Genomic DNA, 113,696 nt, shown 5'->3' with positions numbered 1-113,696 from the left:
CAACTTTCAAGTGTGTATATATATATATATAAATAGTTTACGTCAGTCTCAAAACAAATAACAATAACTTCAGAACTTCTTTATCTAGACATGAAAAATTTATCTCACCATTGACGTGACGAAATTCCAAACACACATCCTAAGACGGAATTACGTTATAAGGTTTGCTTCCTTTTAAAACTGAACCTCTATTTTGATAGATATTTTGTTGTGTTAAAGAAAAAGTCTTGATAATTTTGCAGAAAGTAACAGAATTGGTTGATATTGGCTGTGTCCATAAAAGGACAACCGAGTCGAAGGAAAAAACGAAGCAGCGATGACAGCAGTTAAGCGCAAAGTCGAAATCAGAAACAGCCGTTTCTTCTTGGATAAGGTTGTTGAAGTTGAAACCAAAGTAACGTTGCAGAGAATATGTTAGTGTTCACATTGGAGCATGAGTTTGAAAAACATAGGAAGGCAGAATCTCAGCCAAATTTGACCATGTTAAAGGATGGTAGACTCTGGCGTTGCCATCTTGAGCTGGTATGATGGCTACATTTGTTCACGGGGCAAGACTGAACGCACTGCCACAGTGTGAACAACTCTAACACGAAGAAAAGAATCATGTGATGATTTTGGAAAATAAAAAAGACTTGTTGTTAGAATGCTGCTGCTACGCTCTCAACAATCTCTCTCCAACCATTTATTTTTCCATACCAACCAACCATAAATTCAATTATTGGACCAGACATTTCCATAGTTTTATCAGTTTAAGATTCAGATTTGTCACGTTTCATTGTTTAATAATGTCTTCATCTCCAACACATATATCAGACTGCATAACTCAAGAGATGTTCTTCCATTCCAAGATCAGCATATATATGTATATGTATTTGAAATTTACCTATTAATTAGTTATTAATTATGATTAATAAATAGTGGCGAATGAATAAATTATACTATCTGTAGGTTAAAACACTGGTTGACTGTGATTAATTTATATCTTAAATGATGAAAAGAGAAGGTATAAAGGACAAAAAATGAGGACCCTGGGGTCTTGTATTGACTAGAGAGATAAAAGAACTGAATGTGAATTGAATCACGTTTTTTCTTCTAAAACTTTCCATGCAAAAATCATGTTCACATGGAACATCATTCATCACCTACTCTTCCTTTTTCTTTGCAAAATATATTGTTATCCAATTTGAAGACGCAACTTAATTCATTTTTAAATCATCATTTCTTATTACGTCGTTAATATAAAATAACTCTTGCATGGTTTTTTCACCTTCCAAAATCATAAAATTCTTTGCTATATTTTCCTGAAGAGTTTTAAGAGTTGATTTTGCAATATACAGACGAATCACTTACTTTACTTAATTTAATTTTTTTTAAAGGAACGTAACCAGGGCCCAAACAAAAAAGTTATTTCTTTTTATTATTTTATAGTCTTTTTAAATAGACGAACGATTAGTGCGTGTTTAAATCAGTTTATCGTAAAAACAATCATTTCTTTTTGAAAATCGTTTATTTCTTAAAATAACTATAAATACGTTGAAATGCTGAGAGTATTAATCTTGCATATAATTTTTATCATACTTAACTTAATAATTTTACTTTAACAAGAGCACTAACTATGTAGATTTATTAAGTATTTAATACAACTTCTTTCGAGAAATTGGGAATTTAATTACTTAAATAATTTGAAAATTTTAACACTTACTCAAATATTACCATATTGCATATATGTATTATTTTATATATGATTTTAAAATACATTATAAAAATTATAATATCTCTAGTATAAAACTATTAAAATAAAATATTACATATATGATGATAATAAAAATTAACCTACAAAAGAAACTATCTATCCTTGTAGAACCACACTAGTGCAGAAAGGACTTTAGACGTATGTTCTTTTGACATTTTGACATCCGACCTCTACCCGACGTCTTTGTGGGTGATGTTAGTCAGACGTCCGTTGTGTCAGGCCGGACGTCTATATAGACGTCCGTTGTGTCAGGCCATCTGACACTACATCTGTTTCACCCTCATTTCTCACAGAAATAATTGAAAAGAAATGTCTTCCCTCATTTCTCACAGAAATAATTGAAAAAAAATGTCTCCCTAAGCTTACACCATTTAGGTGATTATTGCAAAAGAGAAAATAACACATAAACAAACAACACACAAGTAAGGGTAAGCTAGAATACAAACAATTAAATGATATATATATATATAATATATACATATATATATATATATATATATATATATATTATACATGTGATACACATATCACACCAACCAACTAAATACTTTATACATGATCATACTTTGACTAGACTGTCTGGACTTAGAATGAATGCCGAACTATGGCGGATTATGTACTTATGGTGGCCACTATAGCTTTGCAAAACCCTTATCAATTGGGTTTCATACCACACATCACAAGGTTAGTCTGTACTATGTCATAGCCATACTAAAAGCACTTAGATTAAGACCTCCGGCTACTTTCACCACATGCGTCAAACCTATCTATATGAAAATGTATGACCATTAGAGCATCAAGAAAACCTCTAAGACTGAGCTACCTGCGTTTATTCTAACATACTCGAACCACACCAAAAAGTTTTTCCTTGTAACCAACTTTTCAAACCTTGAAACCATAACCATGTCACACACTTTCACATTTGAATACCAATATACATAATCACTAATCATGCATTAAAGTACCATAAACCACCAAAGAAGTCATCACAAAGTTGGTACTACCATTAATGGGGTGTGAAATCCTAAAATTGTTTGAAAAAAAATATTGTTTTTCAGTTTAGTTTTAACTAAAATGATCATTTCTTAAATTTTAGCTAAACAGTAACACATGATATTAAAAAGTATAAAATATTTTTTTTTAAATTATTTTGAGTAAGTTGGATAACTCAAGTAATTGAAATAGCTCACAACAAAAGTCATTTAAAATTTATTCAGTTGACTCAATTTGTTATACAATTGAATGTAGTTTGTCTAGTTCAGTTCCAACACATAACAATTCAGTTCTAAAAATTAGTACTTAAAACATTTTGTTCATATCTATCTTTAACATATGAAAATCAAGAAAGCTCTATGTTATGATTAAGTTTTATATTTTTTATCACTCAATTCTTTTTATCTAAACAACCATCATCTTATTTTTCTTCTTCTTTTCTTTTCTTAAAGGAGTAATGAAAATACTTTTGTAAGGCTTAATAGTTAAAATTTATTATAATAATTAAATCATATATAAATTAAAATTAAAAAATGATATTATAATCATATTTTTTAAGTATGTTTTGCAGTCTTACGTTTGGAAGTTGATATTAATATTTTTTTTTATTCAGGCATTTTTTAAAAGAAAAGCAAAAGTAAAAATGTGATGAAATTATTAAACTTTGATAGAGATAATATTTGAAATGTAATGATTAACTTCAATACCGGCAATTAAGGTCCAAATTGAAAAAACATATCACTTCTTTCTCTTCAATAACTTTTTCATATATTCAAACTTGTTTCAAAACATTCTACAACGTTAAAACTATATATAAAAAAGGTATATATAGCTATAACTTCTTATTTGTAATAATATAAAAATTAAAATAAAAAATATTATCATACTTGAAATTTCAACGACATCTATTAATAATACAATAACTTTACATGTAAATAAAAAATAACAATATTAACTAAGAAAAAAAGTCTACGGTTAAATAACACAAATTCCAAGTGATAGTCTGGGGCAACAGCTTGACCAAGTAATCAGTACTTTTCAAATAAAAATCTAATAACTTTTATTTTTTAAAATATCGTTTTTTTTAATAACGTCAAAGTTTTCATATTATTAGCGAATAAATTTTAAACCAAACAATCACAAAGACTTACTTTTTAATTTTAATTTGGTAACATTTTCTTAAAAATAAAATATAAAAATATTTTCATGTCATTATTTATTTAATAACTCAATAATAAAATAAAAATAATTATCAGTTATACTCTCTGTTTATACACCCTATCTCTCTATAACAAAAATACATAAAATATAAATATAAATAACATTGACCATTTATTCTATAAAATAACTGCATATGTTTCGTGGTTCAAAATTTGTTCGGTTTGTTGGAAAATTAAAAGAAAAAAGAAAATGGAAACAAAAAAAAGAAAGAGATCCACTTGAGCAGGGTCGACTGGGTCAACCCGTTCCTCTCGATCCGATTTTAACTCGGTACGTGTTCAAAAGATCCCACCAATTAGTTCCAACAACTCAGTCAAATGCGTTGACTCATATACACTTTTTCACCACCTCAACTCACTCCCCAATTATAACATATTTTTGGGATCATAATATATTTTATGTATTCCCATAAAAAAAATTCTTAATCATCAGACATTAAATTTAGGTTCCAGACTATTGCTATATTTTTTTTTAACGAAGAGCTGTATATATTACTAATATGTAATTATATATTACTAACTAAATTCATAAATTGTTTCGTCTGATAAGTTCCATAAAAAAATAACTTTTGAGTGACGCTGTACGCGCTTTCTGAGCGGCGCACGAAAGACTTTGCCCGTTTGACATGTTAAACAAAACATAGAATTTACCTTAAACATGTCTACAGATCTAAGTTTATGAAGTAACGTGAATAACGTAAATAGTAAACCATGAATGGATTCTGCAAAAAGCACTTTCCAAAAGCTTCTTAAATGACAAAAGAAAACAAAAATAAAATAAAATTGTGAATTTATAAAAATTGTGGGTCGTGTGGTAGAGTTTTTGGAATGTTTTCCACGAAATAACAGCTTCATTCTCATGTTTGGTATATAACACAGAAAAAAAGCATTTGACAAACACGAAGGACTTATTCATTCCTAGTCAGTATATGAGAAAGTGTTGGTATTTATTTTTTCTTTTTAGAGTCCTATTCTTGTATTTTCAGCATTTTAGTAAAAAAAAATGAAATAATTAAGAACGTGCATAGTGCAACCCCGGCACGAGTCAGAAGCCAACGAAGACGAAACTTAGTCTGTCATTAATAATAGCATAGCATCCTGATTNAGCAAAAGAAGGAGGAGTAAAATGAAGGTGTCCATAACTCTTTGGTATGTTCGTTTGAACCAAACTTTTTCATAGAGAGGCCGATCATCTTCTTGCTTGGCCATTGAGCAAATCGCAAGAAACTAGACCAACCTCTGCACTTCCTATAATTTTCTGCTAATAACAGATAAGGCTACTCTTAAAGACGCTGCTATTCATGGAACTCGCCTATGTTATACTTGTCAACCTTCGGAATTCTAAAATGCAATTCACTCCCTTGTATGATCTTTTATGCTTGGATAGGAATCTTTTAATTGAACTTCTAAGAATTTATACAAGTTTTAAACGTTCAAATTTCTATATTAAATTTATACTTTTTAATATTATTTTTTTACTTGGTTTAAACAATACAAACATAATGGAGTGAGTAGGATTCAATATTGTTTTTGACGTGGGATTAAGATCAATTATTTGGTCTTTGATGTATTGCTTATTTTCGATATTAGATCAGATCAATTTAGACAAATAACAATGAATATTGTAATTAATGAGTAACCTACTCTTTTACCTTAAATCTTTATTTATAAATTTTATGGTAGACTTGTGATTTAAGATTGACTTAATTACGTCCTAAAGGTAAATAATGGTACTTTAATATTAAATTAATCGATTTTATGATTAGTTAACTTTGGTATAGTTTACACAATTCGGTTTGTGAATGGTACAAAGTTTCTTATCATTTGGTCTATCAAGTAACTCTCCTAACTTAAGTTTCTTATCATTTAGTTGATCATCTAAACTCGTAATTTATTACGGACTTAATAATTACTATAATTGATCGAACCATAACGTCCAAATTGTAGTTGATCTGACTACTATAATACAAATATCATATTATTCTAATAATTGTAGAGTACTTTCATTAAGTTTAAACTAATCATAATTATTGTTTTTGGGTGTTGCTCCCTCCACTACCCCAAGTGTTTTTGCATCTCTCCACTATTTTCTTTTATTCCAAAAATACTCTATACCTCCCCTCTATTTTCTTTTATTCCAAAAATACCTTACATCTCCCCACTATTCTCAACAATCTTTCTCTTCCTCTCTCTCTGCATTAATGGAGCATTCATATGACTTAGATTTAAACTTGTGATATATTGCAAAATATAAAATCCAGATGAAACTTCAATATTAGTGCTTCTACCACTTCCATTTTATAAACTTAAAAGTTAGATGCAAATACAAAATAATAAACATAATAATATTAATAATAAATAATATATTATTATTATTATTATTATTATATAATAACTTTATAATGACGAAAGAACTAAATAAATTTCAAATCTTTAACAAATAACTTTTCTTTTATATTTTAAGTATTTAATAATATTTTTATATTATTTATCTAATAAATTAAATACTTTATTCAAGTTATTTGAGTCAAACATGTCGGTAAGTTAAAACATAATATAATGTTAAAAATTATAGATATTAAGTGTAAAAAAACACATATATATAAACATTTTTCTAGAAATTTAGAACAAAATTTTATCATTTATTGAGTAATTTGAAGAAAAAAAAATATATTGAACAGTGAAAATAAGATTGAATCAAACTTATTTAAGGGAAAGTGTAAATAAAATTTTGCAATATATCATAAGTTTAAATCTTAGCCATGTGAAGTATTTTTGGAATAAAAAAAATAGTAGAGAGATATAGAATATTTTTGAAATAAAAGAAAATAGGGAGAAGGTGCAGGAGCACTTAGAATGATGAAGGGAGGAACACGCATTGTTTTTTTATAATGATATTAGTATAGCCCATTTAAATTAAAGTCAATGATAGTTATGTTTTGGACACTATCAAAAGTTAATGTTTCGTCTTATTTTCATGCTGACATTAATACAACAAAACTGTAAACATCAATAATACTTTTTTTCTATTGATTTTTTCTATTAATATTATTATTTTTATTAGATGTCATTTAAGATTATTTTTCTACTAAATTGGTCAAAAGGTACTTTTTATGTTAACTTTCTGTGTATGTTGCTTAGAATTTTTACGACCACAAAGTTAGCATTATTTTTCTACCAATGTTAACCAGAATATTTTTATCAAAAGTATTCTTATTGATATTATGGATAAAATTTTGTAATCGTAATTTTTTTTATATGATATATTACATTTTTTTTACTGAACATTATTTGGTGGTAGTTTTGATATTTGGTTGTAATTAAAATATTTTATTTAAAAAATTAAAAGTTAATGCATTTAAATTATCTTATGAAAAGATACTTGAAAAATAAGACCATTTAAATTAAAATACTTTAAATTCAGTTTATGAACTATTCTTTATTATTTTATATTTTAAATTCTAACTTTAATTTTAAAATAAATAAGTAAGTGACCCTTTATAAAAAATAATACAAAACATACTAATAGTATATTTATTAAAATATAATAGAGGTGGGCGCTTATCTTAAATTATTAAAGTTAGGAGTGTGATAAAAGTATATAAGAGAAAAATAATTATAAATCTTTATATTGTAAAGAAGATTAGTGTTGCTTAACAATGTTTTATAGGATTAATATTCATTGATGTCACTTACACTGAAGTATTAACTATAATACGTACTCTTTTATTAAAATGTTCTTTCTAAATTATCTCTTTAATTTATTTTTACATTATTTTCACCACTTCATCAGTATTTTTTGTTTACAGCTATAATATTCAATATAAAATACCCTAGTAAATTTACCAACGTTAATTGGCACAAAATTATGTTCAGGGTTAAAAACCTTACGAGACATAAAAAAAGGAAAACACTTAATTACTAAAGTAATTTCTATATTTAAATTTTTAATTTGTTTGATTCTTATTTTTGTTTTTTATTTTTTATATTTTTTTATTTAATTAAGTTTTACTTTAAGACTGAATTCGGTCCATTATATTAAATTATCATTAATGAAATGTCACATGTGAAAATTTAATAATCTCTTCCTTTGAAACTCTTTTGGTTTTTTTATTTCTTTTCGGTTTTTTTCTTTCCTTTATTTTCCTTTACTTTCTATTTCTCATCACCTTTCTTTCTTTACCTTCCTCCATCTCTCAACATCTTTTAAATGGAAAGTTAGTCATTGTACATATTAAACTAAAAAAAAAACTCAAATAGCTTGAATTTAACAAAAAAAAAGAGTAATGGAAGGTGAAGAAAGATGGAGAGATAATAAAAAAAAAGTAAGAAAATAAAAGAAGTTTTAAACTAAAAGATTATTTAATTTTTTTATATGACGGAAGAAAATAGATTAAATCTTTTAAGAAAAAATTAAGACTCAAGTAAAATAAAATAAAAATATAAAAAATCAATTAAATAAAAGAAAAAAATAAGGATAAAATTAAGCCGAATTAGTAAGTCAATCAAAGGAAAACGACTCAAAAGCCAAATTAATAATTGGACCAAAAGAAAAAACAACAGCTGAAAGAGAAATGGGGGTAACAATTCCAATCACGATAGCAACTTTCACCAATCGAAAGCGAACTTTCATGTTCCACATACTGTTTTGTTGTGTTTTGAAGATTTCGAAGAATGGGAAATATCCGATAACATCACCTTTTCTGCCTACATTGTTTGTATGTGTTTGTCGTAATTAAATATCATATTAAAATAATAATAACAATAAAATAACACTTATTATTTTCTATAAATTTGAAATTTTTTACTTGTTACCATTTTTTAATAGGAGTTTTTTTAATATGATCTCTTTTATTAAATTAATATTGATGTTATTTAAAAAAACTAACACATATCTTTAATTGAGTTTCGTCCTAAATAAAAATAAAAAGTAGTTTTAAAAAATCTTGAATTATGACACGTGTTTAATTTTTAAACCATGTCAACATTAATTTAAAAAAAAATATCAACTCTTTTTAAATAAAATAAAACAAAAAAATAAAAAAAAAGTTATATAAATTCTTTTTAAATAAAATAAGAACTGAATTATTAAGAACAAAATCAATTAAAAAATGATATTGAATATACATCCAAAGTATATATTTAGTTTAATAATAAATATAAAATAATAATTTAGAGGTGTAAAAAACATCATGACCCTTCGGCAATTGTAGGAATGACATTTGTAGGTTGATGTATTTGTGAGTTCGTTATTTATTGTTGTACTCTGATAAAATATTCTGAAAAACTTTCCACCCGTTCAATAAAAATCCTCAAAGCCAATTACAAATATTTATTATTTTTTGGAAAAATGTTGCATTTTGTTTGATAAACAATTGTTTCTACTAGTTAACTTTTTAACTTAGTGTCCACCTAAATTTTGATGTATGTTTTGCATAGTAATAACTGATTATGGTCGTTTTTTTATCATTTTTTCTACTGCAAAAATAAACAATTAAAAAATAATTTTAAAAATATAATGAAGTTATTAATAGTAAAAAATTAGTTAACTTTAAACTTTGCAAAAAAGAGAACTTTGGTTTGATATAAAAGATTTGGACAGGAAGTACATGTTGCTAAATTGTGAAAAAAAAAAGATGAAAAGGCAGAATAATCATTGAGTACATGTAAAATAATATCTTAAAATGACTTTTAACATAGTTGAAAACATGTTCCTAATTGAATGTGGACCCTTTTTTACCTAAATATTAATTTTTTAGGATGACTTTTTAACTTAGTTTCATAATTGATTATGGACCTGTTTTTTATTTAAATAAATTATTATGATGACTTTTTAACGTAACTGTAGGTGATTGTGTTGTAAATATGTTTAGAATAATAATAGGGAAAAAATACTCACAGATATTTTTCGAGACGTATAGATTTATTATTTTTTAAAATTTATGCTCGGTATGTTGTATAAATCCCTTCAGAATAATAAGAATTTTTTGAAATTTTTTAAAAATATTAAAATTAGCAAAAAAACTAACAGAGTATAAAAATAAATCCAACATATTATAAGAGAGAGAAAAGAAAAAATGAGAGGAAAAAGAAAATGAGAGAAAAATATATTTTTTGTAGGTGAATACAAACATCTGTTTATAAAGCTGGAAAAAGATCAAAATCACAGTCCACCACAAATAAATTTCCTAACTTCCAGAACTTTGTGGATTTGATGAAACTGTTCACCTACTGAGTCTTGCAATTTTGATTTGACCATATAAGAGAAAAAACCTTTTAAAAGTTAAAATTCATCCATTACTTTTTTTCTATAACTAACTTTCTCACCTATGTAGTCTTGCGGTTTTGATTTGAACACGTAAAAGAAGCAATATTTTAAAAAATAAAGTTTATCTATTATTTTCTCTTTTTTGTTTACTTGGATAAGATTGAAAGAGATGATTTAGAGAGACTAAACGAATGAATTTGAGAATAAATTTTTTGTTATTTATTTAAATAATTTGAAGGTAAGTGAGAATGAATTTTGGAATTAAACTTTGTAAGAATTAATTTAGGATTTGATTCATGTGACAGATAAAAAATTGTTTAATTGGTAGAAATTAAATATTACCAAAATGTTCTTAATTATTAAGTAATACAAAATGATAAAAAATTAATAAATAATTAATATATATATTTTAAAAAATATATAAATTTAATACAAAATATTTAATAAATAATTAATACAATATATTTAAATAAAAATTTCAATTTTTTTTGTAATTTTAATTTCAATTTCAAATTTTTATAAAAAGGTAATAAATCTTTTGATAAAATTAAGTTTAATATTTTTATTATTATTATTATTTATATTATTATTATAATTATTATTATTATAAAAATATGAAAATTATCTATCAAAGACTAAAAATGAGATTCACTTACCATTCCTTTCAAATCTTCGCACTGCCGTGGTGATTGAGTAAAAGCATAATCTCACAAATCCTTCTATTTCTTCCATCGCTTATTTCTGAAAGTAAACACAAATTTTTTTCTAATTCATCCTCGTCATTCTGTGTGAACAGGACAATTCCTTCAAACGAACATACCGTAAATGACTTTTACAATATTAGGTTTTACAACCTCATATAAACCGGGTTTTTATTTAAATATAAAACTAAAAGTTTATCCATTATTTTTTCTTTCTCATATAATATTGTTTGTTATAATGGTTTAACTAGTGTATGGACAAACACATCTAATGTTTATTTTGATAGGAAAACTTGGATTGAGATTTTGTATCCATAGGGCTTGAGCCAAAAATCCCCAACATCACACAAAATCAAGTTTTAAAAGAGAAAGTATTCAGTTGTGTAACCTATTGACAAGTGTGTCAAGTTATTTGTAATATAGTTGAGTAAGGGTTTCGAGTCCATAAAAATGTAGAAAGTACAATAGTTTGTTTTTAGGTTTGTGGATTTGGAAAATATTGATAATAATATATATTATATAGATTGGGTGGAGTAGAGGCTGAATAAATATCATCTTGTCCTCTTCCATATGATGACATCACGACTGATCTTGTCTATGTACTGCAAATCATTAATTGTCGTGGGAGTGCAATTTAAATGCAACTTGTAACACCCGAATATTTTAAAGGGTATTACTGATAGTAGAGACTAAATTAATTTGATATCTCATATAAACAATCAAACTTTATTTCAATTACTCCAAAGTACAATACCAAACTTACAAACTTTAAACAATATAGTCTTCACCATTGAAATTTCAACTTATAAATTTTACACAACATAATCTTCCCAATACAAATTTATTCTTTTTACAAAAATCCCTGAAAGTTTTTCCCCGCATCTCTCTCATCTCTAAGCTTTTTCAACCGCATCTGCAACATTATCTAATCACGTATAACATGAGTTATATGATCATAGTACAAACAAATAAGGGTAAGCCAACCATATCATAAAATCATTAAACTTGTAACAAAAATATTAAAATCATGTATTTCTGCAATTGATAAAATATCATTATTCCGATGTCATTAATTCATCATTATCAAAATCATCTTTCTCATTTCCATAAATCTTACAAGTGTACCATGCTTACTCATGAAGCCTTATGATCAGACTGCTCTCTGCCTGCTTCCTTAAGCCTCACTTACATACTATGTCTTACTTTGTGAAGCCTTATGGTCAGACCCCTCTCTGCCTGCTTCCATAAACCTCAGGTGTTACTTTTCTCATGGTATAACTCGAACATACTACTCCCGGTAGTAAACATCATTTCATAAGTAATGATTTCTCATATCCACTCCAACATTTCATAAAAACCAACAATTCATACCCTCTTATCCACCTAACTCAATCATGTTCATTCTTTAATCATGAATTCATAATAACCCGTTTTGGTATCGATAAATTAAACATATTGCCAGATATCATGCTTCATATTATAAACTCATTTTGCCCATAACGAGTATAACTCAACATATTTTCACCAAACAAAGATCATGGATCAACCAAAATACATCAACATATCTTAGGAACTACATATTAAAGTCTGGGCTCAATGTAATGATAAATAAAATATATATGAAATTTTTACCATGATAATATTACGCATCTACAATCAACTTGTTTTATTTTATTTTCATCCTAATAGAGATTTTTCTTTACCCCAATTGGTCACCGGAGAGGACCCAGATGTCTGAACGCATCAAACTCACCTTCGACGCTAGCACATATGACTAGTCACAACTGACTGGACCAGGCCAGGGCTGCTCTATGATCAGGGATGTGCCAACTCAGGTTTTTAAGGTTCCTCTATCTTACCAACAAAGGGAGGCCTTCAATAATTAACAATTTGTTTATTTAATTTATCTACCTTGTTTTCTTATGCTCTAAATCTTAAAATGCCTAATTTTACTTCCTCTCACAACAACCTCAAACACTGTATATATATTTAATACCCATATACAAGCTATTACAGAACCCTTATTCCAAACCTTCCAACAAGATTAATTTCAGCCAACAAACTCATTCAATAAAATCATCACAATAAACATCCATAATAGAATTCATACAAGATAATTATAAACAATTAACAATAATAAAACATTACTATAAATGGTCATAGAAGAATACAATATTTGACAATCATAAAAATAATCTTAATATAAAAATTCATGGGGAAACAAGAAGTTGAATCTGGCAGAGCCGGTTAGACAACTTATAATCCATCCATCAATACATTATAATTAAATAACAAGAACAATACATGTCTGGGGAAATAAGAAGTTGAATCTGGCAAAGCCGGTTAGACAACTTCTAATCCTTCCAAAAATGCAATAAAATAAATAAGTAAAGAAATAAATAGTTTGGGGAAACAAGAAGTTGAATCTGGCAGAGCCGGTTAGACAACTTCTAATCCTTCCAAAAATGTAATAAAATAAATACGGAAGGAAATAAAAAGTTTGGGGAATCAAGAAATTGAATCTGGCAGAGCCGGTTAGACAATTTCTAATCCTTCCAAAATACAATAAAAAAAAATAAGGAAAACAATAAAATGTTTGGGGAAACAAGAAATTGAATCTGGCAGAGCCGGTTAGACAATTTCTAATCCTTCCAAAATACAAAAATAAACCACTAATAACATACAATTGACATAACATAATCAATATCACATTTTACAACTATCACACTTGGATATTAACACACAAAAAAAACATATTCTCATTTAAAATTCAAAATCATACAGAAACAAAATACTCCATATTTAAGATTTAAAATCAGACAAAAGAAAAATATAGCATATTCAAGACTCAAGATAATACAAAAGAGAAATACTCAAAGTTAGCTTCCCTTACCTCTATTCCAGACTTAGTTTCCTCTTCTCAAACCGTTCTCCGGAAACTTCCAGAATTTCCTCTCTTTAACTAGAATTTCCTCTAACTCTCTTCTCTCACAATTTCTCTAGAATTTTGGTGTAAATCTTCAGCCTCCCCCCCTTGGCTATTTATAGCCAAAAATTTTACTATTCATTTTTACTATTCATTTTTACTATTCACTTTTACTATTCATTTTTACTATTCAAAAATTATTTTTTATTCACCATTCTTATCTCTGAATGATTAATTCTACGTGGAGTGTTCTCTTCCATAATTTATTTTAATATTTTTTTTTAACTATTCACTATTCACTATTCACTATTTACTATTTACTATTTACTATTCACATTTCTAAAAAAATCCTAAATAAGTTATCAAAAATTTGAAGCTCTCCCTCTAAAATTACTATAACTTTATATCCAAAAATTTACATTTTTCTATCCATTAAAATTATTATTACTAATAAAATGTTAAAATTTACTATTATAAATATTTTTTTTTCATGGATCTTACATTTTAACTTACAAATATTTTCAAGGATCTTACACAACTCTATATCTATTCTTGACAGCTAGAATCTAAGATCATCAAAGTTTATTATGATAGTGACTACTTGAATTAATCACTTGCATTAAGATCATGATTCTATAGTCAACTAGAGTCTTAAATTTATTCCTAACATCTAAAAGCAGGAGGAAAATTAGTTAACCATAACTTGAAACTAGTTCTCACTTAGGTCCAAACTGTAACATCCCAATTATAGGAGTGACACTGTTTTATTTTTCCATAACATACATGTGGATAAAACTTTAGCCTCTATGGAAAATATTACATAATTCATTACAAACTAATTATTTTTCGAAAATAAAATATTAACATTACATGTCCCAATTTTATATCACATATCTCTCATCCTTTATGCATGATCAGAAGCAGCGACCAAATCATCTGTAATAAAACATGCTCCCGTATAACATCACACATTATACGATCATCGCATTCACATGCACAAACAAGCAAGGGTGAGCTAACAAAAACAAACAACATACATATCACAAACATTTATATATATATATAATATATATATATATATATATATATATATCACACCATGCTGCATACACCACTATACAACATATACATCGCACTATGTTGCATACACAATTATACAACATATAAAACATATTCATGCTGCATACACCGCCATAAAACATATAAATCATGTCATGCTACATACACCGCTATACAAGATATAAAACAGATCCATGCTGCATACACCGCTATACAACATATAATACATATCCAAGCTACATACATCGCTATACAACATACAAAACATATCCATGTTGCATACACTGCTATACAATAAAACACATTCAGACCAATGCTCAACATCACTCCTATAACTCTATATAAGAGCTTATCAGGTATGTTACACATCTCACCAATGTGTAGTGATTGCTTCTCACCACTCGTCTAGTGAGCTTATCAGTGTAATTACCCACCATTCAAAGAGCTTATCAGGGCAACTCCCATCGCTCATCTAGGGAGCTTATCAGAACCGACAACCACAACGCTACTGTCCACCACTCATACAACGAGACCATTCCAAGCCAACATGCATATCACATTTTCTATACCAAAATCATATTATATTCACGGTGCACTCACATAGCACAATTCAACCATGTTCAAGATGCATATAACAACATCACAACACCAAAACATACATATCATAGTTCCTCATATCTCATAACAGTTTCAGACTATACATCAAAACAACATATCCATACACCGTAGTCTCAGAATATACACCATATTCACCTATATCAAATGCATCAACAACAAGAACCATGCCTCACAGAAAACATTCTGGACTTTCCAAAACATCTAAATTTATCAATCATCATCACATATACCATAATTCATCACATACATCAAGGATTTATGTCCCAACTCCACAAATTATCATTTCTAGAGTCCAAATCACAAACGACTATCATTTTCATCAGATTCATCTTCAGATTTACTCCTAACATCATACACAGATTCTATCCATGGCATACCAACAGTCTAGGCTTATCTAAATCCTAAAACATAAAAAATCAGAGTCACTAACCTCATACATCTGAAATCCTCCGGTTAAATAGTACATACATACTCAATTTAACATATTCACCGAACATCCATTCAATATTCTCGTTCATAATCACAGAATCAACAATACCATAATCATAACATACTCACAATATCATCAAACATGAATTATACTGAAACCAATACGTAACAGAATCAAAATCACATTTTAAAACCGTCAATAAACTTGCATATTTCATCACAGGACCATATTCATAAAAACCAACGTTTTCAAGGATCAAAAACACGTAGAAACGAAAAGACTCAAGGTTAGCTCCCTTACAATTTTATCCTTAGCTTGTTTGCCAACAGTCGTTCCACGGACCCAAACTCTTCCTTCGCACAAAGCTCAGCTCAACCCCTCTCCTCCAAGTGTTTTGGGTTTTCTAACCCTTCTTAGGACCTGAGGGGCGCCTTATATAGGCTCAGGCTCACCAAAAACGTATTCAGAACTTGAGTCACTCGCCCAACCAACAATAAAATTCGCCCAGCGAGCTCTTTCACTCGCCCAGCGAGTTGTTTTACTCGCCCAGCGAGCCAAACAGTGTCCCAACATCATCCGAGGACATTCTAGAAGGAATCTTGACTTTTCGGAAAAAAAAATTCACTCGCCCAACGAGCGCCACTCGCCCAGCGAGTGGTTCTGTTCGCCAAGCGAGTAGAGAATTCTGACACAACTTTGACAGCTCGGTTGAACCCTTTCCCGAAGTCCAAAATATGCGTATGAGTACTCGAATCGAAGCTCTTCGAGTCTACTTTTCATTGTAACAAGAATCAACTCAATATATTAACTGTACAAAAAGTTATAATTAAAATAGTGAACCATGTCAACATTTGACAACATTTTATTTTATTTATAACTTGAACTTTTGTACCACTTGCTAAATTTTGAGTTTCTTAGTCTTATTATGATCCAATACTTACTCTTACCCTTGAATTTCAAGGGTCTTACACAAACCAGTGAAATAAGACAAGTGATTAATTCGTCAAACAACAAGCACAAATTAAATCATAAACCGATTGAATGAAAAGATAGATGAATATCCAAGAAGAAAAAATATAGAGAATTAGAATTGATTACATTCAACCTTAACACAAGAAAGTTCAACTACTCATAGAATATTGTAATGCAAATGCAACAACATATAGTCATAAGATTTAGAGTGAAAGCAACTTTTGAGCCTCTAATATTGTATTCCTACTCCACTACTATATATTTAATCCTCCACTTAATGCCTAAAATGAGGATATAAGGTATGTATTTATAAATTGTTCAAGGAAATGCCCTACTCTAGCTTTGGTGTTTCAACCGTAGACATTTGATTCAAGATCTTTCTAAACCGCCTTTCTTAGGACTTAAGTCACACATTTTAGGCTTGAGTTATAAAAGTTACATTTCAAATCTTTCCCAATACGAGTACTTGAGGTTTCCTCTTCACGAGGGTTTCCTTAAAATCCTATTCAAAGTTTTATATACATATAATTAATGTCTTTTTTATTAAATAGTATCAGTTTAATTTTTACATGCTAAAAATACAAAGAATATTCAATAATAAGAATAATAATATTATAATGTAATATAAAAATGATAATGTAATTTTTATAGATAATTTTTTGTAAGAGAAAAAACATTACATATAGACTTATTTATTTAATGTATGGAATGACTCGTATTTTTTTGTTTGTTATACTCGTCTAATTACTATATAACAGACTCGTTTAATATGTATTTTTAGATTAGTCTAATATTTTTTGTTGTAGTCATCTAATTTATGTATGAAGAACTTGTCTAATGTATAATAATATATTCGTTTAATTTATTTCCTATAGTGTGTATAACTAAATTCGTCTAATCAATGTATGTCTAATGTATATTTCAATACTCATTTAATGAAAATATTTATACATTAGAGATATGTTTGAAGACAATTAATTTGTTAGTTTTTATCTTTTATTTTGATTTTAATAAAGTTATAAATTGTTACATTTTGAAATTGAAAATAATAAAAATTAAATTAAAAGAATATAAAACAAAAATTATAATATTAAAAGTTATGATTTTTTTTATCTCAAATATATATTTTAAACATTTGAAATAAATTATTAGACACAGTATTTCAATTTATTCTATTAAAAATATAATTACCTAAAACCTTATAGAGAGTTATCTGTACATAGGATTAATACTAAATTTTTATTAAATAATATCAATAAAATAAATATGACTAAAAAAAGATAAATTAATAATGTCAAATAAATAAAAAACCAAAATATTTATCAACAAATTAAATATAGATATTAATATAATTTTTCTAATATATTTTATAATATATCTTTCTTTTTTATATTATAATAGATTCATGTTGAAGAACCAAGTGATTAACAATTATTTTAACTTCAAATAATTTTATGCATATGTATTATTCAAAAAATTATATACAGACTGTAAAAAATGAACTACAAAGAATTGTATTGCTAACTATTATTTAAAAAGCCAAAAATATATTACTTCATTATGTTTAACGAAATCAATGACATATTCTATTTTGGGAAAGACAAACATAACTTATTAGATTTGATAGAAAGGTGGTTCAATTTTTTTTAGAATAGATAATGATATTTTGACAACATTTTAACATCATTTACGTGTCATTATGTGATTTGTCCAAAATTACTCTACAATCAATAACAATAATCATAAAAATCAACATGGACCAATCATAAAATGACATGTAAATAATGTTAAGATGTTATAAAAAAATGTTGTCAAAGTATCATTATCCATGTAAAATAAACAACTTTGAACTTTGATTCTTGCCTTAAGTTTGAAACCATTCTTAACTTTAGAAGAAATAGATTTTGATACGTGGTAACCCATTTTATTTACTTTCCTCTCTATTTTTACAATTTTCATAAAAAAAAATCCTTTTTAAGGTCTTTCATTTTAACTCAGTCTTCTTTCACTGTTTGGTAAGTTGATCCTTTTAGTTGTTGTTTTTTTTATCTATTTAAATAAAATTAGGTACTTTTTTTATAAAAAAAAGTTTTAATCCTCATTTTTTAACAAATGTTTAAGCTTAGTTAGTTAGGAAAATTTATTTTTTCCATTAGTTTAAGTATTGAATGAAGTTTGGTTATTTTTTGTTATATTATTTTTAGAAGTTGGTTATTCAAATATTCTCAAGTTGTTCTTTAGAATTCAAGTATATTTTTAGTTTAGAAAAGTTATTTTTAATGATTTTTTTAAATTATATTAAATATTTTTATTTGAAAGGATAGTTGCATGGTTTCATATATATATATATATATATATATATATATATATATATATATATATATATATATATATATATATATATATATGATTGGAGAGGATTGTGAGGGTACCAAGAGAAAATGTAAGGAGTGGCGATATGAAAACTGGCCTTATAGCGAATAGCCTAAAATAGAAAAGGTTGAAAATAAAAACAGCGTGTAACTATTAAACCAATCGGATTGGGTCTATAGCCCATTAGAAAAAGTGGTTTAAAAATAAAATGGGTAGTGTAGGTGGAAAAAACATGTTGGGCTACTCGACCCATAAAATAGAGAAGCTATAAGTAAAAAGAAATGAAATAACCACTCCCTGCACCTCTCCATACCTAATTTGCCCTTCTATAAAACGGATGTCAACATCCGTTTCACCTTCAACGGATGTTGACATCCGTTAACGGATGTGCCACGTCCGTTTAATAAATTTTTAAAAAGTATTTTATTTATTATTTAAATAATAATATATACATTAAATTAATAATAATTATTTTATTAAATAAAATAAAATTAATTTATAAATAATTAAATAATAATTTCTAAAAAATTAAATAACATTTATATATTAATTTAAAATATAAAAATTAAAAAAAAAAAAAAGACAACGGATGTTGCCACATCCGTTAACGGATGTGGCACATCCGTTTTAATATATTTATAACAAATTTTTTAATTATTATTTAAATAATAATACATAAATTAAATTTAATAATTATTATTTTATTAAATAAAATAAAATTAATTTATAAATAATTAAGTAATAATTTTAAAATAATTAAATAATATTTATACATTAATTTAAAATAAAAAAATTAAAAAAAAAACTAAAAACCAAAAAAAAATGCAACGGATGTGGCACATCCGTTTTAATATATTTATAACAAATTTTTTAATTATTATTTAAATAATAATGCATAAATTAAAATTAATAATAATTATTTTATTAAATAAAATAAAATTAATTTATAAATAATTAAGTAATAATTTAAAAAAAATTAAATAATATTTATATATTAATTTAAAATACAATAAATTAAAAAAAAAAATTAAAAAAAAAAAACTTAACGGATGTGGCACATCCGTTGAAGAATTTTTTCTTCAACGGATGTTGACATCCGTTGAAGAAAAGAGGTGGAGGTGTAGGATATTTTAAAATATAAAGGATAGTTTTGGAATTTTAGAAAAATATGATGGTACAGGGAGCAAAGTGGGGTGGTGTAGGGAGCAACACCCAAATGAAATAGCCTTGAAGCAAGGTGTAAAAAGAAAATATGAATAGTGTAGATATAAAAAACAAATTGAATTGGACTGCTCACAAGGTGTAAAAACTTCACAAGGATTTGGTTCTTTTTCTTTTGTTCTCTAATTTGTTTTTTTCTAGTTTCATTTTATTTTTCATCACTCATTCTTCATTCATATTTTTAAAATAGAATTTTCTAATTGTCCAATTTTTCGTTTTTTCTAATTTTTAATCTAAAATTAATTATATTTTTTTATAAAAAATATTTTGTTATATCTTGAAAATCTTTTATTCACTTATTTTTATTTACTATTTTTTTTAAAAAAAAGTAAAATAAATTTTATTCACTTAAACGAAATTAGGTGTTGTTAATCGTGTTTGTGAATTTGAGTAGATTAATATATTTGCATAAATTGTGATATATTTAATATATATTCTTTTTATATAACATGGATTTTGATTTGAGTTAACTAAATTTGAACACGAATTTTAACTATAAATGAATTTGTTTAAGTATTTTGAATTTGTTGGATTTATTAAAAATGTTGGAATAGAATTTTGGTAAGTTTTTCTTGTTAGGATTGAAAATTTACTTCACAATTATTTTTTGTTTATTGATATTTTCACTAAATCGAAATCTTTTAAGCGAAGACATTAATAAACCAAATATCTCATTTTTAGAAGATTTTCACTCACACAGTAGTATCTTTTTTTATAGATTATATGTATGAATCAATTATAATATGCTAACTTGTTTATAATAAGATTAGCAACAAAGATAAACATAGACTAACTAAAAATAAGGCTAGCTAATTTATAATAATATTTATGTTAACTAACAATAAAAATAAGATTGATACTTATTAAAAATAAGATTAATAATATCTCATTTATAATAAGATTTATTTTAACTGAAAATAAAGATAAGGTTATTATCACCCTTAAAGACAGGGAATGAATATCATTCATGTCCACTTGAGGACAAGAAAAATAAAAAACATTAAGGCTTTTATTAAGAAGTTGTTGTGTTGAATTAATGTTTAGAAACTTAATTGAGTTAAGAAGCAACTTGTCACAGATCAAGTGATAATAAATTTCAATATTTTTTGTTCTCTCACAAAAGACACGACTTGCAATAATATAAATAACATATTTAATCTAAGGTGAGCTTAGGAGAACACAAAAGTCGTGAAGCAAATATGTGAGCTAATGAATCTAATAAGTGACATTAGCAAGAGCACAATACCAACGAATTTCGCAATAGTGTGACTTGTTTCTTAAATTTGAAAATAACTAAGTTAACCTTCTTGTGAGACTTGAACCGTAAAAAGAGCACAAGATAAAACTTTAGGATCCATCTACTTCTTGCTAGTACTAAGAGTACTAGTGTAACAAAGACATCCAAAGAAGAATAACATCATATAATTTAGAATATAATTCTTGACATAAGGACATATTTTGAGAAAATGTGTAAGAACAAGGTTTATTAAGTTAACAACATAATGTAAAATATAAAACAAAAAATAAGAAAGTTTGAGTCACAATTAATAAATGTCAATTTTTTTCTTTTAACAATGTCATTATGTTAAGGATTTCAATATATGTGGTTTGATGTATAATATTAATAGATTGAAAGAAATGATCCATGATAAATTAATGTCATTATATGATTGAATAATTTTTTCTTTTTAATTTTGTATCAAATTTTCTTTCAATAAAATTAACAAATCCTTGTAAAATATATTATGTTTTAGATTTAAAAGACATTGGAAAAATCCAAACAAATCTATTATGATTATCAATAACAGTAAGAAAATATTTATGTTCATGAATAGATATATTCAAGCAAAGACCCTAAATATTAACATATATTAAGATAAGAGGAGAAAGAGATTAAGAAGGAGAAAATCGATTTCTTTTGTTTAACCTTGTGACAAACATTATAAACAATATCTCTGACAAAATTTAAAATGGGATAATTTTATTTCATGACAAACATTCTTTCAATATATTAATGTCAAATATTTAGTGTCATATATAAATGACAACTTTATTACAATAATTGACATAATGGGAGAGATTCATGACAAGATAGTCATTATTGGGAATGCTAGAGATTGACTTGAATTTGTACATATCAACTTCAACACTAACGGTAACAAATATTCTTTTGGGGTGTTGCTCCCTCCACCACCACCTTATACTTCCTCCACCTCCCCACATTATTTTAAATACAATTATATCCTTTAGTTAAAAAGATTTTTACTTTTACCCTATTTTAAATTATTTGAAACCATAATTTTACTTTCCTAGCACTCATCCACGGAACTCTCTTCCCCTTTCCCCATTTTCGTTTCACCTCCCCACCTCCCGCACTTCCATTCCTTTTTCTTCCCAGTTTTTTTTTTTGGTTTGAAAGCTTCCATTGCCGCCGTGGTGTGAAGGAGCGTTGCCGCCATGGTGTGGAGGAACATCGAGGAGCGTCTAGAGCATCAACCAGCGTGAGGAAGTATACATCAACCCTAATAAAACAAACTCTAAAATAAAAAAAGTAACCTTTAAACGGAGGTGACATCTTCAACGGATGTCAACATTCATTTAAGGTAAAACGGATGTCGACATCCGTTTTTCCTTAAACGAATGTTGACATCCGTTGAAGGATGTCACCTCCGTTTAAAGGATGTCACCTCCGTTTATTCGAGTACGAGGAAGCACGACATGCACTACACCACTCCACACACTACACCACGAGAGCGATACTGCACCAAGAGATGGACGAGAGCGATACTGCACCACGAGAGGGAGACTGCTTGATAATTCTTTCCACCACCACTAACCTTTGCAACTTGTAGTATCTCACAACGAAAGAAAGAGAGGAAGAAATATAATGTTAAAATGAAAGAAAAGTATTTTACTCATGTACAGGACTAGAATAAGTTATTAGTGAAATAGGTTCTGAATAGATAAAATTAAAAAAATAATAACCCTAAAAATAAAATTTTATTGAAGGACAAAATAGTAAAGGAGAGGTAGAGGAAGAAAGATGTGGTGGTGAAGGGAGCAACACCCGTTCTTTTGGCGGAGATGTCCAACATCAAACACTTCTTAGTCATTACCAACAATTGATAATGTATGAAAGTAGTTAATTTAGAAATATATATCAAATTGAATTTAAATTTAGTTAAATATAACATATAGATCAAAACAACAAACTTTGAAATGTTAATAGTACTAGAATATTTAGCAATCAATTGTTCTCTTTTAGGTAAGTTAATAATGATAGCTAAAATTTGTCTATATTCACTACCTAAGTTAAGAGAATATGCTATATGGTCAATAGTCCCAAGTGAAGAAGTTTAGTGTTGTAATTAACATCATTGTTTAAGAACAAAGAACGTGTAAAGTACTTCTTAAAATAGAATCAATACCAAGTTGATTAATATGAACATTTGTGCAGAGGAAGAAAATTGTGTAGTTAAGAAGATAAACAAAAGATATTAGTGGATTCTCATGTTGATGTACATATAATATGGACTCTAGGGATTGAGTGATTTATCTAGGATCGAAGAATTAATGATAAGTATCCAATTTACTTGATTTAATGTATTTTTTCACAATTAAAATACATGAATTCAGGGTACTATTGAATAAATCAGATCTTTTAGGTTAGAAATACAAAATGTATATAGAATTAGGAAAGTATATATACAATTCTTCTTAAATATTTCTTTTTGTTAAATAAATTTATGTATTTATTTATGCTTAATAAATGTTTGAGATTAATAGATTTTACACGATTAAATTTGAAAATATATATAAATATATAAGTATCATTATTTTATTTTTATTGTTTACTGGTGTTTGTTATGTAAATGTAGTAAGATTGGACTCACTTTATGAATATATAATATATGTTTACATAAATTTAGTTAAGGAGTTGATGATAAAAGAATATAACTTTATATACAAATTTAAGATTATATTTTGGGATGAATATGAATATTTTTGCATGGTAAGTTTATATATTTTATTTTGAAAAATTTTAAGGATGGTAAATGTTTTATCGAATAAACACCAGTTTATACATGTAGCTGATAATAAGAATGTTTCATTAATCCTTATAAAATAGTTTTCAATTTGCATCTTTTCAAAACTTGAAATACCTAATTTTGCTTCTTAATATTATTTTAACTTTAAATACCACTTATGATAGAATTTTGAAAGGTTATAAAGGTCTTAATTACCGATACATATATTATATACATAAGAAAGTCTCATCACAAGTTTTGTTACAATGTCAAATCATGTTAAAAAGTCAACACTAATCTTTCAAATATTAAAGTTGCAACTTTCAAAATACAATGTTCTGGATTCGATGCTTAATCAGTTATTATTAAATAAATTGATTTTTCAAATAATTCTCTGTCCAAACATGAAGAAAATATTTTTCCCTTCAATTATGGCCGCTATCTTCGGAAGAGCATGGCCTGCTTCCGGCACGTTAACCTTTAATACAGATTAATTTTGATGAGTTAAGCTTAAAAAATAAATTTCATTGATATTACACAATAATTAATTTCTTAATTTCTTTAAAATATCTTCCTCCTAAAATAAAAGGCATATTGTAATTATAATGATATAACATACATTAACTGCAGTTACAATTTTCTTTTAATATCATTCAACCTAATTAAAAGTAACTGCAATCTATTTACATTTAAGAAGAAAAAAAGACATCCCTTTATAAATAAAAGAGAAATAGTAGATTATTGTCAGTTGAGATTTTTTAGGGTATTCAATATGGTATAGTGTTCTGTAGAATTTTATAAAAGCTATAATTTTGATAAACAATTAAAAATAAAAAATAATTTAATGATAACATTTGGTTTAATATGATTTTATATTTATGAAAGTTATGCTATTTTTATATTGGACAGTTCTTTTATACTCAGATGTGAAATGTATATTAAAAATTATTAGATGTCAAAATATCATAATTTCTATTTACAATAATTTACTTACTTTCAAAAACATATAAAAAAATATATCTTAAATTTATATTTATTTTACACTTTAATTATATTTATATCTATATATAAAAGTAAATTTTTTTTCCACATTTATTTTTAATTTTATTTTCTTAATAATTTTTTAAGTTAAAAAATATTTTATCAATTTTAGTTGTGATTTTTTGAATTTATTTAATTTTGACAATTTTTTTAAATTTATCCATTTTCTAAATATAAAACTACTTACAAAAATAAATAAAAAGTATTTATGATAAAATTATAAAAATATTTATATTTAATTTTATAATAACAATAATAGTAATTTTATTATTTTTAGTTATCATTAAACAATAAACTCACGTACATATTTTCACTATTATAATATTAATATTAATATATTATTTTGAATTTTTATTGAAATGGAATTGATTAAAATAAATGACTAAATTAAATTTTTAGATACAGTAGAAATAAATTGTATATTCAGGAAGTTATCCCTTCTTCATCCCTGTTGAAATCATTATTATGTTTGTGACACTGTTAGATATTGAATATAGAAACTTCTATAAGGATACAAAATTTGGTTAATCCTATTATTAATCAAATTTTAATTTAATTTAACTTAGAACATTAAATCAAAAGAAACGACATCGTTTGTAGGTCGTTGGGTACTCTCAGTTATAAGGCCACTTTGATCAGTGATGCTGCAAAATTCTCCGATCTGCTTTTCATTGAGCTCCATTTCTGTTCCATCATTCCATGGCTACCACTGCTTCATCCCCTTTCAAGAAAATTCAGATTCAAAGAGATGACACTGTGAGTCTAATCTCTTTCATTCCCATTACATTTGTTTTTCTTTCTTTATGAACTACATGCACTGCTAAATTCACTCATTTTATGGTTTCCATTCGTTTATGAAACATAATCTTCCTTTTGTTTGGAATTTCTAAAGCTAAATTCATCGTTAACTTGTTTATTTCCCTGTTGATTGGATTCCATGAACATCTTTAGTGAATATTTTTTGTTTACTGCATACCCAAAAATAAAAGTGACAAGCTTTTCTTATCCATGTGTTGTGATGATAAATTTACATCATAGATATTATCTTGGGTCTTCTTCAATATCATCTTTTGTAACGAAATGCTACCTTCACTGCACTTAACCTAGTGGACAATGCTATACATGCCCAATAATCTGCGCTTGACAAGTAAATTGTAGTTAGATCTGATTATTTCATGCTATGCTAGTAGTGACCTACCATGCCCAAAAAGTTTGATGTAGCATGAAGTTGAGTTTTAAATTTTAGATTCGAATTGTTTAAACAAGATACTGTTCCCAGTCATGGTGTTGGACCTAATTTTTTTCTATTCCCTTTACCTTTTCTCCGACATACTATAACTATTCCGTGTTAGCTGTCTAAGCTGGAACTCACAGTTTTTATTTGTTATGCAAATTTTGTTTCCAATGTTCAGACATTTGACGCATATGTGGTTGGAAGAGAAGATGCTCCTGGAATTGTTGTGATTCAGGAGTGGTGGGGTGTGGATTACGAAATTAAGAACCATGCTGTGAAGATTTCTCAGCTTGGTACTGGGTTTAAAGCTCTTATCCCAGAGTAAGATAAGATAATGGACTTATAAGGCTTGTTTGATTTGAGAGATCTTTTGTTTTCACTTTTAATTAAAAAAAATGTCACCTTGCTTTCAAGTTCGTATAGAACACAATGAAAACAACTTTTTTTTTTTCTTTTTTTCCCTATTTCCTATACAGGCTTAAAATAGAAATTAAAACAGAGCATTTTCTCAAAACAAACGGCCCCTAGTTTTTTCTAACTCCTTTTATAGGCGGCACTGTTTCCCATGGTATATACATTTGGATGACCAATGAGTTTTACTTTCTTTTAACCAGTCTGTACAGAGGAAAGGTTGGTCTGGATGTAGCTGAGGCTCAACATTTGATGGATGGTCTTGATTGGCAAGCTGCTGTCAAGGATATTGCTGCTTCTGTTAACTGGCTTAAAGCGAATGGTTCGAAGAAGGTTTGATATTGTTTGTATTTAGAGTACTTTGTTAAGATAAATATTTTATTTTTTAACCTGTGTTTTTAGAGTTCATTGTGCTTTCATCACAAGGTTCTTCTACTTTTTATCTACTCATAATAACCTCAGTGTGAGGTTTGAAATGGGATACTTTAAGTCTTATATGTAAACAGGTTCAATGAATGAAAAGGAAGTTGCTTTGGTCGCAGCTTGTAATTTACTTATGATATCTCCAAGTTTTCTGGTTTTGAGTTTTAGTTTGGAGTTCTATTGTAAAACTAGATTTATACTTTTGAGTTTTGATCCAGTGACTGGTGAAAATAGTGAATGTGAAATTCTTAATCCAGAAGCAGCAATGCATAATCCCCATTGGATCCCTTTTTCTTTCATTTGCGATTTAGAGGAATATTTTGTATGATCATATTTATAGATTGACCCAATTAGGTTAGAATTGCTTTACATAATCCCCATTGGATCCCTTTTTCTTTCATTTGCGATTTAGAGGAATATTTTGTATGATCATATTTATAGATTGACCCAATTAGGTTAGAATTGCTTTACATAATCCCCTGAGCTTTTGTGTTTTACTATAAATATAGGTCTCTCTCAATAGGGTTTTTGTTAGAAGCGTTTGTTGGGCTTAGATAATTATTATGGATGGCAAGCCAGTGTCTTTATAATGTTTGATATGGTTGATTGTGTACTTCGATTGAAGGCCTAATAACATTGGTTTATATGTTGTTCAATGAAGTTTTTTTTTTTTTTTGTTGAACTGTATATATATTAGGAGTAAACATTTTGCTTTAATAATTAAAATTATTTGATCATCATTTATTGCAACAGGTTGGTGTAACTGGATTTTGTATGGGAGGTGCTCTCTCTATTGCTGGTTCTGTCTTGGTTTCAGAGGTTGACGCTGCTGTAGCATTCTATGGAGTTCCTTCTTCTCAGCTTGCAGACCCTGCCCAAGCCAAGGCTCCTGTTCAGGCTCACTTTGGAGAGCTGGATAGTTTTGTTGGCTTTTCAGATATCACAGTATGATAATTTCCTTGCAATTCTATCTTAATTTCATTACTAAGATATACGCAGTAATTATCGTGCATGAGTTTTTCACCTTCGTGACAGAATCATTGGGCAAAACACAGAAATTTTATCTTCGTAACTCTTTTTTTTTGTTAACTCCCCACTCTATTTTTTATCTCCCCATTATCAACCACTTATACCAACGAGCATACCCAGATACCCTGAGTAAAATTGAGAACATTTTGAAGTTTATATGATATATTTTTCAATTTCCCCAAGTGGGTGTCTTTTAAGAGAGACAAGTGCAAGATTTAGGGAAACAGAAAAGGAAGGAGAGAGAGCACAATGAAAAGGTTCAAATTTAATGAACTAAAGTGTATTGATGTTGATGTCTCAGGCTGCGAAGGCCTTGGAAGAAAAGCTGAAGGCATCTGGAGTTCCACATGAGGTGCATATCTATCCTGGCAATGCACATGCATTCATGAACAGGTCTAGTGATGGAATCCAGAGGAGGAAGAGCATGGGAATGCCTGATGAAGATGAAGCTGCAGTTCAGCTTGCATGGTCTCGCTTTGAGACATGGATGACTCGTTACTTGTCTAGTTAGATAACTCCACACTTCAATTCTGATATCAGATGCTTCTTGTTAAGTAGTTGTTTCCTCTAGTTTCGGATTCTCATTTGTGAAATTTGACTTGAGAATTATACTTTTCTGGCTTTTATTTGAACAGTGCTGAAAAGCATTGCTATTGTTAATATTGGCTTGTTGTGATGCCTGCTTATTTGTGTCTGGTAAGTCTGCTATGAGTGACTCAGTGAAAAAGAGACAAACAAGCATCATTTGGTTCAAATTTCTTCTTTCCAAGTTTCTAAAAGCTTCAATGGAACTTTTATCTTTTATTCAAAACAATGTTTCTTTAGCTTAAAATTTGCTTAAGCGAAATAAATTACCTTAGTGGACATTCTCTATCAATAATTAAGCAAGAAGAAACAAGAATAACAATAATTAACTAAATTTACAAAGGCATCAGACACACGAAAATAGGTTCAATTGCACTAAATCCCGATTAAAGAAAAACTTCTAATTCATTTCTATACGTATGCAGAGTTTCTCAACTTCTAAAAGTCGACTTATTTTCTAATGCTCCAGGTTTCAAACCAAATGGTCCTTAACGCTTTAATTCGAGCTGAGGAACATTCTTGTTTCTTATTTAAGCTTCAAGAAAATTTCTAGGAACACAATCAAACAACCTCAAAGATTAAGTATAAAAAATTTAGTTACCCTATTAGAATTTTCTCAAAACCATTTTAACATTAGAAAATAGTGTTTAACATAAATATAGGTAGCACCCCAATGATTGAGAGATATTATAGACTTTCCAACAACTCTTTCATAGAATGTTTATCAAAAGAAGTTGACCTATTAAAATAGACAATTTATGAACCCGGATCACAAACTCTAATCTCATACCAAATTAAGTTTTAAAACCAATCAACAATAAATAAATTTATAATATATATGTTCATATTATAAAATCTCAACAACTAAAACGTGGGCTCTTTCCATCTATATTAAAAAAGTCCTATGTAAATAATATTTTAGTTGAAAGATCAACTAAAATGAATAGAATCCAGTTTTTTTGAAAAAGAATCAGAGAAATGATTTGGTATCAATAAATTATGAATTAATTCATATAAAGAATTATAATATCATTTTTAATTCAAAATCTTAATTGATATGATTTATAAGTTTTTTTTTCATATGAATAATTTAACTTTCTCATTTTAATATACTCACATTTAAATATAAACAAAACTGAATAACTTTTGAAAAAATTATACAATAATCTCAAAGGTAGTACAAAATGTAGCCATACAAGACAAGTATGACTTGGTCTGGACATGACACAACATCGTGGTTTATAAAATAAACTAGAAGTTAAGGAAATGCTGCTTGTTCTCATTGGTTTGGTTTTTCTGAAGTTTGTTGCATGTTCCATGAACTTGACAAGGGAATAATAGAAGGAAAAAAATATTTAATTAAAAGAAAAACAATTGTAGGACTGAAATGAAACTTTTATATTTTAAAAAGAAAAAGAATAAAAGATAATATCAAATAAATATAAAAAGGTTTTTTAACTCCATAATATAAAAAGAATAAATATCACTATCCATAATATAACTCCATACTTTTACGTCTCTTAAAAAAAATTTACGTATTGAATTTGATGCCTCTTAAAGAAGTTTCATCCAATTTATAATGTTAACAAATGTTACTTTTTTACTCTAAATAGTAATATAATTATAAAATTATTCTTCATTAGATAATTTTTAATAAAGGATATACTCTCAAATGGTATCTGTTGTCATTACTATTTTTATCTTTTCCCGTTGTAAATCTATAACTTTTTTTAAGAGATATGAAAGCATCCTTAGTCGTCGTAATAAATCTTCTTTATAGTTGTAAATTACTTTTTGTAGTGCTGTTACTGTTTCTTGCTTCATGTCTTGTCTGTGACCGTCTTTATTAGCTCATTTTTTGCACTTTGACTTCTGTGCACATTAACGACTTTTCTTCTCAAACTGCAAATTATATTTCACTCAACAGTCATTAATCCGTGGTTAATATATTTATTTTAATTCTATTCATAATTACCATAACATTCCACCATGTAAAAACATTAAATGTAAGTTTTTATTTTGATGTCTTAGAGATCTCAAAACGGGTAACTCGATTTAGTCCACAGAAGTTAGTCACTTACGTCTTGTTTACTTGAATGGATTGGAGAAGAGTGATTGAGTGAATTTGATAGGATTTGAAGATAGATTTTGTTGTTGTTTATTTGAGTGAATTTAAAGGTAAACGAGAATGAATTTGGAAGCAACATTTGTGAGAATTAGTGTAGGATTTGATTGATATGATAAATTAAAAAAATTTACTTCCAAATCCACTCTCATTTACCTCCAAATTCACTCAAATAAACAAAAAAAAAATCTTCAAATCCTCTCAAATCCACTTAATCACTCTCTTCCAAATTCATTCAAGTGAACAAAAGCTTTAGTAAGTTAACTCAACCCGACTTACTTATTAACGAGCTGAAAAAAATTCAAACCCGACTCGATTTATCATGAGTTGGTGGGTTAAACGGATTGACTCACTGGTTCACTTAATTATAAGTTTTTTTTAAATAAAAAAATATAATTTTTTTAATTCAAATCTAAATAAATTTTACTCTAAAACGATGTTTGAAACTCCAAAGACAATTCAAAATAAAAAAATATCATACAATCCAAGCTTAGTCCTGAAACAAGCACAAAAAACGAACAAATAAATTTTTAATATTGATAATTTTTGTATCACTTATCCATTTATAAAATATTAGAGTTTTGAGTAGATAAATCTATAATATTTTTCTCTTAAAACATCTTATTTTTATCTCCATCTACAATATAATAAAAAAATACTAATTAATAATATTGAAACATAAAATAATAAATAATCAAATTAAATTAGTTGGGTTGATGAGCCAACCCGACTCAGCACGAGTTTCAACCCGGATGAGCCGGATTGTAAGTGAACCGGGTTGAAAACTAATCTGCATAAAAAAATTACATTTTTCGAACCCAACCCCACAAAAACCCGTGAGTAATAATTTAATATACATTAATAATTTAATTTTAATAGATATACAAATTTTAATATATTTTTTCATATCAAAATATATATTTCGAACATAAAATTAAACATTAAAGATTGATTAGATAACGTTTTAAAACGGATAGTATGGTAACAAACAATAGTTATAATTTATGAGTTAAAAAATAAATTTTAAGTGTAGGTTAATTTTATAAAATAAATTTGTAAGATAAAATTTATAATCATATGTATTATAAACTGACGTACTCAATGTACAACTTTCAAGTGTGTATATATATATATATAAATAGTTTACGTCAGTCTCAAAACAAATAACAATAACTTCAGAACTTCTTTATCTAGACATGAAAAATTTATCTCACCATTGACGTGACGAAATTCCAAACACACATCCTAAGACGGAATTACGTTATAAGGTTTGCTTCCTTTTAAAACTGAACCTCTATTTTGATAGATATTTTGTTGTGTTAAAGAAAAAGTCTTGATAATTTTGCAGAAAGTAACAGAATTGGTTGATATTGGCTGTGTCCATAAAAGGACAACCGAGTCGAAGGAAAAAACGAAGCAGCGATGACAGCAGTTAAGCGCAAAGTCGAAATCAGAAACAGCCGTTTCTTCTTGGATAAGGTTGTTGAAGTTGAAACCAAAGTAACGTTGCAGAGAATATGTTAGTGTTCACATTGGAGCATGAGTTTGAAAAACATAGGAAGGCAGAATCTCAGCCAAATTTGACCATGTTAAAGGATGGTAGACTCTGGCGTTGCCATCTTGAGCTGGTATGATGGCTACATTTGTTCACGGGGCAAGACTGAACGCACTGCCACAGTGTGAACAACTCTAACACGAAGAAAAGAATCATGTGATGATTTTGGAAAATAAAAAAGACTTGTTGTTAGAATGCTGCTGCTACGCTCTCAACAATCTCTCTCCAACCATTTATTTTTCCATACCAACCAACCATAAATTCAATTATTGGACCAGACATTTCCATAGTTTTATCAGTTTAAGATTCAGATTTGTCACGTTTCATTGTTTAATAATGTCTTCATCTCCAACACATATATCAGACTGCATAACTCAAGAGATGTTCTTCCATTCCAAGATCAGCATATATATGTATATGTATTTGAAATTTACCTATTAATTAGTTATTAATTATGATTAATAAATAGTGGCGAATGAATAAATTATACTATCTGTAGGTTAAAACACTGGTTGACTGTGATTAATTTATATCTTAAATGATGAAAAGAGAAGGTATAAAGGACAAAAAATGAGGACCCTGGGGTCTTGTATTGACTAGAGAGATAAAAGAACTGAATGTGAATTGAATCACGTTTTTTCTTCTAAAACTTTCCATGCAAAAATCATGTTCACATGGAACATCATTCATCACCTACTCTTCCTTTTTCTTTGCAAAATATATTGTTATCCAATTTGAAGACGCAACTTAATTCATTTTTAAATCATCATTTCTTATTACGTCGTTAATATAAAATAACTCTTGCATGGTTTTTTCACCTTCCAAAATCATAAAATTCTTTGCTATATTTTCCTGAAGAGTTTTAAGAGTTGATTTTGCAATATACAGACGAATCACTTACTTTACTTAATTTAATTTTTTTTAAAGGAACGTAACCAGGGCCCAAACAAAAAAGTTATTTCTTTTTATTATTTTATAGTCTTTTTAAATAGACGAACGATTAGTGCGTGTTTAAATCAGTTTATCGTAAAAACAATCATTTCTTTTTGAAAATCGTTTATTTCTTAAAATAACTATAAATACGTTGAAATGCTGAGAGTATTAATCTTGCATATAATTTTTATCATACTTAACTTAATAATTTTACTTTAACAAGAGCACTAACTATGTAGATTTATTAAGTATTTAATACAACTTCTTTCGAGAAATTGGGAATTTAATTACTTAAATAATTTGAAAATTTTAACACTTACTCAAATATTACCATATTGCATATATGTATTATTTTATATATGATTTTAAAATACATTATAAAAATTATAATATCTCTAGTATAAAACTATTAAAATAAAATATTACATATATGATGATAATAAAAATTAACCTACAAAAGAAACTATCTATCCTTGTAGAACCACACTAGTGCAGAAAGGACTTTAGACGTATGTTCTTTTGACATTTTGACATCCGACCTCTACCCGACGTCTTTGTGGGTGATGTTAGTCAGACGTCCGTTGTGTCAGGCCGGACGTCTATATAGACGTCCGTTGTGTCAGGCCATCTGACACTACATCTGTTTCACCCTCATTTCTCACAGAAATAATTGAAAAGAAATGTCTTCCCTCATTTCTCACAGAAATAATTGAAAAAAAATGTCTCCCTAAGCTTACACCATTTAGGTGATTATTGCAAAAGAGAAAATAACACATAAACAAACAACACACAAGTAAGGGTAAGCTAGAATACAAACAATTAAATGATATATATATATATATATATATATATATATATATATATACATATATATATATATATATATATATATATATATATATAAATATTATACATGTGATACACATATCACACCAACCAACTAAATACTTTATACATGATCATACTTTGACTAGACTGTCTGGACTTAGAATGAATGCCGAACTATGGCGGATTATGTACTTATGGTGGCCACTATAGCTTTGCAAAACCCTTATCAATTGGGTTTCATACCACACATCACAAGGTTAGTCTGTACTATGTCATAGCCATACTAAAAGCACTTAGATTAAGACCTCCGGCTACTTTCACCACATGCGTCAAACCTATCTATATGAAAATGTATGACCATTAGAGCATCAAGAAAACCTCTAAGACTGAGCTACCTGCGTTTATTCTAACATACTCGAACCACACCAAAAAGTTTTTCCTTGTAACCAACTTTTCAAACCTTGAAACCATAACCATGTCACACACTTTCACATTTGAATACCAATATACATAATCACTAATCATGCATTAAAGTACCATAAACCACCAAAGAAGTCATCACAAAGTTGGTACTACCATTAATGGGGTGTGAAATCCTAAAATTGTTTGAAAAAAAATATTGTTTTTCAGTTTAGTTTTAACTAAAATGATCATTTCTTAAATTTTAGCTAAACAGTAACACATGATATTAAAAAGTATAAAATATTTTTTTTTAAATTATTTTGAGTAAGTTGGATAACTCAAGTAATTGAAATAGCTCACAACAAAAGTCATTTAAAATTTATTCAGTTGACTCAATTTGTTATACAATTGAATGTAGTTTGTCTAGTTCAGTTCCAACACATAACAATTCAGTTCTAAAAATTAGTACTTAAAACATTTTGTTCATATCTATCTTTAACATATGAAAATCAAGAAAGCTCTATGTTATGATTAAGTTTTATATTTTTTTATCACTCAATTCTTTTTATCTAAACAACCATCATCTTATTTTTCTTCTTCTTTTCTTTTCTTAAAGGAGTAATGAAAATACTTTTGTAAGGCTTAATAGTTAAAATTTATTATAATAATTAAATCATATATAAATTAAAATTAAAAAATGATATTATAATCATATTTTTTAAGTATGTTTTGCAGTCTTACGTTTGGAAGTTGATATTAATATTTTTTTTTATTCAGGCATTTTTTAAAAGAAAAAGCAAAAGTAAAAATGTGATGAAATTATTAAACTTTGATAGAGATAATATTTGAAATGTAATGATTAACTTCAATACCGGCAATTAAGGTCCAAATTGAAAAAACATATCACTTCTTTCTCTTCAATAACTTTTTCATATATTCAAACTTGTTTCAAAACATTCTACAACGTTAAAACTATATATAAAAAAGGTATATATAGCTATAACTTCTTATTTGTAATAATATAAAAATTAAAATAAAAAATATTATCATACTTGAAATTTCAACGACATCTATTAATAATACAATAACTTTACATGTAAATAAAAAATAACAATATTAACTAAGAAAAAAAGTCTACGGTTAAATAACACAAATTCCAAGTGATAGTCTGGGGCAACAGCTTGACCAAGTAATCAGTACTTTTCAAATAAAAATCTAATAACTTTTATTTTTTAAAATATCGTTTTTTTTAATTACTATAACGTCAAAGTTTTCATATTATTAGCGAATAAATTTTAAACCAAACAATCACAAAGACTTACTTTTTAATTTTAATTTGGTAACATTTTCTTAAAAAATAAAATATAAAAATATTTTCATGTCATTATTTATTTAATAACTCAATAATAAAATAAAAATAATTATCAGTTATACTCTCTGTTTATACACCCTATCTCTCTATAACAAAAATACATAAAATATAAATATAAATAACATTGACCATTTATTCTATAAAATAACTGCATATGTTTCGTGGTTCAAAATTTGTTCGGTTTGTTGGAAAATTAAAAGAAAAAAGAAAATGGAAACAAAAAAAAGAAAGAGATCCACTTGAGCAGGGTCGACTGGGTCAACCCGTTCCTCTCGATCCGATTTTAACTCGGTACGTGTTCAAAAGATCCCACCAATTAGTTCCAACAACTCAGTCAAATGCGTTGACTCATATACACTTTTTCACCACCTCAACTCACTCCCCAATTATAACATATTTTTGGGATCATAATATATTTTATGTATTCCCATAAAAAAAATTCTTAATCATCAGACATTAAATTTAGGTTCCAGACTATTGCTATATTTTTTTTTAACGAAGAGCTGTATATATTACTAATATGTAATTATATATTACTAACTAAATTCATAAATTGTTTCGTCTGATAAGTTCCATAAAAAAATAACTTTTGAGTGACGCTGTACGCGCTTTCTGAGCGGCGCACGAAAGACTTTGCCCGTTTGACATGTTAAACAAAACATAGAATTTACCTTAAACATGTCTACAGATCTAAGTTTATGAAGTAACGTGAATAACGTAAATAGTAAACCATGAATGGATTCTGCAAAAAGCACTTTCCAAAAGCTTCTTAAATGACAAAAGAAAACAAAAATAAAATAAAATTGTGAATTTATAAAAATTGTGGGTCGTGTGGTAGAGTTTTTGGAATGTTTTCCACGAAATAACAGCTTCATTCTCATGTTTGGTATATAACACAGAAAAAAAGCATTTGACAAACACGAAGGACTTATTCATTCCTAGTCAGTATATGAGAAAGTGTTGGTATTTATTTTTTCTTTTTAGAGTCCTATTCTTGTATTTTCAGCATTTTAGTAAAAAAAAATGAAATAATTAAGAACGTGCATAGTGCAACCCCGGCACGAGTCAGAAGCCAACGAAGACGAAACTTAGTCTGTCATTAATAATAGCATAGCATCCTGATTTTGAAAGGCATGAAGTGTGTAAAATGAAGAAAGATATGGTATTTATTATGATGGGGAAATTGTATAGTATAGTATTTATGTATGTATCTGCATTAAAAAAAAAAGAAAAAGGGAAATCCAATGGAATGGTAGAATATTGAAAGGAAATATAAAGGACACTTGTATTTCACTTTTGGTTTTGGTGTTGTTATGAAGGCTCAACTCCCCTCTTTTATTGCCGAGTCCAATTGCATCATTTACTATGACTTGTATCTCTCTCTTTCTCTTCTCTACTCTCTCTCTCTCACTCCCTAGTCTCCATCTCTTTCTCTCTCTCTCATTCCATTGAAATTTATGGCAAGAGGGGGTGGACTCTCCATTGATTCAGATCCAATTGGGAGCTTCTTCCCCCACAACCCAGTAGTTCTCAACTCTTTTCCCGAAGACAGTAACAACAACAACAACACCATCAGTGGCCAACAAAAGTGGAAACCTGGTTCCAACATGGATGCCACAGTTAGCAGAAACAGGTCTCCATCATCTTCTCCAAACACCAACCCCACCTCCACCTCCACCTCCACCTCCACCATCCCCTTCCAAGTCAACCTTACCTCTGATAACAAAAGGCCCCACATCGACGAGATGGACTTCTTCCCTAACAAGACCGATGATGATGATCGTAAAAACGCAATAAAAAACTTTGCCTCTGCCTCCACCTCTGTACCTCCCTCACTAGACCACCTTCTTCACACACATGATCATTCATCCACTCCTGCTATCTTGGAATTGAAAGTAAACGTGAGTCATCCTTTATCCTACAACACATGTCTTGTCTTATCTTCCGTCGCTCTATATATTCCTTCTTTCTTTATTTATCTTATGATGATGATCTTGATCGTCTGCTCATGAATCTGATATTCTCTCAATAGACTGGTTTGAATCTTCTGACCACCAACACTGCTAGTGATCATTCCATGGTGGACGATGAGACGTCCACTAATTCCGAAGAAAAAAGAGCCAAGAGTGAGGTAAATATATTTATATAACGCACTAATTAACCACAAAAGCATTTATTTTTATTTTGTTTTGTTTTCTCGCCGGAATAATTGGGGATGAATTCAGAAGTTATGTGTTTGACATTTGGTATCTAATTTTTCAGATGGTTGTTCTCCAAGCTGAGCTTGAGAGAATGAAGGTGGAGAATCATAGGCTGAGGAACATGCTTGATCAGGTTAACACCAATTACAATGCCTTGCAGATGCATTTGGTAAGTATTATGCAAGAACAGAAGGAGGAGGAGGGTGAACAACAAGTGTTTGATGGAAAATTAGATGAGGAAAAACAAAGTGGGAATGGGGTCTTGGTGCCAAGACAATTTATGGATCTTGGGTTGGCTAGTAATGTTGATACTAACGAACCTTCTCATTCTTCCTCAGTGGGAAGAAGTCAGGATCTGTCAAAGTCGCCAATAAACAATGAGGTAGCATCCAAGGAATTTGACACCAAGAAGAATGGGAGTGCTAGTGATGAAGGATTTGATCAAGACAAGAAGGAATTTGGAAGGGGAATTGAAAGAGAAGACAGTCCCTCAGAAGGGGTTGCCCCTAATAGCAATGTTCCAAAGTTTAGTCCTCCACGAAACGTTGATCAAGCTGAGGCTACCATGAGAAAGGCAAGGGTTTCTGTCAGAGCTCGATCAGAGGCACCCATGGTCAGTTTCCTGTAGATAACAATTTAGATACAAATTTTTTAGTATTATTTTTAAGTCACTCTAGAATAAGGATTGGAATTCATTTTGGTAATCTGCATAATCCTTTCATTATATAAAGTACTGAAATTCTAGTTCTGATGGGAAAGCACCACAGTTAAGGAACTGTATACAAGTTTTGTCTTTTTTTTCAATTTGCAAAGGCGGATTATATTTATGTATCTTTATTTGTATTTTCACTTTCAACTGATAAAAAAATGTTTATTGTTTCAGATCACTGATGGGTGCCAATGGAGAAAGTATGGGCAGAAGATGGCCAAAGGAAACCCATGTCCTCGAGCATATTATAGATGTACCATGGCAGCAGGTTGCCCAGTGAGAAAACAGGTAGGTCAAGTCCATTCTCAATCTCAATCTCTTACAAATTAAGTTGCAAATCTCATATACTTCAACAAGAAATGAAGATTAGTTTGATACTAGTTTAGCAACAGTGATAACTATAAATAGTGTGCAATAAAATTGAAGTATGGGACTTGGATCATTCTTCAACACAGTTCAACAGTAGAATAAAGTTAGGTAGTGGTACTGTATGAAATTGGTAACTAAATATCTGTTTCACTATTTGTGTAAACAGGTGCAAAGGTGTGCTGATGACCGATCAATACTGATCACAACATATGAAGGGAATCACAACCACCCTTTGCCTCCAGCAGCTATTGCAATGGCACAAACCACTTCTGCAGCAGCTAGAATGCTGCTATCAGGATCTATGTCGAGTGCTGATGGCCTAATGAATGGAAACTTCCTCACAAGGACACTCCTCCCTTGCTCTTCTAGCATGGCCACTATCTCTGCATCAGCACCCTTCCCAACTGTTACATTGGATTTGACTCAGTCTCCAAACCCACTACAGTTCCCAAAGCCACCAAACCAATTCCAAATCCCTTTCCCTGGTGTCCCTCAGAACTTTGCCAATTCCTCAGCCTCATTGCTGCCTCAGATATTTGGGCAGGCACTGTATAACCAGTCCAAGTTTTCTGGCCTCCAAATGTCTCAAGATGCAGACACTTCCCAGTTGAGTAACCAATCTCAACGGCCACCGCCGCACCTCGCTGACACGGTCAGTGCTGCCACTGCTGCCATTGCAGCTGACCCCAACTTCACGGCAGCTTTGGCAGCAGCCATCACTTCTATCATTGGGGGTGCACAGCCAAACAACAACACCAGTACTAATAACAATGGCGCCACATCCAACAACACCGGCAATGCCAATATTACATCAAACAACAACAAATAAAATCAGCAATTCCAATTTCTCAGGGAATTGAACAGTTGAACTAGTTATAGTTTTATAGTTCACAAATTTCAAAATTTTTGTTAGATTAATTTGATTTTTTTTTCCATGTCAAATGGCCTCAAATTAATTTATGTTGAGCCAAATACTTCTTTTATCTCTTACATTTGTTCACTCAGGATATATTGTTATAAGACGAATAGCTGATATTCTTTTCTTTTTTATATGTCTGTGGTCAAAGTTGACATAAGTAGAAAATAATGTGACATTTAGATATAAAAGAAAGCAGATTAGTTTTGGATTTTTTTTATGGATTTGGAAATGAATGGAAAAGGTTGCTTTTTGTTGCATCCTTGTGTTTGATGATGATGTGGATGGGATTTGTATTTTTGTTGGTGAGGGAAGAGGGTAAATCCAGAAGAGAAAAAGAAGAAGAAATAGAAGATAAAAGAAGGGAGGTAGTAGTTGTTTCTTGAAACAAATGGCAGTGGCTAGAAGGAAGGAAAAAGGGGTCAAGAAAACCGTCTGTGATGTGATTCCTGAGACACGTGAAGAAGAAATTAAGATTGTATGAGAAAAAAGATAAGAGACAAGGGGACATCTTCAAGTTCCCTTTTCCATTCTTAGCCCACTTGGCAGCTACGTTATCAGACCAAATGGATCATACTTCTTTCTTTCATGCATCATACTATTCTCTTTTTTTTTTCTTTTCATTTTTCATTTTGATCACAACATGTAAGTATTTCATGGTTTGCTCACTTCGCCATACCTCATTCCGACTCACTCCAACTTGATTTATACTTTTTTAATTTAGAAATTTTATAACTCATATATTAGTAGGTTTACTTTCTCAAAGAATGTTTTGTTAAATTAATTTATTTTATGTATTTATTGAAATACAAAAATAATTAATTTGACTCATTTATTTATTTATAAAGACACATCTAATCATCACATCCTCACGTAATTTAAAATTGAAGTAACCAAATAAATTATGATTAAATATTTTTTAGTTTCTTTAAAACTTTAATATATTTTGATTTATGTGAACAAATATAATTCTTTTAATTTATTTATATAAAAATCTTTTTAACATGTTAAACTGTAATTTAAATTACATTCAAGTTGTTTATATTATTATATTTAATTTCTTTAAAACTTTAATATATTTTGGTTATGTAAATAAATATAATTCTTTTAATCTATCTATATGAAAATCTTTTTAATATGTTAAAATGTAAACGTAAAAAATTCATTTTATTATATTAAAATAATTATATTTATTTATTTTTAAAGTTTAAGAATAAAAAATATATCAAATTTTAACAACGAACAAATTTTAATTTTAGTTCAAATTTAGAAATTAAAAATATATTTAACCTATAAATTAAATATGGAAACTATGCTAATATTGTTTTGTTGAACTTTTACTAATATCATACAGAACTTACATAATGAATAATTATACTATAGGTTTGTTATTTGTGGATTGTAAATTAACCTACTTTAAAACCATCTAATTTATTAGAAAACTAAATCAAATTAAATTTGATTCACACTTATAAAAAAAATTCAATTCAATTAAACTTAAATTCATGCCGACTTCACCTATGGTTGAGTCGAAATGAGGAGAATACTGATTAAGAATCAGTGTTTGAAGAAGAAAAAAAAAATTCCAAAAAAAATAATATTTTTTTAAAATAAAATGAAAATTGAATTGAGAAAAAAGAGTTAAAGATAATAAAACTAAAAAATATTGAAACCAAAATATTAATTAAAATTATATTTTTATTATTATGGAAGCTATTATCATTGATGATTATTTATTTTTATTAATATTTTTTATGTATTTATTTTTATTTTTAGATTAAATTAGTTTTTTCTTTTGTAAAATATTAATATACCTTGTGAGAATCTTTAGTACTATATATATATATATATATATATATTAATTAGTAATTTAATTTAAAGCATATAGAAATATAATTAAAATATGACAATGCAATGTATTGTAAAATGAGTGTTTTCATTATCTATTGTCAAACTAAGAATCCTCTTTAGTTAAGCCATCCAATTGACTTTCAACCATTTTTTGTAGCCAAAAATCCAAAATTAAAGTCTTATAGTCAAGGATAGAATGGTGTTCAATTTAACTTTTTGGATTTTTAAAATAAGATTAAATAAAATAGAAAAATATATTCTATTTCAACTTTTCATTTATCATTCTTAGAGAAAGAGATAAAATTAAATTTTTATTTATATATATTTTTACACAAAAAATCAGATATACATTATTTTTTTTTACATTTCACTACTTTTTATTTCATATTATTTTTTAATAAAATCATATTGCCTATTTAGTTTGAGTACGAATTATTTATTTCAATTTCTCCCTTTTACAACTTGTGCATATATGCGCCTTATTTTCTCTTTAAAAATTTGTAGAAAACTAAAAAAATGTTACTATTTTATCAAGTAATTTCTTAAAATATAAAAATAAAATATAGATAATATTTAGTTTAATTACTTGTATTTTTTTAAAAAACTAAATGCATTCCGATTTCCTAATATTCTGTTATTGAGGGAAGGGAATAATATATGTGAAAAAAAAAGATATTTAAAGTTTATAATTTTGAGTTACAAAACAAATAGAATATAATAAAAACTCATTAAGTCCTTGGACTGACTCAAAAGTGGAATTGGTCCACTTAACAAATTTCTCTGTTAAAATCTTATAAATTTAAATTGTTTTGATAAAAAGTTGAACAGTTGGTGTTTTAAATTTATTTTAGTGCTATTTATTACTGATTAGATTTGAACAGTCAAATATTAGCATAATAAATTCCAGTTTCTGTGGCTGCATGATTGGCAAATTCAGATTCATCATTCTTAATTATGTCACTTTTCTTCTCTCCTCACAAAATAAACAGATTCATTTCATTGTTCTAAATAATGTTTACACACAAACAATATCATTTAATTTTAACAAATAATATGATATTTAAAAGTATATAAATTCCTATTATCAGATAATATATATCTCTAAAAATTTAAATTGCGTGAATTTTAATAAATATAATTATTAACATAATATATCAAACTTCAATAATCGGATTTATTATTTTTCACTCCATAAAAATGTATTAAATATATATTTTAACCAAGTTTACCCTTAGTATAAACACATAATTATGTCAACTTATTATAATATTTTTAGTTACTCTTAAATTATATTCGAATGAGGATACAAATATTTTGCATACTTTTTATTTTTTCTATTTTACTTATAAGAATATAATTCTTCACTTATTTATCAATGATAATTGTAAAATTATCACTAGTTTCAATTTTATTTTCTCTTTTATTCATTTATTCCATTGGTTTTAATTTTTTTAAATTAAAATTAAAATTTTTACTAAAAGTTGTTTGTATTTTATTTGATAATGCTTTGCTATTTGTTCTAGTTTAAAATTTTGATTAGAATTTTACGAAAATTTATTTATATTTTATTTGGTAATATTTTATAGTTTGTTGTACTTTTAAGTATATTAAATGTTTTTATTTGATTACCCCACATGTTTAAATGTTTGTATAAAAATAAATAAATTAATTAAAATTAAAAAAAAATAAAAATTTACAGATAGTTTTTGAAAATTTTAAATATTGTATAAACATGCAATATGTGATTTTTTTTTTCATTTGTGAAAGTAAATATCAACGTAGATAGAGTAAACCCTCAATATATATGGCTGCTGCGGTGTTACATTGCACAACATACTGGCAAAGAGTGTTCAGTTGAATTATAAATTATGTGTAAATAAACTTAAGGTTATGTTGACTTGTTTTTAATTTTATATTTAGATTTTGTATGTTATATTTAAATATTTTTAATCTTATTTTAAAATATTTAAAAGTACATTTTCTATTATTAAAAACGTATTTTGTTAAAATAAAATAAGGTATCTTATTTAAATGTACTAATTGGTCGACGTTTAGAATGAGATATTATTATATATATATATATAAATAACTATTTAATATTTAACAAATGATATACTAATGAATAAATGAATCGCAAGTTGATTTTCAAAGTCCTTTTTTATAGTTAAATAAATATGGATGTTCTTGTGTTCATACCTTGGAAATGTTGTCAATCTTAAAAATGAGTTGAATCTATCAGATTCAAATAAAACTTTCAAGGATGGAATGTATGGGTAAACAAGAACAAACAATAAATAAAAGGTAAAATTGAAAAATAAAAATAATATCCCTCTTGGTGTCTCTATTATAAGTGCAATAAAGAGATTTAATGAAGTTACCCAAAACAAGAATTAAAAAAGAGTTGCATATTCTTAAAAATACTTACAATTCTCACAAGTTTTTAATATTTGATTTTTCTAAAACGTATACAAGGGAAACTGTTTGTTTATAAATAAAAATGTTCAAAATTCATTTAAAGAAGAAAATGTGAAGCAAAAGAAAAAACTATGCTAGGTGTATACGATTTTCTTAATGAAGTAATTAGATACATTTACACACTTAACTTCTTTATTATCAAGATATAATTAGTGCACCAATTTCTGTAAATTGTTCAATTATTAATTAGTTAAATGAGTTCATTTATCTCTTCAAAATCTTTTAAAAATACGGAAAGATTTTATATATAACATCTTATTTAATAGTATAAAATTATTAAACAAAATATTATAGATAGATTTTATATGTAACATAATAGTATAAAATTATTAAACAAAATATTATAGATGTAATCAACAAGTATATATAACCATAAAATTATTATATTACACTCATCCATAAAAATATGGATTGAGTATAAAGAGTTATATAAATACTAATAAAAACTTTCAAAAAAGAAAATTATACAAAACCGGATTTTATCCTAATTTATGTCGTTGCATCGCCTTCACCCTGTACCAGATCAACGCAAACATTTTTATCTCTTCACACTATTAAAATAACCATTGGAAATAAAAAGAATAAACAGACAAACAAACATAGAATAAATGATAAGCTAATGTACCAAAAAGAACAATCGTACAATAGACATAGAAATATTAACACATAAAATATTCAACAATCTTAACACACACAATTATCATACTAGACTATAATTCAGATACATATATTGATATAAGACTCTAACGAGTTATGCACTTATGATATTAAGAGTAAATTTTAATTTTTTATTTATTAAATTTAGTTAATAAGTATGGGAATCTCATGTATATATAAATAAGACGTACAATGGGATTGAGCAAGAGTGTGAATATTTGCTAATACATGAGTACGAAATATACTTACTTAGACTTAATATGACACTTTTTTGTTTTTTACTTTTCTTAGTTTCTAATGTCCTCTTAGTTTTTCCTTGTGATTATGTGTATATATTTACGGGTGTTTAATTAGAGAAAATAAATAAAAACTATAAATAAAAATGAAATATGTCGAAAAAAGAAAAACAAATAAACAAATATTTATGTTTCTGTCAAAATAAAAATTTATATATAAAATATCTTAAGAGACAGTTTATGTTTAATAGTTATAACTATGTGAAAGTAGTTAATATAAGAAAAAGTATTTTTGCATACTTCATTAATTTTATAAGGGTTAAATATATTTGTAGTCCCTAAACTATTAAGCGAATTTATTTTTAGTCTATCTTTCAAAGTAAGGTACATTTTAGTCCTCCTCTTCAAGGAAAGCTTAATTTTGGTCTTCCAAAACCAACGACGTTAAAAAAAAAAAGCTGACATGCCTAACGTCTGGCCATGTGTTGACATTTTTTCTTTCTATCGTTTACATGTTGGATTTTTTTAATGTAAAAGTCAGCTTCTCGCCTTTCTTTTTCCCTGGGCAAAACACCCTCTGTGAGACCAGCAGCACTCACCGAGCCAGCACCCATCGAACCAGCACCCCTCTCTGGTCGGCCAAAGGCGTCTCCGGCAACGCCGTTCGTCGATAGACTCATCGCCAGCAACCGCGAAAGCCCTCCTTTTATGTCTTCTTCTTGTGCGCTAGAGAGAAACACCCTCACTCGGGATGCATTCTCTCGGCCACCGATGAGGCCAGCTGCCGCCGGTGCCTTTGCGACGATCTTGGCCATAATCGACACCGCAAAACACTTGGAAGTGAACACTATGGCCGTCTTCTGCTTGGTCTCGAACATGCCGGAGAGATCAAAGCCCGATAACATGGAGGAGATGAACTCGAACAGGCCCGGAGATATCACATGTTTTTCTTTGATTTACGTGTTTTACTGATTGGCAGTTTTCTTTATGATTTTGAGTTTTCATGGCGTTTGAGCAAACCTCTGTTCCTTTGTGCGACCACTGAATTCAGTAGTGCGGAGTGTGGCGGAAGAGTTTCTCGTTTTGCCGGTGTCTATGGCGGTTCCTAGCGCGATGCCGATTTTCTGTCCTGCGCCTATCTCTAATGCTGGCTTGGTTGGAATGGGGTATGGGAATGTGACTTCGGGAGGTGGCGGTGATGCTGCGACGTTGTGTGTGTGGCCTGCTATGCCAATTCATAATCATAAATCCCTCTGTGAATCCTGTTGTTGGGTTTGTTCATGCTCCTAGTTTTACCAATAGGGTTGGTGCTGTCAGTGGCAATGCTGCTAATGTTTCGAGTAGTTTTGTGGCTGTTACTCATGGGTTTCCTATGAATTTGTGGGGTAACTGGGTTGCATCGGTAATGGCCCGGATAGTATTAATTGTGAGTTTTAATGATTTGGCCCGGATAGCATCATGTGGTTATCAAATATCAACTCCCTAACGAGGATCTGGATGCATTATTTCGGTTTCCTGCCCTCTATTGATGAAGCTTGGGAACCTTGGAATTGTCTAGACCTTTTAGCCCCCTTGATGAAGCTCCTTGTCCTAGCCCCTCTGTTGATGACAGCTACCAAAATACATCTAATAACATGTTTGATGTTCGACCATTTAGGACCATTAGAAGGGGCGATTTGCGATCACGGTGGAGGTGTTCGAGGTGGCGTCGGAGGTGGTTGTGGTAGAGTCGGAGAGAGAAGAAGGGAGAGGATCGGGGAAAGATTAACAGTTTCAGAAAAAAAAATTACGTGTCACACCACCGTTAGGACGTCAGCTTTTTTTTTAACACTGTTGGTTTTGGAAGACCAAAATTAAGCTTTCCTTAAGGAGGATGACTAAAATGTACCTTTCTTTGAAAGAGGAACTAAAAACAAATTCAATTAATAGTTTAGGGACTAAAAACATATTTAACCCATTTTATAAAGGTTAAAAATATTTTTGATTTATAAATTTGAATGAGAAATTAAAACTTGTTTCTATTTAATTTTGATATATTTAAATTTTAAACTTTGAAAATAAATAATTATAATTTTTTAAAATTAAGTTAAAAGGATTATATATATTTTTCTTTTAAATGTGAGAATCAAACTGTATTAAAATTAAAAAAAAATTATTCAAATTTAAATTTAAAAACTAAATATATTTAATCTATTTTATGGCTATTTTTTTTTTGGTATGATGAGATGTGTTATGATTTATGATATGTGAGGGAGAAAGCTTAAGAAAGTGAAGTGGAGAAGGGTGGTGAAAGTGGGTAAAGTTTAGAGTTGAGGTGGTAAAGTGATGAATTTGGCAGTAGCTTCTGCCTTTCATCATTTACTTTTTGCATGCTTTCACTGCCATAACAGAACACCTTATCATTCATCAACATTTCATTCACTATTCTCCTGCTTCTGACTCATATGTTACCCAGCAACTAAAGTTCCTATCATATTGCTCTACAAATTTTTCTGCAATCATCACCAAAGATTATAATTCTCTGCTGCACAAACTCTTCATCATCCTTCAATAAAAAGCTTCGTCTTTCACGCTAACTGCATCAAACACTGCTTTTTGCCTCATCAAATAAGGAATTCAATTGATTGCCTGCATCATCTTCCAATTCAGTTTTCAGCTTATATTACCCTTCTAATCATATTTCTCATACATCTCCATTACTTCTTTATTAGTCATTTCCTCTATTATTATGTCTGCTAACATTTTATACTATACTTTCGGCCTTTTTCCTTCTGTACCCCTCATTTCTTCTCACACTCTCCTAATTTTTAAAATGACCATTTTATCCTTTCTAACAGTAACCTCTACATTTCCTATTATACAAACTTTTCAAAACAAGTTCTATGAAATTTCTGTAACAGAATTTTTGGAATAGGATTTTCCAAATTTCAAGATTTCTATAACAGAACTTCCAAAACATATAAAATGCATTCGAGAATAAGTTTTTCAAAAAGAACATTCCAGAACAAGTTTTTCGAATTCTATATAATACCTTCTTAAATGAGTTTTTCAAAATGAACTTTCCAGAAAAAGCTTTCTATAATACATGAAACTTTTCTTTTTGCTACACATCCTCTCTTTTTCTTCTTTCTCTGTGTTCTCTCTTTCTTTTTTGTCCAGTACGACAGCAGTGCTCATATGATTTAATTGGAAAGGTTATTTTAGTCTTTTCATATAGTAGGAATGTCATTAGTAATGATGGGTGCAGAAAGCAGAAGCCTGCTTTTGTTACAATCAAGTGCCCAGTTTCACTTTGGGTAAGATTACAAGAAGGTCTAGTCTAAGGATCTTAGAAAGAGTGTTTTATCCTACACCTTCAAGATCTCATCCTGTACCTCCAAAAATTCTACTTTTAACCTTCTGACATTTCATTATTATCCTACACTTTTAACTTTATAAAAAATTTTATTTTTAATTTTAATAAATATATTCTTATTTTTTTCTTTTTCTTATTAAAAAGATTCTATATCACCTTAATAATAACTAAATTTAAAATTCAAATATTATTTAATATAATTTTATATTTCAATAATTATTAAAATATGATTTATGTTATAATAATAATTATATTAAAAATATAAAAATAAAATAATTAAAAATAAAAATAATAACAAAAAAGTAAATTATATTAAATAAAATATTTAATATATTCAAATATATTAAATTATATTAAAATATTAAATTAAATTAAATAATTATTAAAATTTAAATAATAAACAAAATTTTAAAACAGTTATTTATCAAATAATAAATAAAATTATATTAAATAAAATATTTAAATATACTAAATTATATTAAAATATTAAATTAAATTAAATAATTATTAAAATTTATATATAAAATAAAATTTTAAAAACATTCTTTATCGGATATCGATATCCGATTTATAACTCATCGGATATCTATATCCGATTGACAAATTTTTCAAAATTTTGTTTTTTTAAAATTTTAATATATTTAAATATATTAAATATGATTTTGAGTATTATTTTTATTTTTATTTTTATTTTTATTTTAGTTATTATTTTTGTATTTTCTTAATAGAACTATTTTAAAAATATAAATTATATTTTATTAATTATTAAAATATAAAAATATAATAAATAATATTATAATTTTTATTTAAGTTTAATATTTATTAAATTTTAAATAAAAAGCAAAGTATTAACATATTTTATAGATTGTAATATATAAATAAGCTTTTTAAAATTTTTATTTTTATTTAAAATTTAATAATTATTTAATTTATTTTAATATTTTATTATAATTTAATATATTTGAATATATTAAATCAAATTTATTTTTATTATTATTTATTATTATTTATTATTATTATTACTATTTTTATTATTATTTTTATTATTTTATTTTTATGTTTTTAATATAACTATTATTATAATATAAATTATATTTTAATAATTATTAAAATACAAAATTATTTTAAATAATATTTAAATTTTAAAATAAATTAAATTAAATTATTATTAAGGTAGTGAAGATTGTTTTTAATAAAAAAGAAAAGAAAATAAAAAAATATTTATTAAAGTTAAAAATAAAGTTTTGAAAAAGTTGGAGGTGCAGGATGATGATGAAATGTCAGAAGGATAAAATTGAAATTTTTGAAGGTGCAGGATGAGATGTTGGAGGTGTAGGATGAAACACTCTCTTAGAACAGGCCTTGAATGGAAAAGGGGCAGCATCTTCAAAAGTGTACAATCCAAAATACAAACTAATGGTAAAATTTATATTTTAGATTTTCAAAATACAAAAAAATAAAAAATGAATTTTTTATTTTATATTTTGAAATATACAATTCAGATTAAAAGAAATTATATTTCAAATTCTACATTCTAAAATATGAAAATTTATGAAAGTACAGGATGAAATTATGGAGTTGTAGGAAGAAGCTACCTTGAAAAGGAATCCTACAACCATGACCATTCACACATAAAACTATGTTGAAACTATGTTGAATGGTAGTTGGGCCTGTAACTTCACATGTGAATTTGAATGGTAGTTGATGTTTGTATTATCACATGCATGTATATGCATGTTACGTGTTATCATTCCTTCAAGATCTCTCTGTTTAGTCTATCTGAATTTGCTCAGGTAGGTGACTCTACTTCTTCATCGCTTCTCTTTTTCATTTTATTGCAATTATATCATCAAAGTAAAAGCATATGTAATCGGTACCTCCCATTGTAGTGGCAAAAAACTACATGTTTCATACAAAATCATGCAAAAAACTTGTATAGCTGATATTGGTTTCTATTATATCTCACTCTAATATGCATTATCAACTACACAGCATACAGAATGCGTTCCAAATACAGTTTGGTTGCACTTTTCCTGTTACTTCTCCACCCTGTGGTTCTCTCAGGACCTACCAACGGGATAATTAGATTTGGATTAAAAAAGAACAAATTTGATGAAAGCAAAATTGTCAAAAGACAGATTGGTGAAGAAGGAACAACATTGAGAGATGAAAATTCTGATGATATAAGTAATATTCGGTTAAAGAACTACATGAATGCTCAGTATTTTGGTCAGATTGGTATTGGTACTCCTCCTCAGAAATTTACTGTTATATTTGACACTGGAAGTTCCAATCTTTGGGTGCCTTCTTCCAAGTGTTACTTTTCAGTAAGTCTTCTTTATTTCTCTCTATATATGGTGATTTAGATTTTGATTCAACCGGGAGGAAAGAAGAAAAAACTGTGTTTTTATGTTGTGTGCAGGTTGCCTGCTATTTGCACTCAAGATACAAGTCAAGCCAATCTGGCACCTACAAAAGAAATGGTACAGACCCTCATTCTTGGTTGTTGGTTCATGCAAATTCTCTAGAAACACCGTGCCTTCTCATGAAAATTGCTTTTGCATGTAATTGCAAAAATAATATTATTGTATTAAAATATCAGTATTTTCTGCCATATAAATTTTGACATGATCAGTTATTGATCCTTTTACTTCGAGTGTGTGTATGATGTTTTTAAGGATTTCTTCCTTTGATATTTTTATGCAGGGTCATCAGCTGAAATCCATTATGGAACTGGGCAAATTTCAGGTTTCTTTAGCCAGGATCATGTCAAGATTGGAGACTTGAATGTTTATGGCCAGGTAAATTTTCCTAAATGGACAACTCTACTATTCTTCAATTTAGTACTGTTTCATGAGTCTTCTATATTCAATCTACCTGGCTTTAGGATTTTATTGAAGCAACAAGAGAACCTAGCCTCACATTTTTGGCAGCCAAATTTGATGGAATTTTGGGGTTAGGATTTCAAGAGATATCTGTTGGAAATGCTGCTCCCATCTGGTAAGTTGATGAATGCTTGTTGTTTTATGATGCAGAATTTGACTAAGGTTTGAAGCATGAGTATTAAATTTCAACTATCATATTCAACAACCCAATTACAACACCCTATCTATCAACTAAGTAGATTCATTATTATCTCAATTTCTCCCTAAATTGAAAAAAATGCTTTGTCTGTGATTGTCTGCTGCCACTCATAGGTATAATATGGTACATCAAAAGCTTGTAGCAGAACCAGTATTTTCATTCTGGTTAAACCGCAATACTGATGAGGAACAGGGCGGAGAGATTGTATTTGGTGGAGTTGATTCAGATCATTACAAGGGTGAGCACACATATGTCCCAGTTACTCATAAAGGCTATTGGCAGGTAATTCATAATGAAACTACATTAACATTTTGCCATTACATTTGCTTAATTTTGTTCCCTGACTATTTTCCTTTTCAATTGCAGATTCAAATAGAAGATGTTCTAATTGATAATTTAACAACTGGTATGGTATGCATTACATATAAACATTAATAGTTAGTAATATTCTTGAAAGTGGGGATATGGTTTAACCTTAATTTTTTATGAATCATATAAGATGCAAAACTTCAATTTTTCAGGATTTTGTTCTGCCAAGTGCTCCGCAATTGTTGATTCTGGAACATCTTTGTTGGCTGGTCCAACGGTAAGAAAAGGAATTTTTTTTACTAAGTTGTTTGAATAAATAATTATATCGTTGATCTATTTCTGATCGATGCATCAGTCTCTGCATATATACATCAACCTCTGGTAACTGGTGTGCAATGAGATGTGAAACTGATTCAAGTCTAAAAGTTGTATATTTTAGGGTGTCATTGCTCAAATCAACCATGCAATTGGAGCAGTTGGTCTTGTGAACCAAGATTGCAAGGCAGTGGTTGCTCAATATGGAAAAACCATATTAGATAAGCTGATAAATAAGGTATTATTATTAATTTGTATTTCTTGAGACTTACAAATGCTACATTCAAGCGTTCCATCCATACATTTTTAACTAACTTCAAAATTATCTATTTCATAGGCTTTGTCACAGCAGATTTGCTCTCAAATTGGTTTGTGTGCTTTTGATGGTACTCAAGGTGTAAGGTATGATCTGATCAAACTATATATATAGTAGTGCTGTGATGAATGTACTTGGATGATCAATTGTGTTGAATTAAAGGAAAATAGTCACAAATTCTCCTATAACTTGTAGTAAGGGAATCCAGAGTGTGGTTGATAAAAACATAGGAAAGACATCTTATAGTTTGAATGATGCTGGATGCACGGCTTGTGAGATGACTGTGGTATGGATGAAAAATCGTCTACGATTAAATGAGACAGAAGATCAAATCTTAGCATATGCCAATTCGGTAAACATTTTTCATAATGAAGTTTGTAGAAAACATAATCAGTGTCCTTTTTAAGAATCTCATATTGTGTAATGTCCGTTGCATTTATAGCTGTGTGACATGCTTCCCAGTCCAAATGGAGAATCAACTGTTGAATGCAGTACTTTATCAAAGATGCCTAATGTTTCGTTCACCATAGGTGGAAAAGTGTTTGAGCTTTCCCCGGAACAGGTATAATCACTTCCGAAGATAGCATGCTGCATCTATCTTAGAAATTTATGTTATGCTTTTATTTCTGTTCATGTGTGTTTTTATAACTATCTTAACTTTGAAGTATTAGAACTTACTTATTTAGCGCAATTTTGATGATGAAAAGTTGTTACATGAATCAGTATATTCTTAAAGTGGGAAAAGGAACCACAGCACAATGCATTAGCGGATTTATAGCATTAGACATTGCTCCTCCTCGTGGACCTTTATGGTATGCATCTTTCTTTGCTTGAGCCATTTCTCTCCTTAATCAACTTCTCATCTTAATAACAAATTGACAATCTCATCTTTCAACATGCTATAGTCTCACAAAAACATTCATCTCATTCCTCTTGTGAGATGTGATGTACCAATGTTCCTTAAAAGTTTAGAAATATTAGGCCTATATTCACCTTTTCTCACCGTATGAATGTTGCTTCTAAAATACAGGATTTTGGGAGACATTTTCATGGGTCGCTATCATACAGTCTTCGATTATGGCAATATGAAAGTTGGATTTGCTGAATCAGCATAAGACTGTTGTATGTATTTTAAATTATTTCCTTGGTTGGGAAGAAACTGTTGTGTCTTATCCACACAATATTACAAAGTCTAATCTTATGATACATGTTCATAAATACGCTTACTATTGCCTTACATTATGTGATCAACGCTTTTGAACATTTAACTTTACCAAACGATAGAGGGTTTAAAAGTTATATCTAACATCTAAATTACTTACATGTTTCTTTGATAAAAACTCTCAATGTTAATGGAGGCAATATCATGTTGGTATTCATTATAATAATTGGAGTTTACTTTGAAGGAATTTGAAGATTTTGTTTTTGTTTTGGTTAGGGTGTTTTTTTAATAACCGCACTTGGGTTGGCACCACCATACACCATACATACAATAACGGAACTTGAAAGCAAACATGAAATGAAGGTTCATTCCTTTTTGTATTCTATTCTTCTACTACACACTTTTATCTCCTGCCTCCACCTTCTTCATCATTCCACCACACCTCTTTCCCCCTTCTTTTTCCACTTTTTTCAGTCTCACAAACAAAGCAACAATGCTCAATCTTCAAATCACAACAATCTCATTAATTATCTACATTTTTTTTAAATCATATTTTACTTTTCTTTCCTTTTTCTGGTTAGGATGATGTAATGACATACCACTCAAGAAGAATTTAGTGTGTGTGTGTGTGTTTTTTTTCTATTAAAAATGTCTAGTTATATTGGCTGAATATATACTGCGTAAATTTATTGTCAATTTTCTCTATATATATTCAAGTCTTACTAATAAATAAATAAATTTGATATATATTTTTTATTTTGACAAGAGTTTTGTCTTCTGCTTGATATTTGGTAGTATTGGAACATTTTTAAAAAGTAAAACTTTATCATATTCCAATAGATGAGAAAAAATATATATATATATATATCTTTTGGATACATGAAAAATGTTAATTTGTAAAGAAGGAGGAATAAACTTTTCTCATTTTAGCAAGGAGAGTTCACCTAAACTTATACTGTATCAAAACAAGATGTTGGAGTAAAACTTTTCCCGTAATAACTGGATGTAAAACTATTATACTTTTCTGTAATAGTGCATTGAAAACATTATATTCTTCTAGAAGTTGAATAGCAATCAAACAAATTTTTAGAACAAAAAAAATTCTTGATATTTTATTAATAAAAATATATCCTCACGAAAATAAATATTATTGATCTCAACAAATATGCCAAATAACTATTGTGTAATAAAAATAGATTGTTGCATCTATTTGAAAGCTTATGAGATAACAATGATTTGCAAATGTTCATATTAACAATGATTTGCATCTCGGTCATGGTAATTTAGTGAATCTGAGATGAGTATGTGTCTTATATATCTCCACCAAAGTTACTTAGTGAATTTGGAATATATATATATATATATATATATATATATATATATATATATATATATATATATATATATACGAAATATATATACGAAATACTTTGATCAACTCCATAAATTTCCAACAAAATTATCATATATTCTTTACCACTAACTTGAATATCTAAATACTTGCATGTGTTTGTTTTCTATGATTCATTATACCAAACCTAGCAAAGACATCTCAATCTTAAAAATAAAGTATCTCTTGACAAACAATAGAAAGATAATACCATATCTTACGAGACAAATCGATTTCCTACCAAAATAATAAAAAAAGAATAAAACATTATATTTTCATTCTCAAATAGTCTTCAAACATCTTCAAATATGATATACGTGGGTGATATACTTATGATATTATACATATGACTTTTGACTTTTGAGAGGTTAGATGCAACTTTTTTTTTTTTCCTTTTCATTTATTTAACTTTAGTTAAATGAAATATTTCTCAAGTCCTTGATATAATATACTTATTACATAATCACAGTAATTAATTTAATGTATTTTATTGAATTTTAAAAACAAGATTGCTAATACAACAATTTTACCTTTATTACTAAAAACTGGTCAGATTCTTTTCTCATTATTTATTAATAAAAATACATTTATAATAGGGACAAAACAAGAAATCAAGATTTAATAATACTTTAGAAAAGTTATAAAATATCTTATAAATTCAAAGTTCTTCCAAACCATGTCTTATCTTACGAGTTAGAAAGAACATAATTTTAAATTCAAGATGCTTAATTAGCTAGTTTCTTTTGCAATAGTTACTGTTTTAAGTCAAGAAAACAATACTCACTTTTTACTTTTAATTTATATATTTTAATAAATAAAACTATAAAAGTTAGCAACAACAAAATAAATCATTCAAGTATAGTTACATGTTTAAATTTAAAATGTCTAACATACTTTTAGCTAATTTTAAAATAAATTATGTGCAATAAATATTTAGAAACTGGAAAGAAGTAAATATTTAACTAGTATCACCTTCCAACTTAAATATAAGTAAAATTACTTAATGATTTCGTTTACATGATAAAAAAAAAGAATATATTTTTTTCAAATTATTCTCAGTTAGATATTATTATTATGAGAAAAGGTATTTATATTTTAATATGTTTAATTGATGAAAGAAGTAAGGTGCGTTGTTGCACCAAACACATGGGGACGTAGGTGTCTCCAAATATAAAACGTGCCGTTTTAAACTCACACGTGTTCTCTACGTGTCCGTAATGGCCCCACTTTTGTTCTGTATCCCGTAACGTAACTAGAAACAACGCGGCCGAAACAAAACCCTTTTCATCCATACAAACCGAAAGGAAAAGATAACGGAGAAAAGAGGGCCACGTGACTTGCGTGTGATCCAATCCAACGATCTTTCACTCACTCTCACCACCACCACCTCCTTCCAACTCACCTCTTTAATTCATTCATTCTATTTTTTTAATCCATAAATCCAAACATTTTATATTCAATTATAATTGATAAAATGAAAAACCAAATAATACATTTTTATCTATTATAAATAAAGCTTATTTCATAAAAATTTAATCAATTCACTACCTACTTTTTCCATGTATTAAAAAATAATGATTTAATTAAGTTTTAAGTTTTTGAATAATTTTAATTAGCTTTTATTTTTTTATTTACATATTGAGCGGTCATAATTTTTTATATTGTTTATTTGCATGTACGTGGTTTTCACATATTAAAAAAATACCAAATTTTATGATTAATATAAAGATACAAATAACACATTATTTTTACAAAGATGAGATAATAAAGGATTGTTATCTTCATCTACATCAACGGTGAGAAGACTCCTTAGTCATTACAAGTGTGAACACGGAAGTCATTGAAGATATAACAACTTCATTGCAAACATATTTTGAATAAATGAAAACAATAACATTCGTTTTCTTTTTATCATTTTTCATTGACCGCAATATTCTTTTATATTAATTCCAAAACATCATATTTTTTAACATTTAGATAACCAAACAATATATCAGACATGTCTCTCCCTATTAAGGAAAAATTAATCTTGAGTCAATTTAAAAATATAAATTTTTTAAATACTTAATATAAGAAAAAAAAACTTTAACATAAAGTTTTTTTTTATTCTAATATGTTAATAATTTTTTATAATAAACTTTTGACAACACGTCAAAGTATTATTATTTTATTAGTTTGTTCAAATTTATTATAAAAAAATATTTTAAAACCTGATCATGATTAAGCGTTGAACAAAAATTATCAATGAAAAGTTGTTAAGAAAACATTTTTCAAATCTTTTAAATTAGTTTGATACTATCTTTTTTATGTTTTAAAAAGAATACAAAAGTTTATTTTTTTATAATCATTTTATTTTTATAACATGTGTTAAATGAGTGTAAAATTGTTATATATTATTATTCTTGATATAAAGACTGAAATGAAAAGTAGTTTTAAAGAGAAAAGTTAATTATGAAAATATAAATGAAATGTCTTTAAAGAATGAATTTGAGAAGGTGCAGTGTTGGAAGTAATGGATGTTATGTGAAAGAAATATAGTATTTGGAAGTTAGTTATTAGGTAACTGTAGAGGATTTAATTGGCTTTATGCTTTTGCTTGCTGCCTAAATAAGTAACACATAAATCCACACTTCTCACTCCTAACTCCTATTTCAACCTCTAAGCACTTTTTAAGTACTTTCTTCTATCTCACACCACCCAAACAACTCACCAAACCAAACCCCCCTAACTTTAATAACACCATCATGCTTATTTCAATTTCCATATTAATGTTTTCTAATGAATTTCCTCAAAACTAAAACAAGTTTAATCAATGTAATGTCAATGCCACACCCACCTTTCCAATCATTTTTTTCTTCTTCATTCAACTCACTTTTTTACTATAATTCATTAGTAAAGCCAAATCAGATACATCCATCCAATTGTTTCATGCCATTCAAAAGGGAAAAAATGAACGTACTTCATTTTGCAATGTGTCACTATGAAATTATGATGATTGCTTTGGTAATAAGTAGAAACCTCCCATTAGAAGGGTTGTTTCTGCATTAACCAATCCATCTTCTAGAAGTAAGCGTGGAGTAAAGTAGCAGTTGGTACTTTCTGATTTAATTTTCAGAAAGTTTTTCAACAACTTATTAAAGTACGTTGCACTTTTTCATGAAAATATTATGATGCCAAATGATTGAAAAGTAAATATTAGAAAAAAAAAAATCAGAAATGGTGTTAGTATCACAGTATGTTGGCCAATCCAAACTCTTCCAGTACTACTCAGCTTTCAATGAGTTTCAACCCTTTGGTTTTTCAAAACTGCAAAATATCATCCTCAATCCAACATCAATTGAAATGCACTTTTTCAGGGCAATGTTTTTGAAGCTTCTTAATTATAGATTTCCAATCAGGAATGTAAAAACAAAACATTTATATATAGTCAGAGATCAGGTTATTCCTACACTCAAAAAATCACCTACTGCTGCTAACTCATCTATAATTAATTCATTTCAGCTAATGCCAAATCAACCAAGAGAATTTGACTAACTGGGTTTGTGAAAATGAAAATATAAAACATAGGATAAGGTTAACAAACCAGCTACTTCTTTGACCCATAACAGTGCATAAAGGAAAAATATTCTTTCAACCACTAAATATTTTACATTCATTTAATACTATTTTTCTTACTTTTTCCTCTCTTCTTTCTTTTTAAAAAATATAAAACTTTATATTTATATGACCATTTTATTCTTATATCTTATGTTAAATAAATGTAAAAGTATGTCATGATACAATTTTTTGTGCAGAAAGATGAATCTTTCTATCTGCAATTTGACTTGTAACAAAACTTATACGCGTTGTGTAGTATTTTACTCAGAAAAAATGATTCTTTGACACACCTAAATTTTTTACATTTATTTAATACTATCCTTATTTATTTTTTACTCTCTTCTTTCTTGAAAACATTCAAAAATTTATACTTTTATGATATTTTTTACTCTTATACTCAAATGAATATGAATTAGTGTTATAATATCATCGGTCTTTTATTTATTTTGAAGCCATTGTAATGTGTCAATCCTGTATGCTGACATTCAGAATACAAACCAAAAAGAAAACCTTGGATGAGAAAAAAAGATAGTAAAGTTGAACCAGATTGGTGGTTGAACCCACCCCTTAAACCTCCCATGTTCACTTTTTGAAAGTGTAGCCAAGTATTATACAAAAAACAATGAATCCCCTGTTATCTACCTAACCCAAAACTCTTACTTCCCTTACACCAAAATTCAGACCAACACACTCAAAAACACTTTCATTCTTTCTTGTCCTCACCACTAAAATACCACACCCACCCAAAGTAGGCCACGTCTATGCACTCCCGTTGAAGGGATACTCACCTTTACAAGGGACAAAGATAAAAGCATTCAACCGCAACCAATCAAATCATAACATATGCTTGTATAGATAAAATTAAATAAAAAATTAAACTTTTATCTTATCTCAATTTTATAATTTAATAATGTCTGTTTTACATATAAAGCATAATAAATAGCTTTTAATGAATTGACCTTGTAAAAAAATGTAGCAAAGTTTTTATTAGGTAAAAATATGCAGTACATTTTTTTGCTGTCAACTGTGTCTTAACTTATTAGGTAAAAGATTAGCAGAAGGCAACTGTTATTTATTCGCAGAATTTCCTTACAAGATATAGATGAAGTATAGGTTTTGTTTTCAACGTTTATACCAACACTAAATAAAGTAGTAAAATAAAGCCTTTAACTCAAACCAAAAGTGTGTCCTTGTTTATTATATAAATGCCGCAATTGCAAACCCAAGACTCTGCACTCTCTAAGACAGAGCCTGACAAACAGCATGGAGTGGACTAGAGGCTTCATCATAGGACGTGGCTCGTCAGCCACCGTCTACACCGCCACCTCCGCCCACTCCTCCACCGTTGCCGCTGTCAAGACTGCAGAGTTATCCCCGTCAAACTCAGAAAAGTTGCAGAGAGAACAGAGGATTCTGTCTTCTCTGTTTTCTCCCCAAGTAGTTGCCTACAAAGGTTGTAACACTACAGAGGAAAACAACACCCTGTGGTTCAACCTCTTCATGGAGTACATGCCCTTTGGAACTCTCTCTCAGGAAATTCGCCGGCACGGTGGTCGGCTCAGCGAGCCGACCATCGTGAACTACGTTCGACAAGTCCTGCAGGGGCTGGAGTACTTGCACAATAAGGGTGTTGTGCATTGTGATATTAAAGGTAGCAACATTTTGATTGGGGAAGATGGGGCCAAGATTGGGGATTTTGGGTGTGCTAAGTTGTGGAATGAGTCTCCGGTGGCGGCGATCGGGGGCACGCCAATGTTCATGGCCCCAGAGGTGGCGCGTGGGGAGGAGCAAGGGTACCCTGCTGATGTATGGGCGCTTGGATGCACTGTGGTTGAAATGGCCACTGGGTTTGCTCCGTGGCCTAATTTAGAAGACCCTGTAACTGTGTTGTACCGCGTTGCATATTCCAATGAAGTTCCTGAGATTCCAAGTTTTCTGTCTGAAGAAGCAAAGGATTTCTTGGGGAAGTGTTTCAGGAGGAATCCTAAAGAGAGGTGGAATTGTAGTGAGCTTCTGAAGCATCCGTTTGTTGGGGAATTGAGTTCCAACGACAAGGATATTGAACAATCTAATTCATGTTCTCCAACAAGTATTCTTGAGCAGAGCTTTTGGAATTCTGTGGAAGAGGCAGAGTGTGTCTCTGACCCTGGCAATGCGATTCAAATTAAAAGCTCTGATGAGTCTCCGAAGGGTAGGATCAGAAGGCTAGCTTTGTGTTCGGGGGATCCAATTTGGGAATTGGATGATGAAAATTGGATCACAACGAGGGGCAGTGAAGCAGGGGTTTCAAGATGTGAAGGGTTGGATTTGGATGTTGTTAATATTAGAATTAGTGATTATTTTTGTGATGATTATTATAAATGTAGTGATGTTAGCGTTGAAGTTGGTAGTTTCAATTTTGAGGGAGGCGTTGATGAGATGGTTATCCCTTCAACATTTGAGTTTTTATAATTGAACAATTGGAGAACTTTTTTATTTTCCCAACAGTATGGAGAACATCAGATGTCAGTGTTGCAGTTAATATCCAATGACCTTTCTCGGCCACGGGCCTAACTCGATTAATGTTTTGTGGGCACGTTTCACACTTGGTTTCATTGCCAAAGCCATTTTCAAAAATTGAACTTGTTTAATTTGGTGAAATAGTAGAACTAAAAAAATGAAAATGAATAAATAAATAAAGAGAAACAGAAGATGCAAGCAGGGCAGGCCCCAGGTGGTGGTTCTGTGTTTTAAACTCTGAACCTGTCTATGATGTTTATTTGTGTTGGTTGAATGAGTGTAATGGAAAGGAAGCATGGGGAATCAAAGTTAGTGATTGGTGGCGATGGCATCTGTTTTGCCAACTATTTATCTGTCAATGGTATTTGGTAGGTCCAGAAATAAAAATCCATTTACTTACAAGGTTAAACTACTGATCAAACTCCTCTACCATACCCAACCTATATAATAAAACAGGTCGTAGTTTTAAAAGCAAAACGAATATGCAACAAATATTACGTTAGGTGGGTGAGGGTTAATGTCAAAGCGGGTACATCATGATAAATACCAATTCATCAAATGCTAATAGCACGCATAACTGGTTGAAATAGTTTTCGAGTCTCGAAATTTGGTCAATGCCCTGTAGGTTGATTTATCTTGTACGAGCGAATATTCAGACCAAAATATAAACTAAAGTTTTAATCTTTTATGGTTGGAGAATAGGTCCCTCCCTAAATTACTAGCAGAGTAAATTTTGGTCAATCTAGGGAGTGGCTGGGTTCAAAATTCCAATTCATTAGTTTATTACCAAAAAGTTGCACTGTTGTCAAAGCCCCATCGAAAAAGGATAAACTCTAATCACATTATTGAGATGCCCTTCTTGTGAAGCATCTACACTACTTAGGCCTCAAGAGTTTAGAATCATGATTTGTCTTTGCAGTTTGCTCTTTTAAGCCCATCCGCACAAATCAGCTCCAGCTTAATTGTTTTCTGAATTCGCTTTTGCATTGGTTCCCAAATGCTCCAATATGATTTATTTGATATGGATATGGGAATTGTAGGTCTAGGTGCCTGGTATGGGTAGGTTCTTCAAAGGTTACGCAAGCGAAAAAGTACAACAAAAGAGGACCAATTTGAACCGCTGGTAGAAAGGGATGGGGGAAGGACATGTAGAATATGATTTAAGTATTGTCGAACAATGTAGGTTTCTGTCCATAAAAATTACTTACCCTGCATAACAGTAAATGCTTTATTAATAAAAGGCTATGCTGAAGTCTGGTATGTTATATAGTTTACATTTACAAAATCTTATATTTTGAAAGGTTAGAGGATATGTTTAAACTTAAGCAACACGCCAATTACTTACCCTGCATAACAGTGAAAGAACCAAGAGAAAAAAAATAACTTTAGAGATTTATTTTTCACTTAAGCTTTTACACAGAAGGATAACTTTATAATATTTATATTTTCATAGTATATTTTTTACACTATTAGCCATCCTACTTTCTTGTCCACATATACTGCAGATATGGCCTAATAGTATTGGTATATATATATATAAGGTGTTTTAAGTATAATGAATAGGCATAACACCCCTCTCCTCTATCTACTGTGACCTATTTATCTAATGAAAACACGCATCACTCAGGCAGAAACAAGTGAATGAAAGAAGAAAATTGTTTTAGCATATTTGAAACTTCACGTGGTCTTTTTGTTAACAGCATGGGAAGAACTGTGGTCAATAGCCTGCAACTGACTGCGAAGATTCTGATTGTCTGCCAAGAGGCGGTCATATTCCATAAGAAACCCCTCAGATTGCTTTCTAAGAGCCTCCACCTCAGCTTCCATGGCCTTAGCCTTCCTTGCTTTTACTTCACACTCAGATTCCAGCTTCTCAATTTGGGGCTTCAATGTCGAAATTTCTTCCACCAAAGCCTTGTGCTCGGTTGCACTCACAGTTTTACCGTCCTCAAAACTTCGACTCTGTTTCTTAGCAGCTTCCATGGCCTTCCTCAGTAACCGAAGCTCTCTGATGTAGTGGTGCAATCTGTCGATCATCAGAGCCAGAAACAGCACAAACCCTGCCCACATCACCATATACGTCAAAAATCAATTTCCACCACTATTACATAACACATAATGATTTTAGAAACCAAACTCAACTTACAGAAAACATTTAATCGCCATTGGCTTCAGTTAGTTTTAGATGAAAAATATTTCTTAAAATGAACGACTTTATGACGATAAAAGTTGAATTTTGTAAACTTCTATAACAAAATAAAATAAACTATTTAGCAGTATCATGTATAGTTTATTGATGTTTACAATAACTGCTTTAGAAGCCATATTTAGATAATATAAAAGTTATTTTTTTTATACCAATTGTCTTGAAACTTATTTCAAAAATAACTACACATAAATGATAATTAAACAAAAGAAATGAGCATAAACTTAATCACAATTTGTGTAACCCTATTATTAGCATAGATTACTCATCCCCGAACACAGACACATATATCGTTTGAAACCTCGAGAGCGTACAACGTGGATATTTTCCTGTCAACAGAGTTTATTCCATACCCAAGGATTCAAACCCTTACCACTTTATCAGAAACATGAGCTTAATGTCAGTTTGGTTTGAAAAAAATACATCATCTTAATCTAAATCATATTTGTTTGACTTTTATACTACAAAGTCAAAGGACTCACTATAATAGAAAACACACACATAATATTTTTTTACCTCTATCTATTTATGTTTACTAATAATAGAAGAAAAGGGACCATTTCCCAAAACATATACAGCTTAACCGAATTTTTATTCTTTTTATTCTATTTTACTGAGAAACAAGTAAAGAATCATAAGGTGTAATATCACAAAGGTAAATCACAGTCATCATGAATTCATTTTCCAGATATATAATTCTAGAGCACTGCACGCACAAGAGAAACGAAATTTAAGCCAAACGAAATTAGTTTACCCATAAGAGAAGCTTCGAGCGTGTGCTTAGAGACGAGGACTTGGTCGGTGGGGTTAACAACGGGAGCATCGAGGCTCCGACGCTGGATCTTGGCGATGCTGTAGAGCGAGGAAGCGAGCACCACGAGCAGCGTGGCGGCGACAGTCTTAACGACGACGGGGCCGCGGCCGCGCTTGACCCGATCCAATGTGACGATGACTAGCTTCCTGGCCGGAGTTTTGAAAAGGAATGAAACAATGACGAACATTTGGGCGAAAATGACGGCGTAGAGAAGCTGCAACATGTTGTTATCTTGGGTGATTGGTGCGTTGGATCGATTAGGATGAAAAGGGAATGCAAACCCTAGAATGGAGTGAGGGGTATTAAGGGGCGAGAATTGAGCGCGTGGGGTGAGTGTGGAAGAGCGTGTAGATCACACAACTCGGAGGAGTCGACATAATGGCGGTAGAGGGTGAGGGTATGGTCGTCATTTCAGTCTTTCCCTCCCTTTTCTCACTTTATTGCCTAACGGTCAACACACATCTTCCCACCTTCCTCTTTTCTTTCTTATTCCACAATCATTAATTCTCATCTCTTCAAATCAAGGATTCCTTCATTTTTGTTTCCAAATGCCATAGATCAAACGTAAGAAACATATATTGAAAAACAAATAATCCTACACTCCTCTAAACATCATGTAGGCCCTGTTCTCTTGAGTGGATTTGAAGGAATGGATTTGAGGGGATTTGAGAGGATTTGAAGATAATTTTTTTTATCGTTTTTTTGAGTTGGAGGTAAATGAGAGTGAATTTAAAAATAATTTTTTTTAATATGTCATGTCAATACAATTCTATACTAATTCTCACAAATTTTATTTTCAAATTCACTCTCGTTTACCTCCAAATTCGCTCAAAAAAACGATAAAAAAAATTATTTTCAAATCTTCTCAAATCCCCTCAAATCCACCCAAGAGAACATGGCCGTAAAGTCATGAGTGTATTACGCACATCAAATTGGATGTATTATACCAATATTTTAGATTTGTACTTGTAAAAAAATATTTACTAAGTTATTTGTCAAATTTCACAACAAATATTAGTTATAATAAAAGTTATAAACGTTTCATATTAACAATTTCGTTACTAAAATGTGAATGAAATGTACTGTACATCATGGAATTATAATATGGTGTGACCTTAAATAATTTAAAGCTAGAAAAATATTAGATACTTACAAATAGACTTTCTTTGATTTGTAATACACTTTTGCATTATTTTAATAGAAAGTTCTATGAAAATTGAAAAACCAGATTTAACGGTGTTAATTTTAAATATTTTTGCAATATTTAGAGATTGATGAAGGCATGTCAGCAAGTTTATAATCACGACATACGGTTCAATCAACTGAGTTAAGTACCCTTAATTATTTTTGTCTGATATAATATATTCACGAAATATGATATGTTTCATATAAACTTTTTATTTATTTTTGTTTACTTCTTTTATTTAAACCATTAGAAAACATTTTAATTGTTTAAATTACGAGGAAAATTTCTCTGAAGAACACAAAATTGAACAAAAGAAACTTTTTTTTTTCAAAATTGTCAACAAAATAAATTTGAATTTTAAAAATAAAAAATGTCATAAACATTTAAATTTATTTACAACTATTTTCAGTGCAAATTTCAATAGAAAATAAATCAATGTCTTCGATGAGCATCTTGGAAAAATCAAGTTATTTATACTCAGCTCTCTGATATAATTTCAATTACACGACATATATTTTAAAAAACAACTCGAAATAAAAATATAAAATTAAAAAAGAAAGTTTTAAAATATTAACAAAATACAGACAGCCATCCTAATATTAGAAAAGGAGCTATTGTGGAATGAAGAGGGATGAAACTCTTTTCAATAATAATAAGAAAGATTAATACATTATTTGGTTTTTAGTTTGGGATGATGTGTTTAAAGTGATCCTATCTTTTTTGAAAGTTTACTATTGTCCTATACGTAAAGAACTGTTCAAGTTGGTCCTTTTCGCTTACAGCTTTAAAAACATTAACGACGTAATGATGTGGTGTAAAGAATCAAATTTAAAAAAAAAAAAAAAAAAAAAAAAAGAGAGAACGGGGAGGAAGGAACGTGCGCTGCCACAAAGGGACAGTGAACGTTGCTTCCCCCTTTGAAAACAAAACAACAAACGGGGGAAAGGGGGAAGGAAGGAACGTTGGCCACAATGAGACAGCCAACGTTGCTTCCCCATTCAAAAAGAAAAACAAGAAAAGGAAAGAGAAGAAGAGGGGAAGACGGAAGAGTTTGGGAAGTTAAAAGGAAGTTTTGGGGTTCTGCCGGGAGGGGAAATTCTTGCTGCCAAATTTGAGAGGGGAGAAGTGGGAGCTGCTGTTGAAGCTGCAAGGAGGCTTTGGTGGTGCATTTGGAAGAGTTGAAGAGTGGCTGGAAGTTCTGGGAAAGAGGAGAAGTGAAGAACTTTTGAAGTTGGAAGGAGATCAAACTCTCTGGAAGTGATTCAAGGAAGTCTTCAAGAGGTAAGGGGAGCTAGATCTTTTGTTTGATTGATGATATATGTTGTGTTTAATGCAAATCTGGGAAGGAAGGGATGAAAAATTGGGATTTCTGGGTTTTCTGGGTTTTCTGGAAAACCTGCGATTCTGCAGAATTCTGCAGAAACGCGCGTTCGTCCAATTTGATGAAAATTGGACGTTCGTCCAAAATGGCTCGACCAATTAGTGGTCGGCCAAGATATTGGCGCGTTCGTCCAAAACGGCTCGACCAATTAGTGGTCGGCCAGATTATGTTGAGCGTTCGGTTTTTAGTTCAGGGTTAGCGTTCGTCCTTCAATCCTGTATAGCGTTCGGTCTTTTTGAAAAAGTTATATTAGACGCTCGGTTTTGTGGGTGTTAACGTTCGTCCAAACATTTTAAATGCTCGGTTTTGATGTAAGAGTAATAGTGAGCGTTCGGTTTTTATTGGGTGTTCTAAGGTGTGGATATTAGACGTTCGGCCTTATTTAATTGAAACTGTGAGCGTACGTTTTTGTGGGTACTCTTAGGTTTGGATATTGAGCGAACGGTTTTTGTCAAATTGTGATGTGCGCGTTCGGTAATAATTCGATAGTTTTAAGTTTAAATCTGGAGCGTTCGGTCTTGTTCTGTTGAGCATTCGGTTGTAGTTTAAATTCTGATTTTGAGCGTTCGGTCTTGGTTTCAATCTGATTGTGAGCGTTCGGCCTTAATTCGATATCCAATCTTAAACGTTCGTCCATATGGTGTTCGGCCTTGATATTTAAGCACTAGGTCAAATAGTGTTTAATTCAATAGGGTATTCAATGGTTTAGCGTTCGACCCTGTAGCGTTTAATCTCATAGCGTTCGGCCCAAGTACTAGATCTCAGCGTTCGGTCTAAGTTCTCTATTTCAATGTTCGATCTTAAGTAGTATTCTTAGGATTTAATCTTGAACGTTCGGTTTTGATGTATTAGTGTGCGTTCGGTTTTAAATTCAGAATCCTTAATTTAGATCTGGAACGTTCGGTTGTAAATTGATATTCGTAAGGTTGGATCATGAACGTTCGGTCTTAGTGTACTAGAAATTGTAGCGTTCGTTCTTTTAGGATTCGGATTTAGCGTTCGTCCAATATGATGTTCGATAAAATAGCGTTCGGCCTAAGTACTCGATCCCAGCGTTCGGCCTAAGTATCAATCTTAGCGGTCGTTCTTAAAGTGTTTTCGGTGCAATAGCGTTCGTCCTAAGTATCAATCTCAGCGTTCGACCTAATGGTGTGATCAGTTAAATAGCGTTCGGCCTGTTAGTAAATAGCGTTCGGCCTGATAGTATAGGATTTGATAACGTCCGTCCAAATAGCGTTCGGCCTATTGATTGGTAATTAGCGTTCGTCCGATGTTTGGCAATTAGCGTTCGTCCATTTGCAATTAGCGTTCGTCCGTGGTGTTCACTTAATAGCGTTCGTCCTGGGTGGTGAATAGTGCTCGTCCAAATAGTATTTTACAAATAAGTTGGATTCCAAGTTCCTTTGCTCTTGGGTTGAATTATGTGTACCAATGGTTGGAATATTGGCTGTGACGTAATTTATTTGAAAATATGTGAATGTATGAAATATGTTGGATTTGTTGTGATAATATGGTGGTATCTGAATATTCATAATTGTGGTTAAGTTTCAAAGTAACAATATGATTCATGGACGTAATTCCATGATCCTCAAGGAGAGGATACATGGTGGTGTTTTGGGGGGTTGTATAGAATGATTACATGGTAGCTCAGTTTTGGGGGTCATCCTGAAGCTCCAATGGTCTTTCTTCTCATGTAGAGAGGATTGAACCATGTGGTGAGGAGTAGCAGGAGGTCCTAGTCTTGGGTGCTTCCATATGACCCAAGGTGAGTGATAACGGATTAACCTCGTGACTGTGGCCGGGCGGTAGTGCCCCAAAGTTTCATCAGGCGGTAGTGCCAGGGCGGTAGTGCCCAAGTTTCATAAAGCCACCACGGGTGCAAGACCCGCCATAGCTCGGTAATCATTCTAGTCCGGACGAGTCGGTCTATAAAGGAACGAGTCGGGTATAAAGTAACAAGTCTTGTGATGTTAGTTTACCATGTTTGGATGAATGTTTACATGTCATGGGAGTGTGTGAATATGGATCAATGAGTATGCTTTAAATTGTTATTTTATATGAACCTATGAATGATTTCATGAATTAATTGTGCTAGGAGATAACATGTTTTTATATCTAGCTCACCCTTGCATTTGTTTGTGTTGTGTGCCAATTTGGATATGTTATTTGGCGATGATCATCCACTTGGATGGGAGCAGATGGCGGGGAGGATACCTTGGGAGCAGCTCTTGATGGAGACGGCAGTGCTGCAACCTAGCTTCACTAATTCTTATTTCGTGAACTCGTTTAATTACATTTGTGTGTATTTTAAGTTTTAAATTTTCCGTGTTTTCCACGGGAGATTCCAATAATCGTATTGTCAATTTCCGCACTATTCTGAGGATGACTGTAATCCTTAAATACTCTTGACTGCTTTCCTATATTATGCATGATGACGTCTTTATTATATATGCATGATGTATATATTTGGGACGTTACATGTGGCAACTGTGATCTTTCAATTTCTTTTATTATATGACAACCTCAATTGTTGTGCAATGTTTATGTGAGAGAGTCTTCATGATTTTGCACTCTAACTCGCGGCAGCCCATGGTGGCACAACGTGTTTGATCAATGATAAATGAAGAAGAAGTTCTCCTTCTGGACTTTTGCTCTTTGCAAAGAAGACAAAGATGGAGGACACATAAAGAGGCTTCTTGCAAGATGCATGGAGGCACATTTTTTCTACGTTTCTGGCTTATGCAATTTGCAGGTTGGTTCCCATTGATGTTGCTTGTGAACTAGGGTTTCTGCGATTTGGATAGCGATTATGTATGTTTATGGTTTGCTGCAAGTGTGAATTAGGCTTTTAGATGTATTGCTATTTTCTTATTCATGTTTGGGTTGGAATTTTTGGTTTACCAGGAATTTCGATTCGATTCTTGCTTGATGGTGGTGAGGCGCGACACATGGTGGAGATATTTTGCTCTGGTTACTGGCGGCGCGATTTCATGGTGGCTAGGGTTTGGTTGGAATCAGGCGATTTGGGTTTGACTTTTGGGTTTTCTGTTGGTTTTCTCTGCTTCGAAAAATAGGTATATGTTGATAGAGGTGACAGATGCATGGTGGCCTGAGGGTTTGGTGGTGACACATTTTATTCTGCGACAGCAGTAATGGCTTTTTGGGTTTTCTGTTGGTTTTCTCTGCTTCGAAAAATAGGTATATGTTGATAGAGGTGACAGATGCATGGTGGCCTGAGGGTTTGGTGGTGACACATTTTATTCTGCGACAGCAGTAATGGCTAGGGTTTCACAGTGACGACACAAGAACTTATGTCCTTAGGGAAATTAGGATTTCACAATGTCCTCCTTTCCTTTTTCATTAACATTGTCAGACATTTAGATCACAGTTATCAAGTAATAAAAAATTAGACAAGTCATAATTGCCGCATGTTGTTAATATTTTTAACACTGTAAGTCAAAATGACCAACTTGAACTATCTTTTACGAAATATGGGATAATAGTAAACTTTCAAAAAAGGTCGGATCACTTTGAACACATCGTCCCAAACTAGGGACCAATGATGTATTGAGCCTAACAAGAAAAAGTGAATAAAGTTAAAAGATTGAGCCAAATATTAATATGCAATAATTAAGTTCTTAAATCATGAACTTACTAACAATTAGTATCAGTTTAAAATTGCGTGGAACAATACAATAATATTATGCAATAGTTGAGTTCTAGATCTACTTTTAAAAATTAGTATCAGCTTAAGTAATTGAATTGAAGGTTGATATACTAGTGAAATGACACCTAAAATCGAATTAGGACCGGACATTGCGACGGGCTCCTAAGGCAGGGAGTCGTTGATACAGCCTTCGAACCGAGAAACCAAAAAACACAGCAATTAACAAAAGGTCAATCAGAATGGTCTCAGCAAACTTGCAATATAGTCAGCGTCTTTATATTTGGTATTAAGTTTTCTTGAAAATCTACAGAATAATATTTAACATTCCACTTAAGATTCAAAATCCCACTATTCAAAAAGTACAGTCAGTTTTTTTGTTGGGCTGAGGAAACTATAGTGGGCCACTAGCCTATATTGCCTATGTACAGCTAACCCAGTTACTGTTCGTCACAACATAAATCAGGGAATGTCGAGAAATAAAAATACATGGCATCCTCCTTGTAGGGCGCAAGTGCCTCTTAGCATTTTTCCTATATAAATAAAAAATTTAGTTCTGCAAAATGAATGATCAGAAGCATCCACAATTTTTTTTCTGGTCAACATAACAAAACAACCTTGCTTAGGTAACAAACAAAAATCTCAAGTCTGCCTCTGTCAATTTCCCCAGAGCATCAGAAGAACCACCGATAGTCCTGTTAAGAGGATAAAAAAAAGTCAGCATAGCAAGATATCCAGCCTCTTTCAACCTTGTTTATTCATCATACTTACCCTTCAAACACGAGTTCTTTCTTCTCTTGGAGTTTCAAAATTCTCTCCTCGATTGTGTTCTCGATGACAAACCTCACAATTCTATGCATGAAAAAAAGTGTCAGTTCATTAAGAAAGGACCAATTTGTATGTTTCTACGCAACTTTTCCATTCATTATTGTCTATTGGAAGCACTAGAGAACAAGAAATAGAACCTTATAGGTTTGTATTGCCCTATTCGGTGAATTCTGTCTTGAGCCTGGCGCTCCACGGCCGGGTTCCACCAAGGGTCCATAAGGAAGACCTGACCATGCCCAAGAAAGAAGGTCACAATTAGCCGACTTAAACTGAACCATGACAAAAAGAGACGAGAAAAAAACGCACTAAAACATTAACTCAAAAGCAGCTCCTATGAACATTGGATGCAATAAAAAATTACAACAAACGTGAAAGACGTGAATTCAAGCCTTAATCTCTTACAAATTTGAACAGAGATGTAAATTATCAAAGCATATTTATTGACAATTTCAAAATCCCAAACAGAATACAAAAAATGCCAAAATAATTATTGCTTACGTGTGAAGCTACCGTCAAATTGAGTGCAACACCCCCAGCCTTCAAGCTCATGAGAAAAATTTTGCAATCTGGATCTTCAGTAAATCTTCGAATGGCAGCATCCCTAGCATTCAATGACATGCTTCCATTCAACTGAACACAAGATACTCCAGACTGCAACAAGCACATAACATTATCATCCCAAAGCAATTCTGGTGTATTATCTCACGAGCTGACCATTAAATTACCTTGTGTAAAGAGTAGTTTATAAGATCCAAGAACGATGTGAATTGGCTAAAAACAATCCCTTTGGCAGAACCATCCCTTTCGACCATGAATCTTATTTCTTCTCTCTGCAACCATTCAGGTGAAAGTAAATAACAAGATAGTAATAAATAGCATAGAATATAAGACATTGAAGAAAACTGATAATAGCACTATTTTCTTCACAACAATGTTATACGCAAATCTTTCAGCTTATTATTTGGCCAAATGTTAGTTTCTCAAGCATTCCCTTTGCCACTCAAACAATAACAAAATTCTCAATGATGCCAGAACAATAATATTTAAGAAGTCAATAATCATGTTTACAAACACTATTCTATTCCTACCAAGCAGCTTCATTTGAATTGCCAAGAATGCCCTACATTTCAACCTTTACAGATTGTCAAACTCCATTTATCAGCATCATTTTACTATTTGCAACCAATCAATTTGGCATGCCTGTATAATCTTCTACCAGTCTAAACCTCAAGCCTTACTAAAGAAAAAGCATTGACCAAAGAAACCAAGAGCTAGCTAAATCAAACTTACAGAAACATGGAAAAGCCAGAAATGATTTGTCAAGTAAGTACTTTGAAATACATACCAAAGCCTCTATTTTAGTACTCGTCTGAAAGTTCTCAAGGCGAATTCTATTCAAAATGCTCGAGGATCTGAAACCCTTAATTGTTGTTTTAACCTGATCCCCAGCATCCTTGTTGGATGTTAAATCAACTGTAAGTAATTTGGAGCAAGCAGGGCATGATACTTGGCCCAAGGAAGTAGAGTAGTAGTCTATCAAGCATGCACGGCAAAATGAATGCTCACAGGAGGTAACCTGAAAGAAGAATGACCAAGTACTTTAACACACTATAATTAGCTAAAAAACTGTTTTAGAAGAGGTATAACTAGGTAGCAAGGGGTGAAAATAAAATTAAACGAAACAATACAATCACAAAACTTGTTTTAAAAAAGTAAAAACTTACAACAAGATCTTCTACTGGCTCGTGGCATATACCACAAATTTGTTCAACGGTAGTAGCATTGTTGGCCATAACTGCACTTCTTGAACCTGAACTTTGAGAATATACCACAAGGTATGGATGATCAACAGCCTGTACATTTAAGCAACAGTAAAATATACATCTGGAATGCTTTAGCAAATAGGAGAAATTCCCAGATCTTACGTCAAGACAAGGGCTGGGCTATGCATTATTATTAAAAAAAAATAAAAATCTGGTACAATGTTTGGAACAAGTTATTTTGGTTTTAAAAGGAAATTATTTCACAACAATAATATGCCAAATTTCTAGCTTGCCATTACGATGAGCATATAGTTTATTAACTGTTGTTATTTTAAAGTAAAATGTTCTTAGAGATGACTAGAGACAAGGCCGCTACTTTCAACGTGTCCATGATCATTAAGCATAACTTTAATAACATTAATCCAAACTTGAACGAAAAAAATGGTTCGCAGAAGGAAAGGGCAGAAAAATATATTTTCTTTCTGATAGAACAATTACCAACCTGACGCAGCCGTGTGAGGAGATCAAATATATGAGCATAATTATGCATCAGTGTATTTGCTTCAATGTATCTGTTAAAAGAAAGAATGCCAATGGAATCAGGCTAGGATTAACGTCACCATTCAAAAGCAAAATTGCGGCCAAAAACTATTGGTGTTGTGCAAGGGAAAATCAGAATAGATGGACATATACATTTGTAAATTTTCAAATGGAATGCCGACCTAAGATGTTTTGACTCATCAGACTGCCTATGTTAAGATAAAAGCATGCCTACAATTAATTTTATTTTCATGATTGTTTCATGAATAACCTGATTAAATATTGGAGTTGTGCATGAAAATTTGGAATAGATGGACCAACTTATTTGTAAATTTTCAAATGAAATGCTGACCTAGGAAGTTTTAACCCATCAGACTGCCTATGTTAAGAAAAAAGCATACCTACAATTAATTTTACTTTCATGATTGTTTCATGAATAACCTGATACCTTCCAATAGCATATTTCCTATGAAGAACAATATGCTTTACAATGATTTCATTGTATAGAAAAGAAAAAAGGAAAAAGCATGTGACATACGTATTAAATTGTGCCTGACTTTCATTGTATAACGATTCATAATAGTCTTGCTCTTTAATATCTAGGCAATCCTTTCTCAACGAAACCTGCATGAAATGCATGAAAAAGTTAAGCATGCCCTCTTTCAATATTTGAAAACGAACACAACCACATTGAATAAAACTTACAATTCTAGGTGGAAGTGCAAGATCAGCAGCCCTGCCTATTTTTGTGCGCCTTAATACTATGTTCTTCAAAACTTTATGTTTAAGCAGTATCATAGCTCTTTTCCCAGAATCACCATTTCCAAAAGATTGAATTGGTGTGGCAACATACTAATCAAGATTAAAAATATATAGTTAAAAGCACATATACATAAAATTGCAGTTTGTAGATTCGGTTTCTCTTTGTATCTGCCTTAAACATAGTCAACACAAAAGGGATTAACAGACTGCAGAACTTACTTTATTCCACCAACAGAAATGTCGCACGGAACTGTGAGTGCAGACTGAACATTCTTTAGAGCTGCACAAAGGCATATTAACACGTGATTAGCAATTCAAGAAGAAAAAAAACATTTTCAAAATCTATGACAACATGTACATGCATGTTATTTCCCTGATCACTCATACACTAACTTGATAGATGATGCTAGTAGCTGCCTCATTCATAACTAGAATCTTCATTTATTAACTTATCAAGAAAAATCAGAAAGAAATAGGCATCATAAAAACTACATCATATTTTCCACTAACACAACCAACTCCTCAGCATGATTATAAGATATTTGAAAAAAAAATAGAAATGTTATGGAAACCACAAAATTAAGATATAAAAAACAATATATTCTAAAAACCTTACAATTGCTTTGTTCCACATGAATGACAGTCATGAGAATAGGCACTACAGAAAATCACTGTAACAGTTTTCTAATTGAAATGAAAAATGAGAAAAGAATAGCAATGTTCCGTACATTCCTAGGCAAGTCAAGATGGGTAGAAAGATAATAAAAAAAGTTAAGCATAGACTCATACATCAATCATTAAGTCTACATGCATTTTAGGGCCCTCAAATCCACATAGCTTTATTATATAACGAATTATAATACCTATGATCAAGAATCCTGCAATCACAGTCCTTGCACAAGTAATAGGAATAAGGAGTTATTTGCAGGAATCGTATCTGCACACACCGAATTGCAATTAAAATACTTCAAAAGGCAATCTGATACATTAAAGATTTACATCAGAAAAGAAAAAACGCTGCAAACATACCAGCGAATACAGCTCTCCAACTCGGTTCTGAAGGGGAGTGCCACTCAACGCCCATTTGTAGGTAGAATCTAAAGCAAGAACTGCTTTAGCAGTGTTACAGTGTCTAGATTTGATATAGTGTGCCTGACATTATATTTATAAAGAAAAACTGGTCAACAAAATAGAAGAGTCGGACCTGAACCAATTTTAATAAAAAAAAGTTACAATCATTACTCCATAACTCAATACCTTAAATAAAATAATAAACAATACCAATTGAAGTCAAAAAGACCTATTTTGAGCAATACAGAAAGTGAAACTTGTGTTTTGTAGAAATACAGAAAGTGGCACTGATAACAACAATGGAAATATATAAAGTGTCTCTTTCTATTTTCCCTTTTAAGAATTGAATTTATAATCTATTAATACAACTGACCTCATCCAATATGATCCTTTGCCATTTAACAGCATGGAGAAATGACCTATCGCTACGTACAGGTACAGCATCAGAATCTTCCATATCTATGCACATTTTGTCTCCCTTTTTCTTGATAGAACCCTTCAAAATCTTGCTACTTTCGCATTCCTTGGTCTTCCCTTTAGTAACTTCCCTTTTCTTCTTAGCTTGCTTTGATTGTTTTTCTGTTCTAACAGCATCAGGTCCACAAAAATAGCTTTGATGATACATCAACTTACTTGGCAAAAATAATTTTCCACAATATGGGCATCTCTCTTTAGGAGGCATCATATGCTTCCTGTACTCATTCTCAACAACAGAGTATGTAGTTATCACAAAATCATAATCTGCAAATCGATCCCCACTCCTCCCTCTATTAGCCCCATGATAGACCAGCACCTTGGTGCTTCCTTTTAAAGTAAAACGATCAATCTCACTGACCCACTGAGTAACAGCAACCACTGGACATATGACAAGTGTTCCTTTGATAGCAGGCAACAGGTTGGATGAACATGGTATGGATTGATCTGGTTCACAACTGTCTTGGAATTCACGTTTGGCAAGGACAAGAGCAATTGCTTGAATAGTCTTCCCCATTCCCATTTCATCTGCAAGTATTCCACCTCTACTTGAAGAATGTTCTTGTTTCAAAGCCCAGGCTAACCATTCCCTCTGGTATCTAAGTAAAGGCATAGTCAGATCAGAGGGCGCCTCAGCAGTTTCATTCATTACTTCACTCTGATTATCTAAGTCAAAATCTTCTGCTATATGCTGATCAATCCATTTCTCTTGCTCTTCTTCCCATGCATTCCACAACAACACTGGACGAGAATCTCCTTTACTTCCTTTTTTTGTATATTTCCTCTTCTTAGTTCCCTTAAAAGCAGATGGAACCAATACTGGTGAAATCATTGAATATTCACGATCCACCACCCTCACCACATCACTCGGTTCTCCTTTTTCTGTGTTCATACTCTTTCTTCTCGCTCTGGACCCCGGAACCTTTGCCTTCTTGAATAAAAGTATGTCACCATCAGATGAATCAGAACCATAATCTTCTCCGTCAGAAACACTGATGCTTGAAAATGGATATTTATTCAAGTCCAGCAGCGAGCCCCCAACCAATTCTTCATCTGAAAGGAAATTTGTTTAAATTACTGATATACAACCAGGTAAAAAATCACACAGTTAAAATTAGGTTAATACGTTCTTCCAAAATTCAAAGGAAAGAAGATTTCTAGATAACTTTATTCAACTTTCTTAACCCTGGTCGAATAACAATGGTCAAACTAAAATTATGCATGGCTACACACACTAGGTCTTAACATTTACTCAATTTAGTCTCCAAACATCTAAGGAATATCCTTTTGAGTAAAAAATAAACGATACATAGAAGCATAAACCCAAAATATTGCAACCAAGCCAAATACAAAACCATAACCTGAAAATATCCACTGAGCTTAAAACCATAGAGTAAAACAATTTACCTTCATAATCGGAATCGGAATCGGAACCAGAAACTACATCCGAATCAGACAACATAACGGAAACACCTTTGTCTTTATTGTTGCTACTCTGGCCCTTGGTTTCATCTTCCACAACAGTATCATCCTTAGGCTGCTGCTCATTCCCTGTTTTTCCCATTCACAAATCACAATGTTAATAATGCCTTCTTTGGTTTAAAAAACGAAACGTAACCAATAAACAACCACACACCGTGTGGCTTCACCAACACTATTAACCGTTAACATCGGCGCCACTCTTCTTTTCAAAACTTCCACTCAAACTATCAACATAAATTTTGAGCAAACAAAACCGCCAAGAAAAAAGAAACAAAATAAAGTATCGAAAAAGAAAAGGACATCAACTGGTCTACATCTAAACCAGGCAGTGAAGAAATCAAAACATAAAGTTCTGAAACCGACAAGAAAGAAAAAGGAAGAGAAAATAACCGGAACAATTGATAGTACCAGACACTGCGGGATTCGAAAGGCGTCGACGAGAACGAAGCTCCATCAACGCACGTAGATGAAAGTTAGGGTTTCCAATCGAAAAACCGTTTGGCAGAATCGAGTGACGGAAGATGATTGCACAGTGAGAAACAGTGTTCGTTTTCCCTCTCTCCCTTATCTCTCTGTGGAGAAGGAATGGATTGTTCCTATGGTTCGTTTGTGACTGAAACGGCGGGAAGTGAGTCCCCTTTTGTACACAGTAACGAAGCGCCACGCACGAAGTTCAACGTCAGGGACTGTAATCCCCTGCGGCACTGATCACTATGGATGGGGAATGAACTCAAGAACCAGGGGCTGCAATCCTCTACGGCACTAATCACTACGGACGGGAGAATGAACTTATGAACCGACTAACGAGTGTTCTCACGCTTTGGTGATACCGGTCTACAGAATCAACGGTACACTGATTCAAGAATCCTAACTGATCGTGATGTTGGCAGATATCAACGGTGGGGATGTCTTTCCAACTTTTTCTAGTGACGCGTGGGTTTTTATACACTAGTTTTTTCTTTCTTTTCACACCAACTTTTTCCTGATTGAAAATTTGAATATTGGCATTCACATGGCGTGACTGTCCTGCGTTCACAACATTCCTGTATCCACAGTGTTATATAAATCAATTTTAACTTGTAAAATTATCCACCATTATCTACTTTTAAAATTAATTTCTTTTAAAATTAATTTCACCTAAATAAAATCAAACCATTATGATTGTAGAAAGATTAATGAGTAGAAGGAAATTTCAGCCGCTAAATAGTTATATTCTTAAAATGGTAGTGAACTTAGATATTTTTTCTTTTATTTTGAAAAGGAAAAATTACAGCAAACCATAACTTTCACAAGCATAAGAGTAGAATGATGAATGAATTGAGTAGATCCAGTTTGAATGTATAAGGTAAAGAACTCAAAACTCTGAAAAAACATTAAATCATTTATAACAATTACCGTTATTAGAAATATTGTGGACTTAATGGAAATTCTGGACCAATTTTCACCTAATAATGACTGCTATATTGAATAAAGAGGCTATTAGTTAAGACATGCTTCTGAAAAAAACGAAGATAAATTTGAAAAAAAAGTCAACCACATAAAAGGTAAAAAGAAAAAAAAAATTGATGTTAATTTTTATTTATACTTGAAATAAAGATGTTCACAATCATTTTGTATTTTTCTTTTTTAAATAATAGTAGTTAGATAAAAATTAGATGATAGTTTGTAATGGTTAGTATTAATGAAAGAGATTTTTCAATGTATTTTATTGTATATAATAGAGTATAAAGAAAAAATAATAATTAATGTTATATTAAATTTAGAAGATACCAGTCAAATATAATAAGATATTTTAAAAATTTCTAAATATTAGTGGAAGACACACAAAAATAATACTAAAAATTCATAATATAGAATCCATATTTGTTTTTCTCATAGGAGATTTCTTGTTACTCTAATAACGTGTTTCTCTAATTTCTTAGAAGTATAGATTAGTGTATTTTATTAGATTTTCATTCTCAACCTTTCTATTAAAATGTCATTAGAAAAAGGTATTTATTTCCAATAACATATCAATTGTCATGCATTGAAAGTATATACGTGAATGTATTAAAATAAAACATTTTTAAATACAATTTGGGTTTTATAAAGTTAAGTTATAATTAAATTTTATTTATCAAGACAATGCCAAAATTTAGAAAAATCCATCCAACATTGTCCGATTTTAAAGATGACAAAGTTAATAAGAACAAAATCACAAGACTCACACTAAAACTCAACTAACAAATTCAACAAAGTCTCATCATTTTCAAATATAATCTATCAATTACATGCACGTAATTTTCAATTTATTATCGAGCTAGAACTCTTCATTACTATTACATTATTCATGAAATGCAAGAATAGACAAAAATTATGACTAAATTAATTGATAAGAAAATGATTGAAAATAATGTCAAATTTTGGAGAAGTATTCATCAACGATGCCCAGGAATCATAATGCTTCTTTTTGTTGTCAAGTTTTCTTCTATTTTCATCAGGTATGTGACAATGAGCTAGAAGACTAGGCTTCCTTGGTAGTTTTCTATTCCATAGCTAAAGTTGAACTTTTGTTTTGTACATGCACACACCATTTAACTCCTTTAGGCCAAAAACAATTTAGGAACTTGTTTTTCATTAGTATTGCGTGTAGTGCATTCATGATTTTCAGCTACTCCATTTTTTCGAGGCATGTAGGTTGTAGTTAATTGTCGGGAAATTCCTTGAGTTTTAAGGAGTTCTTCAAACCCATATATGTAAATTCACCTCCTTAGTCTGTCCTTACACATATGATGCACATGCCGACTTCTTTTTCAAAACCACTATTTGAACCTCTTATTGTTGTCTGAGAATGGTGTGATGAGACTACAAACGTCAACATGAATGAGCTGAAGTTGTTTTGAAGCCCTTCATAAGAATTTTTTCAATATCGATTCCCTTTATTGTTTGCCAACCAAACATGTTTCGCAAATTTTGCTTTGGAATTCTAGTGGTGGAAGTCCTGCAACCATCTCTTTGCATGCAAGTGTGTTCAGTCCTTTGTAGCTAAGATGGCCAAAACAGCAGTGCCACAAATGTGTTTCTTCATCGAAGCGAGTATTTGTTTGCATACACATTGACTCTTTAAATGTTACACATATTATCATGCAAAACATTTTGTTACCCTTCATGTTAGAGTGCATAATCAATCCCTTCTTTGGATGGAATATCAGTTGTTTTGCTAGATTAGGACGGATAGACCTTTCTCATGAACTTGTCCTAAACTGAATTATTTGTAAGCTTAGGGACAAAATAAACATCTTATAAAGTAAAACCATTTATTTTTACCCAAATGTTTCCTTTTGCAACCACGATCATTGTTGTATTATTTCCAAGTTTCATAATTTTGCATAATCCTTCCTCAAAATCAAAAAATCATTCTTTACTTCTCGTCATATGGTTGTTATAATGAAATCTAGAACCATACATCCTGTGTGGTGTGATGAAGTTCTTCATTACCATTAATAGAAACTCTTCATCTTCTTCATCAAGTTCTTCATAATGACCCTGCCTTCCCAATCTGGACACTCATATTGGTAATGATCCAGTTGGTGACATTTAAAGCACTCAATGAGCGATTTATTAGGTGATTGTCTACCTCTTCCACATTATGGTTTTTGTGACCTCCTCTAAATGAATCTTTGTTGCCCCGCCCTTAAAAGGTCCATTATCATTTGTTACCTTCTGAACTTGTTCTTTTATTTGGAAGCCTTACCTACATTGTTCATGCATCAAAAGGTGTAGTTCATCTATACTTAAAATACCGAAAAAATTTAACTCTTCCATCCAACATACAACATAGTTGAATTTTGATGTCAAAGATCTAAGTATTTTGCTAACAATTGTGCTTTGAATAGCCACATGAGAGGAGACTGGAAGTGCGACAACGCACCACAAACTTGAAAAAGGAAAAACAGTGACATCAACACTCTAAATCGCTGCGAGACGTGTCATCATGCATGACAGAAAAAGAGCATATCAACAACTTCAAAAGACTTTGAAAGATGAATGTATCGTCGAAGGCACAATGGTCGCCTGACCAAGATGATCAAAATCGTGTGATCGTCGATTGAAATTGGAATTCGGTAACGATATATTTGTGCTCTCTTCTATTACTTCACCATTTGATTTCATTTTGGTAACCAAAATGGAGAAGTATGCCTCTGTAGCTGTCAATGTGCAATTCAAACTCTCTTCTTAGTGTTTGAAGTTGTGTTTTTTTTTTGCCTCTGTGGACTTTTGATACTTTCATGGATTTCCATATTTCCTTTAAAGTTTCCCTAACTTGTCTGTCAATGACTTGGAATAAAAAATTCTTGACTTTCAAAGTCTTTTAGCTTGGCCTCTTCTATAGTCTTCCCCTGAGCTTCTATATTTTCCTAATATTTAAGAAGTTAAAATGCCATCAAACTGTAGAATGACTTGGCTGAAAAAAAATTGAGACGACATGATGATGTTTTGGTTCCTATCCTTACAATTGCATTGATCGCACTTTCACAATTTTGGTTCATTGCGTGCACTCTTACCCTCACAGTATTTTCACTCCTCACACGGTAATTTTCACTCAGGTCCCTTTTAGAGCTCTAATACCAGTTGTAAAAGGCAATGAAAAATAAAAATGCTCACACACTCGATGGAAACAACTCATGTATTATTAATGAATTGAATGCGACTTATATAAACATATATACAATAACATAGTGCAATGCACTGAGAAATAATCAACACATTACGTGGTAAACGTTAACTAATAGAAAATAGCGGAACAAAAAAAACTGATTCTACAAACCAGATCTTATTCCAACTAACAACTTGTCACGTGACATTTATAAAGTTTAAGTTATAAATTAAATTTTATTTATCAAAACTATACCAAAATTTAGAGAAATGCATTAGACATCGCACGTTTTTAAAACAAAAATCACACGACTTACATAAACTCAACCAACAAATTCAACATCTTCAAATATATATAATCTATCAATTACAAACACATAATCTTCAATTTATTACACATTCATCTGCGGAGCTAAAACTCTTCAGTACTATTACATTATTCATGGAATGCAAGAAGAGACATAAACTATGACCAAGATAACTGACAAGAAAATGTTCGAAAATAGTGTCAAATTTTGAAGTTGCCAAGGGGAACTCTCTTCAGTGGTACAAGAACTCAGGACCTCACTGAAACACATTTGTGTGAACCATAAACAAGTCACTTGATGGTTTGAAATCCTTGTCCCTGACAAAGAGGGTGTATCACTTTGATCATGACCATCATCTTTGACGAGCTTTGGTATAAGCCATCAATGAGGCATGTGCTGTCGAAGTGACATATCTCTGAAAGTAACTGTTTTGTGTATCAATGATGCTCCCATTTTCTGGGTGTTCAGTTCCTTCTTCGTTTCATCTGTGCCCTTCCCTACCATGAGGAAACTAACCATCAACTTCACAACTTGTTCAGCATAAGAAACTGCCACAGCCTGAGTATAGAGCAGAAGTTAGGTTCTCCACAAAAGATATGAATCACCAGAAAACTATAATATCCTAGTGTTATAGTTTTAATTTATGTTAGTGTTTATTACTCAAGAAATATAACAATATAACTTTAAACAATGTTTCAAGGGAACAAAAACGCATATTTAAGCAATACACGTCACTCCAACAAGTTATTTTACCTGGAAGAAGCAAAGCCAACACCCATAAGAAAAGAAGCACTGGTTGATAACTGCATAATATGCAGATTCATAGTTTTGACCATGAGCAACATGCATCTTCAACTGCAGCTTAGTTTGTCCTTTGTGAGTGGTGTGGTCTTCATCATTGAGATATTTGGTGTTTTGTGGATCTTTAAATTGACTGAAATTTCTAGAACATGGACAACATTCAATTAATGAAACATGTTTTTCAAGAACAAACTACAGAAGAACACAAAACACCAAATAGTCCTTTCTATTTTTGTATACTAATCTGTCCCTTTTTATCCATCTTGCCATATTTATATCATCTTTTATTAAAGAACCTCAGAGAGCATATATTTTTAGCACTGCCTAAATGGCTGAAATATTCTCAATATCAAGAACAATCTCTGAAAGAGTACCTGAATTTGGGCCCAAAGCCCATCATGATGGCATCTGGGTTTCCTAATAAGTTACATCTTCATAACACTGCAAAAATGACAAACACAGATATATCAGCACTGGTTTCTCCGTGTTTCTTTAAGCACTGATAAATTATGTCAAAGCAACATTTTCTGCTTTAAGAAACAACACGTACCCATTTCATAGTTGAAAACATTCCACATGATAAACAATTTTATTATTGTCACCGGTTAAGTACACGTTCAGCCACTAGATTATATATAAAGACCACAATAATTGGAGGTAACGTGTCACTCCCAATAACATATAATTATTAGTATATACACTTGGCAACAAGTAATTGGAGAGAAGGATTTCAGTTTCCATCTACTGAAGTTGAAGGCTTCTACATCTCAACCTGTTATATTCAACTATACATGTTCTCTCAGTTTACATTGGCTAATTTTATGATAATAAATCAGTCTTCAGAGACTTCAAACCTGGTAAACATTAGTCAATAGCGTTTCCGTACACAAAATCTACAACCCTCCAATCTCCTCAATTGTTTCATTATTGATATATCTGCTAATTAAATACCCTTTATATGGGACCATCTCTTGCTTTATTTACTGGTTTATTTCATTTGTTCCGACATAGATTATCTTGTTTAATTCGGTGCAGATCATATACCAAATAAATTAATGAAAGGTAATTCTTTAAACGAACAATGAAAACGTTTTTCATTGGTATAAACACACAGATTCATTTAAAATAACACAACCCAATTGCATGGATTTAGCATATGAAAAAGAATATTCACAGAATCATATAGAAAAAGTAGAATATAAAAGTTACCTGAAAGCAATGGATATTAGGTTATCGTGTTTGTAATGGCTTCAGATCAAAACTTCGAACCTACCCACCAAGCGTACCAACAGATCAATCAAGAACTCTTCCATCAAAACACTTCATAAGGACAATATCTAACCAAACCACACCCAACAGAACCAACAAATAAAAGTTTGAAACTTTGAAGTTTTAGTACGTCTAAAGTGTTGTGATGAAAACAGATCTGCATCTCCAACTATGAAGAGACAGCAGAAAAATACTTAAAACCCAGTGTTTCAGGTAATCCTAAACATAAATTAATTACCTTGCAGTGTCAGGTGATTAATGATAAGAATAACCAAAAAGGAAAGTGAGTTCCCTTGAGTTTAAAGATGAAGTGAAGCACAAGAATCATGGTTTTTAAAACAATGAACAAGAGAGAAAACGTAATGAATAACTTGAACTGAGAAAGATGAAGAGGGTGAAGGAAAAGCCACATACAAGCTTATGAGCACAGAAAGAAAAGGATCGTTGGCACTTGTCCCATGCGGATGTCTATCAATGCATTGTTTCCCTCACTTGTAAAGAGACATAGGTCTTAAATAATCATAATGTCGGAAAATGAAAAATAAAAAATAAAAAGGTTAGAGAGTAACGTTCATTGAACCTGGACAATGAAAACATAGTACATAAGAAGCAGTAAAAAAAGTTTGGTATAGACACGCCGCATCTGTAGGAAAAGAACAAAGCAAAAGTTATAGAGTAGCATCACTATCATTCACCATCCATGCATCATGTTTCCTTTTTTAAATTTTCACTCACCATCATTCGTTATCGATGATGCATCATGGTAATGCATGCTGTTGTTTTCTCCATTCGGAAAAGAACACGACGCTTCTTAATCTTTGGTTGACACCAAGGGTTCAAGTCATAAAGTGTGTTCATATGTATAGGCTCCATAAACATGTATGCATATTTATAAAAAATGTGGAGAATATTTTCAAAAGCATCTTTGTATATTTATATTTTACTAGAAACTAAATTTTCATAAAAGTAAAACTTTTTTTTACAATTTCTTCTTTTTGCAAAATAAAATCTGCTCCAAAATTAGATTAGTCAATAAATTTTACAAAGTATTCCTTTGTATATATGCCTAGGCTTAAACTCGCAGCCTAAGGATGGTGGTAATCAAATATTTTAAGTCTTCAATATATGTTTTCAAAAATTAAGATATACATCTGTTCTAAAAGATTCAACTTATGAACAATAATCATAAAAGTGTACGACATGAACATTTAATTTAACTTTAGAAAATATGTTTTTAAAGTAAGTTTTATTTTCAGTTTATGTAACCTCTCAGACACATTTTATGCTAAAACATATAGTAAATTAGATATTAGTGGCAATCTAATAACAAATAACATAATCAACTCAACCAACAATAAATTTTATTAAAATAAGTTTTGAATAATTTTCAATGGATTCCAAATCTAATTCAATCTTATAAATGAAACAAGATTTATTCTCATATTTATATATATATATATATATATATATATATATATATATATATATATATATATATTTATATATATTATAAATTTATTTTATTTTTAATTAATGTGGTGGATGGATAGAATATATGAAATAATGCATGATTTTGATTGTGGTATAAACGTTCAAATCTATACTGGCTGGATATTTCCTGTATTCGCCATTGATGTCACTCTTGACATTTTCTGCGAAGAAAGCCACAGAATATTCTTCCTTTACCTACTCTTTTTTTCCCTTATAAAATTAAGTACTTTAGGACAAAATAATAGATAAATAAGAGGAGTCATGAGATAGCAGTGATGAATGTTAAATGTTGATGCATCTAGACATGTCTATAGTGCATATACATTAGTATTTTAATTTTTCATACGAGATGTATGGGAACAATTATGCAGATTGTTTACAGAAAACAAGGTTGGCGGAGGTAAATGTGATAAACCACTCAAGCAAATAAATGCACAAATGTCTTCTCACTCACCGAAAAAGCATAATTTCACACACATAATCTTTTATACTCATTTAATATTATTTTTTTATTTTATATTTTTTCAAAAAAAAATTACAAAAATTCATTTTCTTATAATCATTTTATCTTTATTATATATGTGTTACTTTATTATTATTCCTCAAATTTTACCCATTTTTGTTATCAAATGATTGTGAAAATGAATTAAGAAATTGGTTTTAAGCTAGTTTATAAAGAGATGTTTTTAATTTAATTTTATGAAATTTTTAACACATTTTCTTAGAAAAAAATCAAATATTTTAAATGTAAGATTATATATTAACATATAATAATGAATTATAAAGTCCAATAATCATTGTTAGACTATATTCTTATATTATATTAAAAAGCAAAGTTTAATCATGAAAAAAAAAATGATAGAAGAGAAAGTTAGTATTTACCCTTATTTGTTATGTACCGCAAAATAAGGTGGAAACATTAATTATACTAATGATGTAGTTTTTGATTAAAATTAAAATTTGCAATTGACATAAATTTGTGTATGCTGCTAATGACACATTTAATAAGTGAGAGTTCTTTTGGCAGGAATCAATTTGTCCATAGCATATACTTAAATTATTTACTTTTTAAAATAGTACTTAATTGCATGACATGTAAACAAATTATTTGAATAATGCAGTTATTAAATAATTTTAGTAGTAAGCACTCAAATTAAGGAAGACATCAATTACGACACTCAGCCAACCATGTTTGAAATTGAAGTTTGATTTGACAAAGAGGTCAACACTAACACGATGTTTGAGCTTTGAAACTTTTAATATCAATTAAGTGTTTCACATGCTAGTTTTAATAATAAAGATAGAGAAAGTGGTTTTGATTAGACTTTAGGTCCAATTTGTGAAGGGAAGTCACTTCAACCTAAATGTTCAATAAATTTATATTAATATTTACAAGTAATATTTCACCCTTAAATAATCAACAAAGAATCCATTGATACAAAGTAAATATCCTTTGTTATTTAAAATAAATATTTAAGATAAAGTAAATATTGTCTTTAAAAATATTTAGTTCTCATACCAATTTTCTTAGAATTTTTCTATAAATTTTTGTGTAAAATTTGTGAGAAAATGATTTTGGCTCTCATGTGTTATGATAAGTTATAACCTTTTTAAGATATTGCCAATTCTAAAATTGGGTGACTTTACATGATTTTTTTTTCTTAAAAAATATTTTAATGGATTAAGGAAAGATACCATAAACTACCTTAAATATAAATTTTTAAATAATGTAAAACTTTAAACATACTAAAACACTAATGATACAGTCTTAGAGACTCATTTCAATTTTATAGTAAGAATTCTACCGTTTTCATGGTCAAATAAAAGTGAACACGTAGATTTCCACTTTACAAGAACGTGACACGAAATTGAGCAACTTGTTTTTTGATGTCAGATTTTATTGTGGGAATGGAATGGTGGGTTGATGTCAGAAAAAAATAATGAAAGAAAAGTTAAACTTTTTCTTAAAAATATTAAGATATGTATTTTTTTAATGATAAGAAGTAAAATGTACTTTCTTTTTTTAAGGTTTATGCAGTATTCGGCGATGAAATGTCACGACATGGTAATATGGTATACTGATCTGGTGGTGCACATGAACAGAACACAAAGTAACATATTTTTTAGTACTTGTTACACTTTTCCGTCACAGTCACAACCCCTTCTTTTGATCTTGGCAAAAAGTCATGATTTAGAATAAAAAACATCGAACATAGCAAGAACAAGTGCCAAGTTGGTGATGGAAGATGTTACCACAAGAGTTGAAAACATGACATTACATGAGAACAGATGTTGAACCAATTATGTTCTCATTCGTTATGGTGACAACTGAGTTCATAGTGCCACAATGCATCAGCAGCTTTTTTTGTTGTTTCTTTGACTTGTAATGGAATGAAAGCTACACATTTGGCTATTGGCACTTTCATCAAGAATATTTTCAATATATGCAGGAAATATAACCACAACACAAACTTGGTGGGTGGAAGATTTAACTTGGGAAAAAGTTCAAGACATGAACCAAACACGATCTTATTGATTCCGATGACATCACTTTGACAGCATGTATTAGCGGATTCTTTCTCTTCTTGTTGCTCCTTATTCTTTAAGGTTTGACAATGTAATAGAGAGAAAACTACATATTTGGCTAAAACCTAATTTACCTCTTTATTCTTTATGAAGATCTCTTCGATGAGCAGATGGACTAATGGCACTGTCTAAGGTCAGGAGGATGAACTATTGCTATCATAGATTACATTATTTACCATCTGAGAGCTTTTATTTTACTTGGACAAGAAAGTATCTCCAAATCCTCTTCCAAAATTCAGGCTTGAGTATGATTGAATTCAATGAAAACTCACCAATAAAAAGCAGATAACTATAGTGTGGTTGTATCTATGGGATAGCAGCCCAGCACCCGAAGAAATGTGGCAAATTCCTGTAGGCACAAAATGGTTTTGATATGTGGTTAGATACTCATGATATGAAAAAGGGATAATTTTTTACATTTCTCATAGTGAAAAAACACATGGAAATGCAAGGATCAATTGCCTAAACACAAAACTAAGAAGCTTTGGACATTCTTTAAGATCCTCATGGCAGATCAAAAGCGGATGATGTTCAATTAAGAATCATATAGTATCATATAGTATTTAAAATCATAAAATTGCCTAAACACAAAACTAAGAATCATATAGTATTTAAAATCATAAAATTTCAATACATTATTTTGTTAATTGGATTTTTATGAATTTTATTTGTATGTATAAATATACTCTCACAAAAGAATCTAATCCAAATGTGAGATTATCTACTCTTATATATTCAAACTTCTCTCATTCTTACCAGTGCCAGTAAAGTTTTCTTACTTTTTCTACATTGTTTTTTGCTATGATTATATAGGTTATTGCTTTCTACAGTGTTATTTTTTTTGTTATTGACATTATCATTACATATGACTGTTTAATAAATGAAAATATACTCTCTCTTTTTCTAATTTGACGTTGTTATGTCTTTCTTTGGCTTACTGGGTTTTTGAACATTTTATTTAAACCATGATTGTTTTTCAATATGTTAGACTCATCTATGGTCAACAAGTTGAAAGTGCATAGATATATACTGAAACACACTTTTAAATTTCACAAAACGACTTTGATTTCTTAATTTTTTTCTTTGCTAAAAAGAAAATTCACGTAAGAAATTAGTGACCTACTATAATTCCTTTTTCCTAACTTACTAATAGAGTGCTTATATAGGTTCTATCATTTTGAATTAATGAAGAGTAGTGAGGGGATTCTTTGAATGTATTTCTTTTTTCTTGTATGAGTTTATGTTTCTCTTATTTATTTTTGTCATTTTCTTTACTATTTTTTTTAAAAAAACCTTTTATTTTCTTGTTTATGTATGTTAGTTTGGTATAAAAATAATATCATAATATAATAATTAGTTCCTAAGGCAACAAAGGTAAAAATAATTCAAATCACAAAATAAGAATTCAAAGAACTTACCTGTAGATGTGCTAAAGAAGTTTGTGCTCGAGGCTCAGTCATGGATGCCTCAAAATCAATATAGAAAAGGTAATCGAAATACCTAAATAGAAAAAAGAAAACAGGTTATACTAAGGTTTGCATCAGCTTCAAAGAAAATAGAGTGTTTCAGATATCTAAGGTTCATTGTACCCTAAATTATTTAGCACGTGAATAGAGGAAAAAAAGTAATTGCACATATACAACAGAAAACAATTTAGGGGAAGAGTGAAAATTAGACCGCGTTTGAACAATTCAGCAAGTAAAGAGAAACTAGCTTGAACCAGATATTGCATGAAGCAATATGATGAAAAAGAAGGCCAATTGCAATACTCCAATGTGAAAAAGCAAAAAGCTAACTCACTTGGCAGTTCCCGTGTTGGAGTCATCAACAACTCTTAATGGCCTATTTCTTTGTGGACGGCTTTCAATCTGATTTCAAATATACACAATGTTAATTGTCTTGTAATAATCATGCATAGAGATAGACTTGCAAGAAAAAAACTTTTTCCCATAGATAATAATAACCTTGGATAAATTTATGTCCCTCAATGCAAATACAGCCAAAGCCTTAAACAGTACTCCAGGACCTTCATTCAGCGTAAACACAATACTTGTCTGAAAATAATGAATAATTGGTCGAAGAGAATCTTGTGTCATGATTGAGACAATAGTCATACATCAAAAAGAGATTTTACCTTAAAGGGCTTATCAGCTTTTGGGATTATTGGATCCCTAGCAAGCACGAGATACCGACGGATGATTTCATGACCATCCTGTACAAGGCAATCAAACCAACACAAGAATTTCTAAATACAGAGGAATATAATATATAGCCTCTATTGCAGAAGTTTGTGCACTAATGAATGACAAAGAACATGTCTCAACACACACATCACTTTGTACTTACTAATTACAACAGCATACCCTTGTCATTGAATATTGGAAGGAATACGCATAGCAAATGCATTGCAAGTTGACTTATGAATGTATTGATTTAGCCTAGCAGTAAAATTTGTTCAAGGGTGTAAAAAGCATATTTGAAAGAGGATTGGTTCGCATATATTCCAGAATGAATTTTAGCATCTTATCGTCCATATTATTCCTGGGCAGTAGTCAAGCAATTGAGAAAGAGAATAAAAAACGGTTCAAATAGTTAGATGGCCTCATAAAGAAAGAACGTTCTGAATTCTACAGAACAAAGGTTTAAGGTAAATGCTGACATCATGGAATTTTCACATATATAAAAAGGAAAAAAACCGTTCTTGGGTTCTAGCAAACAACACAATAATCTTTTAGGGAACTGTTCTTCAACAAGTTGAAAAAATTAGAGACAATAAATGTCTGGTTTATCTGGAGGAAAGGTAGACATGGAGACAATATAAAAGGTTATAGGTTGAATTGCAAGTATAAGATGAACCTCACATTGCCTCTAATCAACAACTATATTTACACTAGAATATGCAATTATCTCTCCTTGTTTCAGGGTCAATGCTTTCTTATTTCACAAAGTTTCCCTAAACTTTGGGAGAAATTCAAAGCTTTGCACCAAAGCTAAACTTGTTATTTGCAAATCTCCGGTTTCTTGCCTTCAAACTAATATAACATTGGAGACACCTAGTTCTCAAATGAATACTTGAAAATCAAATCAAAGGTAAATCAACCACAAGATAATTGTCGATTTCTAGCCAGTGATGATTGGTGAGAGATTTTACTTGGATTCGTTCTGCAAGTACATTAAGTCCATAGATTTCTGCAGCTCGAATGCTTGCAATTGCACCAGCATCATATAGGCCCTTTGAAGCTATAATCTAATCTCACAGGCACATTAAGATAAACAGAAAACAAAATTATTCTCTACTCTAGAGAAAGTCTGATGTCACATAAGATATACAGATAGATTACCTGAGCAGCACTAGCTGTATCATCAACGTTTTCTCTGGCAACGCCTAATTTAGTTAAGAAATCATCACTCAATTCCAGTGCCTGCAAGCAAAAACCTTCTTCACGGCTCTAATGTGACCAGTACAAATTGAAGTATTCTACTACATTCAGTATATTGTTTATAGAAAACTACTCTTAGATTCAGTTATATAAACGGAAAGTGCTCAGGTTTTTATCTTAAACAAACAAAATCCAAATGCGGGTTGAAAACTAAATGATATATAATCTGCAGTCTACTTGCTCCAAATCTGTCAATGGCAAACAAACTACACAATTAAAAATACTTCTTACATGACCCTTGTTGTTTAATTAACCGGTAAAACAACTAATACACAGCTCTCGAGAGAACATTTCAACCAGTTCAAAACATTAAAATTCAGTATTACTTAGAAAATTAATTGATTAAATCCCAGTTTCTTTCATTGATGAACAAATGCTATATGTTGCTTAGGATTAAATGCAACAACAGTAGGTTTTCCATAATAGTATAGCAAGTCTGTTCTACCACATCAGAAAAAGGGCGAGTAACATGCAGCCTCACCTGAGAATGACTTAGAACACGTTTTAGGAACTCTGTTCTGACACCAGGCAGAGCTAGAAGGGAGAGATTAGTACTCAGCTGCACCTCACCAACAATATGAAGCCTATGGCGCAGAAGTAAATCATAGCTCCGATGAAGGCTTCCCCCAGATGTATTTTCTATTGGAAGAATAACCTTGTCAGCCAACCATAACTCAACAGCCTGCCAGACATTATTTTTAAATAGGAAAATGAGCAAGGATAAACACATTTGAGAAGGTCGTTACAAAGACATTGAAACCCATTATTCTTACCTTTGCGTAAAGTTAAAAGTGAAAACATATAGAATGTAGAAACAGAAAATGAAAATCAATTGTGATAAATCTGAAATATAAGGATTAACACTTTCTTATCCAAGTATTAGCTTCAATAATATTACAGATTATGTCAAATCAAACCTTAAAAGCTTCTTCAAAGTCGTTGCATGAAACCGTTTCGCAGTTGGGGTAAGCTTTGAGTGCAGCATCCTCACTGTATGATCCTGGCCTCCCCTAATTCAGTAATCCAAACAAATAATGAGACATGGATAACAGATCACAAATTTGCAACCATTGCATAGATCATGATAATACGTTCATACCTTATATGATATTCGTACTTTAGCATCAGCATCAGAAGCACCCACAATATCAGATATGGTTAATGGCTCTACAGTCAGTGACAAGAACAGAAGTTTCAAAATCTGAAATCTTCCAGTAAAACTAACAAAATGAAAAATGGGAATGCATAAATTTAAGTGATAATGAAATAAGATTGGAAAGTAAAGAAATTGGGATCCTTATCTTTCAAAATGATAACAAATAGATCATGACACTATAGCTCTACATGAGTTGATAACTTTTTTTTTCAGGGTGCATGTTAAATTCTAAACAATATTCCCCAGCATTAGAAAAAAAAAACATGAAAAAAATGAAAAATATAATAGTAGTTTAACGAAAGACGAGAAACTAACACCAGAATGGCTATCAAAAAGTAATTTTTATAAACAAATGGGATTCTTAATCTATACTTGATTATAAGTTGGTAACAATATCCCATCAAAAAGTTCCTTCCTCTAGTTTGAAAGGAAATAATTAACAAGAAGTTCAAGCATAATTATCTAATTCTCAAGGGGCAAAATAATATCCAAAATTTCAATTTTTTCATGACAATTTACCAAGGGTAGCCTGTCCCTTCACCCCATAACCACATCATTTTCCCTGCATTTCATTAGCTAACTCTGGCTATGACAACAAATTCTAAAAGCAACAAAACGGGATTTCCCTCGCTTTATCCACTCTTCAGCTAAGTAATGTTAACGATGTTCCTATTTGAAATCAGAACTTCACTTGCATAAAAGTTAAAACCCCAAATCAAAATAAATGTGAGTATACTCCAGGCTAAGGTCTTAATGCTTATATTTTCTCACTCTGGCCTAGTACTCCCCTAACAATGACAGATAACAAAATGGTAAATAAGCCACGATTACATCAAGTTCAAAAACTAGCATGTGCCAAACCATGGCCTTGCAAGCTGTCACAAAAAATTGTGCAAACCCAATTAATCATTTGAAATCAAACCCCCCCAAAAGGGGAGAACTTACCCATTGGGCAAAAAGCAAGCAACACAGAATATACTAAATCCAACATGGATATTCAATGCTCACAAAACATTTAATAAGGTTCCTTAAAAACTACTACTACTACTACAATTAATCATCTTGAAGAAAGTACAGTGCAGAAAAGCTAACACCCACTTGGAAGGGCGACCAAATCTTTATGCACTCCACGAGAAACATCACCGTCCATTGGATGGTGATCAACGACTTGCATCACTACCTTCGTCCGCTTCCATGGATTCTCATCCCCCCAAATCCTCATGGTTCCACCAACACACATCCCACCCCATTTGTGTGCACTCTTCAGATGTTTTTCCCAACTCAGTGTAAGAGAATGCTGTCTGTTCCTCAAATTGTGACACCCAAGTTGAGAACCTGGGAGCCCAGCTACCACAAGAGATGTTCTAATTGCAACAGCCATGGAGGTCAACGCTTGTCAACAGTTGAAGCGTGCTTCCTCACACCCCAAAACCATCACAAAAATGTGATGTGAAAAGCTTACAAGAAGGAATGGCTTGAACCAAAGAAGGAAGCTGAGGTTCCCCAGCTACTCCAAACAATATTCTAATTCATAAAATCTGGTGTAAGTTTTTCAAACTATGAAATTTCTAATTAAATTTTTTAAAAATATATTTCAATCTTTGAAATCCTTTTTTAATTTAATATTTAAACATGCATAAGTACATTAATTAAGGCTTCGCCTTAATAATAAAAAATTAGAAACTTAAATGAATTCTAAAATATTTTTACATTTTTCTTACTTATAAAAATAATATAATAACAAAATTAAATTTTAAAACTAAATTGATAATTTAAATCAAAATAAAATAAATATCTTTTCCGGTAATCTTTTCTCAACCAATAGTATAACTAAAATTAAATAAATAAATAAAGGTAGAGTTAGATTTACATCAATGTCATAAGGATTTTTTATGGAAAACCTTGCTCGTCTTCAAAATAATATTAAAATAATAATATTATTTTCTTCGTAATCAAATTCAATCCCATTTTTTATTGTCCTACTGACCTACTTCTTGTGAGTGGTTAGGTGTAGTATTCAACTCATTTATTTATATTTTGCATTATACTTACAACTATTTTTAATTACTTGGGAGTAAATTATTTTACATTATTTAACTAATTTTTTTTCTTAGATAAAATTGGGCCCTGGCCCAAAATGAAAACTAAACACCTGTAATACCACATAAGTGAAGAAAGGGACCATTGAAGAATGGAAAACCAACAAAAGCATTGACCCGTTCATCAAACAAATAAAAGGTTTAATTAATTAATATTATGATTCTTTTATTTTTTTTTTTGTTATACATACCAAAACTTTACGTTTTAATATGCTCAAAAGGACAAGAGTATTGAACTATTTAATTAAAAAAATAAAAGTTAGAAGTCACACAGAATAGTGATGTGTGTTTCGTGTTTTAGTGTCGTTTGATGTTCTAACATGGTCACTTGATGTACATGATAGAACCAACTTCATTTTTTAGTTTTGGACCGATTTAATAGTAATAATAATAATTTAATAAAATGCTAAAAGAAATTTTAGTTTTAATACAAATTTACTTAATAATTTAAACCAATAATAATAACTATTACACAAAAATAATTTCTAGGATGGAATTAAATTATAAAATGTTGTAGAAAACATTAATTAGTGTAATATCCCAAAAATACAGTCTAAAAACTATATAAGAGAATAATTACATTAAATAATATTGCATATCAGTCTTACATTAAAAGAGAAATATATGCTTATGGCCGAACGGCCTTACCAAAAGAACGAGAAAACTAAAATTGTACAATGTAAGTAATTCGGACCGAACGGTTTACAAAATTCTCACTGGCCGGTCATACAAAATCAAAGGAAAAGGTGATCGAACGATCACCTTACTATCAACCTAAACTACTGACCGAACGGTTCTACAGTTCGGTCTTAACTTCTACTGCTACTAAGTTATCTTCTTCCAACGCTTCCTCCAGCAGCTCGTCTCCTTCTGCTCACATCCACATGGATGATCATTGCAACAGAAAGACAACCGAACGTACAAAACAGACAAGTTAGGAAGCTTATGTAATTTAATTTATGTATAAACATATATTTCACACAATCAAAACCAAACAAGATAATTCATCACTCGTTCACACAAAGCCTAATACTAGACTGACTGTCCGGACTGTATGAATTTTGTATAACTACGACGTTCGTGCACCTGGGTGATGTAGTAACTGGGATACCCTCAACAGTTGCCACCCGAGGTTAGTCCTATCTGTCCAAATTAACCATAAGGACTAGGACCTCCTGCCATTCCCACACATGACTTACCCTCCTCTACGTGAGGACGAGTAATCACGGAACTTCAAGATGACCCGCCAGCTTAGCATGCCCACATTCATACTTTACCAAATTTCCAATATTCATTCATGAGCTATTCCTCCCCGGAACGCTCGTTCATAATCCAATTCATTTCGTACACATCATATTTCATCATCTTTCATTAACAAGACCTCAATGGGATCAATTTGAATAAACGTCTCTGAAGACACCAAATGTCGAACGTTAACTTCTACTCTGAACAAGACCGAACGCTTGGAGTGAGACCAAAGGTCTCCAGTTCCAAGCGGATCAAAACTGAGAGAGAGAATCATTGGTTTAAGAAAGGGAGTGATTCACATAATATTTCTCGAGGACGATTAGAACCAAACGTTTAAATACTAAGTGAGCCAATTGGATGAACTGACTCACGAGTTAGACCGAACACTAATAGGCCTAGGCCGAATACCAAGACTCTAGGCTGAAACCAAGGTAAGACTGACACTGTGAAGATCTCAAATAAGGGTAAATAATTGAATCAGGTGAATAAACCGAACGTCAATAAATATACTTAGCTTTTGAAATGAGTTAAACATCAAGAACAATCAGAATGTCAATCGAAGACCGAACACCGAAAAGGGCGAACCCTATTGAGTTTAAACGAACGTTTATATTTATATATATATTTTTCAGAAAGAAGAATGAGTACCTGGTGTAAGACCGAGCACTTACTCAGTACTAGCACTTGGTGTAAGACCGAGCGCTACTAAACTTATAGGAGAAAGACTTGATAAATATAATAAGATACCATTTTGAGTAGTGTTTTAAGAACAAACGAAAATATATATAAATACATATAAATATACTTAAGTTTATAACCTAATACTAAGGAACAACTACACTTGGCCGAACGCTCACGCATAATATTACAAAACGAAGACACTCGTCCTCAACTAGGATTCTTTCCAAATGAAAGAATCCAATTCCAACCAAGTTCACTAGGAAAACCAAACGGTCAAGGACCGTTCAGTGACGAACGTACACTTTCATAGGGAAATTTCATATTAAAATTCTTTATGTCAATTCATTTCTCAACATCTATTTTCATAAAATCAGACTTCCATATCATAGTAAATAATCATACTTCATATAAACAAAGCATATCAACAATCATACTTCATATACATTCAGCCACTCAACGACATGCATTCATTAGCACCGAACGTACAAACGAACATACAATTAAATTAGATAAGCTTCCCTTACCTCTAATGTAGCCGAACGCTCACAGATACAAAATAGGGTTCTCCTCTAATAGAGGCCTTAGCGTTCTACGGGCACGTTTTAAGAAACTATAACAAACACAAGACCAGAAATACTCAGAATGATAGGATCAACTCATGCAACCAAAAATCTGGGTTTGCATGCGACATAAAACACACGAATGAGGGAGGGATGAACTTACCATTCCAGAATCCGAAAGTGATCGGTTCAAACGGACGTCCTCAACGCCGGAAGAGTAGAACTGGTGCCTGAGTGGTGATCGGAGAAGAGAAATAGTGAGATTTTGTAGAGAGAAGGAAGAGTTTTTAGAGAGAGATGGAGGAGAAAATGGAGGTTCAAAATCTGGAAGAGAGGTTGCATGCAGAGAATGACGTGAATTTTGAAAACTAAGTTTTGTTACCACCGTCAAGGACGAACGGCCACTCCGCTGCCCACACCTGTCTCCCACTTTTTGATTTCCAGACTTTCTTTGCTTGACACTTGGTGTCCGCTCAAAGAGGTTTTAATGCGTTTTAATGAGGTCTGACAATTAGCATAGTAATCAAATTAGTTTAAATTGTCACGTTGGTAAGTATATTATATATATTTTTTAAACAGAAGTAATTATATTCTATGTATCAATTATGACTTTTGACTTAATAATTGATATAATATAAAACATTTTAAAATAAAAAATTATAAACAACTATTTTAGTTAAATATAAAAAAAAACTAGTATATATTAAGTTAAGTGGTTGAATATATAAAATATTATTAATTGTTGCATTTTTTACCTCAATAGTATAGTTTGCAATTTTATTTTTTAAGATATCATATTGTTCTTTATACATAGTTTTGAATTTGATTATTCAAAAACTAAATTATGAATTAATTTTCCTACTTTTTTATTCTTTTGCTAATTAATTGTGAATTATTTAATTACTTATATAGATAAAAAATTAGATAAATTATTATTTTTAAATGTGTTTTAAGTATTTTTTTTAATCTGCATTATTAGTAATTATCAATGAATTGAGTTGAACTTAACTTTTTTCTCTCTTTTCTAAACTCTCCAAATCAACTTTATATTTCCTAAAAGTTAATCAGGTAGCCAATTTGTTCCTATTTAGTTTATTTAAATTACATATTTTAAAAAAATGTTTGTAAATATATAAATAAATAAAAATATTTAGAAAATTATATATACATAGATATAAAAAACTAGAAAATGGAATATAAACAAATAAAGAAATTTAAATTATCAAAAATTTTAAAGAAAAAATTTGCGAAATAAAAACTTTGCAAGAAAGTAATAGAATGATTATGGTATAATTGAATTTTTTTAATAGTAATAAGTATATTATTTAAAAAAAATGTATGTATTATATGAATTTAGCAAAATAAAGATATGAATAGATAAATATTTTTTTTTTACAGAAAAAAGGTTAGTTTTTTATCTGTATTTCTAGTTTCTAATTTCTTAAATATAGTTTGTCTTTTCTTCATTTTCTTGTATTTTTTTATGGTAATTTATGAAACAATTGTAGTTACTTAAGTCAAATACTTAATTTATTAAAATTAAAAAATAAGTTATACAAGATATAATATATTTTAGAAGGATGAATATAATTTTATGATGTTTTATAAATTTTATGTTTTTTTAAGAGTACTAGATGGTGTACTTGGAAGAATATGAAAAATAAAGAAAATGTCCAAATTTATATGAGATGCCACGAAATTATATTATCTATTATTATTTTCTTTTACATGTTGATGAAGACTAGTTTAATTTGAATATAATATAGGATAAATCCAAATTTTCATGATTTAGAAAAAACATTAATGGACTCGTATAGTTGGGTTAATAATTGTTTAAGTCGATTTTCTTCATTAATTTAGTTTTTATATTTTTTTATTTAAATAATTTATATGTCTTTTAATATAGTCTATGTGAGTCTTTATAATATTCTCGACCTTCCTAAACCAAAATAATAATAATAATAAGCAGTAGGGTGGTGTGGAGTCAATTATAAAGAAAAACAAGTGTTCGTGCAAATTTATTTGAGTTAAGTCTTAATGATCATTTATTTCTTTTTCCTATAAGTCCACTCATAAAATGAACATTTTGTAAGAAGTTGAAAAGAGATATAAATACTAAAAGAAATTTGAGTTTTATTATGACAACTTTAAACTCAATTTCAACTTATCAATACAATTTTTGGTGATCCATTACATAACTTATCACTTGCTTTAATATAAGAACCAATAAAAATTTAATTTAATTTCAACATTTTAACTATGTTAATTGAATATAAAGGTAGTGATGTAGATAAAATATTAAACAGTGTTTCTTCATAAATCAAAAAGTGACATTCAAATTTAATATGACAACACAAATAATATATGATATACTCTAGGAATTGATTTAATAATGTTTTAAATATAAGGATTAAATTCAGAAAATACTACTATTAAATTAAGAATTAAGAATATATTACAAATATAAAGATTAAATTATTATATACAAAAAGAGATTAATATTTACTATAAGCAATCTCATAATCTATTAAAAATAACTATTTACATTACATTACATGTATATATAGATGGATTTAAAACCTAATTAAAAATATACTTTACGTTTTCAACCAATCAATCTATGGGTCTGATTTTAATAATATCAAAAACAACGCACACATAATTAAATTTCTAACATATATATAAAAATATATGAGTACTTTCCCATAACAACGTTTGGAAAAGAATAAAATCAACTTTTTCTATAAATTAAAATTAGTTTACGTACAAGTTAGAAACAAAATATTTTAAGCAATCATAAAAAAAACTCATTGAAAGTACCTATATGTATTTTGTTTTATTTTATTTTTATTGATGATATTGTATTGACTAATAAATAATAAATAGTTGGATGAGGAGTTAGAAGAAAAAAAGTGAAAGATGCACATTGAGAAACTAATGCAAGCTCTTGGACTAATAATTTAAGGTTGAAGGGTAATAGAAAATGAAGGTGAATAAACAGTAAACTCCATTGATATTAATCAGTGCACATTATGAGTGATTAAGAGAATTAGAATCCTTAACTAGGACGAAAGCATTTGACATGATGAGTAATTAATGTTAGAAAGAAAAATAAAATAGATAGATAGATATTGACATCAAAACAAAGAAGGTCTCTTTGTCCACAACAACTGAATACGTAATGGATAATTCGCAGAGTTGAGTGGGTAGGTGCCACCCCAAATATAAGTGACTCTTTCAAACATTTCTTAGCAAATCACGCTTCTCCACAATTTCAGCCACAATCTCATAATTACACATTTCTTTTCAAATTTATATATATATATATATATATATATATATATATATATATATATACATGTATATATATATATATATATATATATTATATTCTGATTATATCAACGTAAGTATTGTCACTTCAATAAAAAAAGAAATATAAAAAAATATTATTTTTATCCAAATTTTAAGTGTGATAGATGATGAGATCCTAACGATTCAATTGTTCCTTTTATATTGAAAGGGTCTCTTTATTGTTGAAAGGAAAGAGATTCACCAACAAAAAAAATTTTAGACACTCAAATCAGTAAGAGAATTATGATATTTTAGAATAGAGTGAGAGTGAGTAATTATAAAGTAAGTATTCCATGAAAATACTAGTTGTATTTATAAGATAAACATGTATCGTAAATCTTATGTTTTTATTAGTACTGACATAGGAAGTACATCATATAATAAATGATAACCAATATGTTGAACTATCGAGATTTAGTTATAATATATAAATATTATAACATCCCATTTTTAATAGTACAATACTACTAAAATGAATCTTACATATACGATAAATTAACTACTATACGAAACAAACCTACGAAGACAATATCTACACTTGTAGATTCGTCCTACTTTTCTATTGAATCTCCTCAATCACCTATCGTTGGAGTAACTGAAACAAATGTCTCCCTAAGCTCACACCAATCAGGTGATCATCGCAAAAGAGAAAACATACAAAGGCAGACAACAGAAAAGCAAGGGTAAGTTAGTTTACAATTGAGAAACTATATATATATATATATATATATATAAAACTCATTTAAAACATGTTATATACAACCAACATATCACTACACAATTATCAAACCCTTTATGCAGAACACTTATTATGAATGGACTGTCCGAACTTAGAATGATTGTCGAGCTATAGTGGGTTGTGCACTCGTGGTGGTTTTTACTACTTTGCAAAGTCATTGCCAATGGGTTTCACCCTACCACACTCACAAGGTTAGTCCGTTATCACTCACCTTAGATCATACTGAAAGCACCCAAGACTAGGACCTCCTGCTACTCCTCACAACATGGATCAATCCTCTCTACTTGAGATGAAAGACCATTGGAGTTTCAGGATAATCCCCAAGACTGAGCTCCCACATTCATTCTAAACATACTTGAATCTCAACAAGAGAATTCACTTTGAATCACATTACAGGGCACCACCATGTAACCTCTCCTTGAAGATCATGGAAATACGTCCATTAACCATACTTTCACTTTGAAACACAATTTACAGCAATAACCAATGATATAACATAATACAACTCTAACATACTTCATAAGGCACTCAAAAGTCCATTTATATCAACTTAAGACTAAAAGAAAAGAGTGAACTAAACCTGGACCATTCGCACAGCGCACACATTCGCAAAGCGAAACCAGGAGTATCTCGCACAGCGACCTATCTCGCTGTCCGAATTAACTCGCAGAGGTACCAGACCTCAACCATTCGCATAGCGCCTAGATTCGCTATGCGAATCATCAAACAGAGAGCAAACCCCACAACCATTCGCACAACGCACCCTCTTGTTATGCAAATTGCTCAAACAGAAAGCTTTCTCCAAGACCACTCGTTGTGCGAATCCATTCGCACAACGAGTCTGCATAATTCTACACCAAGAAATTCTACAGAATTATACAACTCAAACCTCTCTTACCAATTCTAACTATTTTCCTAACTTCTAACATTCCTAGATTGTGTTATACACTCAATTAAACTTAACTAAGTGTGTTTAAACCCTTCTAACATCCATCTAAACAAGTAACCTCAAAATCTCACCGAAAACTTACCAAAAACTCAACTTAGAGACTCAAATTGAATTTTACCATTTGTAGTATAATTCTAAACAACTTAGGGACTCTAACCAGTCCCAAACAACTTATCAAAACCCTCTAAACTGACCTTATGCTCACAGAACCCCAAACTCAAGTTTTCACCACCCCACTTCCTTCAATTTGAGTTCTAACACAAGTATAACTCTACCTCACTACCAATACACTCTACTAACCCAATTTTCTAACATTCCATAGGTTAAACAGAACCCAAAACAGTTTGTAAACAACCTCAATTCCACCAATTCAATTCAATAATACTTTCTCACCTTTTTACTATCTTAAACCTCCATCTTAGACCAAACCACCAATAACCAAGATTAACCCTTTTTCTTTCAACAATTCAATCAACACAATTCACTTTATCACATCAAATTCAACATCCCCAACATATATATAACAGATCCAACATATTATACAACATTTATCATCATACAAAACATCAATTTCATTTAAGCAATTCAATTATTACTAACACAAAACAACATTTTCATCCAAACAGATTAATCTTCATATACCATCAAACTCACACTGCATACTTTAATTAAAAGAAATTTTCTAGCTTCCCTAACCTTGTATATACACTGCCCAACTCACAGAACAGTTACAACCGCGACCTACACCGCAAGAAAACTCTAGAAACACCTACAGATCACCAATTGATGATAGGAAACAACTCTTAAGACTTAATTTGAGCTAGATGTTGAAGGAAGAAACTGCTAACCACATACAAGACAAAAGCATTGCATGCTCACAATCCAAGAATGCACGGATAAAAGGGAAAACAACTTACCAACTGAAAAATACGAAATTGATCGGTTAAGATCGAAGCCTTAAACGCCAGGATCGCTTAGGCACCTCCTGATCGTCGAGCAGATAACTCAGTAGAGAGAAAATCTAGAGAAAAGACAAAGAACTCTAGGTAAATAGTGTTCTAGAGAGATAAAAGTGTTTTTGATAATTAACCGAACTTTAAAAAATTCTATTTATTTATAAAATTATTTTAAAGTAACTTGCTCGTCTCATTATTTTAATACACATATCTACTCTAATACTCTATTATATGGGTTCTTACAAATATGACTTACATATAGTAACTTTGGATTATTCCATAATATAATGGTTTAAAAAAATTCATTAAACTATGGTACTCTTTAATATGCTTATTAAATTAAATAAAAATATATAAATATTTTTTTTATTTATGTTTAGTGTGAGATTTACACACATACTTAGATTTTCAATACTTCTTAATGTAATATTAAATTGTATTTTGATAAAATTTGTTGAATTTATTGTATCTTTCTATATGCACATAGCTGGTTCGAAACGTTTATAAAAGACCAATTTAGTTTTGACAATAAAAAAATATAAATAAAAGAAATCTGATCCATTCGTTTAAAAATGGACTGATCTAATGGATGTTAAGAGGTTTCTCACATTGGGAGACATGTAATGCTTTCCCACCCTAGCTCGGATCTTGAATTAATTGGGAATAGGGCATTCAAATTAATTAATAGTATTGGACCCTGCCAACGTACAAGTAGGCATGTAAATTATGAAAACAATAAATTCATATTAGTTTTTTTTTTCTTTTTAATTTTCTTGGTAAAAATAATAAATTCGTAGCTTTACTTGTTTTGTAAGTTCTCCAGAGTTTGAAATAAAATTAAAAAAAAATGGTCTTCACTCCAATAAAATATATAAATAAAAAAACAAATAAAACCTACTGCATCACAATGATATCATATAAAAGAACACCGAAGACAATGCCTGCGTGTGGTTGCATTACACAAAGTGATAAGTAAATTTTAAAAAAAAGTATCATATAAATATTATTTTCATAACACGACCGCGTTTTATGTTTTATATTAGCGTTATAAGGCATTGTCGTACCGTCAGTGGTCTCAGAGTTGTTGGTGTGATCCTTAACGACTCAATAAATAGAGAAATTATATATTTTATATGTTAAAAATTTGTGAAATATGTTTTTTTTTTAATTTCTAGTATTTGAAATTATATATTTGTTTAATATATATGAGGTTTCATCCATGCAGGTGAAATTCCAGAAAGACCCAGGTGGTGTGAATAGATTCGAGGCAATATTTTGTTGCGACTTGCAAGGTAGTTTGGAAATTTTGATAAACGAGTACGTGGACACGAAGCCACTAGAGGTTAGGTAGTGTACACTATACACATGAACGAAACCCTTGGGTATTATTTTTTTAATTGTATAATAAATAATAATATTTTGAAATTGAGGAGGAGGAAAAACAGTTAATTAATTAATATTTGCAATGGTGGAAGATGGAAAAGTGGTGTTTAGTCAAAGCAAGAAACAGTGCAGTCGCACAACACTGCATATATACATAATTACCACTACCTATGCTGTTTGGTTTTCATACGTTGTTGTTGTTGTTTTCCACTTTACTCGCTTTCCCACTGCCCGCAAATTATGTGTCTCTATTCACTTCCACGATACAAGAGATGTAAAAGGAGAAACAAGTTACGAGCTCCAAACTCTGCACTCTGAAGATCGAGATCAAGGGTTCAAGAAATTGGGTCTCACGCGTCGATGGATGGAGGTGCTATAAACCAACCACAACACAAATCAAGGTATTGGCGTGCCTCAATTTGAATACATGGCTTCTGAGAAAAACAAGCCATGTACTTTGATTGAGCCGCGTCAATATCTTATTTTGCACTTCTTTCCATCTCTTACACATGCATCTCGCTGTCTCAAACCCAGGTTTCTGTTCTATCTCATTATTCTCTATTTTCTCCTCTTCTTCCTCTCTTAATCATAACTTTCAGAACATTAATTACAGTTACAATCTATTAATTAAGCAGAATTCATTGCAGAAACTGTTTCTCTGGGTGTAATAGGATTGATATGCATATACATATCTAGAATCCCTAGTTTGGCTGTTTGATTTTAACCCTTCAGAATAAAGCTTTTTTCTGTCTTTCTTTTTCTCGTTTTCCAAAGAAATATACTTGAATAACACACTAGTATATAATTACATGATTATAGCAGATATATATATACATAATTTAGCTATTGATTATGTATATAAACGCCAGCAGTAGGTAAAATAGACGTATCAGGTTGACCACCTATTGTTATGTTTTTTTTCATAACACGAACTGTTATGTTTGATATATTGTTGATATGCATAAAATGATGTAGCTAAGAGAGCATGAAGATGAGTTTGTATTTGTATGTACTAAGTTTTGAAGTGGAATACGTTATTTTTAGCTCATAGCTGCAGAAATAAATGAGTTGTTGAAATAATTGACATGTATCGGCCATATCAGATCATATATATATATGTCGCGTTGTTGCCATTACTAAGTCATCTTAGATGCTAAATATATATATGGTTAGAGTGACCAAATTAAAAAAAATAAAAAGTAAAAAGGTTTTGATTGTATTATACACGTGTTTTAAATATTTATGAAAATAAAAATAAAAAGTTACATATGATGAGAAATGTTTATTATTTAGATCCCATTGATAATTGAATTTGATGAATATGGTGGAAGGAAGGGGGGACATTTGTTGCTCCCCTGAAGGTGAATGGTAGAAAGAGACCCATAATAATAAATTGTGGAGGGAGCTAGGGTGTACCATCCAACCAAATGGTCCATGTTGGATATTTTTATTTATTTAATAAATGGATAATGATATCCTTCAAAAAAAAAAAGCTAGAGTTATGAATTTAGATTTCTGGTACCAATCGTTCGTGTCTCTCATCTACCAGTTAGCTGTTACAGATCGTATAATCAATCCATTGATGTCGTTTTTCGACAACCACCCATGTTTTTTTCTGGGATTTTCCAAACCATCAAACATGCTTTTTAAAAAATGAGTTTAAAATTTAATTTAATTCAACAAAATCGATTTGTAAAATAAAATTAAAAATAAATGAAATGGTTATTATTCGTATATAGAGAAATGTAAATGGTGCAGGGTTTTAGAGGTTGGGGGAGATGGTCCTGATATAAATGAAAATTGAAATTGAATGATTTTAGAGAAGAGATGATAGAGACGAGTTGGAGGGAGGGGACACAGAAGAGTTAATGAAGGTAAGCTAAGTCCTTGAAGATGCAAACTCATCAAGTGGGGTCTCTTACCCTTTTCTTTTCCCTTTCTATTCCTTCACATAGCTAGATAGCTCCATGACATCTCCTTTCCTTTCTTACTATTATGTCCTTTTAGTGATTATGTTAACAAAAATGTTAGAAAAGTTTCGTATCGATTAAAGATAAAATCAATTTAAAATATATATTAGTAACTGTGTTATCAAAAATATTAAAAAGTTTCGTATCGATTAGAGATAAAATTAATTTAAAGTATATAAGTGGAGACAAACTTTAACTTAAAAGTCAATTTTATAAAATTAAATTAAATTTAAATTCTATTTTTTTAATATGGTATAAAATTAAACTACATGAGTTCATAATATGTAATTAATTATTCATATTTTGATTATTTTTTGTATTTGTTATAATTTGAATTTTAATTAATTGAAATATTATTTAAATGGGAATAATACATATAGGCTTTATTCATTCCTTTTCAAAGGCTATAGACTATAACTTGATGAGTCTTCACTTTCTTCTACTTTGTCGTTAGGGAACGGTTTCCTCTGTTACTGCCAATATACTATGTGCCTCTCCACAATAGGATATATAATAGGTACTCTATTTCTAACCCTAACTTAATACAGTCAATGGGAGACTATATTATTATGTACTCGTTAAACTAAACTTTATAAACATTTTTAAAAATTGAAGAAAAAAATATTAATACGTTTTTTATGACAACAATTATCTTTTAGAGAACTATATGAAATATAAACTAATTTTAGTTTGCAAAGAGGTTTGAGAATAACATAGTCGTGGACCTAATTAAACCGTGGTGACTTGCTTTCGTATATTTTTGACTTTTTTGTTCTCTCCAAATAATGATAGATTATATACTTAGTTGATTCCAATTAAACTTAATGAAAACTTTTTGTAAGTCTCAATTTATGTAGTGACATATGAGAAATAGAAGGAAATCAAAATTGTTGGTTTCTATAAATTATTGTTATTGTTTTGGGTAGAGTGACATGTATTACAAAGATAAAATAATCATAAAAAATAGATTTTTTGTATTTTTTTTAAAGTAAAAAATAAAAAGGGATAATATTAAATAAATATAGTTTTTTTTTTTCTTGATGAAATTTCAGTAATTTGAATTAAATGATGGCTTAAGTGGTGATTTGAACATAATCCTAGTCTCTTAGGTTTTGTCATGACTCGAAACAAAATCATGATCAAAGAGCCCACTAGAAAGGATACGATTGGATTTGGACAAAATGATAGGCATCTACATTATCCAACTAGCTCTTTGCTTTCCCATTTAAAGGTCCTTTTCCTTTTGTTTTATTCATCAAGAAATTTCCTAATCACTATTATCACTTCTATATGTTAACGACAAGAAAATAAAATGCTAGAAAGTTGTTAGGTTAACAACACATTGTTGGAACTATTCGACAATTTTGAAAAATCATATCCTAAATATTTTATTTTATAATTTTTTTCTGGTAAAAAAAAACACTTTATTCGAGTGATCTTTGTTAAATATTAAATTTCAAGATATGATGACTCAACTTTTTAATTTTTTAATTTTATTTTTGGAATCAGTTGAATTAAACAAAGACTTACTTTATCTAGTAAAAATCTATGTATTAATACAAACACTATATATTGACCAACAACATGATACACTAATAATACGTGCTAAATTTACCACACAAAAAATGCATGATAATTATCCATAACAATAGAGATAGTATATAATTATAATATGCATCTTCTGGTATAATTGATTGAAATATATTATCGAAGTGTTATATTTTTTAATATATATCTTTCAACTGCTAAGCGCCAATATCTTTTAATTAATTATTTTAAAAGAAGTAATGGAATTTTTCTGAAATAAAAAAAAAGTAAAAGGCAGTTTATTATGAATATATATTTTATGTTCACTTTTAATTATGAAGATGTTACATTTTTTTTTCAAAAATATCTTCGCGAAGGTAAACGAATTTTTTTTTTTACGAAAAATAAAATAAAAGGTGATGAAAACATAACTTGACATTTTCCCTATTAGAAATAAAGGTGATGAATACATATCTTTCAACTGTTATATATAAAATCTTCTCTTTCACTGTATTAACCGATACGTTATTTAAATGACTGAATAGTCACTCATCCTCATACTATAATTTTGTATATAATTAAACTCATGGATAATTACTTGCAATTTTAATTTTGAATATTGCAATGATATTATTAAAAAATAAACTTTAAATCTAATTTAACTTCACAACACCGTTTTGATACTATATAAAAAATAGACTTTAAATTTAATTCAATCTCCACATAACTAGTTTTGTGAAGTTAAGTTAAGCTTAAAGTTCATTTTTAGACATATTATTTCACTTACTATTAAACTGTTATCATATCGGATCACCTATATATAAATAAGTGTAAATCTCGTTTTAAACTTAAAGTTCACCTTTTTAATGTAGATTCTATATCTAATTATAAAACTTCATAATTAATAATAACATAGATGAAAGTTGATTAAGCTGCATGGCATTAACAAAATATCGATATTTTGTTAGAAAATTAGACCAGCGCATTGTTAATAAGTATAGAAATGGTGGATGCATGTATCATGTATTATTGTCTCAAAATTGTGCTTGAGTGAATAAAATCATTTTACCGTGAATAGAATAATCAATATTTTTTTTAATACAGATTTATGATTTTAAAATAAAAATTAATATTATGTAAATAATATGACCTAAGAGAAAGCTTGACACGGTCAAATAACCACTAAATAATGGTAAAACAAATTTATAATACATGTATTAAAATAATTTTAAATAATATAAACATTTACGTATATAATTTAGGGTTAAATATGTTTTTAGTCCCTAAACTATTGGCCGTTTCTGGTTTTCGTCCATGTTTCAAAGTAAGGTACAATTTGGTCCTCATTCTTTTCGAAACGTTCGTTTTAGTCCTCGAAAACTAAACACTGTTTAAAAATTTGGTCCTCATTTAGCAACAAATGAGGACTAAAACCAAAATTCCGAGGACTAAAACGAACGTTTTGAAAAGAATGAGGACCAAATTGTACCTTACTTTGAAAGAGGGACGAAAACCAGAAACGACCAATAGTTTAGGGACTAAAAACATATTTAACCCTATAATTTATACAACGGTCTAGAACAAATCTTTCAAGAACAAGGAATATTCATTTCAATCAATTTTGATTTTCTAATATTAATATATTTCTATGTCTAAAACAAATTCGGGAATATTATACACAAATGAGTTTAGATTATCAAGTATTATCTGAATATATTTTTCATATATTTTCCTGGATTAGAGTCCAAAGAGGAAAATTAGGACATCCAATAACTGGACTATGTCATAATACAAAATTTATGCGAGCTCTATTTTTTAATTATTATTATTATTATTTATTATTTTTCATCTATTCATAATGGTAAACAAAATTAAAATAAAAAAAATTTAAAAATTATATTTTTGGCCTTACCAGAATTTAAATCCAATAAGAATAACTCATTCACAAGAGTTGTTCCTTCCACCACATTTTTCTATTTTTTTATTCTAAAATTACTCTTTTTTGCATGTAGGTATTCGCTGGATAAGGAGGTAGGTATTCGCTGGAGTCTTAAACGGATATCAATATCTGTAGACGGATATCAATATATGTTCAAGGCCAAACGCACAGTTACCAAACATAGAAAACGCACAGGCAGCTACCAAACATCCAGCATATACAACATATTCCAATATATTAAAATTAAAATGAAATGTCTATCATGACCAACCTCTCTCGTGGACCAAAGAAAAAACATGCACAATAAACACACACGTAACACCACTAAAGTACCACCACCACACAATCAGGAGATCGAAACGGAGAAGAAAAAATGAATGAAATGAAAACTTCTATGAAGAAAAAAGGTTGGGAAGAAATGGAACTAGAGGAAAAAAGGAATTTGAAAGAATCAAATCTAGAGAGGAGAAAAGTTTGAAAGTGAGAGTTTGTGGAGGAGGGTGGAAGGGAGGGGGGATGGGGTTGCGCCACTGTGAGTGAAAATGAAGTTGGGATTTAGGATTTGATAAAAAAGTAAAAAATTAAAGTAAAATTGATAGTTTTGTAATTAAAAAAATTTGTGGGAGAGGTTAGGTGGTGGAGGGAGCAAGTCACTCTACTAATCTATATTTACATTCCAAAATGTTATTTTTATTGAATTCGGTTTGGGCTAAATTAGCATGGGCCCATATTTGACTCAACCTCATCATTGCTGAGGACTAATGCATGCTCTCCTGCGTCTTTCCATCTTTTTGCTTTTTGTTCCCTCTTTTCTCCTCCTTCTTTGTCATTAACTCTATTACAATTTTTTCTCTAAATAGAAATGGCAAACATATAGTTGTGAGTATTTACGAATAGTGATTATTTTAATATATTTAACAGATAAAATCTGTGACCAATATTTAATATTTATGAATAGTAAATATTTTAATATTTATTTATAAATGAATATCAATATTATATTTGTAATTTTAAAAAATAAAAATAAAAGTTTAATTTATATTTTATTAAGTTAAATTTAATTAAAATTAAAATTTAATTTAGATTTTATTAAATTAAAATTAATTCAATTTAAATTTAAATTTTATGTTTTATATTTTATTTTATATTTTATTTAAATTTTATTTTAAAATTTTATAAAATAATTTCTTAAATTTTTTTAAATATTACATATATCCACGAATTTTAAAAAGCTTGTAACTATTTTTTAAACGAGGATAAACAAATAATAGAAGGAGCAAGAGATTGAATTTTCTTTTTGAAAGTCAATACTATGTCTGCAAATCCATTGTCCTCCCTACTTCCAGGTCTCCTTATTTAGAAATGTAAATACAACCTTAATTCAATCCTAATTGATGTAAAATTTAAATTTTTATTTCCTATTTTCTCCTCTCTCTCTCTTTATCCTCTCTCTTTTTATCATACGATTTTGTTGAAATCTTTGTTGATGTGAGTTTGGCTTTTTATTTTATAGTGGGTTTATTTGTTTATAACTGTGTATGTGATATTTTTCTTAATTTATGTTCTTTCATATTAAAGCACAAAAGTTTGATACCGTAATACCAGATTACCATACAAACAACGGAAAAGGTTATTAGAAGGAGACGATAAATTCTAAACTCTAAACACTAAATACTAAATCCTAAATTCTAAACCCTAAATCCTAAGTAAGTTTAAACCTATCACCACACACCATGCAATCTAGATAAATAACAAACTAAGCGCTAGATCAGATAAAATTAAAGACTAAATCATCGTCTCCTAACAATAAATATCTCTAAACACTTCACAAGTAAAAACATAGATAATCGCATTTATTTTTAAGACTTTGCTGTGATCATCAATTAAGTGTCTTTGATGTATACACCGAAACTATAACCAAGAAAAGATTTAAACCGAGAATATTCAGACAAAGTATTTGTGGTTTATATACTACAATGGAGTAAGAAATTTGGTGTTCACATTGCAGAGTTAAATTGTATATAGGTTATAGGTTTTTTCACCAAACTATAGTGTAATTTTTAATCATATTACCAATTTGGATACATTTTAAAAAATTACCCAAATGGGTAAGTTGTGTTTGACAAAAGAAACAATCTTATATATAATTTTTATTATATGTTCTTCATAAAATGTGCAATCTAAATAAGAAATAAAATAGTTATATGTAAACAAAAGAAACCGCTGAACACTTTTTTAAATGAGTGATTTTTATTTTGATGTAACTTTGAAAAAGGCACAACACTTTATCTAGAAAGTTTAATGTAGGAGTTAAACTCTTTTCTTTAAGAAACGTACTTCCGAAAGCTCTGCATGTTTTCCAAATGTTGTGGTATTAGTGCCCTATTTAAAGTCTATTGATTATTTTAAGGATTAAATATGTTTTAGTCTCTAAACTATTGGCGGAGTTTTTGTCCCTGTTTCAAAGTAAGCTACAATTTGGTTCTCATTCTT

The 113,696-nt window shown here is 30.1% G+C and overlaps 7 protein-coding genes, 1 long non-coding RNA gene and 1 pseudogene across 12 annotated transcripts; 5 read left to right on the top strand and 4 right to left on the bottom strand.

The window, feature by feature from the left end:
* Positions 1 to 26,202: 26,202 nt before the first annotated feature.
* LOC148196764 (uncharacterized) lies at positions 26,203 to 29,386 on the top strand. Its single transcript, XM_088092327.1, has 5 exons — positions 26,203 to 26,359; positions 27,016 to 27,158; positions 27,452 to 27,581; positions 28,425 to 28,616; positions 29,002 to 29,386. Exons 1-5 carry the CDS (start codon positions 26,303 to 26,305, stop codon positions 29,209 to 29,211), a joined length of 732 nt encoding a protein of 243 aa, XP_087948453.1. The 5' UTR covers positions 26,203 to 26,302; the 3' UTR covers positions 29,212 to 29,386.
* Positions 29,387 to 37,799: 8,413 nt separating this feature from the next.
* On the top strand, positions 37,800 to 40,955 carry LOC124846603 (putative WRKY transcription factor 31; annotated as a pseudogene). Its single transcript, XR_015780412.1, has 5 exons — positions 37,800 to 38,401; positions 38,533 to 38,631; positions 38,763 to 39,314; positions 39,585 to 39,698; positions 39,946 to 40,955. The product of XR_015780412.1 is annotated as a putative WRKY transcription factor 31 (transcript).
* A 10,047-nt stretch (positions 40,956 to 51,002) lies between these two features.
* Positions 51,003 to 54,511, top strand: LOC124831243 (aspartic proteinase-like). Of its 2 annotated transcripts, XM_047305169.2 has the most exons (14): positions 51,003 to 51,062; positions 51,262 to 51,596; positions 51,692 to 51,752; positions 51,976 to 52,070; positions 52,157 to 52,269; positions 52,467 to 52,635; positions 52,720 to 52,759; positions 52,875 to 52,939; positions 53,102 to 53,215; positions 53,315 to 53,379; positions 53,489 to 53,645; positions 53,736 to 53,855; positions 54,017 to 54,105; positions 54,324 to 54,511. In XM_047305169.2, exons 2-14 carry the CDS (start codon positions 51,270 to 51,272, stop codon positions 54,406 to 54,408), a joined length of 1,500 nt encoding a protein of 499 aa, XP_047161125.1. In that variant the 5' UTR covers positions 51,003 to 51,062; positions 51,262 to 51,269; the 3' UTR covers positions 54,409 to 54,511. The 2 variants fall into 2 exon arrangements, with proteins under 2 accessions (XP_047161125.1, XP_087949431.1); XM_088093305.1 differs by lacking the exon at positions 51,003 to 51,062 and having other exon boundaries at positions 51,092 to 51,596.
* A 6,128-nt stretch (positions 54,512 to 60,639) lies between these two features.
* Positions 60,640 to 61,995, top strand: LOC124831242 (mitogen-activated protein kinase kinase kinase 18-like). The gene has a single exon (XM_088093230.1). It carries the CDS (start codon positions 60,706 to 60,708, stop codon positions 61,891 to 61,893), a length of 1,188 nt encoding a protein of 395 aa, XP_087949356.1. The 5' UTR covers positions 60,640 to 60,705; the 3' UTR covers positions 61,894 to 61,995.
* A 1,319-nt stretch (positions 61,996 to 63,314) lies between these two features.
* Positions 63,315 to 65,448, bottom strand: LOC124831241 (uncharacterized). Its single transcript, XM_047305166.2, has 2 exons — positions 64,902 to 65,448; positions 63,315 to 64,001 (listed from the first exon to the last, which is right to left on the bottom strand). The coding sequence occupies exons 1-2, from the start codon at positions 65,182 to 65,184 to the stop codon at positions 63,619 to 63,621; spliced, it is 666 nt and encodes a 221-aa protein (XP_047161122.1). The 5' UTR covers positions 65,185 to 65,448; the 3' UTR covers positions 63,315 to 63,618.
* Positions 65,449 to 67,000: 1,552 nt separating this feature from the next.
* LOC148196763 (uncharacterized) lies at positions 67,001 to 69,976 on the top strand. The gene is made up of 2 exons (XR_015780074.1): positions 67,001 to 67,428; positions 69,727 to 69,976. It is a non-coding gene; the product is annotated as an uncharacterized LOC148196763 (long non-coding RNA).
* Positions 69,977 to 71,500: 1,524 nt separating this feature from the next.
* LOC124845669 (Helicase protein with RING/U-box domain-containing protein) lies at positions 71,501 to 78,892 on the bottom strand. 2 transcript variants are annotated; one of them, XM_088093105.1, is made up of 16 exons: positions 78,503 to 78,892; positions 78,038 to 78,181; positions 76,530 to 77,683; positions 76,115 to 76,237; positions 75,949 to 76,022; positions 75,305 to 75,365; positions 75,029 to 75,175; positions 74,862 to 74,947; positions 74,286 to 74,355; positions 73,745 to 73,873; positions 73,366 to 73,596; positions 72,746 to 72,850; positions 72,519 to 72,671; positions 72,158 to 72,246; positions 71,964 to 72,044; positions 71,501 to 71,887 (listed from the first exon to the last, which is right to left on the bottom strand). In XM_088093105.1, exons 1-16 carry the CDS (start codon positions 78,564 to 78,566, stop codon positions 71,815 to 71,817), a joined length of 2,784 nt encoding a protein of 927 aa, XP_087949231.1. In that variant the 5' UTR covers positions 78,567 to 78,892; the 3' UTR covers positions 71,501 to 71,814. The 2 variants fall into 2 exon arrangements, with proteins under 2 accessions (XP_087949231.1, XP_087949232.1); XM_088093106.1 differs by having other exon boundaries at positions 78,521 to 78,891.
* A 4,175-nt stretch (positions 78,893 to 83,067) lies between these two features.
* Positions 83,068 to 85,681, bottom strand: LOC124845668 (uncharacterized). Of its 2 annotated transcripts, none has more exons than XM_047322807.2 (5): positions 85,540 to 85,681; positions 85,066 to 85,125; positions 84,231 to 84,297; positions 83,809 to 83,989; positions 83,068 to 83,613 (listed from the first exon to the last, which is right to left on the bottom strand). In XM_047322807.2, exons 3-5 carry the CDS (start codon positions 84,254 to 84,256, stop codon positions 83,437 to 83,439), a joined length of 384 nt encoding a protein of 127 aa, XP_047178763.1. In that variant the 5' UTR covers positions 84,257 to 84,297; positions 85,066 to 85,125; positions 85,540 to 85,681; the 3' UTR covers positions 83,068 to 83,436. The 2 variants fall into 2 exon arrangements, with proteins under 2 accessions (XP_047178763.1, XP_047178762.1); XM_047322806.2 differs by having other exon boundaries at positions 83,809 to 83,998; positions 85,540 to 85,676.
* A 3,428-nt stretch (positions 85,682 to 89,109) lies between these two features.
* Positions 89,110 to 95,338, bottom strand: LOC124845670 (arogenate dehydratase/prephenate dehydratase 1, chloroplastic-like). The gene is made up of 11 exons (XM_047322811.2): positions 94,897 to 95,338; positions 93,742 to 93,809; positions 93,560 to 93,652; positions 93,124 to 93,324; positions 92,544 to 92,624; positions 92,354 to 92,449; positions 91,337 to 91,414; positions 91,167 to 91,256; positions 91,003 to 91,070; positions 90,621 to 90,702; positions 89,110 to 89,551 (listed from the first exon to the last, which is right to left on the bottom strand). Exons 1-11 carry the CDS (start codon positions 95,177 to 95,179, stop codon positions 89,492 to 89,494), a joined length of 1,200 nt encoding a protein of 399 aa, XP_047178767.1. The 5' UTR covers positions 95,180 to 95,338; the 3' UTR covers positions 89,110 to 89,491.
* Between the last annotated feature and the right edge of the window lie 18,358 nt (positions 95,339 to 113,696).

This window comes from Vigna umbellata, chromosome 6, assembly GCF_029865625.1.
Source record: "Vigna umbellata cultivar VRB3 chromosome 6, Vumbellata_1.0, whole genome shotgun sequence".
Lineage (NCBI taxonomy): Eukaryota > Viridiplantae > Streptophyta > Magnoliopsida > Fabales > Fabaceae > Vigna > Vigna umbellata.
The sequence above is the reverse complement of the archived record's forward strand: the minus strand, read 5'-3'. Positions and strand labels throughout refer to the sequence as shown.

Excerpts from the sequence above, each read along its gene's own strand:
- LOC124831243 (XM_047305169.2), top strand. The coding sequence starts at position 51,270 with ATGCGTTCCAAATACAGTTTGGTTGCACTTTTCCTGTTACTTCTCCAC. Across the intron at positions 52,071-52,156 it reads ACTTGAATGTTTATGGCCAG|GATTTTATTGAAGCAACAAG; the intron begins GTAAATTTTCCT and ends ACCTGGCTTTAG. Across the intron at positions 52,760-52,874 it reads AATTGATAATTTAACAACTG|GATTTTGTTCTGCCAAGTGC; the intron begins GTATGGTATGCA and ends TCAATTTTTCAG.
- LOC124831242 (XM_088093230.1), top strand. The coding sequence starts at position 60,706 with ATGGAGTGGACTAGAGGCTTCATCATAGGACGTGGCTCGTCAGCCACC.
- LOC124845668 (XM_047322806.2), bottom strand. The coding sequence starts at position 84,256 with ATGATGGGCTTTGGGCCCAAATTCAG. Across the intron at positions 83,999-84,230 it reads GGCTTTGGGCCCAAATTCAG|AAATTTCAGTCAATTTAAAG; the intron begins GTACTCTTTCAG and ends TCCATGTTCTAG. Across the intron at positions 83,614-83,808 it reads GTTGGCTTTGCTTCTTCCAG|GCTGTGGCAGTTTCTTATGC; the intron begins GTAAAATAACTT and ends CTCTATACTCAG.
- LOC148196764 (XM_088092327.1), top strand. The coding sequence starts at position 26,303 with ATGGCTACCACTGCTTCATCCCCTTTCAAGAAAATTCAGATTCAAAGA. Across the intron at positions 26,360-27,015 it reads AGATTCAAAGAGATGACACT|ACATTTGACGCATATGTGGT; the intron begins GTGAGTCTAATC and ends TCCAATGTTCAG. Across the intron at positions 27,159-27,451 it reads TTTAAAGCTCTTATCCCAGA|TCTGTACAGAGGAAAGGTTG; the intron begins GTAAGATAAGAT and ends TCTTTTAACCAG.
- LOC124831241 (XM_047305166.2), bottom strand. The coding sequence starts at position 65,184 with ATGTTGCAGCTTCTCTACGCCGTCATTTTCGCCCAAATGTTCGTCATT. Across the intron at positions 64,002-64,901 it reads GCTCGAAGCTTCTCTTATGG|GGTTTGTGCTGTTTCTGGCT; the intron begins GTAAACTAATTT and ends TGATGTGGGCAG.
- LOC124845670 (XM_047322811.2), bottom strand. The coding sequence starts at position 95,179 with ATGGCTGTTGCAATTAGAACATCTCTTGTGGTAGCTGGGCTCCCAGGT. Across the intron at positions 93,810-94,896 it reads AGATTTGGTCGCCCTTCCAA|AGCCATTAACCATATCTGAT; the intron begins GTGGGTGTTAGC and ends CACTGACTGTAG. Across the intron at positions 91,257-91,336 it reads AAGCTGATAAGCCCTTTAAG|ACAAGTATTGTGTTTACGCT; the intron begins GTAAAATCTCTT and ends CATTATTTTCAG.
- LOC124845669 (XM_088093105.1), bottom strand. The coding sequence starts at position 78,566 with ATGGAGCTTCGTTCTCGTCGACGCCTTTCGAATCCCGCAGTGTCTGGT. Across the intron at positions 73,874-74,285 it reads TCCTCACACGGCTGCGTCAG|GCTGTTGATCATCCATACCT; the intron begins GTTGGTAATTGT and ends TTAAATGTACAG. Across the intron at positions 72,247-72,518 it reads ATTTGACGGTAGCTTCACAC|GTCTTCCTTATGGACCCTTG; the intron begins GTAAGCAATAAT and ends GGGCATGGTCAG.